General features: G+C 42.8%; 8 protein-coding genes across 18 annotated transcripts in view; 4 read left to right on the top strand and 4 right to left on the bottom strand.

Annotated features, from left to right (window-relative positions):
* The window catches only part of LOC103278044 (E3 ubiquitin-protein ligase TRIM58), a 25,853-nt gene extending 23,977 nt beyond the window's left edge, over positions 1-1,876 (top strand). For all 4 annotated transcript variants that reach the window (XR_010003790.1, XM_062973638.1, XM_062973637.1 and 1 more), the window contains one exon: positions 761-1,876. Coding sequence is in view for 3 of the 4 variants with exons in the window: in XM_062973638.1 (XP_062829708.1) it covers positions 761-1,284 (524 nt within the window). In the remaining variant the exon portion in view is untranslated. The remainder of the gene's footprint in view (positions 1-760) is intronic.
* A 7,037-nt stretch (positions 1,877-8,913) lies between these two features.
* On the top strand, positions 8,914-21,447 carry LOC100568235 (gastrula zinc finger protein XlCGF26.1). 2 transcript variants are annotated; one of them, XM_062973599.1, is made up of 5 exons: positions 8,914-9,039; positions 12,611-12,684; positions 14,629-14,755; positions 16,830-16,910; positions 18,827-21,447. In XM_062973599.1, the coding sequence occupies exons 2-5, from the start codon at positions 12,670-12,672 to the stop codon at positions 20,491-20,493; spliced, it is 1,890 nt and encodes a 629-aa protein (XP_062829669.1). In that variant the 5' UTR covers positions 8,914-9,039; positions 12,611-12,669; the 3' UTR covers positions 20,494-21,447. The 2 variants fall into 2 exon arrangements, with proteins under 2 accessions (XP_062829669.1, XP_008103875.2); XM_008105668.3 differs by having other exon boundaries at positions 18,824-21,447.
* An 8,046-nt stretch (positions 21,448-29,493) lies between these two features.
* On the top strand, positions 29,494-38,394 carry LOC100568039 (galectin-1). 3 transcript variants are annotated; one of them, XM_062973674.1, is made up of 5 exons: positions 29,506-29,592; positions 31,282-31,341; positions 36,658-36,737; positions 37,610-37,781; positions 38,173-38,394. In XM_062973674.1, exons 3-5 carry the CDS (start codon positions 36,661-36,663, stop codon positions 38,317-38,319), a joined length of 396 nt encoding a protein of 131 aa, XP_062829744.1. In that variant the 5' UTR covers positions 29,506-29,592; positions 31,282-31,341; positions 36,658-36,660; the 3' UTR covers positions 38,320-38,394. The 3 variants fall into 3 exon arrangements, with proteins under 3 accessions (XP_008103874.2, XP_062829744.1, XP_062829745.1); XM_008105667.3 differs by lacking the exon at positions 31,282-31,341 and having other exon boundaries at positions 29,494-29,592; XM_062973675.1 differs by lacking the exons at positions 29,506-29,592; positions 31,282-31,341 and adding an exon at positions 31,575-31,726.
* A 103-nt stretch (positions 38,395-38,497) lies between these two features.
* On the bottom strand, positions 38,498-62,080 carry LOC103278043 (uncharacterized). Of its 3 annotated transcripts, XM_062973643.1 has the most exons (4): positions 43,834-43,938; positions 41,741-42,234; positions 40,825-40,937; positions 38,498-40,490 (listed from the first exon to the last, which is right to left on the bottom strand). In XM_062973643.1, exon 4 carries the CDS (start codon positions 40,455-40,457, stop codon positions 39,156-39,158), a length of 1,302 nt encoding a protein of 433 aa, XP_062829713.1. In that variant the 5' UTR covers positions 40,458-40,490; positions 40,825-40,937; positions 41,741-42,234; positions 43,834-43,938; the 3' UTR covers positions 38,498-39,155. The 3 variants fall into 3 exon arrangements, with proteins under 3 accessions (XP_062829713.1, XP_062829714.1, XP_062829712.1); XM_062973644.1 differs by lacking the exons at positions 40,825-40,937; positions 43,834-43,938 and adding an exon at positions 62,027-62,080; XM_062973642.1 differs by lacking the exon at positions 40,825-40,937.
* Positions 48,935-50,201, top strand: LOC134297065 (tripartite motif-containing protein 26-like). Its single transcript, XM_062973667.1, has one exon. The coding sequence runs from the start codon at positions 49,235-49,237 to the stop codon at positions 49,853-49,855; it is 621 nt and encodes a 206-aa protein (XP_062829737.1). The 5' UTR covers positions 48,935-49,234; the 3' UTR covers positions 49,856-50,201.
* A 4,501-nt stretch (positions 62,081-66,581) lies between the features above and the next one.
* Positions 66,582-85,240, bottom strand: LOC100567846 (zinc finger protein RFP). Of its 2 annotated transcripts, XM_016991826.2 has the most exons (11): positions 84,868-85,240; positions 80,727-81,393; positions 78,410-78,505; positions 77,763-77,993; positions 76,388-76,410; positions 75,875-75,990; positions 75,149-75,202; positions 73,865-73,891; positions 73,679-73,705; positions 67,744-67,808; positions 66,582-67,378 (listed from the first exon to the last, which is right to left on the bottom strand). In XM_016991826.2, the coding sequence occupies exons 2-11, from the start codon at positions 81,141-81,143 to the stop codon at positions 67,358-67,360; spliced, it is 1,077 nt and encodes a 358-aa protein (XP_016847315.1). In that variant the 5' UTR covers positions 81,144-81,393; positions 84,868-85,240; the 3' UTR covers positions 66,582-67,357. The 2 variants fall into 2 exon arrangements, with proteins under 2 accessions (XP_016847315.1, XP_008103865.1); XM_008105658.3 differs by having other exon boundaries at positions 66,582-67,808.
* Positions 81,195-106,172, bottom strand: LOC103278042 (myb/SANT-like DNA-binding domain-containing protein 7). Its single transcript, XM_062969328.1, has 7 exons — positions 106,039-106,172; positions 104,685-105,134; positions 101,957-102,464; positions 95,478-95,588; positions 95,076-95,141; positions 93,574-94,133; positions 81,195-81,239 (listed from the first exon to the last, which is right to left on the bottom strand). The coding sequence occupies exons 2-7, from the start codon at positions 105,045-105,047 to the stop codon at positions 81,195-81,197; spliced, it is 1,653 nt and encodes a 550-aa protein (XP_062825398.1). The 5' UTR covers positions 105,048-105,134; positions 106,039-106,172.
* Positions 106,173-109,067: 2,895 nt separating this feature from the next.
* Positions 109,068-127,054, bottom strand: LOC100567647 (E3 ubiquitin-protein ligase TRIM7). Of its 2 annotated transcripts, none has more exons than XM_003217975.4 (8): positions 126,958-127,054; positions 121,457-121,991; positions 120,396-120,491; positions 118,047-118,277; positions 115,842-115,864; positions 114,484-114,599; positions 113,247-113,279; positions 109,068-109,956 (listed from the first exon to the last, which is right to left on the bottom strand). In XM_003217975.4, the coding sequence occupies exons 2-8, from the start codon at positions 121,868-121,870 to the stop codon at positions 109,892-109,894; spliced, it is 978 nt and encodes a 325-aa protein (XP_003218023.3). In that variant the 5' UTR covers positions 121,871-121,991; positions 126,958-127,054; the 3' UTR covers positions 109,068-109,891. The 2 variants fall into 2 exon arrangements, with proteins under 2 accessions (XP_003218023.3, XP_016847326.2); XM_016991837.2 differs by having other exon boundaries at positions 126,891-127,000.
* Between the last annotated feature and the right edge of the window lie 3,449 nt (positions 127,055-130,503).

Genomic DNA, 130,503 nt, shown 5'->3' with positions numbered 1-130,503 from the left:
TAACCTATGATGAATCCACTTTCAAAATACTTTCTCCTTTCCTTGAGCAGTCTAAACCTTTTTCTTCTCTTACAACCAAAGCTATCAACTGATCACTTGGGATCTAACTGGGATTGCTTCCCCTTACCACTCAGATTCTACGAATAAACCCAAACAAGTCACTTAACTTGCTTAATATGACACAACTAGAGATCTGAGCTTCCCTGGTTTCCCTAACCTGGAACCAGTGTCTTCCCTGTGACTCAGATCACAGACTCACCGACTGACTGACTTATTGAGTTTCCCTCCAAAATCTACTTTCTCTTCAGCTAACCCAGTTGGCTCCGCCCCCTTCTGCATGGCAACCAACTCATGAGAGCAGAGTAACTGAAATATTAACCCTTTTAAAACATAGTTAAATATGACTTTTAAAACACAATTAAACATGGCATATGTAAATAAAAATCACACTTCTTTACACTATGATTCTAAGGAAGGGAATAGTCCCTGGGCCCTTCTACACAGCCATATAACCCAGAATATCAAGGCAGATAATCCACAATATCTGCTTTGAACTGGAATATCTGAGCCCACACTGCCATGTATTTGAGTTCAAAGCAGATAATGTGGGATCCTATTCAGCTGTGTGGAAGGGGTCTCTTCCAACTCTATGATTCTATGACAACCTGATCTACTTTACATGGCCAGAGTGAGAATAAAGCAAATGAAACAGTCCATGCTGGATATAAATGTAACCAACTATCTTTTGTTTCTCCTCTAGAACGTGTACTTCTGGACCCCAGGACTGCTCATCGACGGATCATCATCTCTCCAGATCAGAGGAGTGCGAAATGGGGACCAGTAGAGCAGCCCCTTCCCAACAACACTGAACGATTTGACCAACGGGTTTGGGTCCTGGGTAATAAAGGTTACCCTTCAGGAAAACACTGCTGGGAGGTTGAAGTGAAGGGCAATGGGGAATGGGCCGTGGGGGTCGCCAAGGAGTCAGTGAAAAGAAAAGGGTTGCCTGATTTTAGCACCACTGAGGGCATCTGGGGCATTGGGGAATACTGGGGGCTGGGTAACTATTTAGCTTTCACAGCCCCACAGCACACCCCACTTCCCCTTGTCAAAAAGCCCCGGATGATTCGGGTCTTTCTGGACCACGGCCAAGGAAGTGTGGAATTTTTCGATGCAGAAGCCAAAGCGTCCATCTACACTTTCACTTCAGCCCCATTTTCGGGGGAAACAATCTTACCCTGGTTCCGTGTGTGGAATGGAACTGAACTTGTCCTACATCCCTGAGACGTTGCCATTGGCACCAAACTGGTCCTTCTATATGTAGACTGGGGCATCTTGCTGCATTCATAGACTGCCTCTCCACATTGGAGAGGAGTGGGTGATGGGGCCACCTTGCATTTTGGCAAACAACTCCTATCAGCCCTAATGAGGAATGATGGGAGATGTAGTCCAAAGGCTTTCAAAAGGTCACTGTCACCTCCGTATCGCCACACCATTGCAATGCTCAAATCCTAAAATAGGAAGGATGGTGATAATATAGTTGATTCTCTGTTGTTAATAAGTAGCTTTGGCCATGGAGATCCTCTAGCTACAGAGGCAAATGAGTATGAAGGACACACTGATGGGAAGGGGTAGGGGTGGGAGTTGGTGAGTATATTTTGTTTTAAATGTAATTTTAATTGTATGAGTCTTTTTATTGTATCATAATTGTACTTTAACCTGTATCCATAACACAAATTGTTTTTAATTTTTGTATTTGTCATGTTTTTACATTGATTGGGTTGTGTCATGTTATTCCAAGCTGCCTTATGTCCTCATGGGAAGAAAGGTGGGGTAGAAATAAAGTTAAAAATAAATACAATAAACATAAATCTGGGCAAGTCGTCTGGTGTCTCTAGATCTTCAGGACTCACTAAGACTGGATCTACACTGCCATATAATCCACATGATCTGCTTTGAACTGGATTAAATGAATCTACATTGCCATATAATCAATTTCAATTCAGATAATCTGGATTTTATATCGCAGTGTAGACTGCTCTTTCCACTCCTTTATGCCAGATCATTCCAACAGAAATCCACTCCACCCAGTCTCATAAGGGTAGCTGATGGTGGATGCTTTCTATCACACCTTTGCCAGATTGGCGCTTTAACAGCATCATTTGCATGGTTTCCCGTCCACATTAATGGCATCACCTCCTGCACCTTGCTTTGTATTGGGTCATCTTAAACTGGATCTACACTGTCCTTTATCCTGGGATCTGATCCCAGATTATCTGCTTTGAACTGGATTATATGAGTCTCCACTGCCATATAATCTGGGATAAACAAATAATCTGGGATCAGATCCTGGGGTATAGAACAGTATAGATGGGAACTTATTTTTTGCAGCTGTAATAGCATCATAACAGTATAGCAATAAGATGTGCTAAAACGTTGTGATGATATAACTCGGTGTGGTCCAACCTTTAGTTACCCGAGGGCCAATCAAACTTTAGTATAGGAATGTGAGGGACAGAGATATTCCAGAAAGAAAACGGATTACCTATCGCTTCTTAAAAACTTAAAGCAGTAAGAAGGGTCAAAGATTTTTTTCCAAATGTTAAATTAAAATATTTTTCCAGTAAAAAGGGCAAGGGCCAACAAAAATGAATTGGTGGGTTGGACCATACTGATATAATTAAACAAAAAAACCCCCCAGAAATTAGAAGAGGGGATTATGAAGGGTTTAAACCTACTAGAAAAGCCATCTTTCTCACATGAGCATCAGAATGGATCTAGGTCTTCTGTGCCAGAGATGTCCTTCAAGGAGGGATAACCTGGCCAAAGCAAACACCCCACCCACTTCACATTCATGGTAAATAGTGCAGTAATACATTTGTATTAAGAATGGCTGTTGAACTGTTGCAGGAAAAGAGACTCACAAATGGATTACTTCAAGTGCGAAAACAATTCCTTGCAATGCTGTAATGCCTAGAGAGCAATAGCATCATGCAATAATGCTGAGACAAAATTAATCACTATGATGGTATAACAGCACAATTTAATAATTTTCTTGGACTGTGACTCATCGGAAGAGAAAAACGACTTCATCCTGCATTAATGCTTTGTCTTGTCCTGAGTACTTAATAGCTTTTGTGCTGTTCAAATTAATCTGAAAACTTTATTTGTTGTAAACTGCCTTGGGTCCCATTTTTGGAGAAAAGGGAGATATAAACATAATAAATAAAAATATTTTTATTGTGAAAACTATACGTTCCTGAAAGCAGCTCAGGATGGCACAGGCATGGGCAAACTTCAGCCCTCCAGGTGTTTTGGACTTCAACTCCCACAATTCATAACAGTCTACTGGGTGGGTGGCTGATGGGAATTACAGTAAATTACAAACTTTGACCTTCCAGCTAATTTTGAACCTCAACTCTTAGGCCCCTTCTACACTGCCACATAATCCATATTATTCGCTTTGAGCTGGATTATATGAGTCTACGCTGCTATATAATGCAGTTCAAAGCAGATAATCTGAATTTTATATGACAGTGTAGAAGGAGCTTTAGAAGACTCAGAGATTGCTCCACCATCAGGAATTATGAGATCTGCAGTCCAAAAACATCTGGAGGTTGAAGGTTTGGGAACCACCAATTTATAGTCTAGTAGAGTCATATCAGAGGCAGCTAAACCTGGCAATTCTAACTGGATGCCCCCCATGAGGGTCTTCCTCCAGCGGCAAACCAGGAATTGGCAACTTGGAAGTCCCTGAACAGACTCAGAAGTGGAGTGGGCAGATCAAAAGACAACTTGGCAAGGTGGCACTACCTGGAGGAATCCTCCACCTTGTGTGACTGTGGAGCTGAACAAACAACTCAGCATATGTATGCTTGCCCACAATGCCCTGCCTCATGTACAGAGGAGGAGTTGTTTAAAGCTACGGACAATGCGGTTGCTGTTGCCCGCTTTTGGTCCAAAACTATTGTTGCTTGTGATTTCCGTTTTTTTTCATCATTTTAAAATGTGTTTGTTATGCAATGCTTTTGACACGAAATAAATAAACTTAGGCTGACTCTAAGAACAAATGCTTTTCAAAGTATTTTGTTGTTTACCACAGTTTTCCGATGTTGCCATCTCAAAGCCATGACTTTCTTAATTGAGGTCTTCCTCTTTTCTTACTTCCTTCAAGTTTCCCCAACATTATTGGCTTTTCCCACTGACTCGTGTTTCCTCATGATTTATTTTGTGTCAAAAGCATTGCATAAATAAATAAGTCTAAAACTGATAAAATAAAAGGATCACAAGCAGCTAAATAGTTTTAGACCAAAAATGGGCAACAGCAACTGCATTGTCTGTAGCTGTTTTCCTTGTGATGCATTCAAACTATAATAACCTTAATTCATACTCGAGTCTAAAACCCATTTATTTGCCTACCTTTTAAAAAGTACTCATGTTATTAGCTTTCATTTATTTACTTATTTATTTACTGCATTATATCCTGCCCTTCTCACTTAGGGACTTAGGGAGGCTCATAACAAAGGCACAATTTGACGCCCTATATACATATATAAAATGAACATATATACTTTAAATCTACATAATTAAAACATTAAAACACACACATTCCAGCTTTTATTATAATTATCCAATTAATTTCTAAGATCATTTGTTGGTGGTAACTTACTTTGTTGATCTACCAGGAATCTACCCTGAGTCCACTTGGTGAGATAGGGCTAAATACAAATAAAGTATTATTATTATTATTATTATTATTATTATTATTATTATTATTATTATTATTATTTTAAAAAAGTGTATACTCATAAATAAAAAATACACCCCACTGAAAGCTTGTATTCCACACCAAGTTAAGTTCCAACAGTAATTATTTTTTTAAGGAAACTATCAATAGTAAGGGACCACGATGGCACAGCATGTTAAACCGCTAAGTTACAGAACTTATTGACCAGAAGGTTGGCGGTTCAAATCTGCGGGACAGGGTGAACTCCCACTGTTAGCCCCAGCTTCTGTTCAAAAAGATGCAAATGTGAGTAGATCAATAGGTACGGCTCCTGCAGGAAGGTAACGGTGCTCCATGCAGTCATGCTGGCCACATGACCTTGGAGGTGTCTAGGAACAATGCCGGCTCTTTGGCTTAGAAATGAAGATGAGCACCACCCCTCAGAGTTGGACTCGACAAGACTTGATCAATAGTAAGATCTGGATGATGATGATGATGATGATGATGATGATAATTTATAACCCACCCTATCTCCCCAAAGGGACTCAGGGCAGTTTCCAAACAGAAAAGCAGCAAACATTCAGTGCCATAATAAGGAAACAGACAAACCAAAATAAAACCTATAAATAAACAACATCAATATAAATTTATTATAACTAATTAGAAACATAATAAAATAATTAGTTAAAAGACATAATAGAATCTCATCAAACTTTTGATGGCCCTGTGACTTCAAGGCTAGGTTTCTTCCTGTCTGGGAGAATCCTTTGTTTGAAGGTGTTAGCTGTCCCTGATGGTTTCATGTCTAGAATTTCTCTTTTCAGAGTGTTGTTCTTTATTTACTGTCTTGATTTTAGAGGGTTTTTAAAAATACTGGTAGCCAGATTTTGTTCGTTTTCATGGTTTCCTCCTTTCTGTTGAAATTGTCCACATGCTTGTGGATTTCAATGGCTTCTCTGTGTAGTTTGACATGATAGTTGTTGGAGTGGTCCAGCATTTCTGTGTTCTCACTAGGGCCATTGCAAGGAGAAGATGGGGTGATGGCGACAGGGGACAGGGAAAAGGCAGAACTACTTAATGCCTTCTTTGCCTCGGTCTTCTCACAAAAAGAAAGCCATCTTCAACCTCAGCAACATGGAATGGACGAAGGATTGGGGGAAATCCAACCCCAAATAGGGAAACAAGTTGTCCAGGAACACCTGGCCACTCTAAACGAATTCAAGTCCCCAGGGCCAGATCAGCTACACCCAAGAGTACTGAAGGAACTAGCGGAAGTTATTTCAGAACCACTGGCAATTATCTTCGAGAGTTCTTGGAGAACGGGAGAAGTCCCAGCAGATTGGAGGAGGGCGAATGTGGTCCCTATCTTCAAGAAGGGAAAAAAGAACGACCCAAACAATTACCGTCCGGTCAGCCTCACATCAATACCAGGCAAAATTCTGGAAAAGATCATTAAGGAAGTGGTCTGCGAACACTTAGAAACAAATGCGGTCATTGCTAATAGTCAACACGGATTTACCAAAAACAAGTCATGCCAGACTAATCTGATCTCTTTTTTCGATAGAGTTACGAGTTGGGTCGATACAGGGAATGCTGTGGATGTAGCGTACCTGGATTTCAGTAAGGCCTTCGACAAAGTCCCCCACGACCTTCTGGCAAACAAACTAGTAAAATGTGGGCTAGACAAAACTACGGTTAGGTGGATCTGTAATTGGCTAAGCGAACGAACCCAAAGGGTGCTCACCAATGCGTCGTCTTCATCATGGAAAGAAGTGACAAGTGGAGTGCCGCAGGGCTCCGTCCTGGGCCCGGTTCTGTTCAACATCTTTATTAACGACTTAGACGAAGGGTTAGAAGGCACGATCATCAAGTTTGCAGACGACACAAAACTGGGAGGGATAGCTAACACTCCAGAAGACAGGAGCAGAATTCAAAACGATCTTGACAGACTAGAGAGATGGGCCAAAACTAACAAAATGAAGTTCAACAGGGACAAATGCAAGATACTTCACTTCGGCAGAAAAAATGGAAATCAAAGATACAGAATGGGGGACGCCTGGCTTGACAGCAGTGTGTGCGAAAAAGACCTTGGAGTCCTCGTGGACAACAAGTTAAACATGAGCCAACAATGTGATGCGGCTGCTAAAAAAGCCAATGGGATTCTGGCCTGCATCAATAGGGGAATAGCGTCTAGATCCAGGGAAGTTATGCTCCCCCTCTATTCTGCCTTGGTCAGACCACACCTGGAATACTGTGTCCAATTTTGGGCACCACAGTTGAAGGGAGATGTTGACAAGCTGGAAAGCGTCCAGAGGAGGGCGACTAAAATGATTAAGGGTCTGGAGAACAAGCCCTATGAGGAGCGGCTTAAAGAGCTGGGCATGTTTAGCCTGCAGAAGAGAAGGCTGAGAGGAGACATGATAGCCATGTACAAATATGTGAAGGGAAGTCATAGAGAGGAGGGAGCAAGCTTGTTTTCTGCTGCCCTGCAGACTAGGCCACGGAACAATGGCTTCAAACTACAGGAAAGGAGATTCCACCTGAACATCAGGAAGAACTTCCTCACTGTGAGAGCTGTTCGACAGTGGAACTCTCTCCCCGGGGCCGTGGTGGAGGCTCCTTCCTTGGAGGCTTTTAAGCAGAGGCTGGATGGCCATCTGTCGGGGGTGCTTTGAATGCGATTTCCTGCTTCTTAGCAGGGGGTTGGACTAGATGGCCCATGTGGTCTCTTCCAACTCTACTATTCTATGATTCTATGATTCTATGATTCTATGATTCTATGATTCTATGAATATACTGTGTCCAGGTTGGTTCATCAAGTGCTCTGCTATGGCTGACTTCTCTGGTTGGATTAGTCAGCAGTGCCTTTCGTATTGCTTGATTCGTATTTGGCAATGCTGCTTTTGGTGGTCACTTTGTAGACTTGTTCACATAGAAGCCAGGCCTTGAGGCCACAGGGCCATCAAATGCTAATCAAGATGATTAATTACAGCATCTATATCTGCCTCCAACAGACAATAGTTCTTTTTTCCTCCTGGACCTTACACAGATATATAAATCTCCCTTGCCTAGTTTCCAACATACCTCACAACTTCTGAGGATGCCTGCCACAGATGGGGCGAAACGTCAGGAGAGAATGCTTCTGGAACATGGCCATACAGCCTGAAAGACTCAGAGCAACCCAGTGATTCTGGCCACGAAAGCCTTCAACAATAGATATGTTAATATAGTTATAGTGTTAGTGCAGTTTGCATATACAGTAGAGTCTCACTTATCCAACACTCGCTTATCCAACGTTCTGGATTATCCAACGCATTTTTGTAGTCAATGTTTTTAATACATTGTGATATTTTGGTGCTAAATTCGTAAATACAGTAATTACTACATAGCATTACTGCATATTGAACTACTTTTTCTGTCAAATTTGTTGTATAACATGATGTTTTGATGCTTAATTTGTAAAATCATAACCTAATTAGATGTGTAATAGGCTTTTCCTTAATCCCTCCCTATTATCCAACATATTTGCTTATCCAACATTCTGCTGGCCTGTTTATGTTGGATAAGTGAGACTCTACTCTATATTGTTTCCTTTGGGAGCTTTCCCTTATATGCTGTTTTATAGTATGTATATAGTGTGTTAATAAATCTATATTTTAATTTTGTTATATACAGTAGAGTCTCACTTATCCAACATAAACGGACCAGCAGAACGTTGGATAAGTGAATATGTTGGATAATAAGGAGGGATTAAGGAAAAGCCTATTAAACATCAAATTAGGTTATGATTTTTACAAATTAAGCACCAAAACATCATGTTATACAACAAATTTGATAGAAAAAGTAGTTCAATAAGCAGTAATGCTATGTGTTAATGACTGTATTTACAAATTTAGCACCAGAATATCACGATATTTTGAAACAATTGACTACAAAAATGCGTTGGATAATCCAGAACGTTGGATAAGTGAGACTCTACTGTACTTTGAAATGGGTGTGCAGATTGCAGACCCCTCCTTTGCTTCCCTCATTCATCTGCCTTCTGCGAAACGCTTTCTCCCCATAGCCCCGCCTTCAAAGCATTCCCTGGATCCTGATTGGCTGGCTCAAGCCCGCCCCCACGTTCTATAGAAAGCAGCTGCAGCGTTTGAATGGCATCCGCCTACAGATCACTTGCTTCTCAGGAAGAGTTAAAGTGATAGGATTGCTATTCCTAGAGAGAAGCGGAAACGTCACTTCCTCTTGATGCTGCTCCATCCCCCCCCCCCAAGAGGAAGCATTTCAGAAGTCAGAGGCTTCAAAGGGGCTTTTCGGTGAGTTCAAAGCAAGGTTTCAGCCCATGAAGGCGGGCTTGGGGGTGGGGGGATGAATGACATTCCGCGGGGAGGCTTTCAGAGTCTGGAGTATCCAGGAAAGATCACTTTGGATACAAGGGGCTGTAGTGTGTTATATATATATATATATAGTCAAAGCTTAATTCCAAAATCACAGATAATAAAACACAGAGTCCTAGAGTTGGAAGAGACCCCAAAGGCAATCCCATTCTGCCAAGCAGGAAGGCACAATCTAAGCACTCCCGACAGATGGCCATCCAACCTCTGCTTTGGAACCTCCAGTGAAGGGGATTCCATCACACACTGCCACATAAAATCCAGATTATCTGCTTTGAATTGGATTATATGCTAGTGTAGGCACAGGACTCTTTTACACAACCACATAACCCAGAATATCATCAGAAAATCCATATTATCTACTCTGAACTGGACTACCCGAGTCTACACGGCCATATATAGTTCAAAGCAGATAATCCAGGGCCCCTTTTACACAGTTGAATAAAATCCCACATTAGCTGCTTTGAACTGGAATATATGCCAGTGTGGACACAGATAACCCAGTTCAAAGCAGATACTGTGGGATTTTCTGCCTTGATATTCTGGGATATAGGGCTTTGTGGAAGGGCCCTAGATTTTATACAACTGTGTAGAAGGGGCCTCATATAATCTATAATCTAAGTAGATAATCTGGATCATATGGCAGAGTAGAAGTTATATAATAATGATAATAATAATAATAATAATGGAAGGGCCCTAGATTTTATACAACTGTGTAGAAGGGGCCTCATATAATCTATAATCTAAGTAGATAATCTGGATCATATGGCAGAGTAGAAGTTATATAATAATGATAATAATAATAATAATAATGGAAGGGCCCTAGATTTTATACAACTGTGTAGAAGGGGCCTCATATAATCTATAATCTAAGCAGATAATCTGGATCATATGGCAGAGTAGAAGTTATATAAGAAGAAGAAGAAGAAGAAGAAGAAGAAGAAGAAGAAGAAGAAGAAGAAGAAGAAGAAGAAGAAGAAGAAGAAGAACAACAACAACAACAACAACAACAACAACAGCAAAAGGCCACCCACAACAACAACAACAACAACAACAACAGCAAAAGGCCACCCTACTGGGATCTGTGTGCATTATCCGAAAATATATCACACAGCCCTAGACACTTGGGAAGTGTTTGACTTGTGATTTTGTGATACGAAATCCAGCATATCTGTCTTGTTTGCTGTGTCATACGATGTTATTGTGTCAATAATAATAATTTTATTTTTGTATCCCGCCTCCATCTCCTCGAAGGGACTCAGGGCGGCTTACATGGGGACAAGCCCAACAACAAAAGTTAAAACACAGGACAATCAATTAAAAACATTATAACTACATAAAACAATAAAACATATCAACAGAATTAAAAGCAGGACAACAATAATTAAATATTCAGAGGGTAAAAATTGTGTACAACTCTGAATAGGGCTCCTAAAAATTACAAGGGTGATCAAAAATAGGGGCAGAGGAGCAATCTCAGTAAACACTAAAACCGTAAAGAGAACACTGATAAAAGTGAAGTAACTGATAATAAATTGTAAGTGGGCTGAGTATCTGGTGGGACCGCTTACTCAAAAGCACACCGGAAGTTGCCTTGGACAGTTTATTCTACTGCTGAACAGGTCTTCCTAGGGCCCTTCCACACAGCCATATAACTTAGGGCCCTTCCAGACATGCTCTATATCCCAGGATCTGATCCCAGGCTTTCTGTTTATCCCACATTATCTGGCTGCACAGACTCATATGATCCAGTTTAAAGCAGAAAACCTGAGATCAGGGCTGGGCTGTGGTGCAGGCTGGTTAGTAGCCAGCTGCAAATAAATCACTTTGACCAAGAGATCATGAGTTCGAGGCCAGCCCATGTCGGAGTGAGCACCCGACCATTAAAATAAAAAATAGCCCTTCTCGTTGTTGACCTAAGCAACCCTAAAGAGAGCTGCATCTATTAAGTAGGAAATGTAGGTACCACTTATGTGGGGAGGCTAATTTAACTAATTTACAACACCATAAAAATAATCCAGCAGCGTTTGGAATGAGGAAGTATCCAAGGACTCAGCGTCACAGTGAATGATGAAGCAGCTGCTCCTCCTGTAGCCGGAATCGAGCATACCCTCAGGAAGCTTGAAGCTGGAGAAAGTTAAATTGCCTTTCTGTCTCTGTCTCTATGCTCATATGGCATTGAATGTTTGCCATGTATGTGTACATTGTGATCTGCCCTGAGTCCCCTTTGGGGTGAGAAGGGCGGAATATGAATATTGTAAATAAATAAATAAATAAATAAATCAGATCCTGGGATATCGGATAGTGTAGAAGGGGCCTTAGTATCTTCCAAATCTTACCCAACAAGGTATTTCGCCAAAGACACACCAATCTAATAATCCCAGGATTCCATATCATCGAGCCATGGCATTTAAAGTGATGTCAATCTGCATTCATCTGCACACAGTGTCAATACACCCATAGTTCCACCCTAAGAAAATGTCCCGAGAATCCAGGCAGCTATGATGATCCATATCAATAAACAAAGAGCCCTTCCACACTATGCAGTTATAGCACTTTGGTTCCACTACAGTGACCATGATTCTATAGAACCAGCCAATCAGAGCCTATGGAATGCTTTGAAGAATTGCACTGGAGGACCTAGCCATTCAAGAGAGTTGTCCTCTCTGGGAATCTCTAGGGGCTCTTCCACACAACTATATAACCCAGAATATCTAGGTAGATAATCCACAGTTTATGCTTTGAACTGGGTTATCTGAGTCCATACCGCCATCTAATCTAGTTCAATGTGGATTTTATACAGATGTGTGGAAGGGGCCCCAATGTTTAGGTAGAATCTTTTTTCCTGCAATTTGAATCAATTGCTCCATGTCCTAGTCTTCAGCGCAATAAAAAAGAAGCTTGCCTCCTCCTCAATGTGACATCATTTCAAATGTTTAAACATGGCTCTCATGTCCCCTCTCTTTCTCTTCTCTAAGCTAAATATACGCAGCTCCCTATGCCCTTCCTCATAATGCTTGGTTTCCGAACCTTGGATCATTTTGATTGCCCTGCTCTGGACACATTCCAGCTTGCCAGTATCTTTCTTGAATTGCTTTGCCCAAACTTGGACACTGTCATGCCAGGTGAAATCTGACCAAAGTAGAATAGGGTGAAACTATGACTTCTCTCAGCACTCTACTCCTATTAATGCTGCCTTGAATTGCATTGGCTTTTTAAAGCTGCTGCATCACGCTCTTGACTCATGTTCAGATTGTGGTCTACTAAGACCCCTGGATCTCTTTTCACATGGACTGTTTTCAGGCCAGGTGTCACTCATCCTATATTCTTGTGTTTCATTTAATCAACCATGCAAAGTCTGGAAACATATGACCCCAGCACCAGATCTAATCGTGGCTGAGTTTTTATCTTTTTTTAAAAGATGAACAGACTTGGCAGGAAACATGTTTACAGGATAAAAAACACTCTTTTGTTCTTCTTTGACTTTTCACAGATAGAAGAAAGATATCACTGGTCACAGTCATCCTAGTGTGAATCAGAAACAGATACGTTATGGAAGCTGTTCAGGTAAGAGAGGATTAATTGGAGAAAATTACAGGAAAATTAACATGAATTCTTACTTCTGAGTGAATTCCTGTATTTTGCTTTGTCTGAAGCCATCAAAGATATTCACTACTAAAGGAGAGGGCATGAGAGAAGTCTGCCAGCAGGATGGTAACACATCCAGGTGTCCCCTGAGCAATGTCTCTGTGGACGGCCAATTCTCTCACACCAGAAGCGACTTTCAGTATGTTCACTTCTGACACGATAAAAAATAGGAAAGGATGAATGTGTTTCAGTAATAGTTTGTGTGGCTATTTGAGCCACATAGAGAAGCACCCAAATGTACCGACCTGTTTTCTTCTTTTGGAGGGACAATTATTAACTTCTCTGAATGGATAAGTGGCATAAGACTTGCCCAGATCTAGCCTAGAGCTCACAGAAAAAACTGGAATATCACCTAATATGTACTTTTGCCGTTTGTTTGAAGAGTAATAGAATAATAGAATCTCATAGAGTCCAAAAACAAAATCCATACACTTAGTCTGAAGGTAACTTTATACAATACTAGCTGTGCCCGGCCACGCGTTGCTGTGGCTTAGTCTGGTGGTGTTAGTCAGTCTACATTAGGTTGTATTTATGCTGTGACCTCCACCCTTCTTTATACTCACATTAGTAGTAGTATTTGAAGTCTGTTACCTTCTTCAATTTTTGTGTTGATTGATAATTGCTTGAGATCCCTGTTGTCTTTGGTTTGTTGTTAATCGTGATGTCTGATTCTGCTGAGTGCGGTTTACATCTTATTGTGGTACAATAGTCTTTTTTTTTTTTTGCCTGTGTAGGTGTTTATTATTGTTGTCGTTGTAGTGGTCATGAAGGCTGGATAAGTTAGATGCTACTGTATTGTTTTTTGGAGGCCCAGTGTAGCACTGACTGGCCTCTCAGCCTCAATGCCTGGCTGCTTCTTGCCTGTGATGGTGTAGATTCTTATTGTTGTTGTTGTCATTGTTATTATTGTAATTGTTTTTTTGGAGGCCAAGTGTGAATGTAGGGATTGGGGAGGTGGATGAGCACTGAATGGCCTTGTAGACTCAGTGCATGGCTGATTCTTGCCTGTGTAGGTGTTTATTATTAATGGGTGAGTGGATGGATAGATGAATGGATGGATAGATAGAGTGGGTGCTCTCCTTGTTTCCTTTATTCCTATGCTGTTCCCTTTCTCTGCTCCGATCCTGAGCTCGCTGATAAGAACACACTGGTCAGAAAGGAGGGTAAATATAACCGGATCAATGGTCTTTCTCTCCCTTTTGCTCTTGGCCTTCCGGGCAGAGAGGGAGGGCTCTTATACTTGGCGTTCCTTCGCTTCCCTTCCCTCCCTCCTTCCTTCATTCTATCCGTCCCAGCCTTTCCTGCCTGCGGAAATTAAAATGCATGGACTCCATGCCATGGGGTGCTGGGATTTGTAGTTTGCATCCAGTCCAACCCCTTTCTTTCTTTTTGTCATGGAGGAAGAACCCACCCAAACCTCTCAGACAGATGGCCATCCAGTTTAGTTGTGTTGCTATAGTCACAATGAGTTGTTGTGAGGCTTTTGCATTGTGTTGCCAAGTTTCGTATTTCTGGGATGTTTAGTTTTGTTGTTATAGTCACTGCGCCCGCAACTTTATCCTTTTATATATATAGATTTTTCATACTGTTGTGCATAAAATCAACATTTTTGTATATTAGACCATCAGAAAGCAAGCGTGCCACTATTTTAGATCATTTCAGATTTTGTAATTTGAGATAATGGATGCCTAAGCTGATATAAGAACTCACAGCAATATTTAAAAGCAGAGGTCAAAGATAAAGGATTGTAAAACTATTCTCATGACATTGTGTTTTTACAGATCTGTTTGTAATTTTCTAATTGCATCTTGGGTAATCTGGATATATTGTGATGAGAATGTGGGTCCTTTTTTTCCCTTTGAGGTCCCTGTGTCCTTTGAGGAGGTGGCTGTGTATTTCAGGGAAGAGGAATGGGCTCTGCTGACTCTGCGTCAGAAAGCGTTGTACAGGGAAGTTATGCTGGCGAATTATGAAACAGTGGCATCTCTGGGTAAGGATCTCTTTCCTCCTCAACATATATCTAGTGAATATTCTTATGACTGTAATAGAAGAGGACACTGGCCATGACTATGAATCACATTGGGGAGGCACTGTGTAGTTGGACACAAAATGTGCAGTCATGAGATCAAAACATTCATGTGGATAACTGAATACATGGAGATCAATGAGACACAGCATGCACTGGAATAGAATGGAAGCACAATAAGATCTCCATAACCACAAAATACAAATACAGGCAGTCCCAGAGTTACAGACATCTGACTGACATACAACTCCTAGTTAAGAATAGGGCTGAGCCAACAGTAAGTGAGAGGAAACCTCCCCCCTATGAAGTTAAATTCACTCCTGGAGGAGTTATTGTCATGGGGAAAAATGGTCTCAACTGCTATCCAAAACGTGTGTGTGTATGTGTAATATATATATATATATATATATATAGAGAGAGAGAGAGAGAGAGAGAGAGAGAGACTTTTCTGACTTTCATACAAATTCAACTTAAAACAAATCTACAGACCTGGAGCCTGCCTGGATGACCTAAGAAATTCCTAGAAAGGATACTGTATTTCTCAAATAATAAGACCAAATCTTCTATTAGTTTTTGCTCCAAAAGACGCATTAGGGCTTATTTTTATAGATGTCTTATTTTTGCATGTACAACAATGGACTTTACATGACCTGTACGAAGATTTATTGAGGATTCTGGATGAATGGATTCTAATTTTGGACATGCTTAAAATTTTATATAATGTGATTTTATTTTGCAATGGTATCTGTTTTATATGAATTGTTGTTTTGTAGATTGTTTTATATGAATTGTTGTTTTTACATTGTTTTTAGGCATTGAATTTTTGCCTATTTATTGTAAGCCGCTTTGAGTCCCCTTGGGGAAAAAGGCAGGGTAAAAGTGATGTAAATAATAAATAAATAAATAAGCAATCTACACTTATTCCAATACAGTCATGTCATCTTCTAGAACAGTGTGATCCAACATTTAGTTACCCGAGGGCCAATAAAACTTTAGTATAGGAATGTGAGGACCAGATACATTCCAGAAGGAAAACATTTCTTAAAAACTTAAAGCAGTAAGAAGGGTAAACAATTTTTTTTCCAAATATTAAAATATTTTTTTCCAGTAAGACGGGCAAGGGCCAACAAAAATGAATTGGTGGGCCACATGTGGTTCACGGGCTGCAGGTTGAACCACACTGTTCTAGAACATTGTCTTAACTATTCAAAACCCCAAATTCCAGCCTGATCTACTTGCGACTCTGTTTCCTGTAGAACCCTTGGCCTCAATCTCTCATGTCCAGCAATAGAGCTCTCCTCATCTGTTTAACCCCATAGTACATTGGCAATACAGCTGTCAGCGTTTTTCTCACCCGAGTCACAACCTTTTGCAGGCTTCACAATGTTTCCACACTGATTTCTCTCCATTCTATTTTCAATGTAATCCTTGATTTCCATGTGCAAATGATCCTTGAATGGTTTGTTCATTGCAATATCAGGAGTCTGGAGATAGGCGGCAGGAATCATTCTTTGATCTATTCTTCTTTATATTATCATTTATTTTAAGTATTTTTGTCAATAATATTGATGTTTGATTATATTTTAATATTTTACAATTCGATACTTCTGTCATGTGTTGCAATGGATGTACTACCGGTAAATATATCTGTCTGTCTGATGATCTTAACTGGGGCTTATTTTTGGGGTAGGGTTTATATTACATGCAAACCTGAAAAATCATGCCAGGGCTTATCCTGTTAGGTCTTATTTTGGGGGAAACAGGGTACTTCTCTAGATATCTCTTAAGTCCTCCAATGCAACCCTAAGTTAGGTTAGGAGCAAAGGCCAGGCAGAGTTATGGCATTCAGTCATATCCAGTTTCAGATAACTACTGTATCCCCTACAAATACAGGAATCTTATACTTTACACCTGGAGCATGCAAAAACCTGAATCAGAATCAAGTACATGAGAATTCTGCTCTGGGCAGTTGAGATAGCTCACTTAGATTTTCCGAATACCAAAATAATTGTTCTTGTTGTTCTTGTTTCCTCCAAAGAATGTTCTGTGTTGCCTCAGCCTGGCCTCATTTCCTGGTTGAAAGAAGGAAACAAGAATTTTTTCCAGAAAAAGTATGCTGGTAAGTGCTTTGATTGTACAGTTCCCGGAGTTGACAGGCTAGTTTTCTGCAGACTTTCTCGGAACAGTGTGAGATTTGCTTTTTGAAATGTTCTCCAAATGACTTGTTTTTGTTTTCACTCACCTGAATCCTGAGTGTTGCTCTGTTGGCAGATTTTATTTTCTTCAAAAAAGTTTCGCTGTTATGACTTGGAAACCATATAGCCATACCAACCCCTACATTTCAGGCTATGCCAGGCATGGGTAAACTTATGTCCTCCAGGTGTTTTGGACTTCAATTCCCACCGTTCTTAACAGCCGGTTAGGATTTCATTTCAATACCTGCTTTTGAAGCACCCTGCACAGCTGTGCTTTTCAATGCAGGAAACTGTTAGACCAGGGCTTAAGTCTCATCACATATAGACAATTAGGAGCCGTGGTGGCGCAATAGGTTAAACCCTTGTGCCAGCTGGACTGCTGACCTAAAGGTTGCCGGTTCGAATCCACGAGACGGAGTGAGCTCCCGTCTGTCAGCTCTAGTTTGCGGGGACATGAGAGAAGCCTCCCAGCAGAATGGTAACACATCCGGGCACCCCCTAGGCAACGTCCCTGTAGATGGCCAATTCTCTCACACTAGAAATGACTTGCAGTATGTTCTCAAGTCGCTTCTGACACAATTAAAAAAAATTATATGGGCAGAATTGGGTGAGTGTCACATATTAGTGAGGAAGTAACATTGCTGGTAAGAATCACATTTGGACCTGTTCATATTGCTTTTGTCCCACCTACTCTTTCTTTTTCCAAATTAGATATCAACTATGGGAATACAAAATGTTTCCCATGCCTAGTAGCTCTTTTAAATTCCAGTTCTGGTTAGCCAGACATCGAAGGAATTACTGATGAGATTAAACTTATTCTCTGTATATTATAATATTTTATTGTATTTCTTTATATCCCGCTTTCCTCTCTTAAAAGAGACTCTAAGCAGCTAACCATTCTAGAAACAACACAATGTAAAATTTACAACCTACAATATACAAAGACTAAAATAGAATTAAAACATGAGAATATCAAACATAAATAGTAAAACCTATTAAATACATAAAAACACTACACAGCACACACTGGATTAGTCTTAAATATAGATTTAATCAATAGAATCTTATTTGCAGCAGGCCGAACATCATAATAATAATGATGATAATAATAATAATAATAATAATAATAATAATAATAATAAACTTTATATTCCGCTTTATCTTCCTGGAGGGACTCAGAGCGAATTATAGTATATATATATATATAGGCAAACATTCAATGCCTTTTACACAATGAACAACAGCAACAGACAGATAAAGATAAAGGCCTTCCCCTTTCATCTCCGGCATCTGGAGGTGATGCTCAACTCCTGCCATGGGGAGGTGCTCTTGTTCCATTTTTCCATGCCAAGGAACCTGCTGTCCGTAGATATCTCCAATTGTATTTTGCTGGTATGTCTGCATGGGGTGTCCTTTTACTTTCTTGCTGAGGCGGTAACTATTGATCTACTCGCATTGCATGCTTTCGAATTGCTAGGTTGGCAGAAGCTAGGGCTGACATCAGGAGCTCACCTTGACTCGTGGCTTCAAACTGCTGACCCTCTGATCAGATTTCCTTCAGCTAGAACTTTAACCTACTGCACTAACGTGGTCCCTTCTTCCCACATGTTTGTGGTAGAATGTCCTATTATATTCAGTTTTTGAATCTATATATTATTTTTTCCAGCAATATAAGTTTTATTATACAGTGGATAAAGACAATAATTTCCCCTTCTTTAAATTGTATTCATGTTTATATTGTTGTAGTCTCCATGTTAGCTGATTAAGTTTTTTTTTCATAACTTCAAATGTGTTTTTTAAAAAATATATCCATGTTGTTGTTTTTTTTCCATTTCAGCAGAAAACACAGCAAACAACAGGAAAGAACATCAGATACAGAGAGAAAGGGATAAATCTCCAGGCATGCAAGGGAATATGAGGACTCAGGACAAAATGAAGAAACAGAAACGATGCCAACAAATTAAGAACAAGAATAAGTCCAGACTTTCTCTGGATGCAGACTCCTCTGAAAATCGAATCCAGGAAAAAATGCAAAAAGGAGACAAAAGGAAGGAGTGCCCCGTATGTGGGAAACGGTTTGCTCACAAATCAATCCTTGAGAATCATTTGAAAACCCACACTGGGGAGAAACCCTTTAAATGCCTGGAGTGTGGGAAGAGCTTCACTCAGAGTGGAAAGCTTACCAGGCACCAGGTGATACACACTGGGGAAAAACCATTTAAATGCCTGCGTTGCGGAAAGAGCTTCCTGCGAAGGGACACGCTCCATTCGCATCAAAGGACACACAGTGGGGAGAAACCCTTTACATGCCTGGAGTGTGGAAAGAGCTTCACTGAGAATGGGAAGCTTACCGTACACCGGAGGACTCACACGGGGGAAAGACCCTATCAATGCCTGCAGTGCAGAAAGAGCTTCATCGATAGCGGGACGCTTACCAAACATCAAAGGATTCACACGGGGGAGAAACCTTTTACATGCCTGGAGTGTGGAAAGACCTTCAGCCAAAGGGAAGGCTTTACCACCCATCAGACTATCCACACTGGGGAAAAACCATTTAAATGCTTGGACTGCGGGAAGAGCTTCCGTTTGAATGGGAGCCTTACTTCTCATCAAAGAATTCACACCGGAGAGAGGCCCTTTAAATGCCTGCAGTGCGGAAAGAGCTTTACTCAAAGTGGGACTCTTACTATCCATCAAAGAATCCACACCGGAGATACCCCTTTTGAGTGCCTGGAGTGTGGACAGACCTTCAAGCACAGAGAGAAGCTGGTTTCGCACCAGAACGTTCATGTGAATGCTGCGGAGAAACCATTTAACACAACAATGGATGGGACAAAACCTTTTAAATGCCTAGAGTGTGAAAAGAGCTTCCAGCAATGGAATCAGTTCTACTCCCATCAGAGGATTCACACTGGGGAGAAGCCGTTCGTGTGTCAGGAGTGTGGAAAGGGTTTCCGGAAGAATGAATTCCTGACCGTACACCAAAAAATCCACACAGGGGAGAAACCTTTTAAATGTCACGAGTGTGGGAAAGATTTCCGACAGAAATCGCACTACAACTCCCACCAAAGGACTCACACTGGGGAAAAACCATTTACTTGTCCGGAGTGTGGGAAGAGCTTCCTGGAGGAGAAATCCTTGGTTTCGCACCAACGCAGTCATAAGACAGAGAAACCATTTAAATGCCTGGAGTGCGGGAAGAGCTTCAGTGGAATTGGAGCGCTGAGCAAACATCACGGAATTCATACGGGCGAGAAACCCTTTAAATGTCCAGATTGCGGGAGAAGCTTCAGGTGGAGAAATAAGTTTCTTTCACATCAGAGAGTTCACACGGGAGAGAAGCCATTCAAGTGTCCACAGTGTGGAAAGAACTTCCGGAGGAAGGATAAACTTAACATACACCAGAGAATTCACACTGGAGAGAAGCCGTTCAAATGCCTAGAGTGCGGAAAGGGCTTCCGGCAGAGCGGAACACTCATCTCCCATCAAAAAATTCACGTAGCATAGAAAATAATTTATCGCATTTTGGGAATATCATAAAGTGACACAATTTACTGGAACAGATTATAGTACTCCGTTAGATTGAAGACAGTAGGAAAAGACAAAGACTTATTACAGGTGGATTGATTATATCAAGGAAGTCATGGCCCCGAATTTAACAGAGCTGAATAGGAAATCTCTTTGAGATTCCTTCTTCCAAAGGTTGCCGTACATCAAAACCAATTTACCTTATATCCTCAAGTATAAGTCCAGATTTTTAGTCAAAAAATCAATCCCAGAAAATTGTATTGTCTTATCCATGGGTCAGTGTGACTCCAATACCTTAACCTCTACCAAAAAAGTAACCGTTAATAATACACTTAATAATGATACACTTTATTTATATTCTGCCCTTCTCTCCTAGGGGGCTCAGGCAGATTACAGCATTTATATACATAGGAAAACATTCATTGCCCTTACAATCATATACACACAAACACATACACAGGCAAATGCTTCTTTCATTTCAGGCTTTAGAGGCAGTGCTCATTTCTGGCTCTGGGAGGTCCTCTTTCTCCATTTTTAAGACAAAGAGCCAGCGATGTCACCTGGTCATGTGGCCGGCTAGATTGCTTGAAGCATCTTTTGCCTTTTCCCGCAGAAGTGGTACCTATTTATCTACTAACATTTGCATGTTTTTGAATTGCTACGTTGGCAAGGAGCTAGGGCTGACAGACGGGAGCTCGTCCCCATCTCGCAGATTGGAACGGCTAACTTTCAGGTCAGCAGATTCAGCCACACAAGGGTTTAACCCATTGCACCACTACAGGCTCTCCCTTTCTCTTCTCTGAGAAAAGTGACAAAAGGCAAGAGCATAGTCCATCCCAGAAGAACCTAAAAGAAGCATGAACTCCCCTACTCTCTTCAAAAGGGTGCCACTTTTGGCTTATTTGAATGTCTAGAGGGGAGAATGGTGGGGATGACCTCTGAGGATGTGTGCCATAGATGTGGGTGAAACGTCTGGAGAGAATGCTTTTGGAACATGGCCATACAGCCCGGAAAACACACAACAACCCAGTGTCGATGACACCTGCCCCCCGTGAGTTTGCATTGGGGCTTCCCCACAGGCCATGTCAAAATCCCTATTTTTGGGAAAAGGCAGGTTAATAATAAAGTAAATAAACAAAAATAATCACATTTGGTCATATCCACAATTATAGGTGGATGGTTAGATTGGGAACTTATCCCCTGTGGATACAGAGGTCATGCTGTATATACAAATCTGGGAAGTATTCAGACAGTTCACCTGGTCTAATATTATGGACTGTTGACCAAGGTTGGTGACAGAGAACACATGACTCCCTAGACTTACTAGGACAGTTTCCAGTCTGTTTCTGCGAGCTAGTCAAAGTTTGAGTTGCAATCCACAAAGCCTTTTACAACTTGGGTCCAAGAGGTAGATTATAGGTTATCTCAAAGGCCTTCCAGACAAGTCTCTTGCTTTTGGGTAAGACTTGCATCTAATGATGACATAAGACGGAACCTGCTTGCTGGCAATTCAAACTCCAGAGTTCCCTGCAAAGAGTAGACTTCTGTAACCTTTTGATGTATTAGTCTGATTTATAGCTTGCCTTTTCTCTAGTGAGATCAAGGTGGTACACAATGCTCACAATAATAACACTGTGAAATAAATCAGACTAAGAAAGAGTACCTTAACCAAAATTACCCAGTTATTTATCGTGTCAGAAGCGAAATGTTATTATGCATTTTTAAAAAACACAAAGTTAAAAACTTGACATTATGCTAATGACTAGAAGCTGGCCACTTGGAGTGCTTCTGGTGTCACTGTGAGAAGGTCCTTCATTGTGCATGTGGCAGGGCTCAGGTTGCATTGTAGTAAGTGGTCTGGTTTGCTCTTCTTCACACTCGCATGTCGTGGACTTCACTTTGCAGCCCCATTTCTTAAGGTTTGCTCTGCATCTCATGGTGCCAGAGTGTAGTCTGTTCAGCTCCTTCCAAGTCGCCCAGTCTTCTGTATGCTTAGGAGGGAGTTTCTCATTCGACATCAGCCATTGATTGAGGTTCTGTAGTTTTAACCTGCTACTTTTGAACTCTCGCTTGCTGAGGTATTCCTGCGATTGCCTGGGAAGGAATCCCACTGGAGCACTGCAACACACCAAAATACCTGGGAGTTACTCTGGACCGTGCTCTGACTTATAAGAAGCACTGAATATCTAGCAAAAAGTGGGTGCTAGAAATAATATATGAAAGCTGAGTGGCACAACCTGGGGATCACAACCAGATACAGTGAAGACATCTGCCTTTGCGCTTTGCTACTCAGCTGCTGAGTACACATGCCCAATGTGGAATACATCTCATCACATTAAAACAGTGGATGTGGCCCTTAATGAGACATGCTGCATTATCACAGATGTCTACGCCTCACACCACTGGAGAAACTATACTGTTTAGCCGGTATTTCACCACCTGACATCCGCCAGGACGTAGCAGCCAATAATGAAAGGACCAAGGCATTGACATCTCAGGCCCATCCTCTGTTCGAATATCAGCCAGCACGCCAATACCTTAAATCAAGAAATAGCTTCCTAAGTTACCCAGTGGACTTCATGATTCATTGGGGAGTAGAACCTGTATCTTCAAGGTCTCAGTCCAACCATTTTAACTACCACACTACCTGCGCTCAGCTGTTGAAGGTTTTACTGGTTGGCTATCTTTTGCTATGGCAGTTAAAAGTGAAATCACTATAATTAGAGTTGCATCATGGAAATGATTACCTAGCCCACTGCTTCTTAAACTGTGGGTCCTGCCCCCAATTGGAGTCCCCTTAGTTCAATGCTGGGGTTTACGGGACTTTGGACTGTTTTAGACATTTACATGTATCTGCTGTGCCGTGTTCATAGTGGACTCTGCAGAAGATGCTTCAGCTGTACTTCATAGAAAGTAAAATCAGCTTGTTTAGCAAGCTTTAAAAATGCTAATTTGTTGTCAGAAAATGTTTGATTTTTACACCTCTTTTACATATCTATATACCTGGGGTCATGTAAACTTTGGGTTGCAGGGAACTGTGAGTCAAAAAAGCTTATGAAGCCCTGACCTAGTCAATCCATTTGATCAATGAGTCTCCATGGCATGTCTCCTATAAGAGCAGTACTGTCAGTCCTCCACATTTAGTGATTAGGGGACAGAACCCTGTGAAAGTAAAAAAAATGTAAATAAAGAAATTGCTAGGTTGCTGTGAGTTTTCTGGGCTGTATAGCCATGTTCCAGAAGCATTATCTCCTGACATTTTGCCCACACCTGTAGCAGGCATCCTCAAAGGTTGTGAGATCTGTTGGAAACTAGGCATGTGAGGTTTAAATATAACAGTGGAATAATGTCCAGGGTGGGAGAAAGAACTCTTGTCTGTTTCAGGCAAGTGTGAATGTTGCAATTGGCCACCTTGATTAGCATTGAATGGCCTTGCAGCTTCAAAAACTGGCTGCTTTCTGCCGGGGGAATCCTTTGTCGGGAGGTGTTAGCTGGCCCTGGACATTCCACAGATATATAAATCTCACTTGCCTAGTTTCTAACAGATCTCGCAGCCTCTGAGGATGCTTGCCATAGGTGTGGGCAAAACATCAGGAGAGAATGCTTCTGGAACATGGCCATACAGCCCAGAAAATTAACAGCAACCCAGTGATTCTGGCCATGAAAGCCTTTGACAACACAAAGAAATTGCTATTTTTTTTAACTTGAAAAAACACATCTCTTGGATTTTCTAGATCTTTCAACATATCTGTGATGACAACATCTGCCATAGAATTGCATTGGAGAACCTAGAAGTTTCTGGAGATATTCTCTTGTGAAATTTCTATGTCCTTTAGCATGACTTGAAGAAGATGACCACAGAATTGCAAGAGGATCTAGAGAGAACATTATTCATTACAAAAGTAAAAAAACAAAACAAACAAACACAGGAATAACAGGGTATATATATATAATTCTGGTAATATTGTTTTCTCCCTCTGCTGCTAATATGCAAAATCCAAAGTAATTGGCAGAAAGGAAACCAGTAAGTGTTAACCTGTCTTTCTATATATACAACACGGTTATCTCATGCATTTCAATCACTCCCATCACTTCATTATGGCTTGTGCTTTATTCCTCTAGGGGCCTATTAAGACTAATTGCATGATGGCAATATGTGCCGGGACAAACAGGGTGATTAGCAGCTAACATTTCTCAGTAGAATTATATATAAGAGTGTTTTGGAAAGCCATGGAAAATAATATGGTCATCGTCTCACAGGGAGGGCCTGTCAAAACAGTTTCTATATATAAGTAAAGCATTGGGAATTTTAAACTACTGCTTTCCCATCTAAAAATGTCTGTATATATAATTAGCACAGGCGCAGGTGGAAACTAGTTTCTTTTCGAAAGCCACACACATGGTTTTGCAGTGTGAAATCTCAAAAGGCATAACTAGAGAACGGATAATGATTAGTATTAGTCTGATTGCCTTCAAAACAAGGATCTGTGTCATAACTGGATTAATGCCAACAGTGCTGAGTATCCAACAGGTAAATTGAAGGCACATGCAGTGATCATAAGCACCTAAGCTGAAGCCTTCTGGCCAAACCAAGTACTGTCTAGCCCAGCATCTTGAAAACACTTTGGTCATAGACAGGTCATGATTTCAATGGTCATCATCATCATCATTTAATTACTTATTAATCGCCATCCATCCACGATGCTCTAGGCGATTTACAAGATAAAATTGTAAAGGATAAAAATACATACATACAAATATTGATAAAATTAACATAGATTAAAAGCTCTAGTAAAGAGCCAGGTCTTGAGTGCTAGGGTAAAAGGCCCTAACTCATGCATGGCTCTCATCTAGGGTGGCAAGGCATTCCATAAGGCAGGGGCAGAAATAGAAAAAGCTCTGCATCTGGTCCTTTCCAAGTGCACTTCTCTAGGACCCGGTACATAGAGTAAGTCTCGTTGGGATGGTCGTTGCGACCTCCAATGATGGGAGAAGGAGAGACGGTCCCTAAGGTACGATGGGCCCTGGCCGTAAAGAGTTTTAAAAGTCAGAACTAGCATCTTATATAGACCACGGTAATCAGTTGGAAGCCAATGCAGATGCTTCAGCAATGGTGTTATGTGGCATTTCATGGGTGTTCTTGTGAGTAGCCTGGCTGCCGCATTCTGAACAATACGGAGCTTTCAGGTCGTGGACATCGGAAGGCCAACATACAGGGCATTGCAATAGTCCAGCCTAGACGTGACCGTGGCATGGATGACTGTTGCCAGAGCCTCATCAGATAGATAGGGTGCCAGTTGCCTCGCTTGTCGTAGGTGGAAAAAGGCCTGTTTGCTGGCAGTAGCGACTTGAGCGAATCTAAAACGACACCCAGGCTCTTAACGGTAGGCGAAGGAGATAGGGCAGCACCATCAAAGGTGGGTAGCAAATGGGTCAGACCAGTCGAGCGGCCATGCCAGAGAATCTCAGTCTTCGCCGGGTTCACCATCAGTCTACTAGCACGTAGCCAGTTCGACAGAGCCTCCAGAGATAAGGTGAAATTGTCTGGTATTGACGTTGCTCCAGGCTCCAAGCGCAGAAGGAGTTGGGTGTCGTCTGCATATTGATAGCAGTCTAGGCTGAAACTCCGAGCCAAACTATCAAGGGGTCTAACATAGATGTTGAAGGGAAGAGGGGAGAGAATGGCACCTTGGGGTACCCCACATAGGAGGGGAGATCTGTCAGAGACTTGATCCATATACTCCACGCATTGGCTCCGGTTTCGCAGAAATGAGTTGAACCAATTGAGGGCCTGACCGCGAACTCCGGACATGGCGAGACGGTGAATCATTAGATCGTAGTCAACGGTGTCAAACGCTGCGGTAAGGTCGAGAAGTACCAGTAGCGCTGATCCACCGCTATCAGACTGGCGACGAAGTTCATCTGTGATGGCAACCTGGACTGTCTCCGTCCCATGGCCAGGGCGGAAGCCTGACTGGAAAGGGTCCAGGCCAGCTGTATCATCCAGAAATTGTTGCAATTGTCCCAGTACAGCCCGCTCTATCATCTTACCCAAGAATGGGAGGTTGGAGACAGGACGATAGTTGGCAAGGGTCATGGGATCCAAGCTAGGCTTCTTTCCTTTCTTATTTTTCTTCCACAGCAATTGGTGTTGGAAGCATGCTGCAAAGTAGAATATGGCCATCCCATCCAGGATTGGAGACTAGAATGCACCTCAATCAAATTGAAGTCATCAATGCTTAAGGATGAAATCATATATCCATGTATTATGTACCTTAAAGGTGATGCTGACATATGGCAATCCTATCATTTATTTATTTATTTATTTGCAGTATTTATATTCCGCCCTTCTCACCCCGAAGGGGACTCAGGGCGGATCACATTATATACATATAAGGCAAACATTCAATGCCCATATTCACATAGAACAGAGACAGAGACAGACGCAGAGGCAATTTAACCTTCTCCTGAGGGGATGTTCGATTCTGGCCACAGGGGGGAGCAGCTGCTTCATCATCCACCGTGACGGCACTGTGACGGCACTTCCTCATTCCAACGTCGTAAATTAGTTACATTTGCCTCCCCACTTTATAAGTGGTACCTTATCTCCTACTTGATAGATGCAACTATCTTTCAGGTTGCTAGGTCAGCAATGAGCAGGGGCTATTTTTTTTTAATTGACGGGTGCTCACCCTGCCACAGACTGGCCTCAAACTCATGACCTCATGGTCAGAGTGATCTTCTTATTCAGAGGTTTACCTTTGTCTTCCTCTTAGGCCGAGAAAGAGCAACCTGCCCAAGGTAGCCTGGGGCTAAGTGGGGATCGGAAGCCTAGTCTTCCATGGTGCATCTACAGAGTCAAATGAATGCATTTTGGCACCACTTTAACGCTCATGGCTCAATGGAATCACGGGTACTGTAGTTTTACAAGGTTGAAGAGGAAAGGCCTGAAATAATATAATCTTTACTAATTGCTATAGAGTGTGATGGGCCCCTGGTGGTGGCGCAGTGTGTTAAAGCGCTGAGCTGCTGAACTTGCAGACCGAAAGGTCCCAGGTTCAAATCCCGGGAGCAGAATGAGCGCCCGCTGTTAGCCCCAGCTCCTGCCAACCTAGCAGTTCGAAATCATTCCAATGTGAGTTGATCAATAGGTACCGCTCTGGCGGGAAGGTAACGGCGCTGCATGCAGTCATGCCGGCCACATGACCTTGGAGGTGTCTACGGACAATGCCGGCTCTTCGGCTTAGAAATGGAGATGAGCACCAACCCCCAGAGTCGGTCACGACTGGACTTAACATCAGGGGAAAACCTTTACCTTTTAACCTTTATAGAGTGTGATCTTTACTAACTGCTAATTGCATAGCATAGCTTGTTCAGGCAGCATCTAATGGTGGGAGGGGGGTGGACAAGGAATGAGACAAAAGTTCTGTAACAACAAGGAGGTATTATTCAGCTCAAGGCTGTGGAATTTGGGAGTACAGCTCTAGCCTGATAAGCCTCCAGCTGTGAAGTCTTTGAGATGCACTAAATGTCTACTGAACTGAAATTGTTTGCAGAGCATGCCCAGATCGTGCCTAAAGCTTTGTAGCATTGTGCCCCAGAGTCTTTGGTGTAACACTTCAAAAACAGTACACACACTTGTGCTGTCGAAGGCTTTCATGGCTGGAATCACAGGGTTGTTGTGTGTGTTTTCCAGGCTGTATGGCCATGTTCCAGAAGTATTCTCTCCTGACGTTTCACCCACATCTATGGCAGGCATCCTCAGAGGCTCACAACCTCTGAGGATGCCTGCCATGGATATGGGTGAAACATCAGGAGAGAATACTTCCGGAACATGGCCATACAGCCCGGAAAACACACAACAACCCAGTACACACACTGGCACTATACATATTAATCTGGGAATAAGCTCCACTGAGTTGCCTTTTAAATGGGTGTTTCAAATTGTTTTTAATTTTGGAGATAGTGTGTGTTTATGAGTGAAACAACTTTTGAAAATGCTGTATGAAACACTTACCATTTTCTTTATTTTCCTTTTCATAAACTGCCTTGATTCCCCACCTTGGGCAAAAAGAGATATATGAATAAACAAGGGTATTGTTATTGTTATTATCAGTGATCCTAAGAATACAATGCCTATAACTAGAAACTATTTTAATGTTACTTCTGATTATCTTTATTTCACTTTTCATAAACTGCCTTGATTTCCAGTGTTGGAGAAAAAGAGAAATATGAATAAACAAGGTTATTATTGACACAATCGGTATTAATAAGAACACATTTTCTATAACTATGAAAGTAACTAAAACTTACCCTTGAAAATGAATATTTTCATTAAAAGTTAGAAAAAGCATTATGATGTAGATATTGTATTATATTGTATTATATTATATTATATTATATTATATTATATTATATTATATGGAATTAATAACACAACTCATCATGTTGCAGTGGTTTGAGTGTTTGACTATGAATCTTGATACCAGAATTCGATTCTTTGCTCACTCAGCCCCATAAAACACATGATAGGATTGTCTTAGGGCCACCATAAGTTGGAAACGGCTTGAAGATGCAGAGCAACAATAGACTTCAATACCCTGGACACTTGGTCCTATTTGATCTTGGAAGCTAAGCAGCATCAGTCCTGGTTAGGACTTAGATGGGGAACCACCAATGAATAACAAGTATTAATAGGCTCTGTTTCCAGAAAGGAACTGACAAATCAACAAATCAACTCTGAGTATTCCTTGCTTAAAACCAATGGGGCCACCAACAGGCATCTTGAAGGCACATAGACACATATACAAGTACCTGCTTGCTGTAACACATTTATTCCAAGCTCTGATTATCGGCACATCTACACTGTACAATTAATGCAGTTTGATACCACTTTTACTGCCAGGGCTGAATGCTATGGAATCTCCTCTGATTGGTTGGTGTTCACAGGCTTTTTCCTCATTGGCTGGAAGGGTGCAATGCCTTTTCCTGACCATTGTTTAAAGCACACATAGAGAGCAAACAAGACCTGCTGCTGCTCAGCTGGAGCTGAGTCACTGAGCTTTTACAATGGAAACTGTAAGTTCTATAATTCCATAGCATAGAGTCATAGCTGTTGATGTCTAACTGCATTAATTGTACAGTGTAGATGCAACCTGGGGAAGATTTTTTTTTTTAAAAAAACTAGGAATTGTTATACTATGTACCAATATTTTTTTCTGTTCCGGATTTGAAAGTGTTATTTCCTGTTTAATTGTGCAGTACAGTACTTACTTTGAAAGCAGCTGCCGCCCTGAGTCCCCTGAAGCCACCCTGAGTCCCCTGATGGGTGAGAAGGGCGGGGTAGAAGTGATGTAATAAATAAATAATAAATAAAATTTCCAGAAACTTCATTTTTGTGGCTACCACAAAACTATGTTGAATTGATTCAGATTCAGTGAGATAGTAATCAAAAAACTATACCAAATTGTGCTGCAAGATGTACCTCCACCAAAAACAAAGTTTTTGCAGTTTGATAAACTTTGCCCATGTTTTTATGACAAAAACCAATTAGGAAATGACATTTATAACCCGGGAACAAAAACTGTTACTTAGTGTTATTTGAAATTCTCAATGTACAGTGGGTCCTTGGTATTATCCACTGGAATTTAGGTCTAAGACCCACTGTGGATACCAAAATCTGTCATTTCTCAAGTCTTGTTATATATAATGGCACAATAAACTGTTTTTAATATATAAAATGTCAAAATCTTGCTCTTTGGAACCATGGATAGTGGAATCCATGGATACAGTGGCGAATTGCAAGGTTTTTAAAATTAATAATAATAATAATAATAATAATAATAATGCTTTATTTATAGTCCTGGTGGCAAAGTGCGTTAAAGCGCTGAGCTGCTGAACTTCAGACCGAAAGGTCCCAGGTTCAAATCCTGGGAGTGGCTTGAGCACCCGCTGTTAGCTCCAGCTCCTGCCAACCTAGCAGTTCGAAAACATGCAAATGTGAGTAGATCAATAGGTACCGCTCCGGCGAGAAGGTAATGGTGCTCCATGCAGTCATGCCGGCCACATGATCTTGGAGGTGTCTACAGACAACACTGGCTCTTCGGCTTAGAAATGGAGATGAGCACCAACCCCCAGAGTCAGACATGACTGGACTTAACGTCAGGGGAAACCTTTACCTTTACCTTATTTATAGTCCACCATATATCCTAAAAGGGACTTGGGGCGGCTCACAACAAAATAAAACATGGTGGCAAACATTCAATGCCAAAAATAACATGTAACAAATCAAATAACGGTCAATAAAAATTATATAAAGCACCTTAAATAAACAAGACATTATATAAATTCACAAAATTACAACGTGATAAATCTTTAAAAACTCTTAAATTAAATTCATCTTAAAATTATTGGAATGAAGATGGTAAAGAGCAGATTAACAAGAACAGATGTTCAAGAGCTCTCGAATATTGCTCTTATAAAACATAGCTAGCAATTAAACAAAACACACAGAGAAAATTGGGTAATTCAGAGGCCAAACACTGATTCTGTGCCAATACTTCAAAAACTACATATCTTTGGAACCCTGTGCTCTGTGTCCTAATCTGTGGAGCAGTAGATAGTAATCCTGCCATCCCTTCCATCCCCTTGGAAGAAAAATTCACTTTTGAAAGAGTTATCATGAGGAAGGGTGTCTACACAGAAGCTTTATCACCAATTCTTGTTTCCACAACAAGCAATTTTTTTTTCAAAATCCAATTTTCACAGAGACAGAAAGTGAGGTGAAATCTTCTGAACGGGGTAGAGACAGCAAAACAAACATCACAGGTGTGTTAACCCATCCCTATGCTATGGCTGAAGTTACACTTTAAAAATGTATCTGTTCTGCCTTACAAAGAAATTCACCTTGAGAACAAACCTATAGAACCTATCCGTTTGCAGCTAGCGGACTGCCCGTATCAGTATTGCTTGAGGGAGTTGTGTTGCTGGACATGAAAAAAAGGTCTGATCTGGCATTCCGATGGCCAGCGACTAAACCTGAAAATGCTTAAGTTCCAAAGACTGAACTGAAACAAACATTCCTAAAAGAGGCGGCCTTGGGGCTGCGAAAGGGATCCTGGCAGTTTCCAATGGAGGAACTCAAACAAGGTGTCATAGGATTCCTTTACTTATTAACTTCACAGAGATAGGCAATAATAAGCATAAATTCCAGGTGAGTCACTGTTTGTCTCTTTCACTCACTCAGGCACCCCCATCTCTAGCCTGATAATACTGATTTCATCTAATTTCAGAAGATGAGTTGAGTCAGGAATAAGAACTTTCGTATTCTTGCATTGTGTTTCTGTTTGGCATTTATCAGATCCATGATATAGGATTAATTGTGTGGCTGTCCAGCTTTTATTGAACTCCAACTCTCAGCAGTCAGTGCAATAGTACCTGAAGGGCACCAAAGGTTGGAAAACACATTATAGAATTCTAGTTCATCAGTATTTCTACTTTAGTAACATCTGGAAGGCTGCAGTTTGTTCTGTTTAGTCAGGAGTGAGGGTTTGAATTTATATACAAGGTTTGTGGATATGATAACAGGCTTTAACATGATGTCCTTTAACTTTTCCCCAATCTCAGAGCCACAAGTGCTGTTGGGCTGCAATTTCCGTTATCCCCAGTTTACATTGTGGAAAGTCAAAAGCAGTGGGAGTTGTCATTCAGTAACACTTGAAGACTTAAACTGGGCAAAAACTAAAGAGCACTAACCACTATGTTAAAAAAAACAACTCATAGCTGGCCCTCCGTATCCAGGGATTCACCATCCATGGATTCAACAGACCTTTGAAGGCAACCATAAGGCCAATGTGTCCCTTGATGAAAATGTGTTTGAAACTCCAGGACTAGAGTTTGGGAATCCTTGTGGTGCCAGATTCTGGGAATCTCTGATTCTTTATCAAACTACAAAGCCAGAATGCCATAGGGGGAAACCATGGGCGCTAAAGTGGAAGTGAGGCACTATAATCCACACTGAATGGATCCGTTTTTGCCATGGATACCTACATGGCCATCATGTGGATCTTTTGGTCTTATTCAGCAAGGCTTTTCTACTGATATCATCATAGCTACTTTCTTATCCTCTTGTTGTCCTATACCTTCAAGTTTATTTCAGCTTATGGCAACCCTATCACAGGGTTTTCTAAGCAAGATTTACTCAGGGGAGGCTTTTCATTGACTTTCTCCTGAGAGAGTGTGACTTGCTCCAGATCATCCAGTAGGTTTCCATTCAATGGGTGGGGATTTGAACCCTGGATTCCTGCTCTTACAATCAAGCCGCTATTCCACACTGGCTCCTTATCCCTCACCATAGTACCCGGTGGCGTAGTGGGTTAAAGCCTCGTGACTTGAAGGTTGGGTTGCTGACCTCAAGGCTGCCAGGATCAAATCTAACCTGGGGAGAGTGCAGATGAGCTCCCTCTATCAGCTCCAGCTCCATGCGGGGACATGAGAGAAGCCTCCCACAAGGATGGTAAAAACATCAAAACATCCAGGCGTCCTCTGGGCAACATCCTTGCAGACGGCCAATTTCTCACACCAGAAGCAACTTGCAGTTTCTCAAGTCGCTCCTGACACAGAAAAAAAAAATAGAATCCCACAATCCTAGATTTGGAAGAGAACTCATGGGCCATCCAGTCCAACCCCCTGCCAAGAAGTCGGAAAATTATATTCAAAGCACCCCCAACTGATGGCCATCCAGCCTCTGTTTAAAAGCCTCCAAAGAAGGAGCCTCTACCACATTCCGGGGCAGAGAGTTACACTGCTGAACAGCTCTCACAGTTATAATAATAATAATAATAATAATAATAATAATAATAATAATAATAATAATAATAATAATAATAACAACAACAACTTTATTTTTGTATCCTGCCACCATCAGGGCGGCTTACATGGGGCCAAGCCCAACAACACAATTAAAATAGAGTAGACAAAAACATAGTGCACAATTCACAGTATAAAATCGATAAAAACAGCAGTACAATATAAAACGGAATATTATAACAGTACAGTAGAGTCTTACTTATCCAAGCCTCGCTAATCCAAGCCATTTTTGTAGTCAATGTTTTCAATACATTTTGGTGCCTTAGATGTTAGCCCTGCTTCTGGGTATATTTGACCTACCGATTCAAAAAAAATGGTGTCTGTTTGCCTCTAGCAACCCTAGTTTGCTAGAGATACAAAACATATGCCAAGTACAGTAGAGTCTCACTTATCCAACATTCGCTTATCCAACGTTCTGGATTATCCAACGCAGTCTGCCTTTTAGTAGTCAATGTTTTTGTAGTCAATGTTTTAATACATGGTGATATTTTGGTGCTAAATTTGTAAATACAGTAATTACACCATAACATTACTGCGTATTGAACTACTTTTTCTGTCAAATTTGTTGTATAACATGAAGCTTTGGTGCTTAATTTGTGAAATCATAACCTAATTTGATGTTTAATAGGCTTTTCCTTAATCCCTCCTTATTATCCAAGATATTCGCTTATCCAAGCTTCTGCCGGCCTGTTTAGCTTGGATAAATGAGATAATATCAACCAACCACCAGGCACAACTTCTATCATCTTCATGGGAGGGGAGACTAAGGCAGCAATACAAAATAGGATGGTTAAAGTGCATAAAAGATAGGACCTAATAAGGTGTGGGATCGATTATTAATACCATCTGGAGCTGGATTATCTAATGACTGTCTTGCCAAAAGCCAAACGGAAAATCCAGGTCTTTAATTTAATTGTTTCTTGAGAGTGGAAAGGGAGGAAGCTAACCTAATCTCCCTGGGGAGGAAGTTCCAGAGCCGGGGGCCACAGCCGAGAAGGCCCTCTCTCATCCCCACCAGTCGTAACTGTGAGGAAGATGGAAGCGAGAGGAGGGCCTCCCCAGAAAATCTTAGTTAGGAAGTTCTTCCTAATGTTCAGGTGGAATCTCCTTTCCTGCAGTTTGAAGCCATTGCTCCGCGTCCTAGTCTCCAGGGCAGCAGAAAACAAGCTTGCTCCCTCCTCCCTATGACTTTCCCTCACATATTTATACATGGCCCTCATCATGTCTCCTCTCAACCTTCTCTTCTGCAGGCTAAACATGCCCAGCTCTTGAAGACGGTATTCATAGGGCTTCTTCTCCAGACTTTTGATCATTTTAGCCGCCTTCCTCTGGACACCTTCCAGCTTGTCAACATCTCCCTTCAACTGCAGTGCCCAGAATTACACACAATGTGATTTCAGGTGTGGTCTGACCAAGGCAAAATAGAGGGGTAGCATGACTTCCCTGGATTAGACACTAGACTCCTATTTATGCAGGCCAAAATACCATTGGCTTTTTTTGCCGCCACATCACATTGTAGGCTCATGTTCACCTTCCTGTCCACAAGGATTCCCAAGACCTTTTTCACACATACTGCTGTCGACCCAGGCATCTCCCATTCTGTATCTTTGCATTTCATTTTTTCTGTCTAAGTGGAATATCTTGCATTTGTCCCTGTTGAACATCATTTTGTTAGTTTTTGCCAATCATCCTTCTAATCTGTTAAGATCATTCTGAATTCTGCTTCTGGCTTCTCGAGTATTGACTATCTCTCTCAATTTGGCATTGTCTGCAAACTTGATGATTATGTCTTCTAACCCTTCATCTAAGTCAAGGGTCCCCAAACTAAGGCCCGGGGGACGGATGCGGCCCTCCAAGGCCATTTACCTGGCCCCCGCTCTCAGTTTTAGACTTTGGCTCAACCAACGTCTGAAATGACTTGAAGGCACACAACAACATGAATCCTACTTGATTATCTCATTGGCCAGAAGCAGGCCCACACTTCCCACTGAAATCTTGATAAGTTTACAGTATGTTGGTTAAATATTGTATTGTTCTTTCATTTACCAATATTGTAAATGAAATATTGTAAATGAATGTTATGGTAATAATATAATATATTGTGTATACATATAATATTAATTATAGTATTATAATGTAATACAATACAATATTTATTTATTTATTTATTTATTACAGTATTTCTACCCCGTCCTTCTCACCCCGAAGGGGACTCAGGGCGGATTACAATGAACACATATATGGCAAACATTCAATGCCAATAGACAAACAACATTCAGTTTTAGACAGACACAGAGGCATTTTTTAACATCTTTCCAGCTTCACGATTTCCGGCCACAGGGGGAGCTGTTGCTTCACCGTCCATTGATGGCTGTTCTTCCTCTTCTTTTCCTCGTGAGCAGTTTTATGGTGTTGTAGATTAGTTAAATTAGCCTCCCGCATAAAGCGTTCCTAAATTTTCCCTACTTGACAGATGCAACTGTCTTTCGGGGCTGCTAGGTCAACAGCAAGCCGGGGCTATTTTTTTTTTTATGGTCGGAGGCTTAACCTGACCCGGGCTTCGAACTCATGACCTCTCGGTCAGTAGTGATTTATAGCAGCTGGTTACTAGCCAGCTGCGCCACAGCCCGGCCCCTTACATACAACTTATAAGCCACTTTGAGTCCCCTTCGGGGTGAGAGAGGTGGGGTATAAATGTAGTAAATAAATACCGGTAAATAAGTAATTGTTGCTGGGTTTTGTTTTTTGTTGCACTACAAATAAGACATGTGCAGTGTGCATAGGAATTTTTTCGTTTTTTATTTTTTCCAAATGCTAATTCGGCCCCTCAACAATCTGAAGGAGCATGAATTGGCCCTTTACTTAAAAAGTTTGAGGACCCCTGATCTAAGTCATTCATGGGAGTTGTAGTTAGGCAATAGCACTCTTTGACAGAGGCTAAGGGCCTTTTAGAACTACAGCTTCCACGATTGCATTCATTTTACATTGCAGACACCCCCCCTCCCCACTCAAGTTTCCTTTATAGTTCTTACATTCTCTGTGTTGTGGGCATTATTCAGTTTTCTGCATCATGCAATGTTACATTTCTGAACTTTTACTATGTATAGGATATTCCTTGGTACACAGTTGTAATGAAGCCTATTTCCCTATATGCTACATGTGATATATCTGTATATGGAGGATAGAATTGTTAGCTACACATCAGTTCGGAAACATTGTGTTTCTTAAGTCTGCTAGACTGTGAACATGCTAACATTTTTTGTTGCTCTTACCCAGCAAATGGCTCTTTCCCACTTGTCAATCAAGCCCGGAGATTGCATCAAAGTGAAGGGGAAAATTGAACCAGATGCAAAGAGGTTTGTATTAGTGTTATATGTGGACATACCTGCCTTGATACACTTCTTTCTGGCTTAGAGTTGCTAGGTTAGCAGCTGAGAAGTACACACCTTAGTGTGTAGCTCTCAGCTGTATTGGGAGCAGCTGTGGATGTGTTCATATGAAATCCTAATTTCAGACAAAACACTGTTTCCAGTTGTTAAAGAGGGTATTGTAAGTTATCTCTAAGTAAGATATTTTTCTTGGAAGTGATCCTTTACTTGAGCAGAAAAAGGAGCTTAACACGATGTGTGTGAATCCCAATGACCAAAGGTTTATTGTTTCAGCCATACTTTGGCCACAGAGGACTATAAGAACAATGGTTCATTTTCTTCAACTTTGGTTTATTTTTGTCCTCTTCTATCTTCAGGAATGGGCTACTGAGAAAAAAGGTAAAGCCATGAAACAACAATCTATCGTAGGCATGGGAAAACTTCGTTCCTCCAGGTGTCTTGGACTTCAACTCCCAGAAATCTCAGCCAGCTTACTGGCTGTTAGGAATTGTGGGAATTGAAGTCCAAAACACCAGGAGAGCCAATGTTTGCCTATGCCTATAGGTTAAACAAACCGAATTTGTTAGGCCAACAGCAAACTATCATTTCATTGTGGTTATGGATATTTAACATAAAACCAGAACTTGAAAATGTTGCTTTAACAAAACAAAACACAACTTCCATAATCTCCAGTAAGTATGGTTGTGCTAAATCTAAAGTAATTTTCCTCATCTCGAAATGAACAAATCCAGAATTTTGTGTGTATCTAGAATTAGGGGTGACCCATCATGAAGAAGTCTGGTTTTGACCCAACTAGTTCAAAATGAGCATTATGTTGGGTATATCCTTCCTTTTCCTAGTTTTGCCCTAAACTTGGGCCGGGATGGTTCGGATCTGATCCTTCACTTCAATGCTCGCTTTGAAAGTCTTGGAGATGTCAGAACCATTGTATGTAACTCCAAGGTAAAAAGAGAATGGGGCTCGGAGGTGCGAAAGTCCATCTTCCCCTTTGAACAGGGAGAACAAACCAAGGTAAGTCGTAAGCACAGAAGTAACCTGAAAAAAAGGGTTAGGGACGTTTTCTAGGTATTGGGCAGTATTTGGTAAGGCATCCTTATTTTTCTTCACTTTAATTATAGGGGCATCAAAGATCCCAAATAATATTGGCTTGCTCCTTTTAAAATATAGATTACAATCCCACAGAAGAATTGGCCACTGGCATGGAAGCTATTACTTGATCTATCTCTTTTGTGTGAATTTTTTATTTATTTTATTTATTTAAAAAGTGATGGTGGCTTTCCCCTTCTTAAAAACTAACATCTCTGTTTGGTTCACATCTTGGACCTCTGGGTGGTGGAAGTATAAAAATTGTTGCTTCTTAGGAAATGGCAACACATAACTGTCCTGCCTTTCTTTATATCAGCTTTGTGTCCACTTTAATGCTGAGGAGGTGACAGTAAAGATGGATGAAGGCCACGAAATCAAGTTCCCCAATCGACTGGGGCTGGAAACGGCAGAATACTTTGCAGTGGAGGGAGACATCAGTGTCAGATCTGTCAAGTTCGATTGAATTGTGTTTGCACCCTTTTGGGAATATCAGTTCCCGGTTGGAAAAACTGAAAATAAATGAAAACATGGTACTAGACCTCTATAAATGTCACGTTAGTAAACTTTCAGGGCTGTGTGTATGTAGCCATGTTGCAGCAAAAACAGGAAAGACTCTTGTGGCAACTTTTAGAGAAAAGAAATCATTGTCATTGTTGCTTTTATTTATTGCATTTATTGATATATTAGTAGTAGTCATTTTGCAGTCAGGTTGGTTTACAACTTAAAGCAGATACAAACAAATACAAAGCATGCAAAAACTCATAATTTTAAGATGTAACTAAATCAGTAATAACAAACATTTAGTATTAGTAAGTGTGAAGTAATGAAGATACATACTTCAGATAACTACAAAAATAAAGTAAAAAGTTAACTACCTCACAAAAGAAGTCATCCCCATTGTAGAAATGTAACTTTGTTATGCCTTAATGGCTGCAAAAAAGAAATTAATTTCTAAATTATCCTTGTTAAATTATTCCAATAAGTATTGTGTTGTATACTTACTGAAAGCAGAAAATAGCAGAATAGACAACAAGAGAAAGTATATATGGATAAACAATCAGCCCCCCCCCCCTATTTGTTAGGGTCTCTCCCCCCCATCTCTTTTTGTGCTAAGTTGTTACATGAGGGAACCCTTTTCGAGGAACTTTTAGGTCTCAGATTTGGACAGGAAATCATCACAGCTATGTCTCCTGATGCAGCTATGATAGTCTTCTTTGGAATCCACATCCTTTTTTTGGAGCCAGAATTTCCCACCTGTGACTTCTAGCAGGCAGGCTTTTGTGAATGGGTGATTTTAGGTTACTTGGAGAATATGAAACCTTCGGGACCCCAGGAGAAAGCGCCACAGCTCTGGAATATCATATCTATCCCCAAAATGAGAGGCACAAACAGATTATCAATCACTCCGAAATCCTCAAGGCCATTCGTTTTCTTCCAGTTCATCTGCAAACATGCTACCGGAAGGGAGGAAATGCTGCCATCTATTGACTGGACAACAACAGACTCCCCAGGGACAATATCATATGGGGACACTAAATCGGAGCGGACCACCGAGAATTCTGATCCAGTGCTCAACAGTGCTATCACTAGCTGGTTCCCGAGTAATACTGGTTGCATAGCTAAATCAGTGGGGCTCCTCTCCTCTCCACAGATGGAAAATGCGGTCACTCTGTATACCTTCTTGGAAGAGGAAGGGCAACTAGTCTTCAAGTGCCCCCTTTCCCCACAAGTGGAGCAAGCTCTCTTTTTAAACTCCTGCGAATTGGCCACATTCAGGCTCACCTGCTGCTGTTCTTCTCGACTGAGCATCAGTTGGTTTGCAATTTTAGCTGCCTGGGAGATGGTCTTTGGGGCTTTTGCCTTGACAGAATGCTTTATCTCATCCGGGAGATGGGAACAGAACCGGTTCAGCGCCACCAAGCGGATCACTTTCTCCCAATCATCCGCCTTGGCAGTATCCATCCACCAGCTCAATGTTTCCTCTAGCTTTGTCCCAAATTCAAGTAAGGAGACTCCATGCTGGGGTTTCAAGGCCCAGAATTCCTCACAGAAGTAATCAGGATCAAAGCTAAACCGCTCGAAGACAGCCTCTCTGAAGGCTTGAAGAGTAACAGGGTTCTGTCTGGACATCTCATGGTACACATCTGCCAAACGCCCTCTGAGCAAGCCAGGAAGATATTCCATAGAGTCCTCTTCAGACTTGTTCCACTGCTTGCAGGTCCTCTCAAAGGCGGCAAGGAAGCGGGCCGGGTTTTCCCCTGGGGAAAAACATGGGAAGACCCAAGAGACGGGTTTGTTGGCTTGCCTCTCCTTCAAGTAAACGCGTTTGAATTCACTCTTCCTCTCATTTGCCTGAGCTGTGAGTTGCTCCTTTTGCCTCATCCTTAGCTTTATGAATTGTGTCTTTTCTTTTGGTTCACTGTTTTTCTGCACTTGGAGCCCTGCCCCACAGGCTTGTGTCCTCTTGGCATTGGACTTCGCCGTGGCTGTTTCCAGCTGGCTGGCTTGCTGGATGAGGATCACCCTCAATTCATCAATGCTGAGGCCTTCCCTGTCAAGCCCCCTTTCCAGACAAAGCCCCAACAATTCCGCCTCTTCCATCTTTAAGTACCGGATTGCCTGATTGAAATTAACCTGGAAAAAAATGACAAGTCAAATTGAAACAACAAGTGCTTTGCTCAGTGGTACTTTGCATGCAGGAAGAGATGAATGCCCAGAAAGTGCTTATGACTCATAATGAACCTTTTCCTTCTCGCCCCCATTTTAAATACGTGGGCATATGCAACCAGTGCCTACATTTGCAGTTAAGAGCTGTGAATAAAAGAACACGATTATTTTCAAAAACTGAAAGAAAACCTCTCGATGCTGCAGCTAAAAAAGCCAATGTGATTCTGAGCTGCATCAATAGCATACCATTGAAATCGAGGGAAGTCATAGTCTGCTCTTATCTGCTTTGGCCAAACCTTACCTGGAATGACAATGTGTCCAGCTCTAGGCATCGCAGTTTAGGAAGGAAATTGACAAGCCGGAAGGTGACCAGAAAAGGGCGACCAAAACTGTCAAAGGCTTGGAAAGCAAGCCCTATGAGGAATGGATGAAGAAACTGTTAGCTTGAAAAAAAGAAGGCTGGGAGGGGAAATGATAGTCATGTTTAAAGATTTCAAAGGATGTCACATTGAGGAGGGGGTGAACTTTTCTTCTGCTCTGGAGACTAGGAAACAGAGCAATGGATTAAAATTGCAGGAAAAGAGATTCCACCTAAACACTGGGGAAGAAACCAACGGTAAACGCTGTTCAGCAGTGAAATCTACTTCCTAGGAGCATGGCGGAGTCTCCTTCTCTGGAGGTTTCAAGCAGAGGTTGGATGGCTATCAGAAGCGCTATCAGGATGGCTATCAGGACTGGAAACCCTTGGGTAAACCCATACCATTTCCGCCTAAGTGAGAGGCTAAAGCAAACCTCATCCGAAAAAGTCTCACCAAGAAAATCTGAGGGTTGCCAGACATTTGAAAGGACTTGACGGCAGGTCAACAAGAACAATAGCAATGACAACACACCCTGTCACAATGTGTTCCTACTCCGATGGGGAAGTGTGTTAAAGCACTGAGCTGCTGAACTTGCAGACCGAAAGGCCCCAGGTTCAAACCCCGGGAGCGGCAGCTGTTAGCCCCAGCTTCTGCCAACCTAACAGTTCGAAAACATGCCAATGTGAGTAGATTAATAGGTACTTCTCCAGCGGGAAGATAACGGTGCTCCATGCAGTCATGCTGGCCACATGACCTAGGAGGTGTCTACAGACAACGTCGGCTCTTCGGCTTAGAAATGGAGATGAGCACCAACCCCCAGAGTCAGACATGACTGGACTTAACGTCAGAGAAACCTACCTTACATGCCTTGGTTGATGATTCCTCCTTCTTCTCCTCCTCCTCCTCCCTAGAGCAAATGTCATGATCTCAGTGCTCTTTGGACCTCCTGCACACCATGCAGATGGGGACCTGATCCTCCTTGCAGAAGAGGTCCAGGGGCTCTTCATGCTTGGCACAAACTTGCTGCTCGACTCTCTCCTCTCCGTGGAGTTTTTTAACCAGCTCCACCACTTTAGCCAGCTGCCAGTTGGTCTTGAAGCTCTTCCGTTGATCACTTTCTGGGCACTGGGGGCAGCAAGCAGTCATGCCAAACCCTCTCTGGTGGTGGTTGAGGCAGCCCTGGCAGACGTTGTGCCCGCAGTCTAGAATCACCGGGTCCTTGAAGTAGCCTTGGCAGATGGGACATGTCATTTCTTGATGGAGCAGCTCTACAGTCTCCCCAGATGCCATGGTGCCCATAATCTCCTCCAAAGGGTAAACAACAGTTTCCAGATCCGTTCAAGGTCAGTTATCTAGCAGTGAAAGGATTGGACACTCAGGGAAAGGTACAGGAGACATCTATTTCCTTGAGCAAAGACAAACAACAAATTGAAAGGCTTTTAACACAAAATTTTACTTCTTTTTTATAATTAAGCTTCTTGCCTTTGGATAGAGCTTTCCAAACTCTATGCATTGGCTGCAGTGTGTAGGTATGGCCCCTTCTCTACACTGCCAATAAAATGCCTTGAACTGGATTATATGGCAGTGTAGATTCATATAATCTGACTGAAAGCAGATAAAGTGATTATCTGATTTGATCCTGACTTGTAAACAACTCCAGGATGTAGTTCACCACAAACCGTCACAGGTGGAGCAAAAGTACATGTATTGCATACATTTCTCAGAATCGGCTTCACCACAAGCTTAACCACAACTGATTCTTGCTAAACATACAGGCCACATGCTATTTTGTAACAAGACAGCAAGTTGCAAATTTTAAGATCATTTCTGAAGGAGAGACTAATCAATAATTTCAAACAGACAGGTATCCAACATGGAGTCACTCTGGTTCAGTGACCCCTTCATTTGTATATAGAGGTAGGAAGCAGCCAGGCTTTGAAGTTGCAAGGCTATTCAATGATAATCAAGGTGGCCAATTGCAACATCCACACTTACCTCAACCAGACAAGAGTTCTTTCTCCCAAACTGGGCATTCCACAATTTAAACCCAACTTGCCTAGTTTCCAACAGACTTCACAACCTCTGAGGATGCTTGTCATAGATGTGGGCCAAACATCAGGAGAGAATGCTTCCGTGACCATACAGCCCAGAAAACTCGCAGCAACCCAGTGATCCCGGCCATGAAAGCCTTCGACAACACATTAAAGAAATATAATTGAAAAATGTTAATAAGATCTGGTGTGACCCCATACAATGTATGTATGTATCCGAATTACTCTACTGTAATTATATCAAACTGAACTAATTCTACAATGCAGATAAGGCCACAGATAAAACACATATACAGTAGAGTCTCACTTATCCAACACTCGCTTATCCAATGTTCTGGATTATCCAACGCATTTTTGTAGTCAATGTTTTCAATATATCGTGATATTTTGGTTCTAAATTCATAAATACAGTAATTACTACATAGCATTACTGCATATAGAACTACTTTTTCTGCCAAATTTGTTGTCTAACATGATGTTTTGGTGCTTCATTTGTAAAATCATAACCTAATTTGATGTTTAATAGGCTTTTCCTTAATGCCTCCTTATTATCCAACATATTCGCTTATCCAACATTCTGCCAGCCCGTTTATGTTGGATAAGTGAGACTCTACTGTAGATAGAAAAATAAAACCACACATATTTAAAGGCATAGAGTGCAGCTTCACTGGAGAATTAATGCAGATTGACACCTCTTTAACTTCCATGGCTCAATATTATGGAGTCATAGTTGCACGTTGACAAAGTCTTCTTCAGCCTCCTCTGCCACAAAAAGCCTGCTACCTCCCCAAACTACAACTCCCAGGATGCCAAAGCATTGAACCATGGCAATTAAAGTGGTGTCAAAGTGCATTAATTCTGCAATGAGGAGGCACTCATAGACAAAAGAAGAAATATTACCTGCTTTAGATGCCCAGGCCAGACCTCACCTACTTGTGATCAGGAGGACAAAGGAACAAGCCCTAGATGAGATTTATAAAAATTCCAAAGCGTCCCCTTTGTGATTGGCTGTTTGAGCGTAGCCCCGCCCCTCCAGGTCTGTCCTCGACCAATGGGAAAGAGGAGCGAAGACCGCGCATAACTTTCGTTTCTCCAGGGCTTGAGAACTTGAGATGTTTTGTACTTCAGCTCCCTAGACTCCAAGCAGGTAGCCATGCTTGCTGAGGATTCTGGGAGTTGAAGTCCAAAACACTTAGAGGCTCAAGGGATGGGAACCTCTGAAAGACAATAGGATGAGAAAGAGACTGATTACAAACCCCCAAATCCCCCATCAATTCTGGCTGTTGGGATCCTGCCCTTTGTAGTCCATAATGATGATAATAGGTAAAGGTAAAGGTTTCCCCTGACGTTAAGTCCAGTCGTGACCGACCCTGGGGGTTGGTGCTCATCTCCATTTCTAAGCCGAAGAGCCGGCGTTGTCCAGAGACACCTCCAAGGTCATGTGGCCAGCATGACTGCATGGAGCGCCGTTACCTTCCCGCCGGAGCGGTACCTATTGATCTACTCACATTTGCATGTTTTCGAACTGCTAGATTGGCAGGAGCTGGGGCTAACAGCGGGCGCTCATTACACTCCCGGGATTTGAACCTGGGACCTTTTGGTCCACAAGTTCAGCAGCTCAGTGCTTCAACACACTGTGCCACCAGGGGCCCCAATGATAATAATAATATGGTGCATATCTAGTTCCAAACTTTTGAAAGGAAGCAGCTAGAGAGTAGAAAATGTTCACAAGTGTCATATAAATGAATGGACATTGAACCAAACCAGGCCAGAACTTCCACCAGAAACCAAAATGATGAAAGTGTTGTTGTATGTCTTTCGGGCTGTATGGCCATGTTCCAGAAGTATTCTCTCCTGACGTTTCGCCCACATCTATGGCAGGCATCCTCAGAGGTTGTGAGGTATGGAAAAACTAAGCAAGGAATGTTTATATATATCTGTGGTGATAGAGGCTATTGATTAAAGTGATTAAGAAGCTTTGCTGACAACTTGAACTAAAGAGAACCCCTCAACCTTTTTTTCCTTTCTGTAAGATTGAGGAGACAGCAATAAAGAAGTTAACCTTTGTCTGTTATTCTGTGATGCATTTGTGGTTAGCAAACTAGTGGGGATAAACATTTTACAAGTGGGGATAAAAAGTTACTCAAGTGCGGGGGAGAGATAAAGAAACATGATGTCAGCAGAATGAAACTCCAAGCCGGAGGAAGAGAGTTAGGTCAAGTCTACTAGGTCAAGATGACCCAGTGAGATGAATAGGAAGAAAAGTCCCCCTCCCATCCAGATGTACCCTCACCCACTTCCTTTTGGTCTTTGTTTTGCAAAACCCTAACCATAAGCATAATTAAAAATAGCATAGGAAAATTAAGAAATGCATACATAAGGGAAATAAAATTGCTGAAGAAAGATGTTTATTACCGGCTATAAAAGGGTTGGCCCTCGACTCATTCGGGGCAGCAGTCCTTTGAATAGAACTCTCCGGAGTTCTGACTGCTCTGCCACTTCACAGCTGTGCAAGGAAAATAAACGCGATTCTGCTTTACCTCTGGAGACTGGTCTCTCGTCATATGCTGCCTCCTGCCACGGACCACAAGGAGACCCCAAGCTGGGGGTCCCCGACAGTGGGAAGTCCAGGGTGAGGGAAGAACTCAAAATGATGAAGCTCAGGATGTCCTCAGATTCATCTGCATTGCGGAATTAATGCAATTTGACACCACTTTTAACGTTGTTTATTCATTCAGTGGTTCCGATTCTTCGTGACCTCATGGACCAGTCCACACCAGAGCTCCCTGTTGGCCGTCGCCGCTCCCAGTTCCTTCAAGGTCAAGCCAGTCACTTCAAGGATAACGTCCATCCATCTCACTCTTGGTCGGCCTCTCTCCCTTCTTCCTTCCATTTTTCCCAGCATCATGATCTTTTCCAAGCTTTCCTCTCTCCTCATGATGTGGCCAAAATACTTCATCTTTGCCTCTAGTATCCTTCCCTCCAGTGAGCAACCTGGAGGATGGACTGGTTGGATCTTCTTGGGGTCCAAGGCACCAGAGTTCAAAAGCATCTACCTGTCTTTACTCAGCCTTCCTTATGTTCCAGCTCTTGCATCCATAAGTTACTATGGGGAATTCCATTGCTTTGACAATGCGGACCTTTCTTTGCCAGTGTGATGCCTCTGCTCTTCACTATTTTATCAAGATTGGCCATTGCTGTCCTCCCAAGAAGAAAACGTCCTCTGATTTCCTGACTGCGGTCTGCATCTGCAGTGATCTTTGCACCTAGAAATATGAAATCTGTCACTGCCTTCATGTTTTCTCCCTCTATTTGCCAGTTATCAATCAATCTGGTTGCCGTAATCTTGGTTTTCTTGATGTTTAACTGCAGCCCCCCGCCCCCAAAATTCTCAGAGTGGTCCGCGAGAAGGCCTTACTGGAAAGTGACACTGTGGTGTCCTTGTCCACACCTGGGACACACAATGTTGGAACTATGTGACAAAACCTACTATCGCTCGATAAATTTCCTTTTGACTGTGTTAGCTACTCTACCAGTAACAACATGCAGTGTGGAAAGATCATTTTCAACCACAAAGAGAGTGAAAAGTGTATCTAGAAGTTTAATGACAGACCAGAGACTTAGTGGACTAGCAATGATTTCAATCCATCGGGACATCACTATCAAACCAGGAAAAGCAATTGACAAAATGGCCGGGGAGAAGAAAAGAAGACTGTTTATTTATTTATTTTATTTATTTCAAATATTTCTATCCCGCCCTTCTCACCCGGAGGGACTCAGGGCGGCGTACAATTGGCAACAATTCGATGCCGATACATCATTAAAAACAACATATAAAAAATACAACCAATTAAATACAGTATAAAATATAAAACATAAAACGTGTTTAAAATCCATTTGTCCAATATCCTCCAACTTTACCCATATAAAGGATATATCCACTGTTGCTGTAAAGTAAAAAATAAGACAAAAAGTATTCCAAACATTTTGTTAATGAAAGTAAATAAATATCATTTATTACTTAAACTGTTATGTTTATTCTTATCATGATCTGATCACCATGCTCAATATATCCCATATGCATGGGGGTGATATAGATGATAGGAGAGATAACACCAAGAGCGATCCTTTGAGAGGCCAAAAAGTCCGGTTTATTATATTCAGCTGAAGACTCTGGAAGTGGAATCTTTTCCAAAGGCAAACTAGAGCCCCGATCAAGGTGTTGACATTGCCTTTTATACATTTTCAGACGAAGAACATGCTTCTACATACATCTCATCATTAGTACGTCACTTCACATGCTTACATACATGGGCATAAATATGCACGTATCAGCATTTTTCTATCTAAGCACTCTAAAAGCCTGTAGCAAGTTACAGACACAAAGAGAGATCCATCAAGAGGTCACTCTTGACCTGTCAAAAGCCTGCTCTCCCTCTAATGGAATGTACATATAGATAACAGGCCCCCCTTCTCCCTGTCCTGCCAGCTTGTACATTTACACAGAATCTAACACAGAGAGAGTCTGATTTTTCTACATTTCACTGCTTCTAATGTGCATACAATATATGTCTAAAAATCTATATTTTCCAGTTCCTCATCAGGGGTATTGGGATAACGATAGAAAAGGTTTGCTAGGGTAGATCCTCTCTCACTCAGACTCAGCCCCCCCCCCCCCCCCAATTAAAATCCTGGCTACAGCCCTGACTGCAACCTTCCTGATTGAACTTTTCAATAGAATAAACCCCCAAGCAACCCTCTAGGTCTCTGCTGTGGACCTGAGGTACCACATTGTGAGATCTATGCTTGTGCTCCAGGTTCTCAACTCGATAAGAAGCTCTCCTCAATCCCTCCAATAATGGGTGGACGTCCAGGTCTTGAAAAAACCTTTTCACTTGAATTCCGCATTCAAATAAGTTTGGTCTGAGGGAATATACCTCTCTTGTTGTGGTGATATCAGCAAAGGTAATTAATAACTGAAGGGAATTGTAATCCCTACGGAGCCAGATGATTGAGTCTAATTTAATTTCCGTATAACGCCTCTGAAGGATTTGGACTAGGGAAAGCTTAACAGATTTAAATGTGTTCCATCTATGTCAATTTAAATGGGTTTCTAAAATATTGAATACTAATCTATTGGGTAATTACCTCTCTCGTGATTCCACAGCACTGAGCAATAGCAGTTATAGCAGTGTTAAATTGTGGTCCCAACTACCCTGTCAGATACAATCCAGATTATCTACTTTAAACTGAATCCAGTTTAAAGCAGCAGAGACTCATATAATCCAGTTCAAATCAGATAATGTGGATTATCTGCTTTGTAATCTGGATTATATGGTATTGTAGATGGGGCCTGTATCGATTCTACACTGTAAATGAACCTAGAGTACTACAGGCAGGAAAAATTCAATGTTAAACAGAGAAGTTGTTTTTTTTCATCAATGCAGTAAAAGGTAAAGGTTTCCCCTGACGTTAAGTCCAGTCATGTCTAACTGCTCATCTCCATTTCTAAAACAAAGAGCCGGCGTTGTCTGTAGACACCTCCAAGGTCATGTGGCCGGCATGACTGCATGGAGGACCGTTACTTTCCAGCCGGAGCAGAACCTATTGATCTACTCACATTGGCATGTTTTCGAACTTCTAGGTTGGCAGAAGCTGGGGCTAACAGCGGGCGCTCACTCCGCTCCTGGGATTTGAACCTGGGACCTTTCGGTCTGCAAGTTCAGCAGCTCAGTGCTTTAACACACTTCGCCACCGGGGTTCCTCATCAATGCAGACAAGCTGCAAAATGTATTGTTTTTCCATGGCTGGATCTACAGAGCCATATAATGTCATTTGAACTGCATTATATGGTCATTGTAGAACCATATAATGCAGATTGAACTACACCGAACAGCATTATATGGCAGTGTAATTCCAGCCAAAATTAATCCTACATTCAGACTTCTTTTTATGAGCTCTTCCATAACCAACTGTCAACGTTAACAGTCATTCTCTGAAGTTCCATTCCTACTTAGAAAAAGAATAGTCACAGAGATGGATGCCAATGCCTCACAGACCTCAGAAAGAGCACCTCTTTCCATATCAGTCTGCCTACAATCTGATGTTTTGATGGGACATCAGTCTCCCGACATCCCTGACTCTATGGTGTGCCTCCTGGCCAGATTCATATGAACCTTGTGGAGGAAACCAAAACGTGGAGCCTCCTCTTGACCTATCCATCATCGAGCCCATTCCCTCTTTCTCTCTCGACCCTACAGTGAGCATAAGTGTAGATCCGGACACAGCACATCCTAATCTCATGCTGTCCGATGATCTCAAGCGGGTGAGATGGGGTAGCAGAAAGCAGGACTTGTTGAATAAGCCTGAGAGATTTGACTGGGAGCCTTTTGTGCTTGGGCATCAGAGGTTCTCTTCTGGAAGACATCGGTGGATGGTGGAAGTGGAAGAGATGCAAGTCCAGTCATCATCCGTGGAGACCACCCAAGAGTCAGTGAGGACCAAAGGGAAAACCGGCTCCAATCCTGAGGAAGGCAGCCATGGGGACACAGAAAAGAAGACAGCACCCAAGTGGGTGATGTGGGCAGTGGGAGTTGCCAAGGAGTCTGTCATAAGGAAAGGAAAAGTCAACCTGAATCCTAGTGGGGGGATTTGGGCTCTGGGGAAGGCACCGCTGGACTCTCTGAGGGCTCCACTCTCTCCGTATCAGCTCACGGCATTCACTTCTCCAGAGAGAAGCCTTGTAGATATGAGACGTGAGCTCCAGAAGATACAGGTGTCCCTGGACTATGAAAAAGGCCATGTGGAATTTTTCGACACTGACACAAATGACTCGATTTTCACCTTTTCTTCAGTCGCCTTCTCTGGGGAGAGGATTTGTCCCTTTTTCTGGGTGTATTGGGGTGTTAGGTTGAGCTGTTGAACCAGAAGGAGGACTCTGTGACTACACCTTCTTCCATCATAAATGAGAAAAAAGATCTGTTCTATCGCCAGCTTCCAACCTGGCAGTCTTCATACTGCTGGATCGCAGCTCCCATCGCGTCCCCCAAGTCGAAGGGTTGTATTGTCTGGGAGTGAGAGCTGGGATCCAACCTATCTGGAGGCTCCCTAGTTGGGGAAAGCTAGTTTTCAGTTTCCTGAGAGTTAAATGACATCCATATTCTCAATTATATTGGACCAAGACTGTCAGATCCTAATCTTTACAGTTGTTCACCTACAAACAATACATATGACAGAAAACAATTTAAATAAACAGATTTCAAGACTTCCTTTCATTCCAGTACATTTGAAAAGAGGGTTTTAAAGACACATTGGGGGCAACTCCACTCTGAAATTAATGCAGTTTGCCATGGTTTGATACTAAGGAGTCATGGGATTTGTTGTTTGCCTGCACTTCTTTTTTCCTCTATTTCATTTGTCTTTTAATAATCAGTTCCAGCAGACTTGTGTAAACTAGTGAGGAATTCCAATGGGCCACTAGGCTTTTGCCAACATGGGAAATCCATTGGTAAAGCATCTGAGAGATGCCTTTCCAAACAATATGAAAGCAGTGCAACTAGAGCTGGAAACCTCAAGGATCCTCCTCACTTTACTCTCACAACCAGCCTTCATGGTAGATCTGACATTTACATGACCATTTAATAAAGTATGAAGTGAGCTTCAAACTGCAGTGGCCAGACAACAAGCTCCCACAGAAATGCGCTGATGTTTATGTAATCACTGTCTGAGCCTCAAAGTGGTTCCAGGATTTCCTATGCAATCACCCGAACACTGAAATCACTTTCTTCAATACCAGTTAGAAACTGCATTTAATGGTTAGTATATATGGGGCCTGAGAATGATTAGCCCAAATCACTCCCTGAGTTTTTTGACTTAATATAAACTAGAACCAAGATCTCCCAACTTGCAACCTCACACTATAACCACTACACCAGACTACCTTTTCCTCCCATCCCATCTCAGCTAACCATCCTATCTAAGAACATACTTTTTTCCTATCTAAGTATTTGATGACTGAAAAAGAAAACATCAACTACATTTTGTTAAAAAAGTTCAAGCATTCACTCAGTGCCTTCGTTGTCTGACATCTCGCTGCTGAGGCAACCTCTTTGAATGAGACCATGGAACTCCAATCAGCCCTAATAGCATCTGATTTCGCCACAGCTAAAATACCATTGAATACTTCTTTCAGACACTAACATTTATTTGCCAATTTCTTCAGATTCCCTGTTAGGGAAACAAAAACAAAAAAAGGACAAACTGCTTAATGCCTTCTTTGCCTCGGTCTTCTCACAAAAAGAAAGCCATCTTCAACCTCAGCAACATGGAATGGACGAAGGATTGGGGGAAATCCAACCCCAAATAGGGAAACAAGTTGTCCAGGAACACCTGGCCACTCTAAACGAATTCAAGTCCCCAGGGCCAGATCAGCTACATCCAAGAGTACTGAAGGAACTAGCGGAAGTTATTTCAGAACCACTGGCAATTATCTTCGAGAGTTCTTGGAGAACGGGAGAAGTCCCAGCAGATTGGAGGAGGGCGAATGTGGTCCCTATCTTCAAGAAGGGAAAAAAGAACAACCCAAACAATTACCGTCCGGTCAGCCTCACATCAATACCAGGCAAAATTCTGGAAAAGATCATTAAGGAAGTGGTCTGCGAACACTTAGAAACAAATGCGGTCATTGCTAATAGTCAACACGGATTTACCAAAAACAAGTCACGCCAGGCTAATCTGATCTCTTTTTTCGATAGAATTACGAGTTGGGTCGATACAGGGAATGCTGTGGATGTAGCCTACCTGGATTTCAGTAATGTCACGACCCAGGCTGCAGAGCACCAATAACCATACACAGAGGCCAGAATCTATCTAATATCTTTATTAAGGAAATATGTAAAGTCAATAAAAATAAGTGTAGAATATAGTTCAGAAGAAGACCTTTCAGGAAAGGTCAATTATAGTCCAGGAAAACAATGTCCAATATAAAATATTAAGGTCCAAAGTTGTAATCCAGTAACCGAAACACTCACTTTGCCAAGCAAAGTGAGGGGAGATGACAAGGTTCTTAGTCCAAGGAACTTGATGTAAGGCTAGGAAGTAAACTTGATTCTTGGAACACAAGGCTTGATACAAGGCAGCAAGGAACGAGGAACAGGGACAAAATCCGTGGTAAATACTTGGCAAGGTCCGGGGAGCAAGGCAAGGTCCTGGGAAGCAAGGCTGAGTCCTGGGAAGCAAGGCAAGGTCCGTGGAGCAAAACAAGGCTGGAAACGGGAACGAAGGCTTGGAAGCGGGAGTAGCGCTGTCCACACACAACCTACTCCAGTAGCTGACGAATTGACTCCGCAAGATTCCTACAGGGCAAAGAACCTAAATAGGGTCTTGTTTTCCCACCAAAGAACACTTCTCTGGGGAACCAGAAACGAAAGTCAATCTCTGTGTCCAGATGCATGACTCCCTAAAGTTTCTCATGGAAGCAGGCTTAATCAGCTGAATGCCTGGCTGCGATTCTCAGGCTTCTGCGATTAGCCTGTTGAACTCCTTTTTGTTGTTGATAATAATTACGGCGAGAAAATGGGGGAGATTTTGACTCAGGGCTTGTTTGGCAGATTTCTGGAAGACAAACCTCCTGCAGGTGCAAGGGCTCCAATTCTGGCTGGGAAAGTTCCAATTCTGGCTGAAACGGTCGAAAACCCAAGTTTTCCTCTTCATCTGTCACAACAGCGCTAGGAACGGGACTACATGGCCCATGAGTCATCACACTATCCCCCTCCTCAAACCCCCTCTCAAAATAGGGCTCTCTCCCCGAGGCGCGAGGCCGCAGCTTGGCGGGGTAGGTCTGATGGAAGCGGCGGGTTAAATCGGGGGCATGGACTGTGGAAGCGTCTTCCCAAGAGCGTTCTTCGGGGCCAAAGCCACCCAGTCAATGAGATATTGAAGGCGGCGGCGGTGAAAGCGAGAATCCAAAATGTCCTGAACCTCGAATTCCTCCTCCCCATCCACCAAAACAGGAGTGGGGGCCGGCTGGTCTACATCAGGGCGCACACCATCCGCCGGAAGGAGCAGAGAGGGATGAAACACTGGATGAATGCGCATAGAGCGCGGGAGTTGAAGTTTGAAAGTCACGGGGTTAAGTTGCGCCACCACTGGATAGGGGCCAATGAAACGGGCGTCTAGCTTCCGGCAAGGGCGATGGGAGGGCAAAAAGCGAGTGGACAGAAGAACCCGGTCTCCTACCTTGATTTCGGGGCCCGGCTGGCGATGTTTGTCAGCGTGGCGTTTATAGTCCTCCTTGGCTTGGTCTAGTTGCTGGAGCAAAAGTTGTTGCACCGCTGTGAGTTCCTGCAGCCAGTCCTCTGCTGCGGGAACTTCTGAGGTTTCAACAATAGAAGGAAAGAAACGTGGATGGAAGCCGTAGTTCGCAAAGAACGGGGTTTCTTTAGTTGAAGCCTGGACACCATTGTTATAGGCAAACTCCGACAGCGGTAACAGGGAAGCCCAGTTGTCCTGCTGGTAGTTTACATAACAGCGAAGGTATTGTTCCAGAGTGGCATTGGTGCGCTCTGTCTGCCCATCCGTTTGGGGATGGTGAGCCGAAGACAATCGAGAGTCTATGCCCAATAGTTCCTGTAGTGCTTTCCAGAAGCGAGAGGTGAATTGGGACCCACGGTCTGTGACCAAACTCTTGGGCAAACCATGCAATCTGAAAACATGCTGAAGGAATAAATCTGCAGTCTCTTTGGCCGTGGGGAGGCCATCGCAGGGAATGAAATGGGCTAACTTGGTAAAAAGGTCCACCACCACTAGGATCGTGGTGAATCCACAGGAAGGTGGTAGATCAGTGATAAAATCCGCAGAGATTATTTCCCATGGGCGAGATGGGGTAGGAAGGGGATGCAGAAGCCCTGAGGGCTTCTCTCTTCTTGTCTTGGAGCGCTGGCATACTGGGCAGGTATTGACATATTTTTCCACATCCTTGCGGATCTTGGGCCACCAGAAATCTCTTAGGATCAAATGCATGGTTTTAAATAGTCCGAAATGCCCTGCTGGCTTGCAGTCATGACACAGACGAAGTGCCTTTTCCCTGCCCGGTCCTGGAGGGATGTAGACATGATTTCTATAGCAAAGTAACCCATCCTTAAGCGAGAAGGGGAAATGTAGTCCTTGGCGAAGTTGGTCCTGAGCCCAGGCATCTGCTTGTTGACTGGCCCTGATTTCCTGAGCACAAAGGGGCCCTGGAGTAGAGGGAGTTGATTCAATTAGAGTGGATTTGGTGTTTCCCACTGTGAGCGTGGCAAAGTTCTTGGGCTGCAGCAGTTGGGACTCAAAGGTCTCTTTGCGCCCTGCAGCATATTCCGGTTTCCGTGACAGAGCATCTGCTTGCTTGGTCTGGGCTGGGGTTACATAATGGATTTGGAAGTTAAAACGCTCAAAGAATAAAGCCCAGCGTTGTTGCCTCTGATTTAGCTTGCGGGCAGATGCTCTAGATTCCGATGATCAGTATGGACCTCAATGGGAAATTTGGCCCCTTCTAACCAATGTCTCCAAGTTTCAAAGGCTGCCTTTATGGCCAAAAGTTCCTTTTCCCAAATAGTGTAATTTCTCTCTGGTGCGGTCAGTTGACGGGAGTAAAAGGCACAAGGGTGAAGATGATCTCCCACTGGTTGTAAGAGTACAGCCCCAATTGCCACATCGGAGGCGTCCGCCTGCACGACAAAAGGGGTTTCAGGATCTGGGTGCTGAAGGATTGGCTGGGACGTGAATAATTTCTTTAGTTGCTGGAATCCTTTCTCTGCTTGCTCTGTCCAGCGGAAAGGCTGTTTCCCACGGATGCAGCTGGTGATTGGATCAGACCAGCGGGCAAAGTCTGGAATGAACTTGCGGTAGTAGTTCGCGAACCCCAAGAAACGTTGCACCTCTTTCTTGTTGGTTGGCGCCCGCCATTCCAATACTGCTGAAACCTTTGCCAGGTCCATGGTGAGCCCTAGTGGCGAGACACGGTATCCCAGGAAATCTACCTCTTGTAGATCAAAAGCGCATTTTTCCAGCTTGGCATAAAGTCCATGATCCCGCAATCGTTGTAACGCCATTCTGACATGGTTCTCATGTTCTGATTGTGATCTAGAAAACACCAAAAAATCGTCCAAGTAGATAATCAAGAACCGGTCTAGATAATCCTGAAAGATATCATTGACAAAATGCTGGAACGTTGCGGGAGCTCCACATAAACCGAAATTCATGACCAGGGACTCGAATAAACCGAATTTAGTCTGGAAAGCGGTCTTCCACTCGTCCCCTTCCCTGATGCGAACTAGATTATAAGCTCCTCGAAGATCCAGTTTGGTGTAAACCTTGGCCCCTCAAAGCCGGTCTAAGAGGTCCGAGATCAAAGGCAGTGGATATCGGTTTCGCTTAGTGATATTGTTCAATGCCCTATAGTCCACCACCAAGCGTAGGTCCCCTGACTTCTTTTTCACAAACATCACTGGGGAAGCGGCTGGGGATTGAGAGGGTCTGATGAACCCCTTGCGGAGGTTTGTCTCTAAGAACTCCCTGAGAGCTTCTTGCTCTGGTTCAGTCAGGGAGTAGAGGTGCCCTCGCGGGATCGGGGCCCCCTCCACCAAGTCAATGGCACAGTCATAAGGTCTATGCGGGGGTAGTTTCTCGGCTTCTTTTTCATTGAATACATCCCAAAAGTCTGAGTATTTCTTGGGCAAGGTGATGATGGGTTCAGCGTCTGTGGCATGGCAGACCTTGGCTACAAGACAATGGTTTTGGCAATATTTTGAAGCAAACTGCAGTTCTCTGTTGGACCAGGAGATGTTTGGGTCGTGGAGTGTCAGCCAAGGAATTCCCAAAATCACAGGGAAGTGGGGAACCTCGGTAACAAAGAAGGAAATCTCTTCCATGTGTTCCCTTATCCACATTCTGGTGGGTTCTGACCATTGGCTTACTGGACCTGTCTTGAGGGGGCGGCCATCTATGGCCTGCACCACACGGGCATTCTTGAAGTCGTGATATTGTAATCCCAGAGAGTCGGCATACTCTCTATCAATGAAATTGTTTGTGGCTCCTGAGTCTATCATGGCATGGATCATGACGGGTCCTTTTTTCGCTGACCACAAGGTGACCACTAGGAGAAATAGGACCCCGGTAGGCGGCTCTTGAGTGGGGTTTTTGACCGGGTTGGCGAGCCTCTCTACGCCCGGTCGCTGGCTTCCCCTGCCGGCTTCGCGCCAGCCGCCTCAGACGTCTTCGTCTCCGCGGAGGACGCCGCCGCCAGACGGGCGGCGGGCTTCCCCTTGGCTGGACACTCTCTGGCAAAGTGGCCCCCGTTTCCGCAGTACCAACAGAGATTTAGGCGTTGGCGGCGGGCCTTCTCGGCAGTATCTAACCTGGGACGCACATTGCCCAGCTGCATCGGCACCTCCTCGCTTCCTCTGGGGTATGGGGCTGGTGGCGGGGGTCTCCACACTGGACGCGGCTGGATGCCGGTGGGAGCGGGAGGTTTCGCTCCAGCCCTACCGCTCGGGCCTCGGATCCATTGCTTTCTGTTGGCAAGCATGACTTCAGCTCGTAAACATTGATCAATGAGTCCTTCAAGAGAGTGTGGAGGATCCACCTTGGAGATTTCCTCCAGCATCTCGATGTTGAGACCCTCCCGAAATTGTCCTCTGAGGGCTATGTCGTTCCAGCCGGTGTTATGGGCCAGCACTCGGAACTCGGCTATGTACTGGGACAAGGGTCTGTCCCCTTGGGAGAGGCGCCGGAGTTTGTGGCCGGCCGCCTCCAAATTGTCCTCGATCCCCCAAGTTGCCTTAAGGTGATCCAAGAAGTGTTGCGCTGATCTCAGATGTGGGGAGACTTGGTCGAACAGTGCCGTCGCCCAGTTGGCCGCTGGCCCGTCTAGGAGACTGTAAATCCACGCCACCTTGATGTCTTCTTGGGGAAACTCGGCATTACGGGCCTCTAGATAAGCCTGGCATTGGCGACGGAAAACATGAACCTTAGAAGCTTCTCCAGAAAACTTGGTTGGCAACGCCAGGGCCGGGAGACGGATTCCGCGTTCCTTCAATCCCCTTATTTCTCCCTCCTGCGCATTGAGCTTATCACGGATGCGGTCCACTTCATCCTTGTCGATGGTGTAGCTGAGTGGCTGGTCACCCGGTCCGGCTCCGGTAGACATTCTGGCCTAGGTTAATTGGTGCTTAGGGTGGCGGAGTCAAACTGTCACGACCCAGGCTGCAGAGCACCAATAACCATACACAGAGGCCAGAATCTATCTAATATCTTTATTAAGGAAATATGTAAAGTCAATAAAAATAAGTGTAGAATATAGTTCAGAAGAAGACCTTTCAGGAAAGGTCAATTATAGTCCAGGAAAACAATGTCCAATATAAAATATTAAGGTCCAAAGTTGTAATCCAGTAACCGAAACACTCACTTTGCCAAGCAAAGTGAGGGGAGATGACAAGGTTCTTAGTCCAAGGAACTTGATATAAGGCTAGGAAGTAAACTTGATTCTTGGAACACAAGGCTTGATACAAGGCAGCAAGGAACGAGGAACAGGGACAAAATCCGTGGTAAATACTTGGCAAGGTCCGGGGAGCAAGGCAAGGTCCTGGGAAGCAAGGCTGAGTCCTAGGAAGCAAGGCAAGGTCCGTGGAGCAAAACAAGGCTGGAAACGGGAACGAAGGCTTGGAAGCGGGAGTAGCGCTGTCCACACACAACCTACTCCAGTAGCTGACGAATTGACTCCGCAAGATTCCTACAGGGCAAAGAACCTAAATAGGGTCTCGTTTTCCCACCAAAGAACACTTCTCTGGGGAACCAGAAACGAAAGTCAATCTCTGTGTCCAGATGCATGACTCCCTAAAGTTTCTCATGGAAGCAGGCTTAATCAGCTGAATGCCTGGCTGCGATTCTCAGGCTTCTGCGATTAGCCTGTTGAACTCCTTTTTGTTGTTGATAATAATTACGGCGAGAAAATGGGGGAGATTTTGACTCAGGGCTTGTTTGGCAGATTTCTGGAAGACAAACCTCCTGCAGGTGCAAGGGCTCCAATTCTGGCTGGGAAAGTTCCAATTCTGGCTGAAACGGTGGAAAACCCAAGTTTTCCTCTTCATCTGTCACAACAGCGCTAGGAACGGGACTACATGGCCCATGAGTCATCACAAGTAAGGCCTTCGACAAAGTCCCCCACGACCTTCTGGCAAACAAACTAGTAAAATGTGGGCTAGACAAAACTACGGTTAGGTGGATCTGTAATTGGCTAAGCGAACGAACCCAAAGGGTGCTCACCAATGCGTCGTCTTCATCATGGAAAGAAGTGACAAGTGGAGTGCCACAGGGCTCCGTCCTGGGCCCGGTTCTGTTCAACATCTTTATTAACGACTTAGACGAAGGGTTAGAAGGCACGATCATCAAGTTTGCAGACGACACAAAACTGGGAGGGATAGCTAACACTCCAGAAGACAGGAGCAGAATTCAAAACGATCTTGACAGACTAGAGAGATGGGCTGAAACTAACAAAATGAAGTTCAACAGGGACAAATGCAAGATACTTCACTTCGGCAGAAAAAATGCAAATCAAAGATACAGAATGGGGGACGCCTGGCTTGACAGCAGTGTGTGCAAAAAAGACCTTGGAGTCCTTGTGGACAACAAGTTAAACATGAGCCAACAATGTGATGCGGCTGCTAAAAAAGCCAATGGGATTCTGGCCTGCATCAATAGGGGAATAGCGTCTAGATCCAGGGAAGTTATGCTCCCCCTCTATTCTGCCTTGGTCAGACCACACCTGGAATACTGTGTCCAATTTTGGGCACCACAGTTGAAGGGAGATGTTGACAAGCTGGAAAGCGTCCAGAGGAGGGCAACTAAAATGATTAAGGGTCTGGAGAACAAGCCCTATGAGGAGCGGCTTAAAGAGCTGGGCATGTTTAGCCTGCAGAAGAGAAGGCTGAGAGGAGACATGATAGCCATGTACAAATACGTGAAGGGAAGTCATAGGGAGGAGGGAGCAAGCTTGTTTTCTGCTGTCCTGCAGACTAGGACACGGAACAATGGCTTCAAACTACAGGAAAGGAGATTCCACCTGAACATCAGGAAGAACTTCCTCACTGTGAGAGCTGTTCGACAGTGGAACTCTCTCCCCGGGGCCGTGGTAGAGGCTCCTTCTTTGGAGGCTTTTAAGCAGAGGCTGGATGGCCATCTGTCGGGGGTGCTTTGAATGCGATTTCCTGCTTCTTAGCAGGGGGTTGGACTGGATGGCCCATGTGGTCTCTTCCAACTCTACTATTCTATGATTCTATGTGAGTCAAACCAACTTAATGAAATATCTTGGAAATGAGACCCAAGTCTAAACATAAAATGCATTAATGTTTCACCTTCCAAGTGCAGCTTGAAGAGCATTTTATAAAATATTTCAGATAATTTTATGCATGAAGGAAAATCTGTGTACATTGAACCACCAGAAAGCAAAAGTGTCACTATCTCAGCGACCTAGGTGGACAATTTTGTCGGGGTTTAGATTTCCAGATAAGGGATTATCAGCCTTTATCTATTTCTCAAAAATGTTTTTTTTTAATGAAATCACAATCTTTCATGGAACTTTAAAGTTCTAAGGAACTCTGGTTAAGAAACCCCAAGTTAACACAGTAAAACATATTTTGATACACAAATTGAGTCATATTGTTATGTGGAGAGACAACATGTCCTGCTACACCAGCTTTTTTCAACCTGCGGGGTCGGGACTGTTAGAGGGTCACCAAAGACCATCAGAAAACACATATTTCTGATGGTCTTCGGAACCCCTTTGGTAGAGAAGGCTGAATATCTTTCTGCTGGTCCTTCTCTTTCTTTTTGGAAACAGATAGCAAATCCTCCCACCAAAGGCCCAATTTGCCCAATTCTATCATTGGTGTGGTTCAAAAGGCTCTTTGATTATAGGTGAACTATAAATCCTAGCAACTGTAACTCTCAAATGTCAAGGTCTATTTTTCCCAAACTCCACGAGTGTTCACATTTGGGCATATTGAGTATTTGTGCCAAGTTTGGTCCAGATCCATCATTGTTTGAGTCCACAGTGCTCTCTGGATGTAGGTGAACTACAACTCTAAAATTCAAGGTGAAATGACCACAAAACCCTTTCAGTTATTTCTATTGGTCATGGGAGTTTTGTGTGCCAAGTTTGGTTCAATTCCATTGTTGATGGAGTTCAGAATGGTTTTTGATTGTATGTTAACTCCTAAATAACAAAATCATGGCTGAAAGAAGACTGAGCTGTTGTCTTTGCGTACTGCTGCATAAGCATTGTAACTTAGTAGCAAGTGCCACTTCCTGGTAAAACCATGTAAAGACCAAAAAGCTAATGTTTTGAATGTCTAAGTTTTTTTTCCTGAACTTTTGCATTTTTTAAATTTATTTGTATGCCTTTTTAACTTCTGGTGCTTTTTCTGATGGAGACATTTGTTCGCCTTATATCTAAGTATTTGATTTGGATGGTGGGAAATCAACTTCTCAGTAAGTTTTTGTGGGTGGACATTAGACTAGAATTCGTTTTACTTTTAGCTGTTAGTTGGTTGATATTTGCTTTGTTATCATTATTTCTTTACATATAGCCCATCTTCCTCTCCTGAAGGAGACTTCAGGTAGCTAACAATGCTATAAAACCCACTATTTTACAACTTAAAACTTACAAGATAAACACTAAAATAGAATAACAGGCAGTCCCTGAGTTACAGACATCTGACTCATAGTTAAGAATTAGGGTGAGACAACAGGAAGTGAGAGAAATCTACCCCTTAGAAGGGAAATTCACCCCTGAAAAAGTCATCATGGGGAGAAGGTGTCTCCACTAAAGCTTTATCATCCATCCATGTTTCCCCAACAAGCCAAATGTTTCATAATTGAATTATTACAGGGATAGAAAGTGAAGGGAAATCTTCTTAACAGGAGCACAGACAGCAAAAGAAACTCCACAAGGATGTTAACCCTTTCCTATGCTATTCAAAGTTTTAAAATATAAAGTTTTGGCTGGACTTACACTTCAAAAATGTACCTGTTCTGACTTACATACAAATTCAGCTTGACCAAACTTGCAGAATCTATCTTGTGTTGTCGAAGGCTTTCATGGCTGGAATCACTGTGTTGCTGTGAGTTTTCCGGGGGGGGGGGGGGGGGTCCAGAAGCATTCTCTCCTGACATTTCACCCACATCTATGGCAGGCATCCTCAGAAGTTGCAAGGTTTGTTAGAAACTAGGCAAGTGGGGTTTATATATCTGTGGAAAGTCCAGGTTGGGAGAAAGAACTCTTGCCTGTTGGAGGCAAGTATGAATGCTGCAAGGCCATTAAATGCTAATCAAGGTGATGAATTGCAACATTCATACCATGGAAATGAACAAAATTTGGCTACCAGTATTAAAAAAACTCTGAAATCAGGACAGAAAATAAAGAACAACACTCGGAAAACACTCAGGTAGGATATAATCAGGCCCAGCTAATCACCTCCCAACAAAAGATTCACTCAAGCAAAAAGCAGCCAGTTTTTGAAGCTGCAAGGCCATTCAATGCCAAGCAAGGTGGCCAATTGCTACATTCACACTTGCTTCTCCCATCCTGGACATTATTCCACAGATATAAATCCCACTTGCCTAGTTTTCAACACCTCGCAACCTCTGAGGATGCCTGCCATTGATGTAGGTGAAACGTCAGGAGAGAATGCTTCTGGAACATGGCCATACAGCCTGGAAAACTCACAGCAACCCAAAAATTAAAATCACTTTCTACCATAAGAAAAACAAAGAAGGAGGCATCCCAAATTACAGCAGCTACACTGCAGAATCTATGCAGTTTGACACCACTTTTAACTGCCATGACTCAACGCTGTGGGTTCCTGGGAGCTGTAGTTTTGCAAAGTTTGCAACCTTCTCTGCCAAAGAGTACTTATTGGTGCCTCACCATTGCATTTAGCCATGGCAATTAAAGCGGGGTCAAACTGCATCACTTTTTTAGTGTAAGGATGCACCCATAGTCTCCCTCCCTTTTCCTTGAACCCAAATAAAACGCCAAAAAATGCGCTTCGCCAACTACCTTTGCTATAAACAAGAGCCAGGAAACCAATAGGAAAACTTCACCAGAGTCGCGCCGAAAATGCAAATACCGGGCTTCCGAGGGTTCTAAAGACTCCCTTTCGACCAATCAGAAAGAGATGCGGGAAGTGGTGGGCGGGTCAACTTGATTTCTTCTTGATAAGTGAGACCTTTTCATCAGATGGGTTGAGAACAGGCATGGGCAAACTTGGGCCCTCCAGGTGTTTTGGACTTCAACTCCTACCATTCCTAACAGCCGGCAGGCTGTTAGGAATGGTGGGAGTTGAAGTCCAAAACACCTGGAGGGCCCAAGCTTGTCCATGCCTGATTTAGAATGACAGCATTTGGATGTGCACATAGTTCCTCTGTCTCTTTAAGAGCTGTGTAAGGAGAGTGATGCTTTCAGCAGGTGATGCTTGTCCACTCTTCTCCACAAGTTAATAATACACTGTAGAATTGATGCAGTTTAGCACCACTTGAACAGCCCTGGCTCAATGCTATGAAATCCTGGGAAATGTAGTTTTACAAGGTCTTTCACCTTCTCTCTGAAAAACTGATGGTGCCTCACCAAACCCATAATTCCCTAGCATTGAGCCACGGCAGTCAAAACGGCATCAAACTGCATTAATTTTACAGTGTAGATCCACCCCCCATTGCTTCTGACAATCCTCTGTTTTCTTGTCTGTACTTTTTTATTTTACTATGTAACAATATTTGAAAAAATGTTCTGTTCCTGGTTTGGAAGTGTCATTTCCTATTAAATTGTGCAGTATTTATTTTGGAGCCTCCAGTGGTGCAGCGTGTTAAAGCGCTCAGTTGCTGAACTTGCGGACTGAAAGGTCACAGGTTCGAATCCGAGAGCGGAGTGAGCACTCACTGTTAGCCCCAGCTTCTGCCAGCCTAGCAGTTCAAAAACATGCAAATAGGTACCGCTTGGGTGGGAAGGTAACAGCGCTCCATGCAGTCATGCTGGCCACATGACTAGGAGATGTCTATGGACAATGCCGTCTCTTCGGCTTAGAAATGAAGATGAGCACCAACCCCCAGAGTCAGACACAACTGGACTTAATGTCAGGGGAAAACCTTTACCTTTTATTTATTTCAAAAGTAGTTGTTATACTCCAGAAACATTGTTTTTATTTCTGCCTTTAACCTTTCAATGTGCCATTTTTAACCTTTTGTTAAAAGTTTTGCAGTTTAATAAACTTTTCCATATCTTTATGATAGAAGCAATTGAGACATAAAATTTATAAACCAGGGAACAAAAATTGTGGTATCCATTGGATTTCTCCAGGAGAAAGGATAGACCCAAGGACTCAGCTGAATTGCATGTCAAATTGTACCTGTTGAGAGGGAGGCTTTAATGGGTGTTTAGCTTTGCGGCTGAATAAAAAATGGGCTTTTTTTGGTCTATAGTTCTCCTTTTTGATGGCAGTGAACTTCATTCTGAAGAGACATTCTCTTCCTTTTATGTCTGCCTCAGAATTTGATCAGGAGATGCAACTTGAAAACCAGGAGCTGAAACCTGGGATTGAAACATTTCAGAGTGAGTCCCATGTAACGGTAGAGGATTACAGACTTTTTCTCTCAAGAGTTTATTTCCCCCGGTAAGTAGCTCTTCCTCTCTTTCATGTTACTGTTGTGTGCCTCCAGTCATTTCCAACTTATCCTTACCCTAAGGAAACTCTGGTGGCGCAGCGTGTTAAAGTGCTGAGCTGCTGAACTTGCAGACCAAAAGGTTGCAGGATCAAATTCAGGGAACGGAGTGAGCACCTGCTGTTAGCCCCAGCTTCTGGCAACCTAGCAGTTCAAAAACATGCAAATGTGAGTAGATCAATAGGTACCGCTCCAGCGGGAAGGTAACGGCACTCCATGAAGTCACGCTGGCCACATGACCTTGGAGGTGTCTATGGACAACGCCGGCTCTTCAGCTTAAAAATGGAGATGAGCACCAACCCCCAGAGTTGGACTCAACTAGACTTAATATCAGGGGAAAACCTTTACCTTTACCTTACCTAAAGGAGACCTTCTCACAGCGTTTTCTGGGTCTGAGAGTGTGTCACTCAAGGACATCCAGTTTGTATTCATAGGTGAGTTGAAAGTCAGAACTCTGGTTTCTAGAGTCCAATGTTCAAACCATTACACTACTTTCTCTCTTCTTGCTGTTGTGTGCCTCCAACTAATTTGAGACACAGGACCCTTCCAGACAGGCCTTATATCCCAGGATCTGATCCTAGATTTTCTGTTTATCCCCAATTATCTGGCAGTGGATACTCATATAATCCTGTTTAATGCAGAAACCCTGGGATAAGATCCTGGGATATAGGAGTTATCTGAAAAGGCTCTCACAGGAGATGTCAAGAGTCAGACGCCAATTAGCGAACAAAAATAGAGTTTATTCAGCAGATAAGCCAAAAAGTAATGTTAACACAGAAAAAACCTTGAAACACTTCACTATCAGTGCTTCAAGAGCAGTTCAAACAAAAATGTAATTCAGCAACACAAGCAGGTAAAAACAAAGCTAAACAAACTTAGTGCAAACTGCACTTTCTGAGTCCAAGCCCTGCTAGCCGGCTCTGTAGTTTTCAGAGGAACAGTTCCCAAAAGAAAACACCAAATTGGTCAGGAAACAAACAAACAAACTAAGAATGCAGTAGACTGCTTCCACAATGTGGATAAAGCCGAAGGCTCCAAAAGGATGGTGAAAAGACGTCGTCCGGGATTCCAAGGTCAGGTCAGGAGATAACAGCGGTGTCCAAAGAGCAAGCCAGGAGTCAAAAGCCGATAGTAGTCATCAATCACAGGGCGAAGGCAGTAGCAAGGTCAAATTCCGATCCAAGGTCTGAAGAGGGTGCAGTCATCCAAAACAGGTCCACGATAAGACACAGCGAGAGCCAAGCTAGGTGATAACAGCAGATTCAAATCATAGTCCAAGTCCAGTCTTCATGGAAACACAGAGATCCCAATGGCGCCTCAGCAACACCTTGCCACACGCAAAGTGCAGTGGCCAAACATTCCCATTTTATTCCCCTTCCTCCTGGGTGACCAAACACTCACACCCAAACACCAGGTGTCCCAAATCTACTCAGAGTCTGAGCTCCACACAGCTAGAGCTCGTGGATCTGGAGTACCTAGCAATTCGTCGGAGTCCCAATCATCCTGCCCACACTTAGCCCCATGAACACTTAAAGAACCATCCTCCCTTCTCCAAGCATCCCAATTGGGATCAGCTCCTGCAGAAGCCCCAGGTTCAGAAGTATCCATAGACCCCAAATCCCCAGACATCTCCGGTGGCTGTGCCCATTCAGTGCCCGCTTCCCCAGCCACCACCTGTTCCTCAGCATCCATCTCCCCATCTGAATCTTCCTCAGAAGATCCCCCATATAGCTCTCTAAGTCGCTTCCTGCGCAACTCCTCCAGTGAACCCTCATCACGAGGGTTTTTTCTTCCTCTTCGAATTCCATCCCCATCAACCATAATCCCCGAAGGCGAAGTCACAACAGGAGACCAAGACTATGTGACTAGCCCAAGCTCACCCAGTTGGTTTCCATGGATGAGCAGGGAACTGAATCCAATGCTAAGGAATCCTGGGAATTTCTAGGTCATCCAATATGACCTTATGGTCAATTTTGGCTGGAAGCTAAACACAGAATCACATTGGAGGATTTAGAGGTCACTAGAGAAGAATTTCTAGGAACTGAAAGGTATTTTGGACTTCCAACAATCCCAGCCAACCTAGCCAATGGTCAGCAAAGCTAGAAGCTGAAGTTCGAAAGGCTCCCAAGTTTGAGAATCACTGCTCTACCCCATCATCTCAGGCACTTCCACACAGCTGAATAGTCTCGCATTATCTGCTTTGAACTGGATATATGGCAGTGTGGACTCAGATAACCCAGTCCAAAGGAGATATTGTGGAAATTCTGCGTTGATATTCTGGGTTATATGGTTGTGTGGAAAGGCCCTAAAACAGAAACCTGTAGTATTCCCATAGATACCGGACAGATACTATCCCTTGCCATTTCCTTAGCAGTTCTCTTGCTCTGAATGTGTTAAGTAGTGCCCACTTTAACTGCCATGACCCAGTACTATGGAATTGTGGGAGCTGTAGTTTGGAGAGGCACCAGCACTTTTGTCAGAGAAGGCTTGTAAAACTACAGTTCCCGTGATTCCAAAGCACTGAGCAATGCCCGTTAAAATGGTGTCAACCTGCATTACTTCTACACTGAAAGAGCATCCTGAAAAATGCTTCTGTTGCTCCCTGTTTGCTTAACCCAACTCATTTTCAGCTTTAGCTTTCCTATATATATACACACACACACACACACACACACACACAATATATATATTCCTCCTTGATGACTTGTCTTTGCTTCTGTTCTTTTTTTTATTCCCGCTTTCTCCCTGAATTTGATGCACAGCCACAAGGCTTTTGGCTTCAGTTAAGATCATTAGGGGTTGGCATTTTCCAGTCTTTTGTCACCTTTCCTTTTGTCTTTCTTTCTGATGGCAGGAGAAGACAGGCCTTTCAGATTTAAATCATGAAACAGCAGTCTGTGCAGAGTGGTATGCCGTATTTATTAACTTTTATACAGTATATTGGAATTAGATTTCAGGAGCATTTTCACAATACAATTCAATTTGTAAAACCAAATGTTAACATCTTGTTTTCAGTTACCGTAAGCTGGGAGGAAGGTGGGGTGCAGACCCAAGAAGTAAATATCTGCAACAACAAACAACAACTCAGAATAGAAAACACATGACTTAAGATCAGGGAAATAATGACTAAGTGCAGTGATTAAGATAAACAGGAAAGAAGATAAACAGGAAGTTATGGGAATAAAGATATTAATTCAAGCTGTTCAATTTGGTTGCAATGCTGTAAAGTAACCATGCCCTTTATACCAAAACATTGCAAATGTTACATGTTTAAATATACATATCATTTTCTTTATTGCAAAAGAGCAGCTATATTTTCTCCTCTGATTCCCATTTTTTTCCAAACCCAGTGGAGGGCCCTGTGCCTTTTGAAAACATCATGAGGCAAAAATAAAAAAGCAGAAGATGGGAAGTCAAACCCTCAAATGGAAAGAAAGGTATCTGCAACCAAAGGCGTCTTCTAACATCGTATTTGCATTTTTGCAGATAAAAGATCCTCATCCTCAAGATGAAGAAATAGAAGCTCTTCCTCCTGCTTTTGGTTTGGACAGTGTGGTGCCCCAAAGAAAGCCTTGGCGAGCACTTTGATGACTGTAGATGAGGGTTGATTCTCCCCAAGGATTAGCAGCATTTCAGGGATCCATCATTGGGTACAAAGAAAAAGGGTCGGATTTCCTCACCAGAGAATGATATTGAACTGAAAGCATAGATGAATTCTTTAGAGTTATAAAATTCCACCCGACCCACTTCGTAATCCAGGACCACATATAACAGATTGATAATTCTGTTTAAAGAAAAAGAGCCTACTTCAGGGAAAATGCAAACTTCAGAACTATAGTAGCTACCTGGTTTTACCCCTACAGCCCAGATTGAGTCATCTGTATTTGGGTTGATACTTCCCTTCTTTCTGACAGAGTCTCTTGAGATCCCAACAGCCCACTGGTTTGAGGAAACACGTATTTCCCAACAATGTCTTCCGGAAGTGAATCTCTCACGACCCAAAACAAAGGCCTTCTGGGGAAATACGTTAGACGAATGAGGAGTGCATCCTAACATTCTCACATTCTTCAGGTCCTCAGACAAAATAAGCCTGGAACATGCTGTCTCTGGGTCCAGAGTCACGTTCACTATAAAGGAGAAAGAAGTAACGTTAAATATACGGCCCACATACTGCATTCATTGGTTTCCCTTTCATAAGTGTGCATGATCAATGGAATCCATAGATCCCCTTATGCTACTATATGACCTACCTAGAGCAGAAGTGCAACACAGAATTGTGCTGGAGGACCTAGAGATTTATCTAGGAATATATAGGTCCTCTAGCATGATTCTATGGTCCACTTCCAACAGGAGACCACAGTTGCACTGGAGGACTCACAAATCCCTAAGTGAAAGAAGTAGAATTTGTAAGGTTTCCTCATATTCATGTTTTCACAAGTGTCTTGTACTCCTAACTTCTATGAAAGCGGAGGGCTGACCATATAGGGTAAGGCTGTATATGAATCCCTACTGGGTCCAACCATGGACCTTTCTAGCTGAGCATTATATAAGAAGCCTGTGGGGAATTCAGAGGTAGAACATGGGTGCAACAACATCCTCCCAATAGATACTTCTGTGGCAAATGATCCATTCCTTCCCTGCCATTCAACAATTTGACATTTGACCACTTGACCATATCAAAACGCAGCACTCTTAAGACAGATCCCTAAGGCATGGCACAGCTCACATCCTTCCAGTATTCAAATACAGTCGCTCCTCCAAATGTGCTAATTTTAATTTTGCAGATTTGATTAATATATTCTCTCTAAGTATCTCTGGGGACAAACTGCATTCATTCTACAATGTAGTAAATGCACCACAGAATTGACATTCCATTTTCAAACTGTTCAGCATACTTTATGTTTGCTCCATGAACATTGTTACTGCCATTCTGCTTACGAGATCTGGTGGCTGAAAGACAAGGCAATTTTGAACCACACATTTCAACTCCACATCACATAAGCTCTCACCTGTAGGCCAGACCCCCCCCCCACACACACACACACCCTTCCCAGATCACTGGAACCATCTTCTTTAACTTGAAGAACTGGATAAAGGGCTAAAGGCTTTTTGTTAGCCATATCCAACAGACTGTCACCACTTTCCCAGCTCATTTCTTTATCTTCTCCAAACCTAAAACTCATTTTCAGATAGTTCATCTACACAAGTGATTCTCAAAATCTTGCCCTTCAAGTATTTTTGGCTTCAACCCAAGAAGCCTCAGCTGCTTTGGCCAATGATCTGTGATTCTGGGAAATGAAGTCCAAAATATTTGGAAAACCAGAATTTGGACAACACCGAATGAGGTTTGACACCACTTTTAACTAACACGGCTCAATGACATGGAATCGTGGGAGTTGTAGTTTCACATGGTTTCTCTGCTGGTGACTCATCAAACTACAACTCCCATGATTCCATAGCCTTGTGCCATGGCAGTGGTGTCAAACTGCATTAATTCTACAATATAGATGCACCTAGGTAGTAGTCTTCTGTATTTGTATGGAATCACTATCTGTTTGGTTTTGTTTCATTCGTTTCACCCCATTTTCATTTTTGTTTGCTGCTTCTAAAATAGGGCACCTATCTAAATGGAAGTTTCATCCCGTGTCCGAAAGAACAAAAAATTTTGGACCATTGATGGCAATGGGAGGGCTTTCTAAGCTCACCCTCCCCTCAGCTTTAGGGCTGTCAGTGTGAAAATTGCCATACATGGAGGGCATATTGACCCCTTTTACACCACCAACTTTCTCTGTGTGGGTGGGCAATAGGGGTCCCATGTCCCCTCAAAGGGAGCCAGGCCGCCTCGCCATGCAAACAGCTATAGCCCCCAGAGGCAAGCAATAGGTCCTCCTATATAGGAAAATGATATAACTTATTCTTGATCAGTCATAATGCTGTTCGTAGCAAGCAACTCCCCATTTCCATACTCTGAAGTATTTGGATCACTTTTTTCCAGAGACATCAGGGGAAGGGAGAAAAGCGGGACACAAAAAAATGAGAAAGTAGGGAGGCTAATTTAACTAATTTACGACTCCATAAAAATCACCCAGCCACTGTTGGAATGAGGAAGTGCCGTCGCAGTGGATGATGAAGCAGTTGCTCCCCCTGTGGCCAGAACAGAACATCCCCTTAGGAGAAGGTTCAATTGCCTCTGTCTTTGTTCTATGTATATATGGGCATTGAATGTTTGCCTTATATGTATACAATGTGATCCTCCCTGAGTCCCCTTCAGGGTGAGAAGGGCGGAATATACATACTGTAAATAAATAAATTAGAAACAAAAACGTCAATAAGGATAAAAGACCCCCAGGACAGACGGCATAAGCAGCCAGAGCTTCACAAGGCAACAACTCATTCCCCCCGAGGGAATAGAGAGGGACGGGGAAGAGGACAACCCCATGATGGCTGAGGTTCTCTGACTCCGGTCCCAAATCCTCCATGAAAAAGAAATCTGACTTAAATGGGCTGCTGAAAATATGCAACTGGCCGCCCAGCAGTCCACGATTGCAAATAAGAGACGCTCCGAGATCAGATAGGAAGGTATATGCCGCGGCAATCAAAGCTGCAAGGAGAGTCCACCTTGCGGCCAACATTGCGTCCGCACAGAACCGTCCGGCGGCGCTGTTCCGTGTTATCAGAGGGTTGTTAACTCCCACCAATCAAGGTGGGAGCCCTGATAACTCGGCAGCCCGCTGTGAAGCATTTGCTCGGTTCTTTGCGGACAAAGTCGCTCTGATCCGTTCCGACTTTGACACCATATTAACGGCAGTCTCTGAGGATGTAACGAGTGCACCTGCTTGTCCAGTTTTGTTGGATTCATTTCAATTGGTTGAGCTCGAGGATGTGGACAAGATCCTTGGAGAGGCGAGACCGACCACATGCATCCTAGACCCCTGCCCATCCTGGCTGGTGAGAGAAGCCAGAAGGGGTTTGGCCGAGTGGGTGAAGGTGGTGGTGAATGCCTCCCTTCGGGAGGGCAAGTTTCCAGCGAGCCTAAAAATGGCTGTGATCAAGCCGCTGTTGAAAAAGCCATCATTGGATCCCACTCAATTCGGAAACTTTCGGCCTATTTCCAATCTCCCCTATTTGGGCAAGGTCTTGGAACATGTGGTTGCCTCGCAGCTCCAGGGATTCTTGGTGGACACTGATTTTCTGGATCCGGCACACAGTCTGGCTTCAGGCCGGGGCATGGTACCGAGACAGCCTTGGTCGCCTTAGTCGATGATCTTCGCCGGGAACTGGACAGGGGGAGTGTGTCCCTGCTGGTTCTGCTGGACCTCTCAGCGGCCTTTGATACCATCGATCACGGTATCCTTCTGGGACGCCTCGCAGGAATGGGACTTGGAGGTACTGTCCTGCAGTGGCTCCACTCATTCCTGGAAGGTCGGTCCCAGATGGTGTCATTGGGGGACGCCTGCTCGGCCCCACAACCGTTGACTTGTGGGGTCCCGCAGGGTTCTGTATTGTCTCCCATGTTGTTTAACATCTACATGAAGCCACTGGGAGAGATCATCAGGAGTTTCGGGGTCCGGTGTCATCTGTACGCAGATGATGTCCAGCTCTGTCACTCCTTCCCACCTGTCACTAAGGAGGCTGTTCAGGTCCTCTTTGGCCGCTGTGTCGGACTGGATGAGGGCCAACAAATTGAAATTGAATCCAGACAAGACAGAGGTCCTCCTGGTCAGTCGGAAGGCCGAACAGGGTATAGGGTTACAGCCTGTGCTGGATGGGGTCACACTCCCCCTGAAGGCGCAGGTGCGCAGTCTGGGGGTGATCCTGGACTCATCATTGAGCCTGGAGCCCCAGGTCTCAGCGGTGGCTAGGGGAGCCTTCGCACAATTAAAACTTGTGCGCCAGCTGCGACCGTACCTTGGGAAGCCAGACTTGGCCACGGTGGTCCACGCCCTTGTTACATCCCGTTTAGACTACTGCAACGCACTCTACGTGGGGCTGCCTTTGAAGACTGTTCGGAAGCTTCAATTAGTCCAACGGGAAGCTGCCAGGTTAATAACTGGAGCGGTGTTCAGGGAGCGTACTACTCCTCTGTTACGTCAGCTCCACTGGCTGCCGATTAGCTACCGAGCACAATTCAAGGTGCTGGCTTTAGCCTATAAAGCTCTAAACGGTTCCGGCCCAGCTTATCTGTCCGAACGTGTCTCCCGCTATGACCCACCTCGAGCTTAAGATCGTCGGATGAGGCCCTGCTCGCGGTCCCTTCAGCCTCACAGGTGCGGCTGGCGGGGACGAGAGACAGGGCCTTTTCAGTAGTGGCTCCCCACCTATGGAACGCCCTCCCCATTGAAGTCAGGCAGGCTCCCTCCCTCCTATCCTTCCGTAGGAAGGTAAAAACTTGGTTGTGGGGCCAGGCTTTCGAATAAGAATCAGCAGCATTAATTACTATTATGTATACTGGAACTCAATTGACAGACCCAGTCTTTTAAACTTGTACACGCCTATCTATATTTTATAAATGCATTTTATGAATGTTATATGTAAGTTAATTTTTTAACTGATTTATAGTGTATTGTACTGTTTTTATATGTCTGTTTTATTGTAAGCCGCCCTGAGTCCCCTGTTGGGTGAGAAGGACGGGATATAAATATTGTAATAAATAAATAAATAAATAAATACATGGGGAAACTCCTCCCCTTCTTTAAGGGAGTGAATGCATCTCCCTTTGAGATAGCCGGCAAATGCTACAGCTTATCAACAGTCTAGCTCCATACTCAAGGAGAAGAAGTGCCATATCAGCACTGTACTGTCCTCCCATATGAAGGAACACAGGTGGGCGCAGACACCACTGCAGCCTGTCAAAGGAAGCTCGACAACACAAACCAGTTCCCACAAAGAAAGGTAAATGCCAGCCTTCTGTAAGAGGGTGACTGGCTCTCTCTGAGACAGCTCATCTTGTGCTGCTGTGCTCTGCTCACCACCAGTTTTACTATGGTGTTATATAATTTCATGTCATTTGTGGCACCACTCATCCACTGTCCCCTAGGAGAGTTCTGTTTGTATTTCTGGAGTGTTAAAGGATGCAGATCTTCTTGCACCTTCTTTCCCTCTCCGTTCACTGCCCTTAAAGGATGTTGGACCCAGTCTGTTGTAGACCCAGAGCCACCAGCAGCACCACTACGGCCAGCAGAACTCACATTTCCCAAATCAGAGTTTTCAGGTGATATATAATTTGAATTTTCAGAAATAAAAGAACACCTAACAGTATCCAGAAGAGCCCCAGTGGCAAAGTGTGTTCAAGCACTGAGCTGCTGAACTTGCAGACCGAAAGGTGCCAGGTTCAAGTCCCGAGAGTGGAGTGAGCGCCCACTGTTGCTCCAGCTTCTGCCAACCTAGCAGTTCAAAAACATGCCAGTGTGAGTAGATCAATAGGTACCGCTCCAGCAGGAAGGTAACGGCGCTCCATGCAGTCATGCCGGCCACATGACCTTGGAGGTGTCTACGGACAACACCGGCTCTTCGGCTTAGAAATGGAGATGAGCACCAACCCCCAGAGTCAGACATGACTGGACTTAACGTCAGGGGAAACCTTTACCTTTACCTTTAACAGTATCCAGTCATTAGGATGCTGCTATTTTTAGCTATAAGACAAAATCTCAACTTAAAATGCTCTCAGTGCCCACACAAGGGCTGAGTTTCGTGCCACAATGTAACTTAGGAAGTCTGACCCAGCGTGGCCAGACTCCCTTTAAGGGGACACGGGACCCCTATTGCCACCCACCCAGAGAAAGGCTGCTGTTCTATTGTAGTGGAGAGAAGTGATGCAGAAAGGGTGTGAAAAGAAACAAGGGAATGCAAAAGTTGGGGGAGAAAGAAAATGTTGTTTTCCCAAGGGCCCGCACAATCATTGTTGCTAATTTAGTTGCATTTGTTGCTAATTTAGTAGAGTTTCAAATAAGAGAAAGGCACTATTATTTGTATTACTGTTATTATTGCAGGTACTTACCTCTGTTTGGGGCTCTACTGAGAGAGTCTGTTAGGAGGGAAATGTGATAATTATAATTCTGACCAAGTTATCAATACAATGAGAAAAACATTTTAAAAACACATAAAATACTTTTTAAAAACTCCTAAAAGCAATCTAGGGACAACTTGAACATCAGTACCCTCCTTGGTTGTTTCTGATATTTACCTTTCTTTGGGGCTTGAATGCAAGAATCTGTTATAAGGAGAGAAAGGTAACAAAATGATTAATCAGATTACCAAACAACAACACGCCATCTTATTCCAAGCAAATCCTGAAAGTAATGCATCAATGTTGTTGTTGTTGTTATTATTATTATATTTATACCATGCTTTATCTCCCCTGAAGGGGACTCAAAGTAGCCTAACATAAAAGCATCAGCATAACCATTGAAAATATACAAATAGCGAACATTAAAACAGGATTAAATATTAACAGCATTAAATTCAACAGAATAGTGTAGTTTTTTTTCAAATAGCGGCTTTCTTTTGAACCTGCTCAATCAATGGCTTGCTCTACTGAGCAAAGGATGCAGAGATAGCACAGTGATAAATGGTGCCTGTCACATCACACTTTAGTTATTCGCTTTTAGTCAGAGGTTTGATTGCTTTGGGCCCAATCTACACTAACCATTTATTGCAGTTTTAAGTAGGCTCCAGATTGCGGTAGCTAGAAAATCCATGCTTTAATACTTTAAACTGACATAAGGAAAGTCAGGGAAAGTCTGAAAGTGCATTTCAATGTAAACCACATTACAAGACGAAAGTGGCTCCGCTGAATGCAAATCACTGCAGACACATGTGCATTCTGCTTAGGAATATTTTTTTAAAAAACACATTCGTCTTGGCAGTTGAGCCATGGATACTGTGGATCCTGGAACCAGTTTGAGGCCAGTTTGTGTCATCACCATCAAGGCCCTTGACTAGATTCCAGGACGTCCTGTTTAATCATTTGTACAGAGAAAACGCTTTCTGCAATACCAGTTTGAAATGGACCTAAGTAGTCAGTGTAGATGTGTCCTTGATCCTGAAAATAGTCATTGCTTCCCTGCAGAAGGGGAAACTCCAACCTGTTTTAAAGGGTTGCTCATAAGGAACACTTTTGCGGGTCTTGCATCCCTCACTCCAATAAATGTGGAAGACTGACTTATACATATCTCCTATATTCCTTCCTAATTGTACACTTTACTTCAGTCTGCTCCTTCTTTTTGGGGTTTATACTTTTTCTAAGTCACCTTGAAATTTCTACTGAAAAAGAAAATGAAAACTTCTTTAGGCCTCAAAATGTATAATGTTAAGTCTTATAATCAGAAAACGCTTCCACACTAAACTCTGCATTATAACCAGGATTATTGTGAAATTATGATTTCCATAACTCGTCTTCCAGGATTAGCAGACAAACTTTTGCAATGCCTTAATTCAGGCAAATTCTCTTTCTGTCTAAGAACATCACCTGTATTGACGGTTTGCTCCCAAACAGCCTTGATCAGAGCTTCCTCCAGACTTTCTATTGCATGAAGAAAGGAAACAATTATGGCAATCATTTTCTGAACAAAACAAACTCTCAGAACGTAACACAAAATTCCTCTTATGAATTCAGACCAATTCGTTTGCAATTAAAACATTTAAAAAATCAAAACATTATACAAACAGTACAAATGTGAAAAAATTGCAAAAAATAATTTAAAATGTCCTTTACTAGCAAAGGAAGAGATAGCAGTATTGAATATTTATACCCCACATTTTTTCATAAAGGAAATACCAATGTGGTATAGATGGACCCTATTTGCTGTGTCTGCATCATCACAGTTCCTATTGTTTCACACTATTGTTTCACACTGATAATTATTTATATTGTTATTATGTAATCAAGTTCCACAGGATCCATAATGGAACATCAAAATTATGCTACAGAGAATTATTATTATTAGTGTTATTATTAGTTTTTATATCCCGCTTCTTCTCTCTCAGAGAGGTTAACACTAGAAATCATACAAATTAAATCCCAAAGCATACAAAAGTTAAAATGAAATTAAACAAAAGACTTCTTAAAAATACACAATTGAACCATTCAAAGAATTGAAAAACCTGTCCAAAAATATAATACACAGCCTGCCCTGACTAGATCTTAAAAACTTTCTTTGTTACACTTTTGAAGAAATTATACCATTCTTTGTACCTTTGTAAGACTCTGTGGCTTTTTGTAAAGCAGAGATCTTCTGAGATGTCATTTTGAGTCTTTCGTTCAAATTTGGAGAAATATCAGGCACGTATCCTCCTAAATTCTTCTCACATCTGGAAGTGAACATGGTCAAGTTTAAGAAAAAAATAACCGAACCTCAGTTTCCATTAGTCTTTTGGCAATACTGGATGTGAGACCAGGGTAAATTTTGGAATGATGCCTCAATCTGCTATTTCACAACTTGAGGTCTTTTGAATAAAGTTCTTATTTATTAATTTCAAACATTAGTTGCCCTTATACTGCTTAGCTGTCATGGTGATTTACAAAAAATGCAAATGAACACCAAAGCCCAAGTATGTTGGAACAGGATGAACATGTAACAAAAGACTGGGGGGGGGGGGGGGCTAAAGAACTAAGGGAAACTTTCCAAATACACTCCAATGTGACTGAACTTTTCCCTGAAATAGCAGGTGAAACCAAAAGTGAGTAGAAAAACCATCATAACCGTACCTGACCAAGGAATTTCTGATGTTCTAAAAGGGAACAAGAGAGAAAGAAGTCACTCACAGACTCAATAAACATCTGAGGGCCTGTCTACATAGGCTCAAAAGCCCACACTTGGTGTGTTAAGTTGCTCCTGGTTGTCTTTTATGACATCTGGGGACATTTGGTCCTTATTGTGCAATGAAGCAGGTTATGTAGCTTATCCCCACATTAAGGAAAGTCGGGGAATACTCCAGTTTTGCTGAAACTTTGTAGCAAACTTGCAGTTTGGGCACAACTAGAAGAGCAAGACTTGGTCGGATGCAAACTAGTCCACTGTCCATTTTGTCTGCTGACACCAATCCATTTCCCCATGTTCATCCCTCTCTTTCTCCCTGGTTGTGTGAGCACCTCTGCTGATGTCAGCACAGGATGCTCATGGTGGCCAGGAAAAGAGATTTGTGGGCATCTGGCGATAGGATAAGGTGACAGTTTTGGCCCAACTAAACGATGTAAACTCCAACCCATCACTACTGTAGGTTGATACTTTCTACAAAAGTGCTGTCAAACTTGTGGCCTTCCAAGTGTTTTTGGACTTCAGATCTCAGAATTCCTGGCCATTGGACAAGCTGGCTAGGGCTTCTGGGAGTTGGAGGCCCAAACACCTGGAGGGCCACAAGTTTGACAAGGTGAGTCTGGACCATTCCTGTTCTGTATTGGCCACACAATTTGCAGCAAATGGAGATGAGCCCTTAGTTAGATACTTATTAGTTCGGCAGTTAAATGCCACCTATATATTATCATATAAAGTTATTTTAAATCATAGTAAAGTAAGTTTTAAACTTTTTCTCTACATTGTGATTAGTTTAGTGATTAGTACATCAAGAATAAATGGAGTCTGAAATTTACATTGGCTTTGACTAAAATAAATATCCTATATACTTATTTATGAGTCTAGAAATTTTAGTTAAAGATCAACCCAAAAGGCTTGGCTCAACTGGTCCATGGGTCATTGCGAATACTGTACCTTAACTCATATATAAAAAGGAACCATCTCCTCTTCTGAGTAGAAGGGCAAAGGGGGACAATTTACTCTATCCCAGGAGACACTAAAAGAAGCACCAACTCCCTCTATTATCTCCACCATGGTGCTGCTTCTGGCCTTTTTGAATACTGAATTGGGAAATGATGGTGGTGGCCAAGGGTGGATGACCCCCCGAGTTGGCACTCGTGCTTTCCCCTCTATAGGGAATGATCCGTAAATTTGGACCTAAAACCTGACCTCGTCTTATACATGAGCATACCTGGCATTGTTTTATCTCTCTCTTGGCTAAAGAGAAAAGGTTTTCCAATGATTTATTTAATCTCAAGATCTGGAAGGAATCTGCGTGTCAAACCTCACCTGCAGGAAATCACTGGCTGGCTGCAGACACTTCTCTTCCATCTCTGTGATCAGCAAAGTGAGTTGGGAAATCTCTTCAGTGAGTTTGGTGAGGGTTTTGTCTTGCCTTTTCTCCATCTCTTTCTCCAGATCTTCTAGCTGAGCTAAGCAGAAATGCTGCTTCTCCTCAAGAAATCTCTGCATTCCCTCAAAGAGGGATTTGATCTTCATCTTCTCTAGGTCTAACTGTGTCTGAGGAAAAATATATTCAGAGTAAAGGAAGGCCCACAGTAGAAGGATGCATCTACACTGTAGAATTAATAATGTTTGACACCATTTTAAATGCCATGGCTCAATGGTATGAAATCCTGGGAGCTGCACTTTTAATTTTAATGAACTGCCGAGAAAAGTCTGGACATGCACAGCGAGGATGCTTTTTGAGTGCTCTCTAGAGTAGGAAAACCAACCTTCCTCCGTATAAGGTTCCACCTGAAGCCTTCAAACATGGAACAATCAGCTTGCATGTTTGATAAAAACTGAGGCTGTAACAAAACCTCCTGAAGGATGTGAAATCTAAGAAAAAACATTCCTCATTTAAGGGGTGGATTGAGAGGCTGCCCCTTAATAAACACAGCCTTACTGCATCAGCCCCCAAAACAATTGTCTACCTGATAGTCTTTCCTTCTTAGTTCTTGAACATATTGCTGGTCCCTAAACTCTTCCTTCTTTTTCCTTAGAGATTCCAGTTGGAGCTTGGTTTTTTCCTATAAAAGAAAAAAAAAGTTATGCTTCCTGATGAGCTCAGTCAATGGAGTAAGTGGAGAATATACAGCCAATTAATCAATGAACAAAGGGTTCAGAGTGGTCCATCTGAATTATTAGTCACTTTTGAATGGAGAGGGGGCTGTGGTGGCGCAGCAGGTTAAACCGCTGAACTGATGAAGTTGCTGACCGGAAGGTCGAATTCTTCAGATGGAGTAAGCTCTCGTCATTAGCCCCAGCTTCTGCCAACCTAGCAGTTCGAAAACATGCAAATGTGAGTAGATCAATAGCTACCACTCCGGCAGAATGGTAATGGAGCTCCATGCAGTCATGATGGCCACGTGACCTAGGAGGTGTCTACGGACAAAGCTGGCTCTTCGGTTTAGAAATGGAGATGAGTCCCCTCCCCCAAAGTCAGACTCAACTAGACTTAATGTCCAGGGGAAGCTTTGAATGGAGAGCATGGGACTTAGGTTGGCCCTTAACATAAAACGTATTACATTTATGGGTCTGGCCTTTTGTGGATTTGATTATTTGTCAGCCCAATTAAAACATTCTCTCAATTTCTGAGAGCATTCGTAGCATTGAAGAACACAGAGATTCCTAAAGAGATGTTTCTTAGGTTTAAAAAACCCAGCAGTTTTTAATTCAGTTCTCCCATTTTTGATAGAGTTCCTGCATCTCTCAACAAAGCAAATATGGGGGATTGCGTGGTCTCTCTCTCTCTCTCTCTCTCTTTCTGTATATATATATGGATGGGTTTGTCAAGTAATAGGAATATATGAAAAATAGCCTACTACTTGACAAACCCATCCCCACATCTATGAGACCCCACTGAGATGCATACAGTATTCCATCATGGCCCAGGGGAGCATAAAGCATTGTGTGCGTGCATACACACAGAAATAGATGTAGATATACTGTGTATGGAAATCAAACCAGAGTTCTTTTTTAATATCAAAGAATATTTAGACCATCCTTATGCTCAAGACACCCAAGGCTGGGTTTCCATGGCTGAGTGAAGGATTCAAAACCTGATCGCCTATAGTTCTAATCTGACACTCACACTGCTACACGAAACTGGCTCTAATATTTTAATGATTGTTGTGTGCCTTCAAGTCATTCTGACAACCCTGTGGCATTATTACATGTTTCTTTCTTGGCAAGGTGTGTTCAGAGGGCAGTTGCCTTTGCCATTTATTCTTATTCCTTTCTCACCCCGAGTTTTAACTTAGTGTTCATGTGGCCCGCCCTTGTTTTTATGCTTACTTGATTTTGCGTTGTAATGTGTATTATTATCTATTTTATGGTTTAATGTGTTATGATGTGTTGTTCTTTTATATTTTGTTATATTGTATTGTTCTGGGCATGGCCCCATGTAAGCCGCCCCGAGTCCCCGTTGGGGAGATGGTGGCGGGGTATAAATAAAGTATTATTATTATTATTATTATTATTATTATTATTATTATTATTATCCTCTGAGGCTGAGAAAGTGTGATTTGCCTCAAGGTCACATAGTGGATTGCCATGCTCCAGTGAGGTCTTCAGGGTTAGCACGCAAAGGACGATTCCACATTGGCTCAAGGTCGCCATGAAATCATAAAAATAAACATACTGGATCAGACCAGAAACCCACCTAGGCAAATAGGCTGTTCACATGGAGCATGACTACCATAGTTAAAGCATGTGCCACTTGGAGAAGTACTTCCTTACATGGTTTGAAAAAAAAAAAAAAACTCTTATCACTCAAGATTCCCAGATTCCCAAGCAATCTGACCCAGGAGGGAAAGTTTCTGTCTCCATTCTCCATGCCTTCCATAAATATATACAGTAGATTCTCACTTATCCGAGCTAAACGGGCCGGCAGAAGCTTGGATAAGCGAATATCTTGGATAATAAGTAGGGATTAAGGAAAACCCTATTAAACATCAAATTAGGTTATGATTTTACAAATTAAGCACCAACACATCATGTTATACAACGAATTTGACAGAAAAAGTAGTTCAATACGCAGTAATGTTATATTGTAATTACTGTATTTACAAATTTAGCACCAAAATATCACGATATATTGAAAACATTGACTACAAAAATGCCTTGGATAATCCAGAACCTTGGATATGCGAGTCTTGGATATGTGAGACTCTACTGTATATGGCTGGAGTTAGATGCACTCTCTCCACCCCTCCCCTCCCCTCCAAATATGTGGATGGGATTTCCAACCTTGTACTCTTGAAAGGCTTCTTCCAGGGGAATCACGTTGTGGCCTCGGTGCTCCTTGGCTCTGTCGCAGACCGTGCAGATGGGGGCCTCGTCCTCTCGGCAGAAGAGCTTCAGGGGCTCCTGGTGCATTTTGCAAGCATCTCTCCTCCCTTCTTTCTTTCTTCCTCCTTCCTGGAGTTTCTGCACCAGTTCTGCCATGTTGGCCAGCTGCCTGTTGGGCCTGAGGGTCCTCTGGGGAATCTTTTCTCTGCATTGGGGGCAGGAAGCCTCTGGGCCAGGCTCCCCCCAGCACTTGGCCAGGCAACTTTTGCAGAAGTTGTGCCCACAGTCTATGGTCACTGGGTCTTTGAAGAAGTCCAGGCAAAGGGGACAAGTCGCTTCCTCGCAGAGCCCTTTAGCTGGACCCTCCGCTTCCATGGCTGCCTTGGTCTGAACCAGGAACGGAAACAGGCAGAGAAGTTTCGATTCTCAGCTCTGGGTGTTGGCTTTCCGAGAAGCAGAGGCGGAGCCTGGCTGTGGGGCAGCCCCAGAGCGAATACTGGAAGGAGCCTTGAAAGCACCAGATCCCACCTGGTCTTGGAAGCTAAGCAGGGTCTTCTTCCAATGTACAGTAGAGTTTCACTTATCCAAGCTAAACGGGCCGGCAGAAGCTTGGATAAGCGAATATCTTGGATAATAAGGAGGGATTAAGGAAAAGCCTATTAAACATCAAATTAGGTTATGATTTTACAAATTAAGCACCAAAACATCATGTTATACAACAAATTTGACAGAAAAAGTAGTTCAATACGCAGTAATGTTATGTTGTAATTACTGTATTTACGAATTTAGCACCTAAATATCACGATATATTGAAAACATTGACTGCAAAAATGGCTTGGGTAATCCAGAAGCTTGGATAAGCGAGGCTTGTATAAGTGAGACTCTACTGTATCTGTTAGGTTGCGTCACTACACTGTAGAATGAGTGCCACTTGATCCCACTTTAACTGCCGTGACTCAGTACTATTGAATTGTGGGAGATGTAGTTTGGAGAGGCACCAGCACTCTTGGCTGAGAAGGTTTGTAAAACTACAATTTCCAAGACCCCAAAGCACTCAGTTAAAATGGTGTCGACCTGCAACAATTCTACACTGTAGATGCAGCCTGAAAAATGTTGTTGTTTTTTTGTTGCTCCCATTCAGTCTCAGCTTTAGCTTTCCTTTTGCTGTTCCTGCAACCTTAGGCTACCTCTCTCTCTCTCTCGATATATATATAGACTAGCTGTGCCCGGCCACGCGTTGCTGTGGCGAAGAATGGTGGTATGGGAAATAAAGTATTGAGGAATTGGTGGTAGTTAAGGTCAAGGGTAAACGTTTTCCCCTGACGTTAAGTCCAGTCATGTCTGATTCTGGAGGTTGGTGCTCATCTCCATTTCTAAGCCGAAGAGCCGGTGTTGTCCGTAGACTCCTCCAAGGTCATGTGGGATGACTGCATGGAGCGGCGTTACCTTCCCGCCGGAGCAGTACCTATTGATGCACTCACATTTACATGTTTTTGAACTTCTGGGTTGGCAGAAGCTGGGGCTAACAGTGGGGGCCCTCTCCGCTCCCCCAATTCAAACCTGCGGCCTTTTGGTCCAGAAGTTCAGCAGCTCAGCGCTTTAACATGCTGTGCCATCAGGGGATATTATTTCCTAAAGGTTGTGAATATACAATATTTCTGATTGTGTTTTTTTTGTCTGTTGGAGGCAAGTATGAATGCTGCAATTAGGAAAAATAATTAGGATGTAATGGCCTTGCAGATTTAAAGCCTAGCTGTTTCCTCCCTGAGTGATTTTTTTGTTGGGAGGTGTTAGCTGGCCCTGATCCTTTCCTGTCTGGAATTGCCTTGTTTTCAGAGTGGTGTTGTTTGCGATATTTTATGTGCTTCTACTGTCTGTGGCCCTGAGAAAACAGAGGATTTGCCAGACTTTGATGATGGGAATACTTTGTTGGGAGGTGTTAGCTGGCCCTGATTCTTTCCTGTCTGGAATTGCCTTGTTTTCAGAGTGTTGTTCTTTATTTAGTGTTCTGATTTTAGAGATTGTATTGTTCTGTTTTATTATACCACATTAATTTTTATATATTCTGATTTTATTTATTTATTTATTTATTTATTTATTTATTACATCACTTCTACCCCGCCCTTCTCACCCATCAGGGGACTCAGGGCGGCTTAACCATACACATTAAAAACAGTTGTCATCAAATTTAAAAATCCATCAAGATTAAAAATTACAATAAAATTAAGAATATCCATTAAAATATACATAATTATACATTTAAATATACATTTAAGGCGCTTTCCATGTTCATGTGGGGTCTGTCAGTAGGTCATATATTCTTATCTCATTTTTGCTGTTTTTTGCATTTTAGTGTTTTTGAATACTTGGAGCCAGATTGTATTCATTTTCACGGTTGACCGCAACACAATAATAATAATAATAATAATAGTAATGATAGTAATGATAGTAATAATAATGACTTTGGTAATACATAGTGCTTCACTGCCTTCTCAGCTTCCTTTCTGGAAGAATCCTTTCTTGGGAGGTGTTAGCTGGCCCTGATTGTTTCCTTTGTGGAATTTCCAATTTCCTTGCTTTATTTACTTTCTTTATTTTTTTATTACTGTCCTGGTTTTAGAGATTATATTGTTCTGCATTATTCTATCCTAGAAATTATTTCATATCAAAGTAGAATCTCACTTATCCAACATTCGCTTATACAATGTTCTGGATTATCCAACGCAGTCTGCCTTTTCATAATCAATGTTTTTGTAGTCAGTGTTTTAAATTCATTGTGATATTTTACTGGTAAATTTGTAAATACAGTACAGTAAAGTCTTACTTATCCAACATAAGTGGGCTGGCAAAATGTTGGATAAGCGAATATGTTGGATAATAAGGAGGCGTTAAGGAAAAGCCTATTAAATATCAAATTAGGTTATAATTTTACAAATGAAACGCCAAAACATCATATTAGACAACAAATTTGGCAGAAAAAGTAGTTCAATACGCAGTAATGCTATGTAGTAATTACTATATTTATTAATTTAGCACCAAAATATCACGATATATTGAAAACATTGACTACAAAAATGCGTTGGATAATCCAGAACATTGGATAAGCGAGTGTTGGATAAGTGAGACTCTACTGTAATTACTACATAGCATTACTGCGCATGGAACTACCTTTTCTGTCAAATTTGTTGTATAATATGATGTTTTGGTGCTTAATTTGTATAATGATTACCTAATTTGATGTTTAATCAGCTTTTCCTGAATCCCTTCTTATTATCCAATATATTTACTTATCCTGCTGGCCTGTTTATGTTGGATAAGTGAGAGTCTACTGTATACTGATAATCTTATATTATCTGCTTAGAACTGGATTATATGAGGCTCCTTCTTCACAGCTGTATAAAATGCACACTGAAGTGGATTATATGGCAGTGTGGAGTCAAGATAATCCAGTGCAAAGCAGATAATATAAGATTATAAATGGGTTCTATAGCTGTGTGGAAGGGCCTTGAGTCTACACTGCCATATAATCCAGTGCAAATTAGATAATCTGTGGAAGAAGCCTAAGTGAGGCCTAAATCTGCCTGTCCCCGAACTGAAACCTGGCTGTCCCTTGGTTGCTAGGCAACGAAGTGGGCAGAGATTAGCCCTCTAAACTGGCAGCAATTGGATAAAAACAATTATTGCTCTCCCTCTAATTAGGACTTTATTTTTCTTTTCTTTTTGTTGTATCAACCCTGAGGCATGTGTGATGGGTTGTGTTGTCAAATTTCGAGGTTGGGGGGCCTGTAGTTTTGTTGCTTTGTCCGCTGCCCTGATGCCATCACTCTTTTATATATATAGATGTATGTATGTATATAAAAGCACCAAACAAAGGACAACCAACTGACCAAAGTTGTCTATTCCGTTCTCTAGCACTTAGAATGTTTTCTTAATGTTTAGGATTAAAATCTTTTCCTGTAATATGAATACCTCTATCAAATATTATACATATGTGCTTATGTTAGACTTCAATTATCACTCAACTCAGGGTAATAGGAAGTAAAGTCCAGCAAAACTCAGAAGGACAATATGTTTTCATTTCCATCTTCAGAATACCCACCTTTTATTAAAGCTGTCTCCCTTTACTGCTTTGGCAACAAGAGAAGCTACAACAGCAAAAGAGAAAGATCTGGCCAGAATTATTATTATGATGTTTATTTACAACTTGCTTTATCTCCTCCAAAGGGGACTCAAAGGGAACCACTGATAGTCCATCCAAAAAGCTGACACAACTTCCCAGTAATATGGGTACTCTTACATTTCAGAACCATTTCTTTAAAAAGGCCACCATTCTGGAAATGGTGTTCTTATGCTCCTGGGCTTATACAACATACTCTTCTCAGAGTCCTTCCTCTTTCTCAACTTCTTATCCTAGCCTACATTCCAATATCTTTAATTAAAGAGTCCAAAGGAAGCGTTTCCCCTCCCGTCTGTTATCCTGTAGCGGAACCTTTGTGTTACAGTCCTTGTTTGAGCGCAGTGGAGGAATGGAGACGGACAACTGAAGGAATTCCAAGAAAGCAGTTTTATTTCGCTAATGGCCACTAGGGTTCCCCCTAGCACAAAGTAAGTGCTTCTCCAGGGAGAACAAACAGTGGCCGGCTGAGTAAATATTTATACACACTACAGGGTTCGGGTTATGCCCGCCCACAAGCAAATTCATTGGCTTAGAGTTGTGATGCTGCCTGACTTGGACCCAATCAGTGCTTACCAGCGGGCCGGCTGCACCCTTTCCGTGCCGTGCTCACAAATCATTCAGAGCGCCTGCGTACGCATGCGCTGTTTGTTTATCTTTAGCTTTCATTTCTTCAGAAACACATGATTTCCCAGAAGTCACATGTTTCTGTGAGTTTATGCACCCGGGTCGCTAGCTGTCGCCATCTCTGCCCATATATGGTATTTCCTGGGGTTCTTTAACCTCCCGCCTCACTCCCCCATTTTCTTTTTGCGAAGCGCATGTACAAAAGCTGAAGCAAAGCATTATGGTTCCATCCAATCCCGCTTGGCTTGGAGTATGGCTATTTTTTTTTCAGGTAAAGATTGTGTGACACACCTAGTACACATTTGCATCATTATTGGAGTGCAGCACATAACTATGAGAACAATGAACAATCCTAAAATCCCTACCAACAATATGTTCTTCAACCATTCTATTGAGGGTAACCAGCTAGTCACCCAGGAGAAGGGAGACCAACCTTCTATCTCCTGGACATTATTGTAAATTAACTTTTGTAATGACTCGATGTCATCTTCAATAGTACTATTCAAGTTATGAAATTTCACTACACAACGCCCTCTAACCATGGCGCATAACCCCCCCCTGACCGCCAGTAGGTAGTCAAGGGCCAACTTATGCTGTAGGGCCATCTGGCTGATTTCTTCTACTTCAGACTGGATTTCCCGGAAAATTTTACCAGTGGCATTTATGGACTTTTCAAGGCGGCAAGTCAGGCCTAGAACACTTCTACGATTTGCTTGAGCTACAATCCCTGGGTAAGCACCCAGGGTCAACAAGCCTGTGATCAGGCCTCCTCCTACACGGGAGGCTTCTGAACCTGACAGGGCCTTGTTAATAATGACCTCATCCGAGCATTCTGGTCCTAGAGGGCCTGTTTGCACAATGTCCCGTTTCAGGCGCTGATGCCTTTTGTGTAAGACCTGAACTGGGAATGTCAAATAACCCACACCGACACACTGGTAGTTGCCGGGGTGATAATTTGTGGCCCATTTATCAAAGAAAAACCATAGATTTGGATCCCTAATTTGCCATAACGGACAGAGGCTTTTACCTAGGCTCAGTTGGGTTAATTGTTGCAGTATGTTCATATAAGATTTTAGGCCCTCAATAGAATCATTCACACTAAATGTGGGATAATCTGGATACATGCTAGCCCACTCGGTTGCGGTTAGATTTAATCGTGAGACATAAGATGTATTAAATCGTCCATGTAGATAGAACCGGTCTCGACAATGGGAATAATTGCCTAATCGGGAAAAGAACGCCTGCCTAGTTCCCCAGTGTTTCCACTTAGAATTCCATATTCCCGATCCTCCACAACAGAAGCACAAACCCCTGGTGGAGGTGTGGTATCTAAACCGTCGAAACCGAGTTTTATTTATTTTTTTCGGTATGCTAGAAAACACGGTAGGTGGACCCTCCTGAGCCTTGGACAATCCCTCCAACACAATCTGTGGTTCATCAATTAAATCGGGAAGAAATGAAAAATCTCCTACGGTGAGGGGGTGTTCATATATTAATGCTACCTCTTTCCCGTGCTGCTCAAACATATAATTGGCATGTTCTTTTATCCAATTCCCATGTGCTCTTTTCCCAAAAGAGAGAATAAAACTCAGCACAAATAATATACCAAACACAGTGCGCTTTCCTCCCCTCCTCATAACTTGTCTCCCACTTTTTCCTCTCAAAATGTCTAGCCACCATCTCCCGGAGAGCGCCTTTGTTGGGCCATGCTGCGACATACTTGACCACCGACGCTCCGTTGCACCCGAAGGGATCAGCTTCATGGCCTTGTTGACTCCTTAGGGAGTTGCCGGATGATCCTGAGTCTCAGGTCCTCACCAGGAACTCGCTCCGTCCGCCACTCCTCAGGTGCTAGTTTTACACGGGTGTAATGTATCCACGGCTTAATCTCCTTCACCTTCACTGCAGTGGGGGTAGACAGGAGCACAACATAGGGTCCTCGCCACTTGGGTCCCAATGGCTCAATCTTCCAATCCTTGACCAGAACCTCGTCACCTGGTGAAAAACAATGTAGAGGTGTGGTAGGGAATGGTGGGTTCAATTCAGAAATGTATTTTTCTAACTGCTGCATTTGTCTGCCCAAAGCCTGAACCTGGGCCAATGTCTGTTTCTCTCCTATGAGGTGTTGCTCAGCTCCTGTCTCTAAGGCTCCCTTCAAGTTCAAAGGGGGTCGTCCATAGAGTCTTTCAAAAGGGGAGAGTCCTGTCCGTTTGTGTGGTGTACATCTGATTCCTAATAATGCCATGGGCAAAACCACCGTCCACGGCAATCCTGTCTCTTGGCAAAGTTTCCCAAGCTGAGCCTTTAATGTCCTATTCATTCTTTCCACTTTTCCAGAAGATTGGGGTCTATATGCACAATGTAACTTCCATTTTATGCCCAAAATTCTACATAATCCTTGCACAGCCTGTTGAATATATGCGGGGCCATTATCTGATCCAATTTCTAAGGGTATGCCAAATCTGGGAATAACATCTTTCATTAGAGCTCTTGACACCTCTACAGCCTTCTCAGTCCTTGTAGGGTAAGCCTCCACCCATCCTGTGTATGTGTCCACGAACACCAGTAAATATTTGTATCCTTTGTATGGGGGCATTTCTGTAAAGTCAGTGACTAAAGCTTCAAAGGGTACCCCACCCACATGTTGGACTCCTGGTGGCTTGAGGGGTCCTTCTCTGGGGTTATTTTTGATACATGTCCAGCATCTTCGGGCTGCTGCTGCCATTAGGCTATGTAATCCATCGATATACAACTGTCGTCCTAGCAGATTTGCCAATGCCATTTTTCCTAAATGTGTGTTTTGGTGCATGTGTTGGACTAAGTGCCATGCCAAGTCCTTAGGGACGTAGACACGGGCGTCTGGCATCACTATGAGTTCTCCTGACCACTGACCCTTCTCCTTTAAGGCCCATTCTTCTTCCTCTGGTGTATATGTAATGTTATGTTCAGTTAATTCTACCTGTAGGGCCATTACCTGATGTTCAATATAGGGCAGCCTAGCTGCCTCTTTGGCTGCCAGATCAGCCTGCCTATTTCCTTGCACTACGGGATCGTCTCCACGTTGGTGCCCTTTACAATGCATCACAGCCACCTGCCTTGGCTTCCAAACTGCCTCCAGGAGATCCACAATCTCTCCAGCATGTTTTACGCACTTTCCTCCAGACGTGAGGAGCCCGCGCTCCTTGTACAGTGCTCCATGTGCGTGGAGGGTCGTGAAGGCATATTTTGAGTCTGTGTAGATGTTAACCCGCTTTCCGCTTGACAATTCCAACGCTCGGGTCAGGGCAATCAATTCGGCCTTCTGGGCAGAAGTCCCCGGGGGCAGTGACTCTGCTTCCAGCGTCTCTCCCCCCCACCGAACAACCGCATAACCTGAGTGTCTTTGATTATTTTCCATAAAGGAGCTTCCATCTGTGAACAGAGTGTCGTCCACCTTAGTTAGTGGCACATCCTTCAAATCCGGTCGACTGGAGAATACCTCATCCATCACCTGGGCACACTGATGGATCGTGGTGTCTCCTGGAGTCGGGAGCAAGGTGGCCGGATTCAGAGTGGAGCAAGTCTCCAGGGTCACCAGTGGGTTGTCACACAACAATCCCTCATATTTCATTAACCTCTCACTTGTGAGCCAGCGCGGTCCCTTAATGTCTAACAGTGCCTTAACGCTATGGGGCACCTTAACTGTCAGTGGCTGTCCTAGGGTCAATTTATTCGCTTCTTTGATTAAATCTACTGATGCTGCCACAGCCCTCAGGCAAGGTGGCAATCCACGAGCCACTGTGTCCAATTGCTTTGACAAGTAGGCAATCGGCCTTTGCCATGAACCTAGTGGTTGGGTCAATACTCCAACCGCTGTTCCTTCCCGCTCTGCAGCGAACAGAGTGAATGGTTTTTCCAAATCGGGCAGTCCTAATGCTGGAGATGACATCAATGCTTCTTTTAATGCCTGTTGACATTCTTCTGTCCACTCAAATGGATCTTCTCTTCCACCTCTCGTAGCCTGGTACAGTGGCTTAGCCAACACGGCGTAGTTGGGGATCCACTGTCTACAATATCCTGCTGATCCCAAAAATTCCCGCACCTGTCGCCGGGTACTGGGAGTGGGGATGGCACAAACAACTTCCTTTCTTTCAGCTCCTAACATCTTCTTTCCTTCGGTCAGATGGAACCCCAAATATTTCACCGTGGGACAGCACAACTGGGCCTTTTTCTTTGACACTTTGTAACCCTTTTCTTCCAATGTCTTGAGTAATCTCAAAGTATGCTCTCTAGTGCCTCCTAGTGTCCGGCAAGCGATAAGCAGGTCATCTACATATTGAAGCCAAATTCCCTCTTCTTTAGGTATTACAAAATCCTGTAAGTCTTTGGCCAGGGCTTGACCAAAAATGGTCGGGCTGTCCCGGAACCCCTGAGGAAGGCGTGTCCAAACATACTGGGTCCTTTGCCCTGACTGCTGAGATTCCCACTGGAAAGCAAAGATCGGTTGGGATACAGGGGCCAATCGAATGCAAAAGAATGCATCCTTTAAATCCAATACAGTAAACCATTTGGCAAATGCTGGTACTAGACTCATCATGATGTATGGATTTGGCACTACCGGGGTTAGGGGAACGGTGACTTGATTCACAGCCCGCAAATCTTGAACTGGGCGATATTCTCCTTGTCCTCCTGGTTTCTTGACTGGGAGCAGGGGCGTGTTCCATGGGGAACTGCATGGTACCAATATCCCATGCTGCAGAAGTCGCTCTAGATGCTTTCTGATCCCCTGCACTGCCTCTCGACTGACGGGATACTGTGGCTTACATATGGGTCCCATTCCTCTTTTCACTTCCACCACCACTGGCGGAACATATTTAGCTAATCCTGGAGGATTATCTTCTGCCCACACTAAAGGAGTCTCATGCCATGGCCATTGTATTTCTTCAGTAAAAATCCTAACTTGAAACAGTCTCCATTCCTCTTCCATGGGAAATGATAGTTCCATTTGTCCATTCTTCATGAACTGGAGTTGTGCTTGTAATTTTGATAAAATGTCCCTTCCCAATAAAGGGACTGGGCAGTCTGGGAGATATAACATCTTATGCTTGACCTGATGTCCGGCCAGATTGCAGGTGCGTTCCTTAAGGAAGGGGCACTTCTGGATCTTCCCAGACACCCCTATTACTTTCGTAGTTTCCCGAGTTGGTGGACTAATTTTTGTATTTACTACTGATTTTTCGGCACCTGTGTCCACTAAAAAGTCCAATTGTTGGTCCCCGATTTCAAGTGTGACCATCGGCTCCCCGGGGTCCAACAAAACAAGAGCCTGGCTTCCTCATTCCTCTCCTCCATCCATATCTTCCCATTCTTCTTCCATCACAGCTGCTGCAGCTATCACCTCTCTTGCAGGAAAAGGTACGTAGTTCCCACGTCCTCTTCCCCTTCCTGGGTTTCTTCCTCTCTCAGGCCTTCCTCTTTCTCTCGGTCCTTCCTGACTTCCTTCTCTTCCTTCTGGGCATTCTCCTTTCCAGTGTCCAAACTTCTTACATTTAGCACATTGGTCTCGACCTAACCTCCGAGGGGGCCCTCTTCTTCCTCCTTGTCCCCCTCTGGCATATCCTCCTCTTCCTCTCTGTCCACTTGCACTTTGTTCCATCATGGTAACTAATGCTTGGTATTCCTGCTTCTTCTTCCTGTCCTTCTTCTCTTCTTCTACCTGGTCCCTCGCCATATAAACTTGATCTGCGAGTGCCAACAATTCATTCATAGTCTTTCCTAGAAATCCTGGTTGCTTTTGAATCTTTCTCCGGATGTCAGGAGCCGCTTGACTGATAAAAGACTGTTGAATCGCCCTCCTACCGTTTTCATCCTCCAAATTATACGGGCTATACTTTCTATATGCTGCCTCCAGCCTTTCCAAAAAGGCTGTTGGTGACTCAGATTTTTCCTGTACCACTCCCTGAATTTTTACAATGTTGACGGGTCGCGGCGGGCCCCTCTTTACCGCTTCTACCAATATACGCTGGAATCCTCTCAGTCTCTGCAAATGTCCTTCTTCTGCGGTGTCCCATTGGGGATCTATTTCCACAGGAAACCTCTGTGCTCCCCACTCGGCTGCATCACCATCTTGTGGGGCACCAACCTGGGCTATGGCTACCCCATTATTCAACACTGCTCTTCTCTCCTCTGATGTGAACAACATATTCAACAATTGTCTGCAATCTTGCCAGGTGGGATTATGGGTTGCCATAATCCCTTCCAATAGCCTAGCCATAGCTTGGGGTTCTTCACTATAAGGTGGAGTATTATTTTTCCAATTCAAAATGTCACTACTACTGAAAGGCACTACCTGGTATGCTTGAACTATCTCATTCCTGTTGTTTATCACAGGCACCGTTCTCAAGGGCATCTGGAGGGCCGGTCCGGTCGGTGAATCACCAGGCCACACCGGAGCTCCATGTCTCCGAGTTTGTGCCGGAGAAGCATCACTGGGCATCCGTTGTGACTTCTTCTTTTCCTTTGTTTCCTCCTGATATTTTTCTAGGCTAGGATAGTGTTTCTTGGCCGCTTCGGTTGACTCCGAAGAGTAGGGTGGGGGTCTCGTTCCTAGTGTAGGTGCACCGGGGGCTGTTCCCTGGGGTGGGGGGGGGCGGTGGCAAGGGTGGCGGCAATAATTCCTGTTGTCTAGCCTGTACACTCAACTGTAAATCTGGGTAGTCCTCCTCATTGGATTGGAAAACTTTCTTCTTTTTCCCTTCCTTCTTCACCACCATACATTTGCCATTCCTGCACTGTCGAACCCAACCTGGATCTTCTCTAACTACCCGTTCCCACGTAGCAATATAGACCCACTGGTTCGGATGATTCACAGCACAATATTCTTCCACTGTTCGGATCAGTTTCAGATCCCACGTTCCTTCTACTTGCCAACCTAAACCAAACTCTGGCCATTCTCCCTGACACAAATTCCTCAGTCTATAATCTCTCAGGTCCCTTGGATTCCCTGCTACGGCTCTGATAGCAAAAGAGCCAAAATTATCTAAGATGCATTGTAAGGGAGTGGAGCTCTTTGAATTTTTCCCTCCCATCCTGCCTAATAGAGGGGACTGTCCTGGCCTGGGCACCCGGCCACTCAATGGCATGCGTCAGGAAACACAAGACAGAACCCCTTTCTACCTCCCTGGGAACCTTTTTTTTTTTTGTCCCTCCCAGCGCTGGCGTTCCCTTAATATCTCATGCAAACCCCTATACTTGCCAGATTTCTGTAGACGTCGGACCAACCTTCGCCCCTGGGCTTTTTTCCCTGGATCCTTTTCCTCCTAGCCGGTTTCTATGGAACCTCGCTGATGTTGCAGCTCTCACCGTCAGTCGGCGTTGGCATCAGAGGCAAGCACCGTAGCCGGTCTTGTAATATTCAGGGGCCCCTTCTCGTCTCACGGTAGTTGCCTCAGGCCCCCACCGCTGAGTTGAGGCCGTCCCGCCAACGGGATCCGTCTCCAATCTCCTGGCCCGTCTTATAGGAAATCACGTCGGGGTCACCAGAAAATGTAGCGGAACCTTTGTGTTACAGTCCTTGTTTGAGCGCAGTGGAGGAATGGAGACGGACAACGGAAGGAATTCCAAGAAAGCAGTTTTATTTCGCTAATGGCCACTAGGGTTCCCCCTAGCACAAAGTAAGTGCTTCTCCAGGGAGAACAAACAGTGGCCGGCTGAGTAAATATTTATACACACTACAGGGTTCGGGTTATGCCCGCCCACAAGCAAATTCATTGGCTTAGAGTTGTGATGCTGCCTGACTTGGACCCAATCAGTGCTTACCAGCGGGCCGGCTGCACCCTTTCCGTGCCGTGCTCACAAATCATTCAGAGCGCCTGCGTACGCATGCGCTGTTTGTTTATCTTTAGCTTTCATTTCTTCAGAAACACATGATTTCCCAGAAGTCACATGTTTCTGTGAGTTTATGCACCCGGGTCGCTAGCTGTCGCCATCTCTGCCCATATATGGTATTTCCTGGGGTTCTTTAACCTCCCGCCTCAATCCGAGGTTACATGTCACCCGATTTGGAACGTGAGTCACAGTTGTAGGCCTGCGAGGGCCACTTTTTGGTGCGGTGCTGGTAGAACTGGTTGGGTGGGAGGGCAATGCTTCTGGCGGCAGACTGCTTCGCACAAAAGAGGCAGAATGGTGTGGCAAATTCTCCTTGTGAGTAGCAGATGGCAGTGGGTGCCGGGAAGACGCCTGGCCACCGGCGCTGGCTGATTGCTGACTGGCAATGGCATCAGTCAGTTTGTTCAAGCCACTAAGGATGCCCTGGAGCACTTCACAGTTTGTGCGCAGAGACTCCAGGCACTGTTTCCTCTCCTTCCGGCTATCTGCTGCATCTTGTTCAAAAGCCCTCAAAAACCTGGCTAGCATCACTCTGTCGCGGACCATCTCCTCTTGCTCTTTGATGGAGTCCTCTCTGGCTTGCTCCAGAAACAGGTGAAACATGCTCTCGGACCTTTCTCGCTTCTTTCTGGTCCTCATCAAGGAAAGCCGGGTTGCCACAGGTAGTGTTGCCTTTGGCCTGGTAGTAGGAGGAGGTTCTGCAAAATTAAATGGTATTACTTAGAGCTGAGGTGGTCAAAGGTGTATCCTCCCACCTGCCCAGTAGAACCCCTTGTGTCTACATCCTCCTCTTCCTATTGTAAAGAAATTGACCCTCCTGGACCTAAAGCCAAAAACCTAATAAACTTGACCACCCAATCTCTTTGTGAAATAAAAATAAATCACTGTGGAATGTACAAGACATTGGGATGGCACAATTTGCAACTCGGTTTTTGGGGGGTCACTATGCAAGAAGATAAAAGGTGCTTTGGGGAATATACTTTCCTAATACCATAAACAGTGCCTTGCTCTTAGCTAATTTCACTTTTAAGGTGTGACACAGATTCTAGCTTAGAACTGTGTCTTATGGGATGCAGAAATCCAAAATGCCTCAAACTTTTTCTAAACTTCTCATTTTGATTTCCTGTTTCATATGAAGTGCAAGAGAAAAGGAATGTGTGAACATGTCAATAACCTAACTTAGTTCTCACCTGCCTTTACACCAGTGGTTCCCAACCTTTGGTCCTCCAGGTGTTTTGGACTTCATCTCCCACAATTCCTAACAGCTGGTAAGCTGGCTGGGATTTCTGGGAGTTAAAGTCCAAAACATCTGGAGGACCAAAGGTTGGGAATCACTGCTTTACACATACAAAGTAACTGCTAAAGGACAGAATCACCCTGCGTTGCAATAGAAGACTTTATGACTGAAACATTTAACCTTGCAACTGCCTTATTCCCAAAGTGCATAGTTTTTATTACTTCACTAATAGAGTTGCTTACTGATTTTTATATCCTGTGCCTTTGCTCTAGGGACAGTGGCAAGAAAAACACAAAGCTATCTCCTTCATGTCCTATTTCAGGTAGATAGGAAGTTGCCATTCTTTAACATCAATAATGTTAAAGAAAAGGCAGGAAAAGAAGTATTCACACATAATACATACCCACGTTGTTTACTGGTTGCTGGGGCGGGGGGCTCACTTGTGGTCTCTGAGATTCCATCTCTTTCCCTGAGAATAAAATGGGAGCAGGGAAAAAACAAAGAGACAGATTTAGAATAAATAAATATGGGCTAACACAGTTGCATTTGAACAAGAGAAACATCCTTAATTGAGTTGCTAATCCACTACAGAAGACAAATGCATTGAAATTTCAAATTAAAAACTTTCAAAGATCACAAATCTTGCAATAAAAATGATTTTAAAAAAACTTTCAAAGATCCAGAGTAAAACAAACTTGCAACAATGAGTTAGCATACACTAAATTCTGATTTGATGGGAATCCACAATGCAAAGCAAGTTTCCCCGCTCTCCCTTCAGGACAACAACTAGTGATGCAGTTCTTACCACTGACTCCATTGCTGCCTTCGTCCTCAGTCTGTATAACATTGCTATCACCTGCTTCTATCATTTCCTCCTCAGTGCCATTACCAGACATCATTCCATCTCTTGTATTGTCTGAAGAAGAAACAAACATGCAACTATATGCATTAAGCTTTATTTAATAGGACACTGCAAATTTTCACTGTCATACTTCCTTCACAAAACCTGAATGACAATCTTTCTTTGTGTAAGCTAAATGTAGTGAGTGCTAAAGTTCCATTTTATTCCAAAATACCAAAGAATGGTTGGGATTAATTAATATTGGTCAAATAGCAAAATTTAATACACATTAAGTACCCCTTATCCAAAATACCTGCAACCAGAAATGTTTTGGATTTCAGAATTTGGAATATTTGTATTTGCAGATATATACAACATGAAGTATCTTGGAGATGGGACCTGGATATAAACACATAATTTATTTACATTTCACTTACATAGAGCCTGGAGGTAATCGAATACATAAGATTTTTAATAATTTTGTCCATGACACAAAGTTGGTGTCAACTGCACAATCAGAAAGGAAAAGTGTTACCCTCTCATGGATTTTTGAGCATTTCAAATTTCAGAATTCTGGGTAAGGGATATTAAACTGTATTGAAATACAGTAGAGTCTCACTTATCCAACATTTGCTTAGCCAATGTTCTGGATGATCCAACTCATTTTTGTAGTCAATGTTTTCAATACATCGTGATATTTTGGAGCTAAATTCGTAAATACAGTAATTACTACGTAGCATTACTGCGTATTGAACTACTTTTTCTGTCAAATTTGTTGAATAACATGATGTTTTGGTGCTTAATTTGTAAAATCATAACCTAATTTGATGTTTAATAGGCTTCTCCTTAATCTCCTCTTATTATCCAAAATATTCGCTTATCCAACATTCTGCCAGCCCTTTTATGTTGGATAAGTGAGACTCTACTGTAGTTTCTCAATGAATTAAGGAACGTAGTTACTAAAGCTTATTAAAATGAACAAGAAACTCAGGAAATTAGGTACTCAAAAATGATCACACCCAATCATTATTAATGAATACTCCTTCAGTGAAATATTATAAGTAAACAACAGATATATGTAGTTTATAGAAGAGAAGGTTAAGAAGGAACATGACTGTCATGTCTAAATATTTGAGAGGATGTCTTATTGAGGAGGGAGGAAGTATGTTATCTGCTGCTCCAGAGACTGGCCCCATATCCCAAGATCTAATACCAAATAATATTTATTCCAGATTATCTGGCAATTGAGTCTTGGGCCCCTGCTACACTGACATATAACCCAGATTATAAAATCAGATAATCCATTGCCTGCTTTGAATTGGATTACATGAGTCTACACTGTTATATAATCCAGTTCAAAGCAGATAATCTGGATTTTATACGGCAGTGTAGAAGGGGCCTCATATAGTTCAGTTCAAAGCAAATTACTTGGTATCAGATCCTGGAATATAGGGGCCTGGGATATGGAGCAATGGATTTAAACCGCTGAGAAAGAGATTTTACCTAAAGATTGCGAAAAACTTTCTGATGGTAAGTGTTGTTTGATAGTAGAATCATAGAATCATAGAATCATAGAATAGTAGAGTTGGAAGAGACCTCATGGGCCATCTAGTCCAACCCCCCGCTAAGAAGCAGGAAATCGCATTCAAAGCACCCCCGACAGATGGCCATCCAGCCTCTGCTTAAAAGCTTCCAAAGAAGGAGCCTCCACCACAGTCGGGGGGAGAGAGTTCCACTGCCGAACAGCCCTCACAGTGAGGAAGTTCTTCCTGATGTTCAGGTGGAATCTCCTTTCCTGTAGTTTGAAGCCATTGTTCCGTGTCCTAGTCTGCAGGGCAGCAGAAAATAAGCTTGCTCCCTCCTCCCTATGACTTCCCCTCACATATTTGTACATGGCTATCATGTCTCCTCTCAGCCTTCTCTTCTGCAGGCTAAACATGCCCAGCTCTTTAAGCCTCTCCTCATAGGGCTTGTTCTCCAGACCCTTAATCATTTTAGTCGCCCTCCTCTGGACGCTTTCCAGCTTGTCAACATCTCCCTTCAACTGCAGTGCCCAAAATTGGACACAGTATTCCAGGTGTGGTCTGACCAAGGCAGAATAGAGGGGGAGCATGACTTCCCTGGATCTAGACGTTATTCCCCTATTGATGCAGGCCAAAATCCCATTGGCTTTTTTAGCTGCCGCATCACATTGTAGGCTCATGTTTAACTTGTTGTCCACGAGGACTCCAAGGTCTTTTTCGCACACACTGCTGTCAAGCCAGGCGTCCCCCATTCTGTATCTTTGATTTCCATTTTTTCTGCCGAAGTGAAGTATCTTGCATTTGTCCCTGTTGAACTTCATTTTGTTAGTTTCGGCCCATCTCTCTAGTCTGTCAAGATCGTTTTGAATTCTGCTCCTGTCTTCTGGAGTGTTAGCTATCCCTCTGAGTTTGGTGTCATCTGCAAACTTGATGATCGTGCCTTCTAACCCTTCGTCTAAGTCGTTAATAAAGATGTTGAACAGAACTGGGCCCAGGACGGAGCCCTGCGGCACTCCACTTGTCACTTCTTTCCATGATGAAGACGACGCATTGGTGAGCACCCTTTGGGTTCGTTCGCTTAGCCAATTACAGATCCATCTAACCGTAGTTTTGTCTAGCCCACATTTTACTAGTTTGTTTGCCAGAAGGTCGTGGGGGACTTTGTCGAAGGCCTTACTGAAATCTAGATACGCTACATCCACGGCATTCCCTGTATCGACCCAACTCGTAACTCTATCGAAAAAAGAGATCAGATTAGTCTGGCATGACTTGTTTTTGGTAAATCCGTGTTGACTAATAGCAATGACCGCATTTGTTTCTAAGTGTTTGCAGACCACTTCCTTAATGATCTTTTCCAGAATCTTGCCTGGTATTGATGTGAGGCTGACCGGACGGTAATTGTTTGGGTCGTTCTTTTTTCCCTTCTTGAAGATAGGGACCACATTCGCCCTCCTCCAATCTGCTGGGACTTCTCCTGTTCTCCAAGAACTCTCGAAGATGATTGCCAGTGGTTCTGAAATAACTTCCGATAGTTCCTTCAATACTCTTGGATGTAGCTGATCTGGCCCTGGCGACTTGAATTCGTTTAGAGTGGCCAGGTGTTCCTGGACAACTTGTTTCCCTATTTGGGGTTGGATTTCCCCCAATCCTTCGTCCATTCCATGTTGCTGAGGTTGAAGATGGCTTTCTTTTTGTGAGAAGACCGAGGCAAAGAAGGCATTAAGCAGTTCTGCCTTTTCCCTATCCCCTGTCACCATCACCCCATCTTCTCCTTGCAGTGGCCCTATCGCCTCCTTTTTCTTCCTTTTTCTACCAACGTAAGCAAAAAAACCTTTTTTGTTGTTTTTTATGTCCCTGGCAAGCCTGAGCTCATTTTGCGCTTTAGCCTTGCGAACCTTTTCCCTACAGGTGTTGGCTATACGTTTGAATTCTTCTTTGGTGATTTCTCCCCTTTTCCACTTCTTGTGCATGTCACTTTTGAGCTTTAGCTCAGTTAGAAGTTCTTTGGACATCCATTCTGGCTTCTTTGCACTTGTCTTATTTTTCTTCTTTGTTGGCACTGTTTGCATTTGCGCCTTGAGTATTTCACTTTTGAAAAACTCCCATCCATCCTTAACTCCCTTGTTTTTTAATATCGGCGTCCATGGAATGCTGCTCAGTAATTCCTTCATTTTTTGGAAGTCAGCTCTCTTAAAGTCCAGAATGCGTGTTTGACTTGTCTTAGTTTCAGCATTCCTTTGTATTGCAAACTGCAGGAGCACATGGTCACTTGCCCCTAAGGATCCAACCACTTCAACTGTATTGATCAGGTCTTCCACATTTGTTAAGATTAGATCAAGAGTTGCTGATCCCCTTGTTGCCTCTTCTACCTTCTGGACCATAAAATTATCTGCAAGACAAGTGAGGAATTTGTTGGACTTTGTACTCTTGGCTGAGTTTGTTTTCCAGCAGATATCGGGATAATTGAAATCGCCCATGACTACTATATCTCTTCTTTGTGCCTGTTTGGTCAGCTGTTGACAGAAGGCTTCATCAAATCCTTCATCCTGACTCGGAGGTCTGTAGTAGACACCCACGACAAGATCTTTTTGAGTCCAGGTTCCCTTGATTCTTATCCAGATGCTTTCAAGCTGGTTTCCCGGATTACAGTCTTGCATTTCTTCTGCAACGTAACTGTTTTTGACATATAAAGCTACTCCCCCTCCTCTCCCCTTTGTTCTATTTCTGTGAAAGAGGTTATAGCCCTCAATGGTTAAATTCCAGTGATGGGAGTCATCCCACCAGGTTTCAGTGATGCCTATGACATCGTATGTGTGGTGCTGTGCTAGGAGTTGGAGTTCGTCTTGCTTATTTCCCATGCTCTGAGCATTAGTGTAAAGACATGTAAGCCCCTGTGACCTCCCCTCGAACTGTTTATTTGGGATTATTGTGCTCTCTGTACTTGGTCCTTGCTGTGTTTGTGCAGCCCTCCCTTTAGCCTTTCGGCGGTTCCCTGTGGTCGTGGGTAATATAGTGTTCGCCAGGCTGTTGTTCCCCTCCCCCAGTGGATTTAGTTTAAAGTGCGCCTGATGAGGTTTGTGAGTCTGTGTGCAAAAAGATGTTTTCCTACTTGTGTGAGATGCACCCCATCGCTTGCCAGTAGTCCATCCTCTTGGAAGAGTAGACCATGGTCAAGGAAGCCAAAATGCTCCTCTTGACACCATTTTCTGAGCCAGTTATTGACCTGTACTATTTTTCCGGCCCTTGTAGAGCCGTGTCCTACAACGGGGAGGAGGGATGAAAAGATCACATGTACATTATACAGTTTTAGCTTTGTTCCCAGAGCTCGAAAATCATTTGTGATCTTTTGAAAAGTATGCCTAGCGGTGTCATTGGTACCTACATGAATCAACATAAGGTGGGGAGGGTGATGGGGCTTTAGGAGCCTGCTGAGCCTCTGAGTGATATGGTGTATTTTTGCCCCCGGGAGGCAGCATGTTTCTCGAGCCATCCCATCCGGTCTGGAAATGATGGCTTCCGTTCCTCTAAGGAGGGAGTCACCTACTACCAAGACCTGTTTCCTTTGAGGATTGACAGGGTCCCTTTTGTGCAAGACAGTGTGTATGTCCCCTGAAGAGTGTTCCTGTTGAAGTGAATCATGTAGGTGTAAAGTGTTGTCCTCCTCCTCTACATCCCCAGTGCATTCATCAATGACAATCCATTGAGATACATCCGAGAGCCCATTACTCTCCCAAGGATGTTCCTGTTGCTCCTGGTCTATGATTGGGGATGGAGCATTTGCATGATTACATAAGTGTGACTGTGGTGATGCACTGTCCCTGTCAGGGCTATCCCCTGCGCATTGATCCAGGGTGGTCCACTGAGTGGTATCTAAGAAACTGTGGTCCTCCACAAGATGTGTTTCCTGATTGTATGTTAATGATGTAAGAATTTCAAATCTGTTGTGTAAATGCAGCTGAGCAGAGGAGTTCTGCGGAGGCTGCCTGGTCCTGCGTCTCCTTCTATGGGTGACCTCCTTCCAAGCCTGAGGGTTGTCTACCTTTGAGTTGATCTCCCCATAAGGTTCCTGATCATGGTCTTGGTGGTGTTGGTGTGATGCAGGCTGCTGATCTACAGCAGCGTGTTGTGCAGTGTCCAAGAAGAGCTCGAGTGCCTGAATGTCCTTAAGGGTCTTAATACGGTGCTCGAGCTGTTGGATCCTCTGCTCCATCAGAGTCATCTGTTTGCATTTGGAGCAGATGTAGTTGTCTAGTTTTTGTGTGAAAAAGCGGAACATGCCACAGCTGGTGCATGTGATGGGAATGTTTTGCTTTTGTTGCATCTCTTGGTGAGCGTGGTGGCCAAGTGGGATCTTTGTACAGTTAAGTAATATGCACGCACTTTATGTGCAAACTGCAACAAACCACCTCTTTGTGTATTTGTTTATGTTGCTTTGTTTCCTGTATGTACTGCAAAGGATAGTTAGTAAAGGTGCCTTTACCAGGACAATGGCAAATAAAGCTTTCCCAGAAATTCAATTAACAGGGGACAATGTCTGCTGTCAATCAACTTAAGTACCTGGTTCTCTTTCAACACAACAGTCACACAACAGTTAGACTTTGACCACAGGAGCCAAGCCCACACTCAGTTTAAAATCTTAGCCAAATCTTAGCCAAATCCTACCTGAAGCCAGGGAGCAAAAATGTCCTCCTGCTGCCTCTGCTTCTGCGAGAACCAACTGAGAATGCACTGCCTCTGAGTGTGAAGGAATATCCTTCTTTGGAAAAGATTCAATGGCCATACGTTGGGAGAGCTTTGATTGTGTATTTCTGCATGGCAGATGGGAACTGGATGGAATTGTCCTTGAGGTCTCCTCCAGCTCTATGTTTCTAGTTCAATGCCTCAGGGAAAAGATAGCCAGGTAAACTGGAAAATGCTTACCTGCGCTTTCCAGCAATTTATCTGTACTTCCCTCTTTGAAATATTCTCCAAGGTTAATGGTGCCAAGATCCTCAGGTAAGAAGGGATCCTCCAGAACCGGCTGGTCCAATAGAGCCCCCTGCTGTGAGGCCTCTTCGGGACTTAGTCTCCGTGCAACCCGTTTGGACGCTACACTGGCATCTCCACGAAGGATGCGGTGCAGCTGCTTGTAAAAAGGACAAGTCACCTTATTGCTCCCAGGCCTGGAATTGTGACTAATCACACGTTTATATTCCAGTCGCATGACTTTGGTCTTGGAGCGGCACTCTACGGCGGTTCGGCGGTGGCCTCGAACAGCCATCTCCTGGGCAATGTACTCAAAGAAATCAATATTCCGGTGGCTGGCACGGAGCTGGTCTTGGATTTTCTGCTCCCCCCAGATGTCCAGGAGATCCAAGGTTTCCTTGTGCCGCCATGAAACGCCACGGCCCCTGCGGTTATTGGGTCCTGTCCCACTGTTTTCAGCCACCTATTTAGATAAGACGGAAGTATCCAAGTCAAATGCAATAATAACACAAACATGCATCTGATAATTATACTGAACATATCTTTAACCAGAATGTCACCGCACAAGTCAACAGGAGGCTAAGGGTGCATCAACACTGTAGAATCAATGTAGTTTGAAACCACTTGAACTGTCATGGCTCAATGTTATGGTGTCCTGGGAGTTGTCATTTGACAAGATCTTTAGCCTTCTCTGCCAAAGAGTGTTGCTGCCTCAATGTTATGAATACTTTTTAAACAAAGGTTCTTTTATTGTAATTTCCAGTGTGAGAGGGTATATCAGAATTTTTACAGAACTTTTATACAAAGAATGACATTAGACATACAGATTCTATGTAATTACATTGGATTCTGCAAACCTACTACAGCTACATTGGTTAACAACAAACAAAGGGGAATTACATTTTCACTCAGCATTCATACACATGTACATGCATTCATCCTCATACATACATCACCATTTCTCCATTCTTCCTCTGTGAAGAATGTCTCTTAGGACAGACTGTTTCCTTGCAAATCTGCCAACGCACAGTTCCAAAACTTCCAGAACTTCTAAAATGCCAAAATGCATCCTTTCCATAAAAACAATGCCAAGGATAAGAATCCCTGTTTCCTCTACAACAGTAACTGACTCCCTGCAACATAAAATGATTCCAAAACACACTCCTTCCTCTTCCCTTGAGAAAGGCAAAGTGTCCAGACTGCGTTCCATTGCAGATCTGATACTCCCGTACACCATCTCTGTCCTTCCCATGGAGCAGAAAGGTGGGCGAACAGCTCCGCTGTCTGTCACACTTTTTGGAACGTTAGAAGGTTTCTTATATAGCAATATTTATTCTGATGTTGTCCCAAAGCTGTAAATTGCTGATAGACTTTTCCCATCCTGAAACATGTTGTTTCCATTTCAATTTCCTGGCAGATGTTGACTCTTTCTTGATTGGTGTTGATAATGCAAGCCTTGTGTTGACTTCCTTCTTAACATAAAGAAACGTAAGCATTTCCTTAACTTAAAAGAGCCATTGCCTCTGATTAATTTAAATATGTCTTCAGCCAAATCAGGCCCCATTCATACATCTTTCATTCAGTTCATTCATACTCACACCTATAAAATCCACATTTATCAAATTTGCAAATAATATTTTCGTGACATCAGCAAACTACAAATGCTAGGATTCCATAGCAGTGAGTCATAACAATTCAAGTAGTGCAATATAGTCACTGCAGCAGGTAAGGATGACCTGGCCTTAACATCTGGCATCTCATTGATCTTGCTGCTATGTGGGTTCAAGTAATTGACTTCTGGCATCCCAAAGGCAAAAGTGCCAAAATGCCCAAAGGTATCCGATCTCATCTGATTTGGAAGGCACATAGGTTAGATCTGATTACTTCCTGAATGGGAGACTATATGATGTGTCTTGAATGCAATAATATAACAACTATTTGTAGTTTGCTTAATGATCATTTAAGAGGCTGAAGCTGATAGTGGTTTTGTACTTGAAGTACCTAGATTAATAGGGTTTACAAACTTGTCGCCTCTTACAAACTCAGGTGATCATTCTAGAGTGCCCTTTTCTCCCTTCTTCTTTCTTTGACTCCAGCCAACAGTAGTTGTTGATTGACCTAACACATCTGTTGTCCAAATGCAACAAACTGCAAAAATGAATATGTTAAAACTGATTTCAGCTTTCTCTTTCCTATTTAAGGAAGACTTCCATCTAGAGGATGAAGATCATATTGTAAGCTACACACTGATTAAAACAAAATGATATTCTAGTATTTTGTCGATTATAAGATGCCATCCATTGTAGTACTACCAACAGATAGATAGATGGATAGAATCACTTATGATTCTAAGATGCCACATTTTTGAGATGATTATATGGGGGAGGGAAGTATGTCTTAGAATCAGAGAAATATGGTAATTTATCATAAAAAAGAAGACTCTTAAGGCTAACACTCATAAGATTCCTTTCATGAGCATGCTAATTTTCAGTTTATACTGCAATTGTCTAGGCACTATGGCAGAGGAGATAATCCATACACACATTTCTTGAGTCTCACAAATTGTCTGCAATCTCTTCTCCAGAAGAATTGTAATCCAGCATATCTGGAGGATTCTTGACTGGATAAAGGTGGATCACACGAATAAGGGGAGAACAACTGCATGATTGTGCAGTGCTCCTACCTTTAAATCCTGGGAATTCTCATCCATAGGCAAGTCATCATGATCCTGAAGGTCTCTCGACCTGTCGTACCCCAAGGCAACGGGAATCTCTTCCTCTTTGCATACAATGATCCCTTCTGTTTTTACTCCTTCTTCCAGTTTGACAAGGTTCAGATTTGCCAACTGCCAGTTTGTCTTGAAGTTGCTTTGGGGAACTGTGTCGCTACACTGTGGGCAAGTAGACTCTGTATTGGACTCCCTCCAGTACTGGGTGAGGCACGTTTTGCAGAAATGGTGCCCACAGCTTTCAAGATTCACTGGGTCTTTGAAATACTCCAGGCAGATGGGACAAGTGCCTTCACTAATAGGAACCCCAGGTGCCATAGTGAGGATGGCAGCCTCAGTTGTGTCTCTGGTTTCAAACAGTGGGTTTCAAACACTGTTCCTGGAACTGTCTTGATGTGTGTTGACCTGGAATAAAAAAGATGAGTAAGTCAAAACCACACTAATTGTGATATCTCTTGCACATTGTTAGCAATTGCATGGACGTGTTTGTAAGTCAGTTCTACATGGGTTAAATTGGAAGCAAACCCCTATGAGGCTGCATCTACAAAGAATACTGGTGCCTTACTGAGCAAAATGACATTTATTTCTGAATTGATACTGCACTGTGCAGTTCAATACAATACAATACAATGCCCACATACACACATATCCATGACAGATACTGCAATCCAATATCCACTGTCAAGAAAACGAGCCACACTGAGCTCTGTGACATTTGACTGTGAGTCAACATGGCTCCCATTTTGTATCTCAGTCAGAATTTGGACTCGCTCAGGATTCAAAATGGTATGGCGGTGATCACATGCACTTCTCCAGGAAAGAGGTTGCCATAGTCTAGAAAGGGAGCCACAATGAGATCAATGACATTTATTTCTGAACAGATATGGCATTGCGCATTTCAGCCTGGGCACACCCGGGATTGAAAACGGCATTGCAACGTCTATATGACGCTTCTATGATGGATGGTACAATAATAAGGAGGGAGAGGGACTCAGCTTTGGCAATGCCGGGAAAGACTCCCTTCATTAGGTCACTTGGATGGCTATTTCAGTTCCCTTCTCTTTCCATGCTTCAAAGGCCAACAAATCCAAGCCAGGATGACATGAAAAAGGGGGAAAGAAGGCAGGCAGGAAATAGGAAGAAGAGCTTTGCCATAAATAAGCTGAACCCTGTTTGCTCTGCGCAAAGAGCTGCTTCCAGATGGAGGCTAATATTGTGCAAACGTCCTGCCCTATTTCTCCCTTCCCCTGCAGCCATATTCCCTTATGTCACCCCCTCCCTGCTTGCCCCTTTCTCCCCCATTTCTTACCCCAAAGGGGGAAACACAAGCCTCCCAAAGCAGAGCAACGCAAGGCTGGGTTTGGACGGGACTGCTGCGCCTCCGAGGCAGGATGGCAACGCCTGGCTCTGGTCTCCTCCTCCCTTCTCCCTTGATTTGGAAAGGAGAGCGAGGCGGTGGCGGAGGGGAAAACACGCACAACGCACGCCGCACAAAAGACGGGAGAGCGGCAGGAGGCGGAGGAAGGCGCCACCCGCTACAAATGCGGAATGAGCCTCTGCGTCTGGAAAGGGACCCTCGAGGGGCCAGATCGAAGCACTCCACGCAGGCCATGGCACAGACAAAGCCTCCGCTTTGCAACCTACCGCATCACACCATTATTATTAATGATAATGTATTATTACACTGGCTGACGCACATTTTGGTGCCTTAGATGTTAGCCCCGCTTCTGGGTATATTTGACCTACCGATTCCAAAAAATGGTGTCTGTTTGCCTCCAGCAACCATAGTTTTTGAGATATAGAACATATGCCATGTACCAGTTTTGGTGTTCGGTGTCAAATTTATGCAGACAACACCCAACTCTGTTACTCCTTCCACCAAATGCCAATATAATAATAATAATAATAATAATAATAATAATAATAATAATAATAATAATAATTCTTTGACTGCTTGTTTTACTTGTAAGAGTCCTCTGCCCCCTGATCTTCTAGGTAGATATAGCCGGTCAACATCACTGGGAGGGTGCAGTGAGTGATGAATGGTCATGAGTTTTCTTGTTTTTCTGTCCAAATTGTCCAGTTCCGTCTGTGTCCAATTTATGATGCCAGCAGTATATCTTATGACAGGTATGGCCCAGGTGTTTATGGCCTTGATGGTGTTGCCTCCATTGAGCTTGGTTTTGAGAATTTTTCTGACCCTTTGTGTGCATTCTTTGCTAACCACAGTTTTACATGTTCATGCTTGATGTTGTCCAGCTGTAATATGCCCAGATATTTATAGGCCTCTAGCTGGTGACACTTTATTGTTTGGCCATTAGGCATATTTATGCCCTCACTTTCAATGATTTTTCCCTTCTTCAATGCCACTATCAAACATATAGATGTTAATAGAGGAGCGAGAATAGCTCCCTGCGCGACCCCACAAGTTAGTGGAAACCTCTCGGAAACCATCCCTCCCCTCACCACCCGCTGTCCCAGATTCTGGAGGAAGGAGGACACCCATTTAAGGGGTATCCCCCTAACCCCCGTCATGGCTAGGCGGTGGGTCAATAGATTGTGGTCGGCCGTATCAAATGCTGTTGTGAGATCCAATAACACGAGCAGTGCTGATCCGCCTTGATTCCTTTGGCAGCGAAGCTGATCTGTCATGGCAACTAGCAGAGTCTCCGTCCCGTGCCCCCTACGGAAGCTGGACTGGAAGGGATCAAGTCCGGCTGTGTCACTGAGGAACTGCTGCAACTGTTCCGCTGCTGCCCTCTCAACCACCTTGCCCAGAAACGGAAGATTCGAGACTGGGCGGTAGCTAGAGGAAACCGAATGATCTAAGTCTGGTTTCTTCAGCAGCGGAGATACCATTGCCTCTTTTAAGCCCTCTGGAAAAATTCCTTGCTCAAGGGAGCTATTTATTATATTCAACAGAGGTTCACATAATCCCTTCACGAGGAGCCGCCCGTGGCACAATGGGTTAAACCCTTGTACAGGCAGGACTACCTATTCCACTTGCAGAACATATCATGTGATATGCGGGGCTTGAAGAATCCAAGGCTGGAGTTAAAATTGTTGGAAGAAACATTAACAACCTTAGATATGCAGATACCAGTCTGATGGCTGAAAATGAGAAGCTGAGGAGCCTTATCACCAAGGTTAAAGAAGAAAGTGCAAAAGCCGGGCTGCAGTTAAACATCAAGAAAACCAAGATTGTGGCAACCAGATAACTGGCAAACAGAGGGAGAAAAGGTGGAGGCAGTGACAGACTTTGTATTTCTAAGCTTGAAGATTACTGCAGACACAGATTCAGCCAGAAAATCAGAAGACGTTTACTTCTTGGGAGGAGAGCAATGACCAATCTCGATAGAATAGTGAAGAGTAGAGTGCAGTGCCTTTCATGTTCCTTGATTCATGTTTGGACACTGTGTTTAGTGGTTCTTATGTAGACTTGTCCACAGCTGCATGGTATACGGTAGACTCCTGCAGAGGTGAGAGGATCCCTCTTGTCCTTTGTGCCAAATTTGGTCCAGATCCATAGTCGTTTGGGTTCACAGTGCTCTCTGGATATAGGTGCACTACACCTCCCCTAAATCACTGCCAGTTCCTCCCAAATCCATCCAGCATTTTCTGTTGGTCATGGGGGTTTTGTGTGGGACGTTAGGTCCAATTCTATTGTTGCTGGGGTTCAAGGGGCTCTTTGACTGTAGGTGAACTATAAATCCCAGCAACCACAACTCCCAAATATCAAGGTTTATTTTCCCCAAACTCCACCAGTGTTCAAATTTGTGCATATTGAGTATGTGTGCCAAGTTTGGTCCATAGCCATCATTGTTTGAGTTGACAGTGCTCTCTGGCTGTAGGTGAACTACAACTCCAAAACTCAAGGTCAATGCTCACCAAACCCTTCCAGTATTTTCTGGTGGTCATGGGAGTTCTATGTGCCAAGTTTGGTTCAGCTCCATCATTGGTAGAGTTCAGAATGCTCTTTGATTGTAGGTGAACTATAAATCCCAGCAACTACAACTCCCAAATGACACAATCAATCCCCCCCGAAAACCCCCCCACCAGTCTTCCAATTTGGGCATATCAGATATTTGTGCCAAATTTGGTCCAATGAATGAAAATACATCTTGCATATCAGATATTTACATTATGATTCATAGCAGCAGCAAAATTACAGTTGTGAAGTGGCAACAAAAATCATTTTATGGTTGGAGGGTCACCACAACATGAGGAACTGTATTAAGCAGAATACAAAGGAAAATGGAGGGAGATTAAAGAATTGGTGTTATGGAGATTCATGTGACAAGTATGGCAATGAGTTACAATGAAAAAAACAAAGAAGCATCAGGGAGAAAAAACTTTATTAACTACAGAAGAAAACTACAGGAAAAAACTACCTACATGCATAGAGTATGGACTGCGGTGCTCTTTAAAACAAACACTGAAATCTACATCAACCTATGAATCTCACTGTTAGGAGTCAAACAAATTGCATTATCCGGTATATTCACCCTACTAGTTTATGCCATGCTACAGAGTCTAATTTTTGGACTGTAAATCATATACACAGGTCCCTCATTTTGTAATAGAACCCATCTTGCCATTTCCTTGCTATTTAACAATAAAGCCTATTATGGTACCCAAGTCTTACTGGTAGCAAGATTACTAGTGGATTTAAAGAAGGAGAAACAGAGCTGAGGAAAGTTTTGTTTTCGGGTCACAACTTCCCAAATCTCCATCTAGCAAAGCTATGATTGCAATGGTCAAGATACTGGGACATGTCGTCAAAAAAAGGACCTTCTCTTAGCTCTTGATAGAGGAATCTTTAAATCCAGTCCAAGAATCACAGTACAGAAATGTAAGACTCAGTAAGGCCAATGAGGTCGATTAATACTTAGGTTCTCTGCAGAGAATGTGAATCGGAAGTTTATTCTATCGGTGACATCTCATATTGTTCAATAACAAAGAGAATAGAAGATCAGAAATCTATTGTGGGTGAAAGCTACATATCTGCTTTTCCTGTGAGGCCATAGCTCATATCCCTTCCCCTTATACTACAGCTTTCTTTCTGCCAAGTCCCACCCCACCCTCATTCCCTACTATAGTTTCCCAGTAAATTTGCCAGTTGCAAATTTCTTGCATTGCAGTAGATCAGGTAAGGAAATGGATCAGATTTCTGGAAGAGCCTGAAGTGCGCCTGCAAGTATAAGGTTGGGGCAAACCGCTTCTTGATCTAAAAATCAGAATTGAGAGAGGAGAGAGAAAAAAATTAATGGCAATCATTACTACTAGGACAGGAAACTCATGATTGTAAAAATGTATGGGCAGAGAGTGTCTCACAATAGAAGTGCTCAAGGCCACCAACAATCAAAATCATAAGGACATGTCAGAAAGCAATACATGCAGTACCAGGTTACAAATGGGTTGCTGTGAGGCTTCCGGGCTGTATGGCCATGTTCCAGAAGCATTCTCTCCAGATGTTTCGCCCACATCTATGGCAGGCATCCTCAGAGGTTTTGAGGCCTGTAGATGTGGGTGAAATGTCAGGAGAGAATGCTTTTGGAACATGGCCAAACAGCCCAGGAGACTCACAGCGATCCAGTGATTCCGGCCATGAATCACTGGGTTGCTGTGTAAATTGGATGTTGTTGATAAGTCAGGAACTGTCTGTACTGCAAAGTCCTTAAGCCAGTCCACATTTGCAGATTTAACTTTTATGAACTTGATTAAACTCACATTTTTAGTAATAAAGTACCGCTATGAATCTCTAAGTCAGGGTTCCCCAAACTAAGGCCCGGGGGCTGGATGCGGCCCTCCGAGGTCATTTACCTGGCCCCCGCCCTCAGTTTTATAATATAATATATTGTATATACATATAATGTTGATAATAATATTATAATGTAATACAATATAACACTAATAATAATACCATATAATAATATTAATTATATATTCTATATTACATATAATGTTACTAATAATATTACAGTATAGTGGTATAGTTCAATATAGTAATATATAATGCTAATATTGTGCTATGCTAATAATATAATATATTGTATGTACATATAATTTGTAAGCCACTCTGAATCCCCTTTGGGGTGAGAAGGGTGTGATACAAATGTAGTAAATAAATGCAGTAAATAAATAATAAATAAATTTGAGACTTAGGCTCACCCAAAATCTGAAATGACTTGAAGGCTCACAACAACAACAACAACAACAACAACAACAACAACAACCCCAATTAACTTGACTATCTCATTGGCCAGAAGCAGGACCACACTTCCCATTGAAATCCTGATAAATATATGTTGGTTAAAATTGTTTTTATTTTTAAATATTGTATTGTTCTTTCATTGTTGTTGTTGTTTTTGCACTACAAATAAGACAAATGCAGTATGCATCGGAATTTGTTTGTATTTTTTTCAAATGATAATCCGGCCCCTCAACAGTCTGAAGGATTGTGGACCAGCCCTCGGCTTAAAAAGTTTGAGGACCCCTGCTCTAAGTCATCCAGTGTGCTTTTTATGGTTAACTTCTACTTTCAGAGTTGCACTGGAAGACCAAGTGATTCCTAAAAATTTGTTCTCCCAGATATTTTAAAAAAGTTTTTCTTTTATTTTTGGTTTCCCCACTTTTATGGTTGTCCTGCACCCCTCATTGCATGTGGAGGGCTAACTCTACTAACTATGAACTACAACCTCCTGAAGCCCAGTTCCCATGAACTTGAATAATAGAATACTAGAGTTGGAAGAGGCGCTGTGGTCCACCAGTCTAACCCCCTGCCAAGAACAGGAAAATTGCATTCAAAGCACCCCCAACGGATGGCCATCTAGCCTCTGTTTAAAAGCCTCCAAAGAAGGGGCCCCCACCGCACTCTGGGGCAGAGAGTTCCACTGCTGAACAGCTCTTATAGTGAGGAAGTTCTTCCTAATGTTCAGGTGGAATCTCCTTTCCTGTAGTTTGAAGCCACTGTTCTGCATCCTAGTCTCCAGGGCAGCAGAAAACAAGCTTGCTCCCTCCTCCCTATGACATGGCCCTCATCATGCCTCCCCTCAGCCTTCTCTTCTGCAGGCTAAGCATGCCCAGCTCTTTAAGCCGCTCCTCACAGGGCTTGTCCTCCAAACCCTTGATCATTTTAGTTGCCCTCCTCTGGACGCTTTCCAGCTTGTCAACATCTCCCTTCAATTGCGGTGCGCAGAACTGGACACAGTGTGATTCCAGGTGTGGTCTGAGCAAGGCAGAATAGAGGGGGAGCATGACTTCCCTGGATCTAGACTCAAGCCTCCTATTTATGCAGGCCAAAATCCCATTGGCTTTTTTTGCTGCCACATCACATTGTTGGCTCATGTTTAACTTGTTCCCCACTAGGACACCCAAGATCTTTTTCACATGTACTGCTGTGAGCCAGGCGTTCTCCATTCTGTATCTTTGCATTCCATTTTTTCTGCCGGTGGAGTATCCTGAATTTTTCCCTGTTGAACTTCATTTTGTTAGTTTTGGTCCATCTCTCTAATCTGTTGAGATCGTATTGAATTCTGTTCCTGTCTTCTGGAGTGTTGGCTATTCCTCCCAATTTTGTGTTATCTGCAAACTGGATGATTGTGCCTGCTAGCCCTTAACCAAGTCATTAATAAAGATGTTGAACAGAACTGGGCTCAGGATGGAGACTTGCTTATGACACTCCACTCGTCACTTATTTCCAGGACGGAGAAGATGAATTGGTGAACACCCTTTGGGTTCGTTCACTTAGCCAATTACAGATCCACCTAACCATAGTTTTGCCTGGTCCACATTTGACTAGTTTGTTTGCCAGACCTTGTCGAAGACCTTACTGAAATCCAGATATGCTACATCCACAGCATTCCCTGCATCTGCCCAACTTGTAACTCTAACAATAATGGAGGACAGGAGTTGTATCTCCAAGCATCTATTTTCTGTTGGTCATTTGTGCCAGATTTGGTCCAGTGAATGAAAATATATCCTTCATATCAAATATTTACATTACGATTCCTAACAGTAGCAAAATTACAGTTATGAAGTAGCAATGAAAATAATTTTATGGTTGGGAGTCACCACAACATGAGGAACTGTATTAACGGGTCGCGGCATTAGGAAGGTTGAGAACCACTGGTGTAGATGGCATGCACCCTAAAAGGGGATATGAATCGAATGCCTTCTGGATCACTATTATACTTTGGTCTTGTTCCAGGAGTTGTACCTGACAGCAAGCCACATTTTTGCCTTCTTTATAGCAGCAGTAAACTACTTGGAATTAAAAAAAATCTTGACAAGAGATAGGATTTTGATACACTGAGACAGCCTATCAAAAATTTTCACCACTACGAAACTATGCTTCTCAATGCTTACAAAGAACTCAGCTCTTTCTAATTCATCCCAGAAAAGCTCTGATGGGAAGTCAGCAGAACATTTCCAGGGATTCATCCATTCAATTTTTAAACACACACATACATCTCCTTGTTTCCTTATAAATACAATCTCATAATTCCTGATATTTACCTCTTCCCTCCAGGTCTTCAAATGTAAGAACAGCTGCAGAGATAGAGAAGGGTCAATTAAACACAGCATGATTTATAAACATGAGCTATACTTCATTATATCATCTATTTCCCCTCCTTTTCAATAAAGTGAAAGCCAAGCAGATTTGTACTAAAATATTCTCAAATTCCTTCTAGTCCACATAGTATTTTTTCATCTGAGCCTGGAATTTAATCCAGTAACTCCACTTATAGGTGAATTTAGAATACCACCAGTTTCCGGCAAAGCTTCTAATACTGAAGTATATTAATTTTTCACTGGTGACTCCATGTAAAGCCAGAACACTGCCTGGAAAGTCTGCATTTGTGGGTTACAATTTCCTGAATTCCCAAAAGAGATCACAAGGCTAGGAGATTCCAAGAGGTGGCAGCGCCAAAATGGAAAATCCTTCTCAAGTTCCGAATGAGAACTAAGAAAAAATTCTAGGAGGTGCAACTCCAAAATAAAAATGGCATGATCAACACAGATAACATTGGTGAAGTATTTGAAACAAAGAACAATTGTTGATGTTGATCTTCCCAAATGCCATTCACCTGAGCTAGCTTAACGTATTGAAAAGCCAAACAGGATCTGCGCCCACTTTCAGAGCACTGAACTACAGGTTGAGCATTGTTCATCTAGAATTCTGAAATCCCAAATACTCCAAAATCCCAAATAATCCAGATTTTTTTATTTATCGTGTCAGAAATGACTTGAGAACACACTGCAAGTCGCTTCTGGTGTGAGAATTGGCTGTCTACAGAGACATTACCCAGGAGACGCCTGGATGTGTTACCATCCTGCTGGGAGGCTTCTTTCATGTCTCTGCAAGCTAGAGCTGACAGACAGGAGCTCACCTCATCTCACGGAGTCGAACCAGCAACCTTCAGATCAGCAGCCCAACTTTCAGATCAGCAGTTCAGCCAGCACAAAGGTTAAACCCATTGCTCCAGATAGGTGGTTAAGATAGTAACACATTTGCTTTCCGATGCTTTAATGTATGCAAACTTTGCTTCATTTGCAAATTTATTTAAATATTGTGTAGAAAGTATCTTCTAACTACTGTATAAGATATGTATGAAGCATATATGAATTTTATGTTTAGACTCAGGTCTCATCTCCAAGATATATGTACATATGTACAAATAAAGGTATTCCAAACTACCCCCAATTCCAAAACAAAAGACTTCTGGTTTCAGAGCATTACAGAAGTCATTACCTTCAAATTGCTTCAAGGCAACTGGCAGAAGCGAAACGAAATCTTGGAGTTCCCAGATAGGTGTTTTCACCACTGTTGGAAAAGGAACCAGATTTGCCATTTTTTTCATCTCGCACCTGCGGAAAAAATTCATTTGCAACAGATTATTTTATGATGAAATAGCTTCCCACCTCCACATGGTTGTCTTCCTATCATATCCTGATTCCCTTCTTTAACGAGTAAGGACATTTGTGGGAAAGACAATGAAATTATTCTGCCATGTTTTGGATAGACCATGATAATATTCCTCTTTAGTCAGAGTTTTTTTTTTAATAAATAAGGCAATAATTGGAAAATGGATAGATCTGCAATTGGAAAAAAACAGGGAAAGGTAAGACACTTATTAAATACTGGAATAGAAAGTGTTCTACATATGATCCTGGTAAAAGTTCTTTCTCATCCAAGAGTTATTGTAACCTTTTCTTTTTTTTTGGGGGGGGGGGGTGTCAAATAGGGTAAAAGTAAAGGTTTTCCCCTGACATTAAGTCAGCACAATTAAAAAGGCAAATATGGCAGCACATGCAGAAGCAGAATAGATATTTGTTACCAAACCACAACAATGTCAAAAAATAATTATTTTACTTTGGATTGCCACTGATAAAGATATAAGGAGGGAGCAAGGCATGTTGTATTTTGAATGTCAAACTTCTGCACATTTAGAAGCCCAGCTTTTACAACCTGGTATCTTTAGAATGTGAATTCTCCAAGGAGAAGAACTGTATTATTCAGAACTTGGAGTTGATTAATCATAAATAATGAGTCACTCACATTTGGTTCTTTCTCATAACTACATTACATTAAATGTCAATTGGATGCCTCGCTTTCGGCACATTCACTTTAATAGTTAATTTCATAGTTACCAATGTGTAAGGTAAAGATAAAGGTTTTCCCTGACATTAAGTCTAGTTGAGTCCGACTCTGGTGGTTGGTGCTCATCTCCATTTCTAAGTTGTCCATAGACACCTCCATGGTCATGTGGCCGGCAAGACTACATGGAGCACCACTACCTTCCCGCCGGAGCAGTACCTATTGATCTACTCACATTTGCATGTTTTCAAACTGCTAGGTTGGGCAGAAACAATGTGCATGGCCCAATAAATAATGGAGGAGGACTATCACATGGTTCAGGAACTGGCTCATGTTATGCCTCCTTCTGCTTTGTTGTAGGTGTCAAAGTGAATGCAAAGAGAGCATATTTTGTGCCATGAATGAGGTCTGTAGCATTTGGATGAGAAAACCTGGAATCTTCCCAACCCTTTTTACACCAGTTCTCAGACCACGTTTGTGTTTAGGTTTTTGTTAACTTGTAGTATACTTACTTCTCCATGGTGCTTCCAATGGTCTAGAAAAGAGAGAAAGGAGAAACTGATTTACATGGCAGAAATGTTAAGGTATTCCTCAAATCCTGATTTTACAGAGCCTTTCTGCAGCATTACTTTGTGTCTGTATGTATGCATATTGCCCTAAAATACTTTCTCAGGCCTAAGTCTGAGGGGGCAGGAACAAAAGTAAGATTTAAATGGCAAATCCTCCCGTTATCCAGGATTTAGGGGTTCACCATTTCAAGAGCTATATTTTTAGAAAATGAATCAGAATGATTCCAAAATCATCCATGTGACACCTTTGCTTACTGATGGTTTAGTGTACAGAAATTTTATGTCATGAGTAATGATTAGAAATCAGCCAGGTTTTGAAACTGCAAGGCTTTTCAATGCCAATTAAAGTGATTAATTGAAACATTCACACTGGCCTCCAACGGACAAGAGTTCTTTTCCCCACCCTGGACCTTCCACAGATATATAAACCCCACTTGCCTAGTTTCCAACAAACCTCAACAACCTCTGAGGATGCCTGCCATAGATCTGGGCAAAACATCAGGAGAGAATGCTTCTGGAACATGGCCATACATCCCAAAAATGCACAGCAACCCAGTGATGCCTTTGACAACATATTCTGTATAAAGCTGCCTTTAGATTATATGTATAAGGTGTATATCAATCATAAATGCATTCAGTGTTTAGACTTGGGTCCTACCTTCAAGATCTCATTATGTATATACAGGTATATGCAAATAAAGGTACAGTATTCCAAAACTCAAAGAAAAAAGTCCTAACTCCAATTTACCACTGGTCCCAAGCCTTTCAATTGAGTGAAGATCAATCTGTATCTCTACTATCACCATCTGCATTACTTATTATATGACATGGAGCCCCCGGTGGAGCAATGGGTTAAACCAGAGGTCCCCAAACTAAGGCCCATGGGCCGGATGCAGCCCTCCAAGGTCATTTACCTGGCCCCTGTCCTTAAGTTTAGACTTAGGGTTGACGTAAGTCTGAAACGACTTGAAGGCACACAACAACAATCTTAATTTTGGACTATTTCATCATAGTCTGCCCACCCAACAGTTTGAGGGACCGTGATCCGGCCCTTCACTTAAAAAGTTTGAGGAACCCTGGGTTAAACCCTTGTGCTGGCAGGACTGTTAACTTGAAGGTTGGGTTGCTGACCTGAAGGTTGTGGGTTTGAATCCGACTGGCTCTGTTTGCTCGTTATAGAACTCCACTTCAAACAGAGCCAGTGTTACTGATAAGAATGTGAGTAGAGAAGTGTGTGTGTTTTTTTACTATATTCCTTTTTTAAAAAAACCCTTTCCTTAGCAATGTTAATATGGGAGTTTCATATATCTATTGTGTATGTTATTTTTACTCCTTCATTTAGAATACTGAGTACAACTTGATTAAAACACAACACCCGAGGAAGTGATAATGAAACAAGGGGAACAACCCGGGAGACCTTGTTGTGTTCCATTTCTTGGCATTGCAATTCAAACGAAGAATTCCTTTGAACATAAAAACTATTACTTTGGAGACTGAAAATCTTTACTTCAACTGATATTGGCCTAAGATTCCACGCAACTCCAGGAACAATATGGACTTGGTTGTCTCTTTATGTCTTTCAATAGTATACTGTGTTAAGATTATGACATGGAAATTGTACCATTGTTGATGATACTTTGAAAGCTATTTTTTGATGAGAAGTACTCTAATATAGAGTTGTAGAATCTTGATTTGTATTATCATTTTTGGGAGTTTTCAAGTGTGTATATACACATACATTTTGTTCTGCATTATTATAGATATTGTGCATTATTCGCATCTCCTGGGCAATGTCCTTGTAGACAGCCAATTCTCTCACACCAGAAGCAACTTGCAGTTTCTCAAAAAAAAAAAAACTTACTACATATATGAACAGATAGAAGGTGATAGTGGAATATTTCCCCCCTATCATTGATCAGAAAAATCAACAGGATCCTCCTGTGTACTGCTAGTCTTTTTCAACTGGAAGGAAAATCCTCCAGATCACATATAGGGATGCTTTGGTTGTGCTTTCCCTGTACAGCAAGGGGTTGGACTGGATGAACCTTGAGGTCTCTTCCAACTCTAATTCTATGAGATTCACAAAGTTCTTAATAATGTTTACATAGGAGAAACCTTTGGGGAGTGTCAGCCTTAAAGTTTTCTTGCCTGTAAGAAGTCAAGTGTCCTCTGCTGATGCTTCTTCCTCAAATCCCAGATGAAATCCTGAGTCTTGGTGCGTTCCCTGGAGAGCTCCGCCATGTGCTCGCTCTTCTTCAGCTGCATCTCTTCCACAGCATTGTCCATTTTAGAAATCCTATTGTTGCATAACTCTGTTAGGCGCTGGTGAATGCTCTCGAAGCAGCGCACCATAAGCTGCTTCTCTGTCTCCACTTGTTGCTGCAAGTAAGCGGGTGGAAGGAACAGGAAATAGCAAGTTAAAATCCCTTCAGAAACAACATCAGTTGGAGGAGGACAAAGTGTGTCACCATCTTAGAAAATTGTCTCATCTTATTTTGGAAACTAAGCAGGGACAGGGTTGGCCTATATTGGGTTGGCTTCCACACTATAATTCATAGCACTATGATTCCATTATAATGACCATGTCTACAGGTTATGGAAACCTGAGGTTAGTAAAGCCAGCTTTCCAAATTTGCTTGGGTTTGGGGCACAGGACCCTCATGAAAGTGAGCAAGGAATAAATAAATTGCTAAATAAAAATTGTACCTTTCTATGAATTTCTAAGTCTTCTAGCATGACTCTGTGGTCAACTGACCACTGAATCACATTAGATGACATCAGCAATTCTCTGTGAGGAGAGGCTGGTAAGAAATAAAATTATTACTACTACAGTAGAGTCTGACTTATCCAAGATAAACGGGTCGGCAGAACCTTGGATAAGCAAAAATCTTGAATAAGAAGGGATTAAGAAAAAAGCCTATTAAACATAAAATTACATTATGATTTTACAAATTACGCACCAAAACATGTTTTACAAGAAACTGACAGAAAAAGCAGTTCAATACACAGTAATGTTATGTAGTAATTACTGTATTTACGAATTTAGCGCCAAAACATTGCAACATTTATTACAAAAACAATGATTACTAAAAGTCAGACTGCCTTGAATAATACAAAACCTTGGATAAGTGAGACTCTACTGTACTACTACTACTAAGGAGCCCTCGGTGGCACAGTGTATTAAAGCGCTGAGCTGCTGAACTTGCAGACCAAAAGGTCGCAGGTTCAAATTTGGGGAGCGGAGTGAGCACCTGCTGTTAGCCCCAGCTTCTGCCAACCTAGCAGTTCGAAAACATGCAAAATGTGAGTACATCAATAGGTACCACTTTGGCGGGAAGGAAATGGCGCTCCATGCAGTCATGCCAGCCACATGACCTTGGAGGTGGCTCTTCGGCTTAGAAACGGAAATGAGCACCAAACCACAGAGTCGGACACGACTGGACTTAATGTCAGGGGAAACCTTTACTTTTTACCTACTACTAAAGAGTTCTTGCTCGAAATCTCTAGGTCATTCAGCTTGAATCGAGGAAGCTGCCCATTGAATCACACTGGAAGGCCTAGAGAGAACATAATCATCTCCTCAAAAAGTCAAAACTGCAAATGTGTAGAGACAATTGTAGTTTGGGAATGCCAGAGGTCTAAATACAGTGTCAGGAAATGAAGTGCCCTGGACATGAAGTGCAGCATTGCCATGGGTTATATGCTGTTTTCCTCTTATTCTCCCTGTCCATATTCTGTCCAATCAGGGTATTTTCAAACAGTGGACTTCCTATGATAGTACATTAAGACTCCTGGGATACATTCCAAGACAGACTGTGGTTGTCTGAAACTATGGATATGACCAAACACAATTAAATTACCCAACTTCCAGTCCCAGAATACCACATAGTTTGACCCGAAGAACCAAGAGGCTACTAAACAGGGACCCAAGAATCTGCTGCGTTTTCCAGGGAATTTGCAGGATAAGCACACAATAAAATTGCCCAGAGGACATAGGAAATTCCTAGAGATCATTTTTCCAAGACAAGAATAAGGAAAACAGTAGATATAATGGTTTTGCATTTATGGGCGTATAACTACAATAAGATATTCAGCATCTACCCTGATTTCTTAGAAGATGATTCCTAGTAAGAAACTCCCATAACCTCCTGCTAGCAAAGCCACTAGAACTGTAATCTAAAAATACAGCTTGTTGACCAGGTGAATCATCTCCATCACCATCTGCTGACTGCAAATTCTGAGAGCTATAGTTTTTTCAAGCTCTGAATTCAGTGAATGAGGAGTGTGGCAGCAGCAGAAAAAGCTTAACCTGAAACCACTGAATGTTTGCAGAAAATTCATCTTTTGTTGACAGTTACACGGAGGATATTTTGCTTCTATGACACATAACAGTTAACAGAGATGACAAGAAGGCTGATCTTGATGTATGTTTTTTATTTTGATGAATAAACCTCCTAAAATGAGAGTGGTTAATGTCCTACCAGCAGTGATACCTACCATAACATCTTGCCATTGTTTTTCCATAAGTGACTTGTGCATCTCAATGTCTTCCTCCTCTTTCAACAGCTCATCAATGCGGTTTGCAATCTCATCCTGAAAGGAAGAACATAGGAAATACAGTCAGCCCTCGACATTCGCTGGGGATAGAGGTATAAGTGAAAAACCACGAATAATAAAACTGTTAATTTTTAACTTGAGAGAACACCTCCCTGGGAATTTCTAGATTCTCCAGCCTGATTCAATGGTCAACTTGCATTGGAGGATAGTGCTGTAGGACAGTGTCTCTCAATCTTTGATCCTCAAGGTTTTGGACATCAACTCCAATAATTCCCAGTCAGCTTACCAGCTGTTAGGAATTGTGGGAGCTGAAGTCAAAAACACCTGGAGGACAAAAGATTGGGAACCAGTGCTGACACTGAGATTCCTGGTGAGGTGTTCTCTCGAAAAATTTCTCATCCCCTAAAATGTTGGAAATAGCAACTTCCCAAGCCTTTCACTATTTCTTTGTTAATGTATATATTTGCTAACCTGTATTCTATGTGTATCTTGATTTGCCAGTTTGACTTACCTCTTTGGAGTGGGAGGGGTTACAGACATGTTACTGTGCTGAGCATGTTCAGACTCAAGACTCCATTTTGTATTCAGTGTGATTTTGGACTTCAATGTGTTAAAGTCTGCTTTAGACTTCAGTGGAGGTGGATGCATGTTTGCTTTTGAACTTCAGTGAGTACAACTATACTTAAAGACTATGGACTATTGATTAAGAATGACATCCTGTGCACTTAACACAGAGAAACCTAAATCCTATTTATAACTGAACTTTAATAAGAAACGTGCCCGTATGGTGAATTAATACCAGATGTTTGTGGTTAAACAAAATACGTTATTTTTCATTGAAGACTTCATTTTTTATCTCGAGTGCATATTTTAAATCAAGGTTTCAAGTGTGTGTATATCTTTTGGGCAACTGCAAATTCAGCTTCAAAGAAACAACCATTTTCTGCTATTTGCCTTCGACAAACATGTCTCTCTTCCCCTTGATCACACAGACTTCCTACCTTGTAGTCATTGGCAGCTTCCGATGCAGGGACAGCATTGTGAGCCAGGTGGTCCTTGGTTTTCTCACACTCAGGGCAGAAAGAGAGAAGATGGTCCTTGCAGAAGTATTTCACAGCCTGCCGATGTTCCTTGCAGATTTTCCCTCCTTCGGCTATTTCGGTCCCCTCCTGACACACCCATTTGACCATTTTCACGGCTTTGGCCAGGTCGGCATGTGGCTTGAGGTTTTCCCGAAGAGCTGGCTTCTTGCACCGAGGGCACAAGGTCTCCGTCTTGGACTCCCTCCAGGCGTGCAGAATGCAGGAATGGCAGAAGTGGTGCTCGCAGTCCAAAGTGACAGGATCTATGAAATACTCATGGCAGAGGAAGCATGTTGCCTCAAACCAATCATTCATCCCAAAAACCTTAGACATCCTGTTGTTAAAATGGATTGGGTTTTTGCCTTCCTTTTCTGCTGGAGTGCAGAGAGCCCTCAGAGGAAGAGACCAAACCAGTTCCTGTTTTTGGAAGAACTGTAAAGGAATGACTTCCAACCTGAGTGAAGAGAACAAAGAAACAATGGGAATTAAACGCTATCACCTTGCATTTCCACTCAATTTCCCAAAGTCTTGCTGTCACAAATATGTGCTGGGAAGGTGCAACATAAAGAAGAAACACAGTGAACAAGGACATCATGTTATAGAAGATACTGCAGAACAAACCAGCATGCCTCACCATCACCCTAACAACAACAACTTTATTTTTATACTCTGCTACTATATCCCTGAAGGGACTCGGGTGGTTTACATATGCGATACAAAGTCCAACATATATAAAATCAACAATCCATTAAAACAAAACCTCCAATAAAATAAAATAAAAACACCACAAAATAAGCAATCTGTCTAAAACATAATTGAACATAAAGAGAAAAACAGAAGCATTGAGCATCTCATCCTAGATATGTACATATATAATGGGATTAAAAAAAGGTTAGGATAGAGGCACTTTGCACATGCTCAGAATAGTCCCTAATACATTGGTATCAAACTCATCTTAATCAAAGACCACATCAGCCTCATGGCTGCCTTCAAAGAGCTGTTAAATGCATGGATAGAGAATCTGTGGATACAGGGGGCCAACTAGAACTTTTTAACATAGTGGTTCTTTAGTTTTTACCTAATTTGGGTCCCCAGATGTCACTAAATGACATTGCTTTTGATTATCCACCATGTGGACCTTTTTTAGTGTCAGGAGCGACTTGAGAGACTGCAAGTCACTTCTGGTGTGAGAGAACTGATCGTCTGCAAGGACATTGCCCAGGGGACACCCAGATATTGGTGTTTTACCATCCTGTGGGAGGCTTCTCTCATGTCCTTGCACGGGGAGCTAGAGCTGACAGACAGGAGCTCACCACGCTTCCCAGATTCGAAATGCCAACCTTTCGGTTAGCAATCCTGCCAGCACAAGGATTAAAACCCATTATGCCACTGGGGAGCTAGAGCTGACATAAGGGAGCTCACTCGCTCCCCGGATTTGAACCACCGACCTTTCAGTTAGCAGCCCTGCCGGCACAAGGGTTTAAACCCATTATGCCACTGGGGACTGGGGATAATAGGAATTGCAGCTCAACAGCACTTATGGCTCTGAAGTTGGGGAAAGGTTAAAGTCAGATATCATATCCTCAAACCTTGTTTCCCAATTCAGACCCCACTCTCCTGACTAAACAGAACAAACTGCAGCTTTCCCAATGTTCCTGTATCACAACTCCCATCAGCTCTCTAGTCATTATGTCTAATGATGAGGAATACGGGGGTCGTAGTCCAGTATCTGGAAGGCTACATAAAATGGCTTGATTTTAACCCATGTGCCCCAATACCAAAAAGGGAGCAGGATTCTTGCTCAAGCTCCAGGAAGGGTGGAAAGGGGGGGGGGGGAGCTTATCAGAGAAAGAGACAAAAGAGGCAGACAGGGAAGGAGTATGAATAAAATGCAGACTGTGAAGGTAACTGTTAAAAAGACAACTTCCCAAATCCTTTCTTGTCGCTGCCATTGTTTATCAAAGTAACATTCCTGTTCCTTTAAACTGCTTAAGGGAGTTCTTTTCATTCATTTAAATCTGAATCCAGTAGCTCAAGGCACAGCTGGAAGCCAGCACCTGATCTATGCCATGATAAGTCCTCCACCATTTCACAGAACTATAGAAGTAATGATAATCATTGTTGTGTGCCTTCAAGCCATTTCCTATCTATGCAAAATGCATTCCAGGTTTTCTGGGGCTGAGGGACTTAAGGTCATCAAGTGAATTTCCAAGCAGGGAATCAAACCACACTGGATCCTTAATCAAGTAAGATTAAGTAAAGTCTCAAGTATATGAAAAGTTACTTAACTTTAAAGTTTACTGGAAGCTAAAAGGGTGCCCTTATCTAAAGCTCAAACCTTACACTATACTAAGGCAAGAGAGGATGCCAGGTAGTTAGGCTTTGACTGCACAAATTTATCGATTGCACTGAATATTAATCTTTTGCACTAGATAGCCAGCATGGCATAGTAGTCTGAGTATTAGGATGCAATTTTGGAAACAAAGGTTTGATTCTCCACTGGATTACTCAGAAAACCCCCATGGTAGCACTGCCTTAGGATCACCATGAACTGGAAAGACTTGATCTCACTCAAACGCTCAAAACCTCCTCTAGCCTCTTAGGCCCTTTCCAAAAAGGTAAAGGTTTTCCTTGACTCATGTCTGACTCTGGGGGTTGGTGCTCATCTCCATTTCTAAGCCAAAGAGCCGGCATTGTCCGTAGACACCTCCAGGGTCATGTAGTGCATGGAGCGCCGTTACCTTCCCGCCTGAGCAGTACCTATTTATCTACTCACATTGGCATGTTTTCGAACTGCTAGGTTGGCAGGAGCTGGGGCTAACAGCGGGCGCTCACTCCGCTTCCCGGATTTGAACCCGGGACCATTTGGTCCACAAGTTCAGCAGCTCAGTGCTTTAACACACTTCGCCACCGGGGCTCCCTTTCTACACTGCCATATAAATTCCAGATTATCTGCCATAAACTGGATTATATGGCAGCATAGACTCCTAATCCAGTTCAAAGCAGATCATGTGGATTATCTGATTTGATAATATGGGTTATATGGCAGTGTAGAAGGTGCCTTAATCTGTCCTTGGAACAGAAAGGTCAGTACATTTTGCTTTATTGGCTAGCTGCACATTGGAAGCTCTACCTCTATACAGAAATATTTGGAATGTACAGGGTGGTTCAAAATGATGGACCCAATTTCAAAGCAGTGTGACAATTACAAAAAATGTTACCAACGATTTTAATGAATTATCAAATTTTATTTTGGGCCAGAAACAGATCTAAAAAATAACATCACAAATGGAGAATATATCTGGGTTGCTGTGAGTTTTCCGGGCTGTATGGCCATGTTCCAGAAGCATTTTCTCCTGATGTTTCGCCCACATCTATGGCAGGCATCATCAGAGGTTTTGTGGTCTGTTGGAAACTAGGCAGGTGGGGTTTATATATTTGTGGAATGTCCACGGTGGGATAAAGAACTCTAGTCTGTTTGAGGCAAGTGTGAATGTTGCAATTGATCACCTTGATTAGCCTTGAATAGCCCTGTAGCTTCAAAGCTTGGTTGCTTCTTGCCTGGGGGAATCCTTTGTTGGGAGGTGATGAGCTCACTCTGATTGCTTTTTGTCTGGAATTCCACATGTTTTTGAGTGTTATTCTTTATTTACTCTCCTGTTTTTAATTTTTCAAACCTGGTTTTAGAGTTTTAAACAAATCTGCTTACCAGTATTTAAAAATTCTAAAAACAGGACAGTAAATAGAGAACAACACTCAGAAAACAGAGGAATTCCAGGCATGAAACAATTAGGGCCAGTGGCACAGTGCATTAAAGTGCTGAGCTGGTGAACTTGCGGACCAAAAGGTCCCAGGTTCAAATCCCGGAAGCTAAATGAGTGCCCGCTGTTAGCCCCAGCTCCTGCCAACCTAGCAGTTCGAAAACATGCAAATGTGAGTAGATTAATAGGTTCTGCTCCGGCTGGAAAGTAACGGCGCTCCATGCAGTCATGCCGGCCACATGACCTTGGAGATGTCTATGGACAACGCTGGCTCTTCGGCTTAGAAACGGAGATGAGCACCAACCCCCAGAGTCGGTCATGACTGAACTTAATGTCAGGGGAAACCTTTACCTTTAACGCCTCCCAACAAAGGATTTTTCCCAGGCAGGAAGCAGCCAAGTGTTGAAGCTGTAAGACTATTCAATGCTAATCAAGGTGACCAATTGCAACATTTACACTTGTCTCAAGCAGACAACATGTTCGTTCTTTCTCCCTCCATGGATATTTGGAGGCTTTTAAACAGAGGCTGGATGGCCCACGAAGTCTGATCTAAATCTATGATTCTAAGATTCTATGAAATGTAGCCTTAGGAATACAGTTGTGCCATATTCAATGCAACTAAATGTAACTATGTATTATTGCATTGAATACAATCATTGTGATACAATTTGATACAAGGAATACATATTAACTATAGGCCTGCGAACACAATTGCATTAGTAGTTTGCTGTGAGTTTTCCAGGGTGTATGGCCAGGTTCCAGAAGCATTATCTCCTGACATTTTGGCCACATCTATGGCAGGCATCCTCAGAAGTTCTGAGGTCTGTTGGAAACTATGCAAGTGGGGTTTATGTATCTGTGGAATAATGTCCAGGGTGGGAAAAAGAACTCTTGTCTGTTGGAGGCAAATGTGAATGTTTCAATTGGCCACCTTGATTAGCACTGAATAGCCTTTCAGTTTCAAGGTCTGGCTGTTTACTGCCTGGGGATATCCTTTGTTGGGAGATGTTAGCTGGTCCTGGAATTCCTCTTTGTTCGGAAAGTTGTTCTTTATTCACTGTCTTGTTTTTAGAATTTTCAAAATACTAGTAGCCATTACATACAGTGCAATTACATATCATTACATTTCACTACATTTAGTATAACAGAACCTAATAGAAGAAATGTATATTAAATATAGACCTATGAATACAATTCCGCTGCATTCAATGCAATTAAATATAATTGCATTTAATGGCATTTTATACAAGAAATGAGTGTTAAATGCAAGCCTGCGGATATACTTTCATCTTATTCAATGTAATTAGTCATAATTACATTTAATTGCCTTTAAAACTATAGGTGTAGTATGATTTAATTCAAGAAATGTATGTTAGATCCACACCTCCAAATATAATTTCCTTTGACTCAATGCAATTATATATTAATGCAATATATTAATTATAAATTGCATTTATTATTAATGCAATAAACCATAATTACATTTGATTGCATTTATTACAATTGCTGCAATGCACTTTAATACGAGAAATGCACATTAAACACAACACAATCTGCTGGTTTCTACCTCTTGGACTCTCACAAAGGCTTACCTGGAAGGCAAATAGAAGTGAATGAGAAGAATGAAGGACCCTCCAAAAAGCAGGACCCAGTACTCACCAGTGGAAAAAAAAGTCGCGTGGAACATTGAAGTCCAGACACCTGGCTTCTTTAAAGGTCCCGCTTGGCCCCGCCTCTTTATGCTAATGAACTACACTTCCCGAAGGCCAACGCGCTAACTCTCAAGGCCTTCTTAGCCCTGTTCTTGCCGAATGGCTCTCTGGGAATAGTAGTCTTCTTTTTTGCCGCGCTTCTCTTCTTTCTCTCCAATGAGAGAAGAGAGAATTACCTGTGTCCATTCTCATTGGTCGAATTTGAAAACAGCTGTGTCCAATGGAGGTTCTTCCTTTATTTCCCTAGTCTGTGCTTTTAATTCAATGGAATGCTTGGACTTGTGGCCAGAAAGGGTGTGTCTACATTGTGGAATTAACACAGTTTGACCCCCTCTTTGAGTGCCATGGCTCAATGCTGTGGAATCTTGGGATTTGTAGCTTTACTAGGGATTTAATCTTCCTTGCCAGAGTGCTGGAGCCTCACCAAACTACAACTCCCAGGATTTCACAGCATTGAGTCCTAATAGCTCAGGCATGGGCAAACTTGGGCCCTCCAGGTGTTTTGGACTTCAACTCCCACCATTCCTAACCGCCGGTAGGCGGTTAGGAATGGTGGGAGTTGAAGTCCAAAACACCTGGAGGGCCCAAGTTTGCCCATGCCTGTATAACTAGCTAATTTTGCATCAAACTGCATTAATTCTGCAGTGTAGATGCTCTCATGGGCAACCCAGACATCAAGAAACTAAAATCAAGCCTACTTTTTGTTCACAAAAATGGGTATTTCATTTTCAAACAGTACTAAGATGAGTCTGCAACCTGTTTTGAAGGTGAATTTCCTCAACCAGAGGCTTCCAGGAGTTGGAACGCAGCCCATTTGAGGCTTCAAACTGAGTTGAAATTACAAATGTACTTTGGCTCAATTAATTCAAGGAGTGGAGATAGGGGAAAACAATTTTTTAAGCCATCATGACAGCCTAAGAATTGAACATAAATAGATGTGGATCAATTTGTACTGTCATTAATGTTTTATATTATGTCTATTTTTCAGTATGTAGTTATAAGACTATTGATGTTGATTGTATTGCTTTGATTTGTTTGTCTTTGTTGCTTACGGCATTGAATTTTTGCTTTTTTTGTACGTAAACCACTCTGAGTCCCTTTGGGAGAGAGGGAGGTCTATAAATAAAGTATTTATTATTATTTATTATTATTATAGATAGTATTTCTGTTGACTCCTTCCCCTGTTCTTTCAGATGAGACAAATGTGGTCATCGCTAATAGTAAATTTTGATTTCTCAAAAAACACATCATGCCAGACTAATCTGATCTCTTTTTTCGATAGAGTTACAAGCTGGGTCGATGTAGCATGTCTGAATTTCAGGAAGGCTTTTGACTAGTCCCCCATGGCTTTTTGGCAAACAAATTAGTCAAATGTGGGCTAGGCAAAATTACAGTTAAGTGGATCTGTAATTGGTTAAGTGAACGAACCCAAAGGGTGCTCACCAATGTGTCTTCTTCATCCTGGAAAGAAGTCACAAGTGGACTGCCATAAGCAGGGGTCCGTCCTGGGCCCGGTTCTGTTCAACATCTTTATTAATTACTTAGATGAAGCCATGATCATCAAGTTTGCGGATGACACCAAATTGGGAGGGATTATCTAATACTCCAGAAGACAGGAGCAGAATCCAAAATGATCTTAACAGATTAGAGAGATGGGCTGAAACTAACAAAATGAAGTTCGACAGGGACAAATGCAAGATACTTCACTTCAGCAGAAAAAAAATGGAATGCAAAGATACAGAATGGGGGACACCTGGTTTGACAACAGAACATGTGAAAAGGTCTTGGAGTCCTTGAGGGGAACAAGTTAAAAATTAGCCAATAATGTCATGCGGTGGCTAAAAAAGTCAATGGGATTTTGGCTTGCATAAATAGGGGTATAGCATCTAGATCCAGGGAAGTCATGCTCCCCCTCTATTCTGCCTTGTTCAGACCACACCTGGAATACTGTGTCCAATTCTGGGCACCGCAATTGAAGGGAGATGTTGACAAGCTGGAATGTGTCCAGAGGAGGGCAACTAAAATGATCAAGGGTCTGGAGAACAAGCCTTACGAGGAGCGTCTTAAAGAGCTGGGCATGTTTAGCCTGCAGAAGAGAAGGCTGAGAGGAGACATGATGAGGGTCATGTATAAATACAGTATGTGAGGGGAAGTCATAGGGAGGAAGGAGCAAGCTTGTTTTCTGCTGCCCTGGAGACTAGGACGTGGAACAATGGTGGAGAAGGAGATTCCACCTGAACATTAGGAAGAACTTCCTAATGATAACCGTCGCCCCCGCTTTCAGATTGATTTGAAAACGCAGCAGAGAGTTCCATAGATTACTCTCCGAGAGAACGGAGCGGGACCGCAACAGACCATTATTAAAAGATCTTTTTTTCTTCATTTTCCCTTTCCCTGAACTATGTAACAAATCCCCCCAATAAAAGTAGCATTTATTTTAACAGTAACACTCTCTATCTGGTTATTTTGTATCTCCCTCTGACTCCTTCCTTTTTGCATGCGGTTTCTCTCCCTCCCGTCCTTTAACTCCGGCTGAGGTTCTCCGCCATAGATTAACATGGCGGACGATATAAATTGGCTCATATCTCTATCAAAATTACCCCTAGAACGCTCCTCTTTTAGTCTTAACCCTTTCTAAGGCTCCTGACTCGAAGACAACCAGCAGACCCGAAATCGGTCCAGTTTTCGGCATCTCAACAGCTGACTGTCAAACGGAACCGCGTTTCTTTCCAAGCCAAGTTGCTGCTTTATCCCGGGTTTTTCTCTCCCCGCGACTCGCGGAATGGTTCTCCCTGGCCCCTTTCTGTGAAATGGGGATGGGGGGATCGCTCTCTCGCGGGGGAGACATAGTTCACCGAGGACCCTCACCCTCTACGGCTGCCAAGGGATGCCCGGACGGGGGCTCTCCACGTTTCATTCATAATTTCATAATTTTATGAAAGAGAAGAACACTCTTCCCCACGCCTACCCCTTGGACTTATGAAATCCTATACCTCCAAAGACTTACTAACCCATATGTGCCCCTTCCCCATGCCATCTCTATGAATTCCTTATGAACTCTTTCCCCTCATGTATTTGTGAATTTTCATATTCTATGTACATGACTCACTGTTGTATGAATTTCAAATTGTTGGGCAAACTCCATGGATTGTGAAATCATGCTGCTTGAACCCTACTTCTATGTTGGATTCCCCAGATGTTGTGAACTTCGTTCCTATCAAATGTTTTCTATTGCTCATTTATATTGTTTATATCATTCATGATTCCCCTTTATGCAATGTCACCCACCTTTATGGTTTCTCCTTTATCTACCTATCTGCCTATATGTATTTACACTCTTTGGGATCCCCGGAAAATATGTGTTTTTCCCTGCTGGGTTTATGTTCCGACTTTATTTATAATTTTCATTTTATCCCATATAATTGTCAGATCATGAAATCAAATGGGAAATATTACGACCCCAACCTGAACTCTAGCCCCATGACTCAGACCT

This window comes from Anolis carolinensis, chromosome 2 (assembly GCF_035594765.1).
Source record: "Anolis carolinensis isolate JA03-04 chromosome 2, rAnoCar3.1.pri, whole genome shotgun sequence".
Lineage (NCBI taxonomy): Eukaryota > Metazoa > Chordata > Lepidosauria > Squamata > Dactyloidae > Anolis > Anolis carolinensis.
The sequence above is the reverse complement of the archived record's forward strand: the minus strand, read 5'-3'. Positions and strand labels throughout refer to the sequence as shown.

What these genes read in the sequence shown, in the direction of transcription:
- LOC103278042 (XM_062969328.1), bottom strand. Translation starts at nt 105,047, where the DNA reads ATGGCACCTGGGGTTCCTATTAGTGAAGGCACTTGTCCCATCTGCCTG. An exon ending in AGGCAGCAATGGAGTCAGTG is followed by an intron (nt 95,142 to 95,477) that starts GTAAGAACTGCA and finishes TTTTATTCTCAG; the next exon opens with GGAAAGAGATGGAATCTCAG. An exon ending in ACCTCGGATTGAGGCGGGAG is followed by an intron (nt 81,240 to 93,573) that starts GTTAAAGAACCC and finishes GCTGCCCCACAG; the next exon opens with CCAGGCTCCGCCTCTGCTTC.
- LOC100568235 (XM_008105668.3), top strand. An exon ending in TGAAACAGTGGCATCTCTGG is followed by an intron (nt 14,756 to 16,829) that starts GTAAGGATCTCT and finishes TTTCCTCCAAAG; the next exon opens with AATGTTCTGTGTTGCCTCAG. An exon ending in TTTCCAGAAAAAGTATGCTG is followed by an intron (nt 16,911 to 18,823) that starts GTAAGTGCTTTG and finishes TTTCCATTTCAG; the next exon opens with CAGAAAACACAGCAAACAAC.
- LOC103278043 (XM_062973644.1), bottom strand. Translation starts at nt 40,457, where the DNA reads ATGGAAGAGGCGGAATTGTTGGGGCTTTGTCTGGAAAGGGGGCTTGAC.
- LOC100568039 (XM_008105667.3), top strand. An exon ending in ATTGAACCAGATGCAAAGAG is followed by an intron (nt 36,738 to 37,609) that starts GTTTGTATTAGT and finishes TCCTTTTCCTAG; the next exon opens with TTTTGCCCTAAACTTGGGCC. An exon ending in AACAGGGAGAACAAACCAAG is followed by an intron (nt 37,782 to 38,172) that starts GTAAGTCGTAAG and finishes TCTTTATATCAG; the next exon opens with CTTTGTGTCCACTTTAATGC.
- LOC134297065 (XM_062973667.1), top strand. Translation starts at nt 49,235, where the DNA reads ATGCTGTCCGATGATCTCAAGCGGGTGAGATGGGGTAGCAGAAAGCAG.
- LOC100567846 (XM_008105658.3), bottom strand. Translation starts at nt 81,143, where the DNA reads ATGGAAGCGGAGGGTCCAGCTAAAGGGCTCTGCGAGGAAGCGACTTGT. An exon ending in CATTCAAGCCCCAAAGAAAG is followed by an intron (nt 73,706 to 73,864) that starts GTAAATATCAGA and finishes CCCTCCTAACAG; the next exon opens with ACTCTCTCAGTAGAGCCCCA. An exon ending in CAGTAGAGCCCCAAACAGAG is followed by an intron (nt 67,809 to 73,678) that starts GTAAGTACCTGC and finishes TCTCCTTTATAG; the next exon opens with TGAACGTGACTCTGGACCCA.
- LOC100567647 (XM_016991837.2), bottom strand. Translation starts at nt 126,985, where the DNA reads ATGTTCCACGCGACTTTTTTTTCCACTGGTGAGTACTGGGTCCTGCTT. An exon ending in CACTTCTATTTGCCTTCCAG is followed by an intron (nt 121,992 to 126,890) that starts GTAAGCCTTTGT and finishes CTCTTCACTCAG; the next exon opens with GTTGGAAGTCATTCCTTTAC. An exon ending in TGCCTTGAAGCAATTTGAAG is followed by an intron (nt 113,280 to 114,483) that starts GTAATGACTTCT and finishes CTATCTCTGCAG; the next exon opens with CTGTTCTTACATTTGAAGAC.